Source organism: Pararge aegeria, chromosome Z (genome assembly GCF_905163445.1).
Source record: "Pararge aegeria chromosome Z, ilParAegt1.1, whole genome shotgun sequence".
NCBI lineage: Eukaryota > Metazoa > Arthropoda > Insecta > Lepidoptera > Nymphalidae > Pararge > Pararge aegeria.
The window spans coordinates 19,042,037-19,147,016 of record NC_053208.1 but is presented as its reverse complement, the minus strand read 5'-3'; the positions used below and the strand labels follow the sequence as shown (position 1 = coordinate 19,147,016).

Sequence of the window (104,980 nt, the reverse complement as noted above, 5' to 3'; positions counted from 1 at the left end):
TGCGAAGCTATTGCGGGTCGCTAGTTAGTTATAAGTTTTATAAGTGGTTTAAACCATTCTGTATATTATAAGTATTTATGTATATTATAGCGCATCGGGTAGGAGCTCGACTTCACTTTCGGGGGGCAGAGTTCGAATCCCAGCACGCACCTCTGACTTTTATAAGTTATGTGAGTTTTCATCAATCAAAATATCACTTGCTTCAACGCTGAAGGATCAAACATTAAATATGGGCGTGTTGGCGTGGGCCGCCGGCTCGACGGCCTGCGGTAGGCCGCCGGCTCGGCGACCGGGGCAGCAGCGGCGGCGCGGTCGCGTTTCGTGGAGTGGGGGGATTGCGCTCTCCCCGTGGTTGCCCTTTCGCGCAGCCCAGTTTACTAATCAATAGACTTTACACACTATCTATCACATACTGTACACATATTATGCCTAAAGACTAGAAATGCGTCATGGAACGTCATATTCATGTTATTTGATGAAGCGTAATATAAACGGAGTGTTTCTCTGCTTCGACTACGTGCTTGATATTTTAGCTAACTAATTTCATGCCGATCCCAGTGTGCGCGGAACAAGCGACGAATTATCGACAACTAGCAGAATTTTAAGAACGGTAAACCCATCGGTGTTTTACAATATTGAAGTCGTTGAGTAAACCGATTAGTTACCACTGAGTGAGAATCTAATTAGCTTTACGAATCCCTTAACAGGGCACAAGTTAAGCTTATATATTACATTCTTACTCTTTTTATTCCCACCAAAAGCACACACAATAAGAAACTAATAATGAAAACCAGGTATGGCCACCGGAACCCGAAACTATAAAATAATAAGTAGGTATAACACGAGTTGCGCTTTCTTTATGGTAATTCCTAGCTGTTGCCCGCGACTCCGTCTGCGTTTGATTTTGTTTTTTGACGTGGCATTCAATTTAGTTTTATTCCAAAAAAAATTTAAAGTATTCAGTATCGGTAAGCCTTAAATGAGGCGTTTGCTGCTGTCCATTGAGGAGTTCTGTCCTCTATCTCCAACCACATTCATCAGATCTACACAAAGTCTGGGCAAAATGAATAACATATTATAACCTCTATACTACAAAAATAATTATCTAAATCGGTTATAATTTGTTGGAGTTATGGTATAAAATCGTCAAACACTTTCATCCCCTCTCCTAAAGGAACCGAGCCTAATGTCGGGATAAAAAGTATCCTATATTACTTCTAACACTTACATAACAAACAAACTTACATTGACATTTATAATATTAGTAGGGATAGGGATAGGGATAGGGATAGTAGGTAAGGAATACATAAGTACTCGTCATAATAACTTAATTGCAAACCTACCCACTAAAAAGCATGCTATTTTTTTTAAAACGGTGCCAACCGTTGTACAAAATTGTACAAAATTACTTACTAGTTACTTTCCTTGCAAATATATTAATATATATATATTTTTAAGTAGGTTAAGTAAAACAAGAAGTAGATCTTTAATGTATTTTAATCTTTACATCATTTTTACATTTATAACTTATAACTAAGTTCTCATAGATTAGGTGAATAGTTGCTTGACTTAAATACGACCTATCTTATTAGAATTGTTGGCAACGCGCTCATTGTTGTCGTTGTTCTCCGCTCGACGTTCTGCTGCTGGACGTATGTTGAAGAAGAGTTGGTGATGTGCGAGCGGGCCAGATAGGGGATGGCGGCACACGGGGCACATCTGCTGGGTGGCCAGCGCCCGAACGATGCAGCCTGGGGATAGGGTAACCAGATGAAACAATCAAAAGTACGGCTAAAAGGTATCCTTTCCATTAAAAATCCTGAGATTTTCAGAGTTTACAGAGTAAGTTTTTTTTGTTTCAAATGTATTTATCAATTGGAAGAAGTATCATGTCGAGACGAGCGATTGCTCGCGTTTCTTTAGATTTATATCGTTGAATGCCAGTGCTTTGCGTTTTATACGGCTGTTCGATTGTCCGAAAAAGAATCTTTTGTTTTTTAAACTACAATACTATTTTCTGTGAAGATTCTAAAGATTGATATTAATTACTAAAATAGGAAATATTTTCTTTGTGTAATTTACTTATTCTATTATAATTCTGATCTAAATATTTTATGTTTTGCCAAATAGATTATTCACTCTTTAGTTTGTATAAAAGCATCCCGGAAACTAATATTAGTTGAAGATATCTTCAAATATGATTGGCCTGTTTTGTTGCCAACATTGTAAACGGCATCCAGACCGTATAAAAGTAGGAGGATCAATCAATGCATGTCAAGGTGTCTTTGTTATAACAAGAGTTGGGAAAACGAAACTCTAAAAGTTTGAATACAGAACAATTGTAATAAGTAAAAAATTGGTATCATTGAAGTACATCCCCAGGTTCGTAACACTACATCGCAATCAGCGAGGGGCGCGTGGTCATTGGCACAATTATTACCGAAGGAAGATTATTTTCAATTTGTTCAACGTTTTACTTAAAATGTAAGCGTATTTTATGGAAAGTTGTAAAAATCCTGATATTTAATGACATTTGCAAAATCAAACTGCAGTTTGATCCTGAGGAGTGTCAAAAAATCCTGAAATCTAAGGACAAATCCTGAGACATAGTAACCCTACCTGTGCAAAACACATGGCCGCAAAGTGTAGACGACGCGCTTGAGGTCTTCACGTAGTCCAGGCAAATGGGGCAACGTACATTTATTTGCACGTCCATCTGAAAGAAATCCAAATCCCACCATTATCAATGTGCACAAACATGTCCTGCTTGTATAGGCCTCCTTCTCAAATGAGATGAAGAGCTTAGATTATTCACGCTGATTCAATGCAGGTTGGAGGGCTACGTGGCTATGGGCTGGGATTACGACAGACGAAAAGAAAGGTGTTCGATAACTAACACCTTTAGTTAACTTGTATGATTCAATCCTCTTACAAAATTTTATGTTAGAAACAGTCAAGTTGGCATCGGCCTGGACTCATGTTTAAAATTTACTGATGCGTGATTAAATTTTGGAGGTCGTTCTTTATAAATCTCGTTACTTGTATTTTATTATTATTATTATTATTAAATAAAAACTTTTTAACCAACTTTCATTGCCATAACTTGAATTTTTACAAACTTTTAAACCTCCTTAGGGGTGTAAATTAAATAACTTCCTCAAGAATTGGTATTTGCGTTCAAACCAAAATACAGACTTTTCAGCTTTATTATAAGTTAAGATGACTCCATTCTAAAGTTCTCTTTGGTTTCTAAAGTGAATGTTTTACTAATTTGTCAAGAAGAGAATGCTATTCATTTTGCCATTTTTAGCCTACTGGTTAGTGGTTGATATGTTCAACTACGGATAGCAAGGTCCTCGGGTTAATTCCCGGGTCGGGCCAAGATAATTGTTAGGTATTTATAGATTTTTCCGTAACAAATATCGATACTTACGGAAACGGGCAGTGACCACCCGTGTGCTCGGAGAGCACGTTTAAGCCGTCGGTTCCGATTATAACCATGTGTCAGTAATCGTAAAATCCTCCATGAGAGGTGGCTAGTGCTCAGCAATGGTACTGCTGATGATCATGATGAGAGATAATAACCGGAACAGAGTCTTTAAGGCACTTGGGCAAATAATGCCAACTTCCACTGACTTGATAGGTTCTAAGAATGTTTTGCCAAAGAACCAAAAACTTACCCAACAACTTTTGGACTGACCTAGAAGTCCGTAGTCGAACGTTACAAACCACTACCCAGAAAAAAAGGATATTTTTTTTTTACACTTTTCAAACATTTATGTATCAGTAAATATTTGATCGGTGCTGTTTATGATGCCCAAGTACTGTTTGATTTGCAAGTGCTAATCTGGAAAAGATGTTAGGTGTTTTTTTCTCTTACAAAACGGTCATCAGCTATACAACGAGTTACGACCCAGTGGCAAACGTTTGCTATTCTTTTTCACTAGGCGTTCTTTGTTGGTTTTGTTACGCGACACCTTAGCCAGCTTCAGAAACCCTCGACCAAAATCGATAATAGCAAAATTTAGTATATTTTATACAACTATTTATATAAATCCATTTGCGGCCCACCGTTTAATGGTAATAGATAAATTAATCAATTAATTTGTTTATTCTTTATCTACATTATGATATAAAGAAATGGAGTATTACGGGATATCCTATCTATTCTGGTATATAAAGTATCCTATGTGTTCTGGCGCAATTCATTAACAAACATCCATCCAAACATCTTTTAGATTTAATTCATTTTTATTTGGCAGTGGTGTATTTCTCGGAGGGACCACAGGGGCGTGAACGGGCGGGACCATAAACGATAAAATTGTATAAAAATACAACTATGTTTATTTTTCCTACTGGGGATTTTTTTTAATATTCAGATTAGGTTAGGTTGATTAGCCACGACATCTGCCATCCTACACACTTATTCAAAGGTTGCTAACAGTAGAAAAAACTTTAGAAGTTATTTTTCAACCCAAATTCGACCTTTTCAGAGATTGTTGTCAGTAAATAACAACTCACAAAGAACTACCAACAATTTAGTCTCTCATAAATAATCATCCAATCCCTATAATAGGGATGTCATGTCCATTGCTAGTTAGATTTTCAAAATAAAATTAGCTAAAGTTCGTCATCATCATCATAACTGCCGATGGCTGTGATCACTGTATTTTGTAGGGACTTCAAAATTAAACTTGCATCTCTCTCCGCGAGTTGTTTACACTCGTTGGTTGAGGGTCAAGCTAGCTGAGTTTAAACCGAATCAAAGGGTTTCTTTGGTCCACTACCTACCACTAAGGAAAGAGGCCGGTAATACTTATCGGTCTCCTGTATAATCTGCTACCTGCTTCCCCGGTCTGGTCCCGTAGGCCGGACGTGATTCAGCTTGTGCGATTTGCGATGGTTTAAAACCTTCAAAACCTACGTGTGAGATGCTATGTAATGACTTGTAAGACATGTGGGAGAGAAATAGGTCTATTGACCACGAACAGTTAGTGAGGACTGAAGCGAGTCAGTAAAATATAATTTATTATACTAGAACAACCCTTGCAACAACCTTTGAAACTAAAATTATGTTCATGCAAGCTAAAAATAGATTTCTGAGGAACTGAGTAATTATTGATTATATTTCAATTCGAGCTGTGCCTTGGTTACACGTAAGCAACCTACGCTATGCAGCATACTGCTATACAGCCATACAAACGAGTTAGCGCATAATTTTATTTATTTATTATTTTATTTTTCTACGCTACGCGACACGTACCTACCTAATAAAGTGACAGCAGTCATTTGATTTTAATTTTGCATGTGATGTTAAGGCTGTATCTTATTTCTTTCAGTAAAAACTATGGCAGTGGTTTACTCAAAAACTATTAGGTTTTCAGTTTCACAGATAAGTCTCAGAGACAGAAAATAATGTACCTCTAAAGCCTGTGAAGTATTATTTCGGTTTTCATTTACACGTTGTGCGACAATCTTAGCTGATATAACAGCTACCTAACGCAAGATTGTGTCAAAAGTACCGGTAGTTCCAGTTAAACAGACTGCTCTGCTTTATGAAATTAAATAAAGCTATTGATATAACTTCTTCCATCCGACGGCTGTGGTGTTTACGAACAATAATATATTCTTGCCCTTCCTCTCGGAGTATCCACTATTTGAAAACTCAAAACACGCTGCTAAATGTTGCCAATCGCAAAATACCGTCCTCCTGACCTTCCTATTATACTTTTAATTCCTAACGTTAATGACTGCAATGTGTGGCATAACAGCCCAGCACAATTGTAGTCGATAGCGTTGGCTAACCAACGTTGATCCAATTCAGTACATGGATGGATCCTTCACTTTGGAAGTTTGAAGATAATTTGGCATCCGTAAGTCACAGCTGCTAACTAAGAATATAAATTACTAACGAAGAAGTCCACCTTAAATAGTATTTTTATATTATCGCAGCATTCAACGTGTTAATTGAGTATCATACATTATACATAGGATTGATTGATAAAATTTCTATCATTTTTAATTCACTCCTTGCGATACCCTCATATTTGTGGCGGTATCTTTATGTACCTATTCAGTATCGGTAATCCGGTAAGGTTTGCTGCTGTGTGCTAAGGAGTTCTCTGTCGCGAATCATAATCATCTAATTGTTCAAAAAGAGATTAGAGGATCCACCACGCTGTTATAATGCGGGTTCGTGGCCTTTTAAGAATAGTAGGAATCGACGCCTAGCAGGCGATAGTAAAATACAAAATGAATGCCTATGGAAACTGCTGAAAAAATGATGGCCAAACAAATAAAATTTAATCAAATTTTATATAGTAGACTTTAAATCAAAAGTTATATCTGTAATGAAGCTGAAGCGTTTGTTTGGTTGAACATGTTTATCTCAGGGAATTTTTCCGATTTCAAACAGTGCAGTATGTTTTGACGTTATTTTTTTAGCACTTTTAGTGCTTAAAAAAATAACGCGATAGCAAATGTCTATCTTTTTAGGTTTACACACTTATAACCTTTTAATCGTTATCAAATTGGTCTTTAAATAATGAATTATTTGTGAAGGTGTTTTTATAAGCATAATAGTAATAACTAACCAACGTCATTCATTATAATTTTTAATAAAACAAAACAAATGAAACGCATAATCTCAAAGAAACCACACACCACAACTAAGAGAAAATAATATTAATGTGAAATCTTTCAGAAACTCAATGTCATCGAAATTAAGTAACAAATCACATTTCGTGTAACAAATCAAAACGGCAAATTACAGGTGAGTTCACAACCAACCGTGTCACACTGTGACTTGTTGGGATTTTTTTCCCCCATCGGTGCGAGTCGATTGGGTGTAAAATTCCCAACGAGTCTTGAATTACATACGAACTCACCAAATTACATAAAACATCGTTCGTTCGCCCAAATAGTTTGCACGCTCTCAAGCCGACGACCTCGGTGTCGTCGGCTACTTCAAAGACTCGGCTTGTGCAGTATGTTTGCTTGGTTCAAATGATGAGGACATTTTCTTAAACCTCTTAGGACACAAAGCGACCGCAATCATGAAATGCGGCGCGTCTGCTTGTTCTGTACACCGACTGCCACAAAAACTTTTTTATCAAACAAACATAATGATTCAGAGGATTTAGATGATTAATCGGTTCTTAATATTTTGTTTCGTTGTTGTAATTCGTAAAAAATCGGTTCTGCAATAGTCATCAATCTAATATAAAAATTATTCAAAAAACAGACTTTTAAGAGGTAAGACCCCTAAATCTAATCTGTCGCTTATGGACTTTTAATTTTGTTGGTTAGTTATGTGTAAATAATAACTATTTTTGACTAGTTATTCAAGTTTTATTTTCAGTTTCAAAAAAATGCTTGTAGGTGTACCTACTGCAAACCATTCAAGCGGACGGACTGTACACCCGCAGTGTATATTGGTGCGTCGTGCTCACCTCATAAAAGTTATTTGAAACCTAGAGGATCCGGATGACTTAGTCTTTTTGAAACCACATTTCATGCATAGCACCACATCATCATCATGACATTGAAAATTTCGTAATCATGATGAGCTCCGCGCACTTGGGTTCTTATTGGAGCTTAGTCAAGCATGTCAGTCGCCTTTGCCTGCATTAGCAACAGCACAACGCACCGACACCCGAGGTACAACCACAGATGTAAGGACTGCGCAGTAAGTCAATTTCTTTGTCGGGGACCAATCAAGCCATGCATTAGGCACTACAAAATTAGTAAGGGTTGCCACAAATGGTTATAATAAAATATTGAGGTATTTCATTAGAGCAACAATTTGAATTAAATATCAAGTAAAAAAGTAGGTACCTACATACATAGGTATATGTATTTAGGTACTTTAGATAAATGTGGAACGCTTATTAATTAACAATTCAAACAATTTCCTCGTAGTGTGAACAGCAAAACGCGTGTGCGTGTTTTCGGGACGCACCGGACGTACCGGTGCGCAAAGGCGTGCCGGCCTACCGCGGGCAACACGCGCAGGCGGCGGCAGAGTTGACTCACTATAGTCTTTACACATATGGTACAACCATGAAGCGCGTACGGTCGTTTAGGTAAATTCTGAACACAAAGGAGCTCCAATTTAATGCGTGTAGCAATAAGGAGTGATTTTAAATCCGCAGTGCTCACAAAATTCTGTAACCTTCTAAAATTAACTAATTTTCTATTCTGTGCTAGTATTGAGAATGTCCCTACACGACCGTTCAAGCGTCAGGGTTGACAAGTAAAATAAAATAAAACACCAACAAAATTATTAGGAACATTTATTAAATTTACAATGTTTTCACTTTGATATTATACCATTGTAACTATATATATTTTGCCATCTCCGCAAAAATACTCATAATAGCTTATTGCGGAAATGGACACGTTGCAAGTATTCCTATTGATGTTTTGATCATCGAAAATTTAACTGTATTTTCGGTTTTAAAATACAAAGGGCTTCTTATAATAATTTAAGGCATGCACCCTTCAATTTATTATTAAAACTCGCTCGAATAGAGATATTACTATTTTAGATAGTTGTTTTATGATCATGTGAATAATTCGTAATAGCGTAAATTTAAAACACTGAAAAGCACATTCAACACATTTATATTTAATACTGAACACATATCTATTAATAATTAAGGATAATTAGGAATCTCAAAAAAACATTAGAATTGGCAGGGCATTTAATCTTTTCATAGTAAATTTATTCTAGTGGTTGCAAGATACAAGATTCCAATGTTAAGAGATCGACCCAAATGTTAAAGATTTCCCTTCACGGTATTGAAGAGTGCACTAAAGTGTACCGCAGGTCGCCTAAACATGCGACGGTTTGCGCTATGTCGATAATATTGATGACATTATTGATGAAGAATGATGATATTATGAAATCGATAGAAAGTAAAACCGTTCACAGTTTCACCATTTTAAGAACATAAAGAAATAATTCTCGATTACAAAAGCAAAATTTAATATTGTTCCAAATGTTTTATTAGCTTTGAAAAACCTTTTTGTTCATAATTCAATCATATTGTTTACTAGTAATTGCTATTTCATAGGTCGAAACTAAAAACTTGTTTATTGCTATAAAATTCTGACTTTCACAGACAACTCTGATTTATTTTCATTAGAAAAAAACCTAACCATTATTTTACCCATAAACAATTAATAGAAATTCTATTTCATCCCAAATTCAATCTAAACCCATGCCCCATTGTAAAATTTCCATCGTTCTTGCTTTTCTTCTATAACCATCCTAAATTCAATAGCATGAGTGTCTTCTATGTAAGGAAATGTAAAATTGCTCCATAAACATGCTCTACGAGGGACACACATAACTATTGGCTGGTGGTACTGAGAATTTCTTAAAAGATGAACCTAATGCATAACAATATTTAGAATGAATGAATGAATTGATTTGACTAAACATGCAGACCAATCAGCAATAAAAATATAATACTCATTTCCCAAGATAAATATTTTTTTTGAGTTGAGTATACACTTTTATAATATGATTCCTAAGGTGATTTTGGACCTGCCAATGCATAAGTATAAGGAATTGGTTAAAACACATTTATTACAGCGAGGTTACTATACAATTGATGAATTTCTTAATGACAAGGTTGCTTGGAAGCATCCGGCTTCGCTTTCAGCTCTCACAAGATAGAAAAATGAATGTTAAAATGAAAAAATTTTAATTGTTGATGTTGGAAAAGAGCAACTGCTGAGTTTCTTGCCGGCTTCTTCTCGTTAGAATCTGCCTTCCGAACCGGTGGTAGAGTGAATACAAACAGACAGATTTGACGTTTTAAAAGTGCTTATACCAGGCCTACTTGAAATAAATGAATTTTAAATTTTTTTTTTTTTTGTTGAAATGATGTATGTATGTTGTCTAGGTACATACAACATCAATAAATGGCCACTAACCACCATCACAGGACAACATTTAAATAAAAAATTGTGTTCAAAATCAATATTTAAAGAGCCGCAGGGTCACTTTTATTATTTTTATTTGTGATGGATGAAAATAAATAATCAATAGACTAATTTACGACGAAAATAATCAATTACTGATTATACTGACTAGTTTTATCTCTCCCATGTCCGGAGAAATTATAGTTTTACTCTTTTTATTTAATAAAAAACTCTTGACTTCTCAAACTCAACTCTACATTAATTGTATGTTTGATGGTTTCAGTCAGATCAGATCATCAGATTATACTGGTTTTACCATAACTAACCCATTATAGCACAACTGAAGTACATTTTATTGTAGGTATACAAGTGCAAGGTATGAGGTGTACATCCGTAGGCAATAATGTAGAATTTATCTTTAAATTCAATACTAAACAACTAGCAACATATTTAACACTGTAGTGTGGGTTCTGACCGAAAAATAGCCACAAAAAGGGTTCTTTTATGATTAAGGGAAAATAACTTTTCACTATCCTAGAATATCCCATTTTCTTTTCTGGCCTAACGATAGATACCTACTTTTTTATTTTTTTACTTTTGTCGCTTTTCAGAAAAAATGCGTACTAAGAAAATGCAGCATGGTTCTGTAAACGGCATTGGCTTTCTAAATAATTTATCTTTACGAAGTGTGATTTACAGAAACTGAAGTCTATAATCAATTAAAAGGAAAGAATCGTAAACAATCGCTATACAAACTTTCATCCTAATGAGGAACCTTCGGATAAAGCTTAGATTCGCGTGATTTGAATTTTACTTCTAAACGACTTCTTCTGACTTTTGATCAGTGATTCTAAATTATACATTCGTGTTATTTTTAGAATTATACTATTATTTGAATAAATAACTATAGCAAATGAGTATTTGCTGCCCATTTCGATCATGTTGCACTCAATTTGTACAGAAATCACATAAATATGGCTAAAACATCGTGCCAATATTTGAGTATAATAGCGATAAAAATTCATCGAAATTCACAAATAATTGCTAAAATAGCTTTATTGTAGCTTTATCAACATACGCTAACCTACGTTTTACACCAAACACTGAACTTACCGTGATATAATTGAATAAAATCGTAAACATCATATTCGCGGTGAATCAACCTATATTTCTTTTTTTTTTCCTGGCACTCTACATTTGAATGATGGTATGAATATATTTGTCTATGATCATAAGTTGTTCAGACAAAAGTCTACTCTATCATTAACAAAATTCGATTTATAATCTTTGGGCATGTTTTTACGTATGTATCACAGAGCTCATCAGTGGAACAAGGATCATCCTGACCTGGGAATTTAATCTAAGGCCTGATTATCTGTGAGTGCTATCATGCTAATCCCAATGGCTCACTAGTTTTCTTAATGTTATTTATTTATTTCTAGAACCATATTAAATGCCTATTAGAATTATTTGAATTGATTTATGAATCAATTAATCATTATTAAAAAAACAAGTTTTAAAATGTTTTATTTATGTTATATGAGAATTTTATATATAATATTTGAAGTGACTTATGCTATTATAAGACACTGGTTTGCACAAATATCAAAATAGAACAAAGAGGTTAATCAATAACTAAGTGGAAATTTAAAATTAAAATATTTTTGTTATGTTTAATGAACTAAACATAATTATAAAATTACACTTAAAGACTGTTTGCTAGGTTTTATCAAGTCTATCAATCTTAAAAAAATTGGGCCTAGCTGGATCAATACTGACACTAGATGCCAGTTTTACACTTATGGTAAAGGTACACTGAATGTAATTATTCCATTCGAGAAGTTCATTTATAACTTTAGCAGTTCCCAATGTTTTTTGTTATCTGTCAGGGGGCCTTTTGCTAGGTAGAACTACAAATTCAAATAATTAATTGTTTTGACTGCACAAAAGTGAGATGGCACACTTGTGAAACATATTGTGACTAGTAGTTGACTATTATTTTGGTGATAAATTTGGTTGTTCTCCTATGCATGCAAATAGATAAAGGCATATTCACCTGCAAAGTTTCACAGTCACAAACTTGCTTTAGCAATGCAAAAAAAATATTTGTGCTACCACAAAATGCAACATCACCCTTAGGTTTGATATTCCCCATTATCCTTAATTCAAATACATTTATTTAAGCCATACATATATAAGAATAAATCTATTACAAAAATTCAATTTTATTTATTAATAAATAAAACTGTAATTTTGTATAGCAGTCATTATAATTAAATCTGGCGTCATTAGGGGATGGGGTCAAAATTTCCTGCAATTTTGGTTAGGGTGTTACATACCTATGTAAAGCACTTTTCTTAGTCCTGGAGTTTATATTGTAGTGAAATCATCAAATCATTGGGGGGCAATCTTAGTCAAAGAGGAGTGTAAAGTTAAAATAGGTTATTATCCCTGCCTGCATTTATTGTTACAATTTTGCACCACTTTTTTCATATGATTATGGTGTTTTATCACTGTGTGAGTTTTTTCATTTCTTGAACATTTCTCTGCCATTAACAAATTAAAGGCTAACTAAAACCAACAAATTAATAATAACTTTAAGAAGCCTTTGGAACTTAGGTGAGCGAACATTTGAAGATCTTCTATATTGTGTCGTTTGTTTTGAAAAATGTTGAAAAAACCATCTTTACAGAGGAGCCTCAAGTTCAGAGATATTAATAGATTCCATGTGTAAGCCAATATATTGTCCTGAACAAGACATATCATGTTATTATTTTATTAATGTATTTCTCTGAAAAGATTAATTCTAAAAGTGATTAAGCCCTGCTCAACCTTCAGTACAGCACCTGATTGGTAAATTTTATTAAGTCTGTTTGCCACTTAATGTGTATAATTCAGCATCCAGGGGCATATTCATTTTTCAGGCAAATCAAATATATAGTACTTGTTGAGCTTTGTATTGTGGGAAATAAACATACCAAGAGATCACACAGTAAAAGATTTTTGAAACAATTATTACAGCCCACAGAATTAAGAATGTACAGAAAATGTGTACATACTAATATTGAAGCATCAAAAATCACTCAACTTCAGTTTCCTGAAAAGCTGGTTATTCTCTTCATTCCTTTTAGCAGTTAACAGTAATTATCTTACCAAAGTTATAAAAGTTTACCGTAAAATGGATAAAAATTGGAAAGTTGGTGAACTAGCAACATTCTGGGAAGTGTGCAGGGCACTGTTTTTGGACACAATGGACTGCATGCAATAATGGCTAAATGATGCTTCTAAAAATGGCTATATAGTTAGATTTTATGCAGTGTAAATGTGAGGAAACTGGCAAAAACTGCAGTAAATTCCAATATACACCAACTCAAAAAAGTAGTGCAATTATTTTTCTATCAAATTTGGCTAGGTATGAATGGCTCTATATAGCTACCTCTGCCACAAGATGTTGCCGGCCGGCAAACTCAAGTTTCTGAAAACTATTATCTTTCTTATTTTTAAATGTGGATAGTATTAAGGGATTTAAAAAAAAATTGATAACATATAAAAATATTGAATTACCTACGAATCACAATTCAAAATGTCGGACTCCAATATATCCACCCTCCACCCCCCTATGACGCCGGTTTTAAAATGTACGATACTTACTTACTTTAACACTTTCTAAATGTCAATAGATAAATATGCATTTCAAGATATTTAGAGCTGATTTAAAATATTCAAAACCTGAATTCATAAACAATATACAATTCCTTGGAAAAATTTATGTACACAACAATTAGTGCAACCGACCAGAAATTAATTAGGAATTTATATTCTATATCAGCTGTAAATACATCACACCAAATATTTTGTGGCTCTATGAATTACGAACACAATTACACCTTACTTACATTTACATATTTGTTATTCACAAAATTAAAATATTATTTTTTAGTATATAACTTCTACCTCTGAAGAACTCGGAGAACTGAACAGGAACACAGACTAAATACACTTTATGAGTTTAAAGTCTAGGCCATGCAGCCTGATGCAGCCGAATGCAGATTTCTTATGATTTATGATAGAGTAGGGATGGGAAAATAAAGATAGCTAAGTCGAACGGCCAACAAATATGGATAACCTTAATCAATCAGATAGCGATATTGAAAGATATGTTGCGATGGAACGGTAATTACTGTAAAGATACGTTCTCGTGTTGTCGGGATAAAACTTTGTGTTCGTTCTACAGCTAACGTGTAGGGCACAGTCAGCTTACTTCGCTATTTAAAAATTTTGCGATGTCCATCGCGGATGGAACTGCGTCTGTTCGGATATATGATGTCAATTCGAAAAGCTTGCACACACATGCTGGTGTCCGTCAAGGATGTATACTGTCTTCACTCCTGTTCAACATATATACTGAGTATATTATGAGAATCTTCTTGGAGAAATGCGACAAAGGGATTTCAGTAGGAGGTTGGAAGATATCCGACTTAAGATACGCCGATGACACTACTCTACTCTTTTCACTCAAAATAAAGAAGACATGGAGCATTTGCTGACACGCCTAGAAAGAATAAGCCTCTCCTTTGGACTTGCAATCAATAGAGATAAAACCAAAATTATGATTGTGGACCGAGCCGAACTAAACCACCCTGATATTCCCATGATTGGCAACTGTGAGGTTGTCCAAAGCTACGTGTACCTCGGCTCTACCAACTCTAACACGGGTAGGTGTAAAGAAGAGATTCAAAGGAGATGTGCTATTACAAGATCTGCCATTGATAGGCTAAAAAAACTGTGGTGCAACCGCAATATAACTAAGACCACGAAAGTCCGCCTGATGAGAAGTTTGGTCTTCCCAATATTTCTGTATGGCGCAGAAATATGGACAGTGCGCTTGAAAGACCGTCGCAGAATCGATGCACTAGAAATGTGGATCTGGCGGCGACTGTTGCGGATCCCTTGGACAGCTTTTCGGACTAACGTGTCGATCCTGGAGGAATTAGAAGTCAAAGATAGGTTATCGTTGACTGTGCAGATACGAATCCTCAAGTTCTTGGACACATAACTAGGAATAAGCACTCCATGGAACGACTTGTTGTACAGGGGAAAGTGGAAGGCAAACGGTCACGTGGTCGATCACCCACGCGTTGGACAGACATAATTAAAGCTACAACACAAACCTCCATAGTCCAATGTTCCAGAAACGCTGAAGATCGTAACAAGTGGAGGAGCATCGCGGGGGCTGCTGTAGCCAAAGAAAATGAACCATCGTCAACCACGACCACTCTGTCAAGAGTGAACGACTAAGGAGGATGCGGAACCTGGCCGTAGCATATATGATGTATTAATAAATAATATGTGATATGCTACGAACACGTTATCGTGATGGCACAAGTGTTTGCCGTCTTCACAATCCATCAAGAACTTTGCACTATCGCAAATCATTCGCGCGAATTCTAATGCACTTTGCGCAAGGTCTTAGTGATGACCCTATCGTGATAAAATTAGTGCGATTGGCTACACGCGTAGTATCATATTAATCTGTTCGTGCCTCTGTCCTCTGAGCTAGACGTCGTCGTTACATCGCACGACACCGCACCTTTTTTATCTTTCAATTAATATTTACCGTAATATTTATTTCTTTTATTTATCCTGTATCCTTTTAGGTCATGTATCTAAGCTTATCACAAAACATTTTCAGTCTGAACCAATTTAATGGAAAAACCCCAAAAAAAACAATTTTAAATGAACTCTTCGGGGTTGGAGTTTTTTAAAAACTGTATAGCTGCCCACATACAGTCAATATAATTGACAACAGAAATAAAAACTACTTTTTAACGATACTTCATTCTTCAATGCTGGTACGCCCAGAACACGCTCAATATTATTATGCTGCATAGCACGTCCCAACGCACGCACCAACTTCTGTAGTTTTAGGAGAAACCAGCTTGAGGCAGCGGAGGCGGGCTCCCACGAGGGCTCCAGCTACCGGTGGTATAGTGCGCCGCATGAGATAGTCTCAATCCATCAATGAGAGAGTCATGCGTGCGTACATTACTATACCACATGATGATAATTTGAAAAGGAAAAAGTATCTAAATATTTTGACCTTGCTCACGAAATTATCCGCCATGTGGAGTGTTGAGTCGATCGTTATTGTTCCCGTAGTTGTTCCAGTCAATGATCTTGTCGCGAAAAGCTTCAACCAAAATCTTAAGAAGCTTTCACTTGGTTGTTGCATCAAGGATCTTATACAGAAGGTAGTCCTTGAAACGGCGCGTATTGTGAGGAGGTTCGTCACTCTGGAGCCCTGACCGCCAGTTGCTTGGACATTCAAAAGCCCCGCAAACGGAGACATGGACTTTTTTTATACATTTTTAATAGTGTTTTTTATTTGTTATTTGTTAATATTGTACATTTCGGTCAATATTTTGTCCTAGAAATGATACGGTTATTGAATGAAACTTCATTGTAGGTATCTTAAATTTTCCAAAAATAATTCTATTGCATTTAGAATATTTTACGATTACTATTTACACCTCTATGTGTGTATTTTGTTATATTACTGATTCCATTAAGAAATTTCTTTAAATAGGTTGGTGTTTCTAATAGTTTTGAGGCAGACTACAGTCCGGGTTATAGTCAGATTACATCATTACAGTAGGTCCCAGAGGCCAACACAATATTTAAAGTCTTTGGCACGAGTAATGTAATCTGTGGTTTTACAATATTGGGCGTCACCGTCAAGGATCCGTTGCTTGCAATTTTCAGTTTCTAACTGTATTACGGTTAATAGAAATTTATATTTTAGTTTAACTCTGTTATATTGTGATTGAACGTAAGTAAAATTTTGATTACTTACTTATTACTTTGAATTTATCATCAGTACTTCCTTCATGGGTATATCCGACCCAACAAGATGGACGTCAAATCATATTGTGACGTGATTATATAAATTAAAATTTTATGAGAACATGTCCGTATATACGTAATTTGTATGGTAAACGGATATTACTATTCTTTGATACTTCTCTTAACAAAAATGCAATGGTAACGATTCGTTGCATATTAAATTTTTTCCGATTGTGCTTGAAATCTGCTTGTAACCAAATCGAAATGATCAATAAGTTATTACTAAGAATTTGGTCCGTTGACTACGAGGGATGAATAGTCGGACCTATCAAATGTATTTCAAGCAATATTTAAGCTGATGATCACAAGAAACACATTGATCTATTTACATGACATAAACAGGGTCATTGTACCCTTTTTCTAGGCACTAATCTATACAGCTTATGTACTATTATAGGTACAGATGCTTGAATTATCTATTGATTCTTGGTTTGCCTTGCGAGTTTTTGATTTTTATTTAGCTTTCGTGTGTGCTTGATATTAAAAAGGAGTGTTTTTGACTTTTTTTTAATCATTGCTATTGTATGTAATAAACTTATGATATAGTTGTGCTATGTATGTAATGACCTTACTTCTTTGATTTGTATATAAATTTTGTCATCCATTCCTTTGTATTCCCCAAATTACTTGAATTTTCATTAATAAGTTTTATTATTTTTTTGATTAAATTGTAAGAATAATATAACATACTATATAACATTTTATTTCCCCCTGACTTCAGCAGAAAATATTTTTCAAATCTGATTGGTGGTTCCCTCAATTAGCTCATTCCAACAAACTTTTCAGTTTTCCCTAAAATCCCTAAAAAAATCCTTAAAAATCCTATAAATGTTTTATCACTTAATTATCTAATTAGGTTTAGATAATTAGGTGATGTTGATAACTTGATATAATATCAAGTATATTCCTACTTGCTAGCAGCACCTAGTAGTTTCATGCTACTATTTCCACATTTGCAACTCTTCCTTTTATTCGGTTTACTCCTTGCTTACCATCCACTATCTACTTGTATAATACCCATTCAAATAACTGCAGCTGTTCTGAAGCTTTTAGGAGAAACAGTAAGCCTTAAAAGCAGTGTTTAGGTTCTATAAATGTTACACAAATAGCTGAGTTTGGGATGCTTTATTGTCAAGTATCAATAGTGTTTTTGGGCATTTAAAGTAGTACCATGTATCCCTACAAAATATGCCTATGTCCAGCAGTGGATGCCATCAGTTGAGATAATGATGTGGTTAGGTATGTTGATATGTTCCTCTTGTGTTCAGATTTTAAATTATTATGTTCATGCATTGCTTTCTGATTCTTGAATTGTTAGATAGTTTTTATTTTATTGTATGTTGCTTTAAGTTTGCTTTGTTTTTCTTAAAATATTAAGAGCTGTCTTAATATTTTTTAAACTTTCCTTATCTTAAAGTAAAATAGGCTACATTTTGGTTTAATTTAATGCCAGGAAATTTTGCAGCTAATGTTTAAGAGTAGTTTGGGCTAAATTTTAGTTTGATTTAATGATAGAAAGATTGCTGGCCACAGAGATTGATTAGAAATGTAGGTTTGGATTTACTAACTACCTTTTAAAAGAGAGGTTCAAAATTATATTTATGCCTCATTTTACAAATTTGACCTGCAATGCAAGTTTTGATGAGTGTAAAATATTATAAAGATATTTTCAATATTTAGGTGTACTTTCATAATTTTTGAATGGTTTTAAAATATTGTTTTATTTACAAGACAATTAAAAAATAAATATATGTATATATTTATGAATTTGCATTAAATTAGACTGTTTGGTATGATTCTCACACTTTAACCAGCTACAGTACTCTGATAAATTTAAATAGTTTTATGTACCACAAATATGTAATGAATAAAACTAAAAAACCATACTGTCTGTCTGTGCCTGTCTGTTGCACAAACTAACTTTGTGTTTAAATAAACTGCACAGCGATATAAGTTTCTTTCCCCTTCCGTCCTAGTTTAAGATGATATAGGTATCATCTTACAAAATACCTAATTTATTAAATTTTCTTTCTTTAAATAAATATCTGACTGCTGGGCACATTCCTTGTTTTAGAGTGTAGACACTAATATTTTTAAATTCTTGATTTCTTTTCAGATAGTAAACTGCCATCATAGAGTGCTATGAAAATTCAATATCAAGAAATTAAAAAGAGGAAAGAATAAAGTCCTTCAGTCGATAAGAAGTTGTAGCATAAAAATAACAAGATGCAGACTATAAAATGCGTAGTGGTTGGTGATGGAGCTGTGGGTAAGACCTGCTTGCTCATCAGCTATACAACCAACAAGTTCCCATCAGAATATGTGCCAACGGTTTTTGATAACTATGCTGTAACTGTCATGATTGGAGGTGAACCATACACCCTGGGTCTATTTGATACTGCAGGTGAGTTGAAACTTTTATTTTATACGATTATGTAGATAGTATGTTATGTAGATATACTTTTTGTAGTGTATTTTATATGATGAACTACTTTTAGGTCTTGGGATTAGTGGAGTTAGGTTTAGTTGGTATTTGGCAAGTCCTAAAATTATTAAGCATTGTATTTTTTTGTTAGGAATTTATATCTTTGGCTACCTTTTCACTAGAGCTGTGTGAGGCAACTGGATGTTCTGGGTACGTGTGAGAAATTGAGCTTGTGAAATTATGTGTAACTCGATAAAGCTATGTAATGTGAGAAATATTAGCCAGAAAGCAGTGCTGGAACGATTAATTAAATAACATAATATGCAGTTAGCTCTTGGGCTATTAGCTATTAGATAGATGTGACTATTATTTGCAAATTCAAATTCAAATGTATAAATTCTTAATTCATGTAGGCCTATCATAGATATCTTATGAAGCACTCATACATAATATATGTTTACATAATCATGAAGTGATGGTGATAATTACGTTTGCCAACCTAAAGTTACCCAAAGTCTATAAAGAGCCCACAACAAACTTATCACATCTGTAACTCAAATGCATCCTAAACAAGTATATCAAATACTAAACTTGCTAGTGTTAACTATGCTTCTTGAAAGGGAAGGAACTTTTGAAATCATTCCAAAATACCATTACTTTCCATAGGAAGAGCTCTGGCGGCAGAAGGCAAAAAGCTGTTTAAGAGAAACTACATTCAAATTTTACTTTGATTTCTTGTATCATTCATATCATATATTAATTTTGTGTTTTTAAATACTTCTTGTATCATTCATTAATTTTGTTGTATATTTATTATTTAAAATTAACTTACAATATTATTTGCTTATAAGTATGTATGTTACTATTTTCTTATCTTAATCAAATATGCAAGTTGAACATATTGTAGTGATTAACAAGTCTAAAAGGAAATAACTGTAAAATTTTGTTATCAGGTCAGGAAGATTATGACAGACTCAGACCTTTAAGTTATCCACAAACAGATGTTTTCCTTGTATGCTTCAGTGTAGTCAGCCCCAGTTCATTCGAAAATGTTAAGGAAAAGGTAAATATTACTCTGATGAATAAATTAAATTATTTATTATATATTTTCAAAAATGTTATCATTTTTGCGTTTACCAAGTTTGCTCATGTTTAAATTAATTAATTTTGATGTGAAAAATTATATTGGTGAACTACCATCTAGCTAAATTTTTTATTTTTCACAGTGGGTCCCAGAAATTACTCATCATCAACAAAAGACACCATTCTTGTTGGTTGGTACACAGATAGATTTAAGAGATGATCCAGCTACAATGGAAAAATTAGCAAAGATTAAACAGAAGCCTGTCTCCCTTGAGCAAGGCGAGAAACTTGCAAAGGAGTTAAAAGCTGTCAAATACGTGGAATGTTCAGCTCTTACTCAGGTGGGATTATGAATATTATGGTGCCACATTCAGTTCTGTTCTGAATATAAGAATGAAGAATTTATATTGATCAATGATCATACATTTTGAATAATACAAAAAATTTTTACATATTCTTATTGATTCAAAACAGCATGTGACAGCCAATTAAAGTTTAGAATTTTTTATTTGATTTTTGGGTATTAGGCAACAACCTTTTAATACAGTATAACCCTGTTTTGGCTCAGGTGCAGCTAATAGCATAAATGCATTAATAGAAAAACCAGAGATACATTTTGAACTGATGCAAATATTTGATATGCTGTCCTTGACCTTTTTTATTAGAACTTAAATGGGGAAAAAAATTGTCACACATGATTTTATCGAAACTACAACCGTTTAGGCAGTGCACAGATTTGTTGTAAATTGTCTGTTGGTTTGTTTATTCATTCAAACAGCATTTAAAGTTAGACCTATACTGTACTGTATTGTTGTTTAGTCAGCAATTAATAGACCAACGTTTTAAACCAGTATCTGATGTTAAAATAAATTTGGGGTATTTTCCAGAAAGGGCTGAAGAACGTGTTTGACGAAGCTATTTTAGCAGCTTTGGAACCCCCGGAGCCTGTCAAGAGAAGGAAATGTGTTGTGTTGTAAAGTGATGCAACAAATATTTAATTCATGGCATACTGCCAAGCGATCCTTGTGATTGTGCGACCCATATAAGCTACCATTTGTAATGTTAATCTTATTTTTATAATGATTACTATTGATATGATAAATATGCCATATGTTTAATAACTAGCCAGGCAGTAAAATAAGTCTTGAGCATCTTAATTTGGGCCTTTAATCTTTTAAATATATTATGAATAAAAATTGAAGACATTTTCTTAAAATGTCGTATTGTGTGGGTTATAATATCAAAGGTGGCAAAATCTGTGCTCTTAACTATCAAGAAGTTGTAATTACAATTAAAGGGTACAGGGGCAAAACGTCTTATTGTTTTGTAGTTTTATTGAACTCAGTCTGTCTTTATTATTATCGCAATATACATCACAAATAAAACACCTTGCTTTACAACCTTAATTAACTATCTTGTGAAATGCCTTGTTTTGCCCCTGTTGTGAGTCTTTTGTACTAATGATATAAGTAATCTAGATATTAAAATAAAATTGAAAATTATTCAATATTTTATAAAAAAAAAGGTTTAAAGTCTAGGTTTCCCTATTCTCTACACTTTTAAGGTCTACCCAAACATATTAGGGTCTGATATAAATTACTTGCGGTTGCATGTATAAGTGTGTACAAGTTAAAAAAAAATATTTTGTTAATGATTTGTTTCTCATAAGCATCGCCATATGTTCTGAAACATACCCTGATAGATGCAATGTTTTGTCAGTGGCTCACTGTGTTTAAACTCAGAACTCACAATTTAAACTGAAAATGATAAGTGTCATCACAGTGATCAGTTAGATGGCATAGATATGGTGGAGTAGTGCATATATATATCCTGATATGTTTGAGCAGTTACCTCTATCTCATCATAACACTGCATTCCTAATAATATAAATTTAAACTGACAATATTAATATTAGCTTAAAAGCTTATAAGTAGGCTTATCAAAATAATAAATAAATGACATATTGTTTACAAATCTCTTTAAGAAGCTTAGTGTAGGGTGTTGCAATTTATAGCAACCGTTATAACTTAAAAAAAAAAAAGTTTGAATAATATTCATCTAAAATGCACATTATTTATCAAACTGAAAACCTCTTTTTAGTGCATAAAAAGATTATTTATATAAACTTCTGTTCAATTTGAAATAAATATGAAAATACATTTCACCACAAAAAGGCGGCCTTATCGCTAAAAAGCGATGATATTATTCAACAAACATCTTAATCAAGTCAGACTGAATGGGTTGTTGCTGTTTTTGATATTATAAAAAACAGTTATTAATAACAATTTTATAAGTCATTTGTACCTATTAATAACATTATAAATATAAAACCATTTTGTACTTCACAATATTTATGACAGTTGGTCGTTAATAAATTATTTAACCATTATTGTATTATGGAATGGTTAACATGCTTTTAATAAGAAGACTTATCTGTAATTTTATTTATTAATTTTATGTGTTGTTTGAATATTTAAACTACTTTATAAATATTCGTAAGAGGCGGAGCAAATTAAACATTTTTAACTGATGTCTATGTTTTATGTACAGCATGATATTTCACTTAAAATAGATTTCCTGATGATACAATTTTATTGCTGTTTTTACTTTACTTATTTTATTGACTTTACTGATTGTTTCGCCTCTTATCAATACTTTTGTAATTGGTGTTTTGCGTATTTGTTAGATATTACCATATTAATTTTCTTAAATATTCATCGAAACGAATATTTGAGCCAATGAAATTAATGATACAGCTTACAATAAAATATGTATCACTAATATCATTGTGAGGTTCATTATACAGAGTATATTATGGTGTGAATATCAATTATTAGATTAAAAAACTAGAGGAACTAGCATTTTTATCACAATTTATTGCGATGCGAATTTTGACTGAATTCTATGTATTCATTCCATGGAATATCTTGGCATTTTAAGGATTCCGTTTCTCGTAATGGGAAAATAACTAAATCACATTGTAGTCCGCCTGTCTGTCTTACCCTTTTATGCCAAGAGCCTTTTTATCAGAGACTGCCCAAGGGATCAAGTTGAAATTAATATCTTATGAATACTAGGGCCTGTCGCCTGTACAACTACTGTACAGCCTTTCTAATCATATTTTACATCTACCTAACGATTTTTAAATGTGAAAATAGCATGAGGTGAATGAAAAATCGATTTCATGCTCATTGTGGAATTTATTTAACAACTTTGCGGTTTCGCACATACTATACAATTAATGACGGATATATTTTTTGCATGAACACATTAATTATTTTAATTTTATTAGGGTTTAGCTCCTTGACCATCACAAGAGTATTTAAAGATGATTGTTAGCAGATAACAATGGTACACATTTATAAACTAAAAGTGAAAACGGTATTAAAAAATATGAAATATTTTAGGATCTTAAAATGGATATTATAAATGATCTGATTGACTCTCCAAGCATGTCAACAGATATTAACAAGACAGTTGTTAAAGCATTTTACGATATACAGTTTTTTTAACAACCAAGCAACACATGGCTGTTTGTTATAATTTCAGAATAAAGAAATAATAATTGTAAGAATAATACGTGCGAAACTGATTATTTAGGTTTTTAGTGCTTCACCTACAAAGATGACACATATGATCACAAATGCTAATGTTCAATAAAAATCAACTATAGACAAATGTTTTCAATAATTGCACCAATTCATAAATGCTGGTACAGTAATACCACTTTTGTAAGTTACACCATTGTACCTGCGCTGAAGTCTTATTTTTAAATCTTCGAAGACGAAAATATATCAGCCAATCACAGCGCGCGCTTTCTATGATTGGTTGTTAAATTAGTTGCCCGCGCGCCATTAAGTCCGCTGCGGTGTAGCGTACAAAAAAGCGCTAGTCTCTGTTGGTCTTATAATTTAAAACTTAATCTAAAGCAATAAAGCCTGTATTTTATTGGCATTCACACTCGCGTTAAGACGGTCTTAGTTTGCGCTTTTCTGTGCAAACGAATTTTATCGAAGCTACTTCTAAAAGTTGTAATACTGTACAAAACTATAAAATATCTAAATGAAACAGCCCTAAACAAAAGAAAACAAACGTGAAAGTAAAAATACAATAATGAAAGAAATTGGCGCATTTCAACTTCAAACCAACGGTCCATCTGAAAAAGAGTTTACGCAAAGAAGGAAGATATCTAATACGTAACATCAACCAAGTTTCTTCAATTAAAAACTCGCGTATTAAAGTAAATGCTTATGAACAGAGATCACTGATGCCATTTTCACTATCAAGTCAATGCGTAAATAAATAACGCCTAATCTAAGGTGATTCTTAGATTTCCATAAACCATTTACCAATACCTAATTATCACCTAGATTTGATGTTTTTTTTTCTATAGACAGCGCCTTAACCATTAGGCATTCGATTTAGGCGATGCCGAGGTTTAACGAGAACGGGCATGAGACTCCTTTAGTACGTAAGTCTATTCCATAACTGAAAAAAAAAATTCAATGGAAAATGAGATTAGTATCAACGAATCCATCCAAGTGCAAGCAATGTTACTATACTACTCACTAAAGAGGTAAATTACAGGCTCACTAGAAATTACTGTTGAGTGATTGTAGTAAGTAGGTAACTTCATCAATATGCGACCTACTAAGAAACCCTTTGATTTCGTTGACACCATAAACCTTTCACTTGTATACCATGCTGATTGCATCTAATATAAACTGATATTTCGGAGTATACCACTTCGTATTAAAGTCTATTTTTGCTTAACGCAAACAATTTTTTTGTTACTTTTAGAGTAAAGTTTGTTTCGTAAAGAAAATCACATTCTATTGTGTTTTTACTAATTTTATCGCAATTGTGTTTTTTTAATATTTTTAAATCATACTTTACACTACAAAGTAATGAAAAGATTATTTACATTATAAGACAAGTTGAACTAAGAAAAAATTGATTTTTGATGTTATAATTTTTTTGGGGGGTCCCGTACCTCATAATGTGAGGATCAGTTTTTGTTAATGTCATTGTATGTTATACTCACTGACTGATTATCAAATATTACATATTATCTTGAATTGATAAATGTGGCATAACATTGGAATAATTAAAAGTGTGGCAGAACATATAAGTACTCTGATTTTATGTTATTATTTAGGCCTTAATTATATAGAATGCGAATCCTACGCAGAGTTGTCCATTTTTAGCATTCAATTTTTTTTGTATTGTATGGATATAAAGAAAATAGTAAGTCTAATATAATCAAATCTAATGCGTATTTAGGGTACGGGACCCTCTCAAAGCACAAGTTCAACTAACTTTCAACTCGACCGCATTTTTTATGTGTGCAATGCGATCTTGATTGTAGCAATGGAATATGTTATCGCTTGCGTTTGTATTATGCAGGGTGATGTCCCGGATTTTTATACTCTGTATATTCTGCTGCCTCGACACAAAGTAACGCACAGGGACTGTATAAACCGCGCTATTAAAGACGAAAATTTAAAACAAAACAAAAAAATACCGGAAATTCGACGGAACGGAGGGTCATAAAAAATGTTAAGCATATTTTTCAATTTCGTCTTTGGGCTCGGTATTCTACCATTAAGCTTGGTATCCACTACGTCCGAGGCCTAATTCGCTGCGCATATCTGCGAAGCGCTCAAATAGTGGTTACGTACGTGCCTTCGGTGTAAGTGATAAAGTTAACAAACGTCGCGTCGTCTCAACGTAAATCTTTAATTTTATGGTTCTGCTATACAGGATTACAAAAATGTTGGTTATCATTACCTAATCCTGTTATATAAACATTATGTATCTAAATTTTGTTAGGAAAACGTCAGTTTACAAATATGGACAGAATTTAACAATACAAGCTGCGCCCCGCGATTTAACCCGCGTTGAATATGTCGTTTGGATTCTTTGTTAGGACTTGAAGCAAGGACGATATTTGGAATGAGAATTTTCGTCCAAAAGTTCTCTAGTACTCTTCGTCCTTTCAACTAACTCTATGCCAAAAAGTCGATGGGCTGCTTAAATAGGTCGTTAAGGAAGAACTAGCAAATAAACACAGTTTCACATTTATCTTAGTGGTAAATGGTATAACGGTAACAAATGTTAAATGAAGCAGCAGCACCATAATATGGAATGCAAAAAGGCATGCTGTCACAACAATACATTGGCCGATTAACATAACGCTGATGTTACTACGTATGATAATTTTAAAAACTTACGCTCTGGACCAACCAGGTTACGCTACAAGACGAGCCATCCACATTTTTCTCGCGAAAACAGGAAAGGAAACCGTGGAGCGAATCTTCGCAGGAAACGTTTTTATTGGATCAGTTTAGTATACTTCGGAACATAGTGGACGCCCAGATTAGTAGCTATATTATCAGCATAATATTATTTTCACAGTGGTAGGGCATTATCGCGTGCCTTGTCCAATACTTTATAAATTATGCATGTACTCAATAATTTTTATATTACATAGTTGTAAAATGCATTGCATTTTACTCGGGGTCTCCGCTATCTTAAACAAGTGTTGCCTACGGTCTTTAACTCTCTCACACACTCGGGAAGCTAAGTAATAACATATGTGTGAAGAGTATAGTGCGTGAACTCTGTCATCCAATGGGGTGACGATTGGGTTGCACGATTGCACGATTGCAGTGCGGAGGAGTGCCCCCTCCACCCTCCCTCCCCCCGCGGTAAGCCGGCTTGACTATACTCAAAGCGTATATATGTCAATAAGTTGACCTATCGACGTTTGCAAAGTCAAATGACATATACAAAACATCTGCTTTTAAAGAGAGCGCACTATTTTAAAAACCGGCGTAGTTGTCTTATTACGTGACAAAAGTAAGAAAAAGAGGAAATATTAATCAGAATAAGTAATATTTCTAATCAGCTACTGCAATTATCAAAAAAATAAAAAAACCTTCAGTAACTTTTTTTTACTTGCACCCGTCGATATGCTCATCACACATATGGTACTAGTACGCTACCTTGGTTTTTTCGGCGTGTGAGTGAAAATACTTAAAAATTACAAAACTTCTATGAGCTATGTATTTTTTTATTTCATCAAGAGAAGCGAGAGGGAACTTTCCAACTTTTTAAATAATTAAACTTGATTGGATACTGGTCGATTGTGAAACTTATCGCTGTTATGGACTGAATTTATTGATAAAACTCTCTCAAATTGTTAATAATTAGTAATAATAATTTAGTCATTAGAGAAAAAGTTCTAACCAATCAAAAAGCATTGCGATTTCGACGTCTTTTTCAATGTCATTCTACGTCAATCGACTCTGCTTTGGTTTGTATGAAAGCTGCTGCGTTACGACATTATGTACTTTTTCAATTTCAATTTATTTCATAACTAGCAATGTGTATAACAAATAACTTTGCGGACAGAGAGACCACTTCTTTTACTTAGATTCTTAGATCTAGTCCTAGATAATATGTGCGGATTTCGCTCGAATTTAAGGGGTTTAACAGACAGCCCGATATTTGCGAATTGACCCGCTTTTTAGCAGCCTTCGCTCGACTTGGTTCAATAAAGCAGAATACAATCATAACCTACTTTTTTATTTACATAGTGCATGCGCCATAGAGATGAAATCTTTTGATAGCTACGCGAAATAGCGGAGACCCTGACTATATTTTCCATTCGATATATTACTCATGCGCGAATATATAAAGCGTATTCTGTACCTTAACTACGTTATTGTACACCTATCAAGCGCTAATGATACAAAAAGTCAACGTAGACTAGACGATCATTGATTCTATACTCTATTTTTTCAAATAGCTTGTCTTAACATTAAACATATATTTAAATTTTTTGTAGTAAAAAGTATGTTTCAACAATAGGGAAAAAGACGAGTGCTATGAATAAAATAAATGATTACATATAAAATAGAAAGAGATTTTATCACCGAATGTTTGTTTATATTATTTTTAAAACGCATTTTATACTAAACAGTAACTTAAAAATTATATATAAAGTGTGACAAGTAAGAAAAAATGGACTATAAGCCATTTTATTTCACAATGGTACCGCTAAGCGCTGGAAGCATATAAGCAAAACGTAACCAGTTTTTGGACCACTTTGCGCTGACATTATAATTAGTGTTCTTGGTAGACACTCGTTTACCTTAAAGCACTTGTAAAGTGTACAATTTCGTATTAAGGATACTGATTATTATTTATAAAAAAATGTTTATGTAAATATCAAATTATCACATTTTTAACTAAGTAACATGATTAACGCTGACCTTAAAAGTATTAAACGATTGACTATAATTTTTTATAAATGTAATGGGCTCTTAATTAACTATTTTATTATTTCATATTGATTGTCATTTATTATTTGATTTTTAAATTCTTACTTTGTGTCAGTAACTAGATTTAGGTGTATATTGAATTAATAAATATAAGAAAAAAAATTGTCTTTTATTTGTAGAGCTTGAAGACAAAAGCAGGTGCCAGGTGCCGCATTTCTGAGCATTATAATATTTGTACCTCAGAAAAAAGAATAGATTTGAACACATGTTTCAAATGGTTAAGATATGTCATTTGGAAATCCGTCTGCGCTTTAAAGTAAGAAAATTAAACTCCACTGCCGAAGATAATACCTACAGATTATCTAGGCAATAAGAGAATATAGAAACGTTTTTAATTTTTATAGATATGTTCACATTTATATACCTACTCGAATGAAAAAAAAGATATAGGTACATGGAATCTGCTTTTTTTTTCATCCCGATTTATCAAACCATTAACGTATTGTTAGCTTTAAAAGCTAAGAATACGTTTATTTCTTCACAATTTCCGGTATTTTCAATAAAAACCATTTTAAATAAATAAATTCCCCTTCGTTATCTTTCGGTCACGTTACTTGAAAACGCCGCAGACTCGCCCGCACTTGCTTTTAAAACCCGCTCTGCGAAAATAGTACTTTTAACCTTATCCTACCATTTATCTGTGGCGAGACCCCTGCCACAACTTTATTTTATAAGAACGTTCCAGGAACATTCCATTCACTTTTTTATGAACGATCAACAAGGCACAGGCAACCAGTAGGTATATGATTTTTTTTTTTTCAAGGTATTACTGCCAGTTGTAATTTCATGACAGTGCATAGATTTTGACGGGATTTGCGATGTTGTCTTGTTCTATAATTTGTATTATTTTGACAATTTTGACGTGATGATTTTATAAGCGCTTTTAATATTCAAAACCCTTTTTATATTTAACAATTTGCAGTTATTTTATTTTCAAAAATCGTTACTAAGCTGTTAAAATATACATAGCATGAAAATTTCAAGTTAATAATGGTCGACAGTTTTAAGATAAGCGTCGGTTAGTACTTGCTATCTAACATTCGGGAAAACCGTTGCACCTGATTTTGACGTGTATTATGTGGGTTCTAATAGTAAAATAATTTGTCCTCTTATAGTATTTACTGCGATCATCAATCCACCCGCTCAGCGTTGCCGCCTTTTGAATTAGTCCAGAAGTAGACTGAAACAGCATATTGATGAATATATTTCATTTTAATTACATGGGGATTGCCAAACCAGCCTCCAGCGGTGTTTCATGAAGTTTCAATATGGGGTTATTCAAGGGGCGGCTGCACAAATTTTCCAACACTGGCAATTCCTTAGGTTCTAGAGATTTTTATATCGAGGTGACGCACTTCTAGCTTTTTTAAGTTATGTACGTTTTAAGCAATTGAAATACAACTCGTTTCACCGCTGAAGAAAAACATCGTGAAAAAAACAGCATGCCTGGGAGTTCTCCATAATGTCTCTAAGGTCTGTGGAGTCCACTAATCCGCAATGGGCCTGCGTGGTGGACTACGGTCTTAACCCCTTCTCATTGTGGCCGGAGACTCGTGCCATGTAGTGGCCCGGTAAGGGGTTGATATGATGAATATGATGGCGAATTAAGTAATATTTGTTGCGTTCCAGATAAACGTCACAGAAGTTCCAGCAGCCTTGTTGGATGCTTAGATAATGTTCGCTCTGAAAAAAAAATGGACATTAGGGGTGCGTTATCACCACTAATATTAGATATACCTATGTAGGATATGTATATGCGAAAGAGTGTTTGCTCGTCGGTCTGTGTTTTTTTAAGGCAGGATTCACATTCGAGGAGAATATACATTGTTTGCAAAGAGGGACGTATGCTGCTTCTATGCCGAAAAAAATATTTTTGTTCCAAGGAAAAACAGGGCAACTATAAGTCTCCATTTCTCAAAAAGGGCTTGATTTTTTGTAACATTTTTATGTTTGCTTCTACAATTCGCTAACGCCCTTCCCTCCATAGGTTCTATAATATTAAAGACCTCCCATTCACAACCGATCGGTCGCAATGATCGATTGCACGTAAATAGCATCTATCGAACGCTTCGAACCCACTACCCACCACCACGGCGCGCTTTGACAGCGGCAGTTAATGTGGATAGGTGACGTCGACTTCTTGAAAGACTCGATACATAGCTTCTTTAGGTACAATGTAGAAATTATACATAGTGCCTAAAGAAGCGTTGGTGCGTCACGATCCTGAGCAGCCAAATGACTGATACTTTATACTTGAAGATAACCTTAATTTATTTTGACTTAGTTTCCAAAATAGCGTATTTAAGCGTTTGAACTTATATGGTACTCTGTTTCCTCCACGGATCAAATGGGGATCTCCATATCTGATTTTACCACATATCTTTTTATTCGTAGTTATGTACACATACTCTTGATCACCTTCTTGTTAGGTCCATCGGTATAGTTAGTTTCAAACGTATTTTGTAAAATCAGGTTCAATACAGGAAGTTGATGACCAGTTCGCAGTAGCTGAAGCTCGATGCGAAGATTTAAAAGAAAAAATCGATTTAGTAAAGTCGCTTAAAAGAAAAAAGAAAATAAAGAAACGCAGGTTATACATATTTTATTTTTGTATTTATATAGTTTTTAAAAAAATTATTACTGAATATGTAGGTACCGACATGTTTAAACGCGCTTGGAAACTACTAATCCAATACAACGTTTAAATGACAACCGAAATAATACTTCAGAGGCTTAAGATGTACATTATTTACTAAGTATCTCTAAGACTTACCTGTGAAGCTAAAACGCTATTAGTTTTTGAGTAAACCATTGCCAAAGTTTTTATTGGAAGAAATCAGATGCAGCCCAAACGCCACATGCAGAAGTAAAATCAAGTGGCTCCTATTACTTTACTAGGTACGCCGTACGCGTCGCGTAGCGTAGGTACTTGACGGTACTTTATCTTCAATAAGGCATAAGTAAAAACTGAGAAGGTTTTAATTAGTTTGTATGGAAAAATAAATATGCTTCTTTTGATTTAATATTATTACAGGGTTATTCCTTATGAAATACTCTTATGGACCCTTCAACAGTATTTAGTAATTCCGTTAAACGTTGTATATTTAATGTTGATCGACATATTTTCAATGATGATGATGACAACGTAACCTACCTACTCCCTTCTGCAATGAGTCTTTTAATTAGTGCAATTTATTAATATTATTCATCCTATTTATACTTGTAAATACTCTTTGTTGTTTAGAGACGCTTAAGACGTTCTTACTACAAACAAAAAAAAGTATTCAAAGTATTCCTACATACGAATTACCAACCTATTACCACAGAGTAAGTATCGTAACACAGAGGTCCGACGAAGCCGTCTGACAGATCAATGGGGCGATAATTGCGGGGAAGGACCCTTACTGGCCTCAGCAGTAACACCTAATGTACACGACACGACGCTGTCCAGACGATGTCATCCTACCTACAGTATCTCTATACTGTGCTAAAATTACGCTACATAGCTATACGGCTTTGTTGAATGAATTAGTGACAATAATGGGTTTATATTTTGGCATTCTTAGCATGACTTCAATTGCTGAGCCAATATCGATGAACGGAAGCGGTGCTGAAAATTTTCCACTAATATCTGTTAGTACGAAGCCTAAAAAAAGTAAGTTTTTAATTTTAAGCACTCATGCGGCTAATTCTTGTATAGCTTAATTTTATATTTACAACGCTTATTCTTCAATAGCTATTAAAAATGTAAGGCTACAAACAGGTTTTAATCGTAAGTGAGCGAAGCAAACGAAGGATTCTAAGATTGAGGTACTCGAGTGATATGCAAATATTTTCTATTTTATTTGTTATAACAGGTATATATTTGCGTTAGAGCAAAATCTCTACTAACGTGTGAATGTGGTCTGAGATGGGATGCATTTGCCTAGAAAAAGCCTATTCACTCTTGTAGGGTACCCAGCTACCAAGCGATCTTGGAAAATATAGGTTAATATAAATATATGAGCAGGTACTGCTAGTGGACAACGATGGTAGCGTTGCTTGTTACAGAGGTATCCCAGCAGTCGGCGAGGGTCAGACGTATCGAGTTGCCGCAAAATACCAACCCGATACGTAGCTATCTCGATCCAGATCTAATTGAGCAGCATCAGATGTTGAATCGAGTCAATGCTTACAACGTTCAACAAAACTCTCATAAATCGACGAGACAACCTAAGGCAAGTTACTTGTGGTTACATTTTTAACGAAGCAAAATGAGAAATGTTTGAGAGAAATTGACATCAAATTGCCAAAAGTAACATGGCTTTATCCATTACCATAACACGTTAAAGCGGTAATAGTTTAGTGGTTAGGACTTCGGGGTTCACTTAAAAAGTTAAAGCGGGCTAAGTTCGGATCCTCGCACGCATCTCAAAGTTAAGTGCGTTTCAAGCTATTAAAATAGAACTTGTTTCAAGGGAGAAGGGAAACATCGTGAAAATATGGCTGAGCCTTTCTCAAAGACATGTGGAGTCCGCCAATCTGTAGGTACTGGGTCAACGAGGTAGACTAATGCATAAACCCTTCTTGTTGTAACAGGAGACTCGTTCCCTATAGTGGGTTGGTAATGGGTTGATATGGTTATAATGATAGCATTTTAGTGCTTAAAACTGGAACCGACGTCTAGATACCCTCTGGGCTCTGACGCCCCTAATATCTAACAATTCTTGGCCCTGGCTGTTATATTTACAAAAGGGTTTGATGATGATCATTTAACCAAAAGAACCAGGGTTATACGTTAACTATCATGCCGCTGTCGCTTGTGAACCCCCATTAAATTTAAGTTTGAAACCGATATATTTGGTTCCTCCTCATTTAGCAAGAATAAAATCAAAAGTCTTACTTTAATATCTAGTTAATCGAAAGTTTTACTATAGATAAAAGCAAACCGTGCAGTTCCAGACAATACAAATCTACCACGATCGCATCTCCGCCGATCTCAGGCTGATGGTGATAGTAAGTAAATATATTATCACTTGAGACTATGTGGCACTTCGGTTTTGAAAGCAATTGAAATAAACTTATTGTGGTTTGTGTGTTGAAGTTATCGTGTTTATCGGTTTAAATCTTTCATAGGAACCAGTTCCTTCATCAGCTATCCTAAATCTTAAAATATTAAATTTTATAGAGGATATTATAAAATATTAAGATCGAAATTTAGCCAAGATCAAGCTAAGAATGAGCGTTGCATACGATATAAAGGTTATTTTCTTTTAAATCACGCAGAAACGGTTCCTTATTGCTATTTTGGAGACAAAAATTTAACTAAGTTCCTATTCAGGAAGCCACCTTAGCGTTTATACAATTAGTATAAACTCGTCATCTTTATAATATTTAGATATGTTTTTAAATGGTTTAGACATGTGCCGGCAAGGTGTTCAAATGAACAGAAGGATTGTTGCGCCACAAGAGGTCGCATGCGGCGACGACGAGCTTTCTGACCACACAGAGGAAGACGTATTTATATGTGCCAATGATATCTGTTCAAAGTTAGTGATTAATCTATTAACTTATTTCACTTGCTAGAGGAGAACATAGTATATCGCATAAAACGTTATAACAAATACAATCGCACCTAATCATTACTATTATAATATGACCCTAATCTTGAGAGACATCCACTGCTGGACGTTATTTCTTGTGAGGATTTTAAAATTTTACAGTCTTGGGTCGCCATGTCCACCGGTTTCCTGCAACTAACTCATGCGATGTTGTATGCCAAACTAATGCTTGGTGCTGCTTAAACGTCGTCATTCCAGCAACTTTAGAAATCCAAAGTCCATCGGTTCGCAAAGCGATGAGTACCTCTGATTTCCTCTTTAGCTGTCTTAGGTTTATAAAAATGTAACAAGTAACTATTTCAAATCCTAAAGGACGATTGTTTGTTTTTATCATTTGTTGTTTAGTAGTATTGTTTTTTGTATTATTTAAATAATATTAACTTATATTTTAGTGCAAAACTCAACAACACTAAAAGGCACGTTGATTCTCGGCGACAATGTAAGCAAAACTCGGCGGATCGACGAAGACACGTCCCTAAGGAACCGGTTAAAGAGACGGGTACTACTAGAATTATCACCATCCTAAATCTATTTTTCAACCACGGCGGCCTAGTAGGGAACAGGGATTAAGAGCTTAGATCCTCCACGCTGTTCCAATATCGGTTGATCGCTTAAACGATTAATTACTGCCCCATAATTATGATTAATGAAGCGGTGATAGTAGTTCGGACTTCAGGTTTACTATCGGGGGCCGAGTTGAAATCCTAGCACGCACCTCTTAAGTAACGTACGTTTTAAGCAATTTAAATATCACTTGCTTCATAGGTGAAGGAAAACATCGTGAAACAACCAGCTTGAGAGTTCGGCGTAATGTTTTAAAAGGCGTGTGGAGTCTACCAATCTGAACTGGGCCAGCCTGGTGGACTACGGTCTACACCCTTCTCATTGGGGGAGGAGATTCGTATCCTGTAGTGGCCCGGTAATGGACATATTGAATTATGGCTTTTAATCTGAATTAATGGCTTAACATGGTGGTCTCAGAGGCATGGAAGTGATAACGCCAAAAACTTAGGCTTTTACAGATAAATTATTGACACTAAAATCCTAAACTCATTATTAACACTCCGATCCGGGAATCCAACCAAGGCCCGAGGCTAAAACACCCGTGAGTACGTACGTTTGTAGTCTATAATTTGGACCGTAGTGTTGGCGTAGCTGTCTACGAATTTATCTAAGTAGCGTCGGTTCGGGTAACATTATAATATCTTCTTGATAGATAAGGTTTTTATAGTGTCATCCCATCGTTGGCCGGAGGAAACTCCACAACAATGGCGTGGGCCGCGTTCGCCGTCCAACCGACACCAACACGGCAATCAACAGCACACTCGAAGTAATATGCTAATCTTTTATTACTATACTGTCTTTAGTTACATACATATGAAACTTAATATATCTACATAAAGACTTTAAATGCCAAAGTTTAATTATTAAGATTTTTGGAAGTAATGACAAAATAACTTTTTTTATTTATTAATTAATACCCAAATTTCACTCTCGAAATATCTCAAGAGTTAATTTGTACGTACTAAACAACTTTGACCTCTTCTTGACCTCCATGGCACAGAGGCGAGCTCTGTGGTCTTTGCGGTGGGCGGTCTCAGCAGACAGGGGCAACTTGGGAATTTTTTACTTCAGGTTACCTCGAGTTTGTAACAACGTGACGCCCAGCTATTTAACGTTCCAGTACTAAGCCGCGTAGAATCGATCCGGGTTTCATAAGTGTTACGAAACCGATCGGATCGGATCGATTATACGCTTTTTCTACTACTTTAACAGGTTCCTAATGGCAGTGGCCAGGGTATCGATCAGGGTTTCATAACACTGCCATATCACCTGACGAGTAAGCACGCTACAAAGTTCCGATGAGACGGCACCATCATTTAACATCTTGGTTGATTTCAGACGAAGCAGTTGTTTTGTTATTTATTTATTTATTAAGAGCATTAACATTATGCATATTACACGTTTTTACACACACAAAAACTTTGAATCATATGTACGACTATTGTAAGTGCACATGGCATTGACAAAGCGTCATGGAAACTTAATAAATTGTTTTAAATAAATTATTGTTAAAGATGAACACTTAACTTTTTATTACATAATTTTCATCATATTACTAAAGATAAAAACCTGAATGGATTATCTACTGCCTAGTACCGATATTATAGTATGAACGTTTACTATTATTACAGACTATTAGTCACATTCAGCCGGTATACCTACTGTTTTTTTTTTTCAAAGATGGGTAAAAGGGTACGGAATCTATTCGACCTAGTGTTTCTTCAACATGGTTTCATTTAGGCTGGACTAACTTAGATCTATTTAATAATGCATAGGAAATGCAGATGATATAAAATGGGAAAAGTCTCCTGTACGAGTTATAAAAAACTTAGGGGTAGGCATTGTTAGAGTTATAAAAAGTTTTTATAACTCGTACTGAACGTCACTGGTTATAATTATGGATGTAAACGATCTTATTTTGGTTCTTAGCAAACGATATCAATGAAGTAGAGGGGAGGCCAGTTGTGGAGTTGTTCAATAAAAATCGTCCTACATCCGGACCTTGGCCGCGTCACGTAAACATTAACAGGACAGGAGAAATGAAAAATCCAAGAGGTAGCTATTTTTATTTCACAGGACTCTCACACATCACCGGTCCACGACGTGAACGAGACGGGACTGAATCCCATAGTTAGGATAGCTTAGCTCATCTTGAGTATTTCCAACACACTATTGTCTTTGGCTTAGTAGGCTGTTTTTCCACCAGAGATGTAAGATATGTAGTTAGTTTATATTGCCATCAATAAAAACCCCAATTTTCATAGCATAGCTTAGCCAAGCATGGTTGAGGTTTTTGTATAAAGAGATAAATAAATATACTACGACAATTCACACATCGCCTTCAAGCCCGAAAGTAAGCGTAGCTTGTGTTATGGATGCTTAGATGAGTGATGAATATTTTTATGAATAATGTAAATAAACACTTATGATATAAGTACATATAAACACCCAGACACTTAAAAACATTCATGTTCATCACACAAATATTTTCCACTTGTGGGAATCGAACCCACGGATTTGGACTCAAAGCAGGGTCGCTGCCCACTGCGCCAATCGGCCGTCAATTATGTGATGCGTGCCAATTATGTGCTCTATGGATGCGCTGCGTATTAATGGGTATTGACTACTGTCACATTGTTTCGTAGCCTAGCTTTGACTTGGATCACTGATTAGCTACATCGCATAGATCTATTGAAGAGATACCTTAATGTTTTCGATGAATTAAGAGATCTACTAATGGACTAAGTAAACTGTAGTCTCATTTATATAGAAATGTGAATAGAAAAGTGTCTTCACAGATGGACAAAACTCACTTTCTCATTTCAAATATAAGTAGGTCTTTCAAGATTAAAAGTAAATATTCTAAAATATATTAAATATTCTATTTGACGACAGAGTTGCAAAGTGGGCAGCGACCCTGCTTTCTGAGTCCAAGTCTGTGGGTTCGATTCCCACAACTGGAAAAGTTAAAGTCAAGTTCATTCAAGGAGGCAAGATGCTGATGTGTGTATTGTCGAAGTATATTTATTTAAAAAAAAAATTATAACATTATTTATGTTACCTACTAGTGTGCCGGCAACGTCTAGGCAGCCTAATTGTTGTATCCTTCAAAAAATATAATTACTTAATTATTTTTGATATCGTAGCGTACTGCGCTTCACCATACCAGGAAGATATCATAACGGTCCCTTCGGAAGACGTTGTGACAAATCCAAGGAAACAAAAGGTTCGTAATGTATTTAATAAATGAAAATATAATACTACAAATATCAGTAACTACTTAAGCTTAACTATAAACTTCTAAATCGTAGATTTAAAAAAATCCCTTATAATGGTTTGTTGTTTTTCTTTTAAATAATTCCGGTAACAATAAAAATTGATGTCGACCCTCTGCCGACCCGTGTGTAGCACGTAACAACTTACGTGCTACGCACGGGTGCTACGGACGGATTCTGTATAACTACGGTACGTGCACAAATAAGGTAGCCTCGTCGCCAGTTATTATAAATCATGGCGCTGGTTTTCAAAGGGAACTTGGGTTGTAATCTTATCTTATCTAATCTTAATTTATCTTATTAAAAATATACCTGGCATCGATATCTTCCATGACTCACCCACAGCGTTTAGGAAAAAACTCACCGAACACTTATCGGTGAGTTAAATTTTGTGTTAAATTTTTTGTCAAATTAAGTTTACATGCATATTGAACCATGTTTTTGTGTGTGTGCTTTGTTTAAAAAGTGCAATATGCATGTTGTTAGTGCTCTTAATAAATAAGTCTCCGTCAAAAATACTGACCGTAAAGACCCCTCCGACCACCAGAAATTTAAATCAAACTATGTCCGATGATTCTCAAAAAAACACAATTTTTGATAACTTTTCTAGATGAAAAAGGCATTCATTATCATCTCAATAGCAGGACGTCCACTCAATATACGACGTCAGCTAAATGATTTTCACGCGTTACGGTTTTGTGCCGCTTGTATAGCGACTCCCTGCGACAAGTTTTATGTCATCGGTCCACCTCGTTCGGGGTCTACCAACATTGCGCATTCCGTTGCGGGGTCGCCATTCCAGCACCTTAGGACCCCAACCTAAATCGATTCTCATAGCTGATAAAAGGCATTATAGAACTAGAATAAATTAAAATTTTAATACTATAATAAAAATAAGTACTTACCTACTTACTTATACATTAAGTTCTGCACTATATGTCTCCGACGTAGGCTTGAAAAAACATTACGTGGTTTATAAAAGGGTATCACGAGCAATAGTTACAGTATTGGATAATACCTGTTACTTTTCGGAGTTGTGTAGGTTTTAAACAATTAAATATCACTTGCTTTAACGATGCAGGAATAGTTTAGTTGGGAACTACTAATCTGATAGCTCTTTCCAATCTTTAAAAGACGTTTAAAGTCCATGATTTCACTTGGCCAGCTTGATGGACTTTGGCTTCAACCTTTCTCATTCTGAGAAGAGATCCGTGCCCTCTGGGTCGGAAATCTGTTGATAATGGTGTTGATGATGAAGATAATCAAGGATTTTCGAACTTAATCGAGTTAAAATTTCATAACCTAATCAGGTGCCTAGGCGTGCGAAGTACCAAAGTCGGCGTTACGAGTTGCCAACCGTTTCATCGCAAATGAAACAGGCTGGCATGCGCTACTACTACGGGGACACTAACCGTACAAACATACCTTTCGTGGTCAGCAAGAGCACTGCACCCTCACATAATGTAGGCGTGAATATTCAACAGGTTCGTACTACACCTTTACATAAAGAAAAGTGACCAGCAGGAGAACATGTGGTCACGCAAGTTTATAGAGTAAAATGTACGTGAAACACACATTGCGGGATGCGACGTATGAGATGTGTCGAAAGTATCAAGTTGAATTCTTGGGCTACCACCATTCTACACAACATATTATCTAGTACGCCATTGATGATCATGATCTGTAGTATAAGTAGGTATTAAGCTTAACTTAAACGTTAAGTAAGCTATATCGTAGATATATCACTTTAAAATTTAAATGGAGAATAACTATCAATATTACTATAAGTCGAAAAGTCAAAGTCCAAACTTACTTGTCAAGTTACTTTAGGCCTACTTATTTAATATTTTGCATAATTTTGCCATGTGGCGTAGTGATTGTTTGTACAAACTACGGCGAAAAGGTGAAGCACAACCGAGGCACGTTCGAAAACTCAACTACGTAGTAGTTTAGAATATTTAGAATAGATGGCGCAAATTTTTACACGCGAAGCGTTTGGAGCGACTTTTATTTAAAAGTTCATGGTTCATGAAGGTTCTAGTACGCCACCTATAAAAAGTGTCAGTAAACTATCTGAAAGAAGTGATTATGATACCAAGAGATGTCTATTTCCGTTTTAACTTTTCCAGCTAACTGGACTTCGCCACGTAGTATGTAGTAGTAGCAGTAGTAGTATGTAAACACGATAAAGAAACAATAAAGGACAAAAATAAATTCTATATCACGTCGAAAATAAACTTCAGCACGTCTCTGAGGGTTTTGATAAGTAAAAATGAACGAGTAGGAAGTTTGTTCATTGTACGCTGGAAAACACCAAGATAAATTCCATGGAATATTCAACGGGAATTATCCAACGACACATAACTATATTTTTTAACCTTAATCGTTATACTATAATATACAAATAATAATCCCTTAACCAGGTTCTAAACGGTCTCAAAATGCAACAGCCGCTATCAGGAATACCTTTAACTATTGCACACCACATGGGTGAGTAGATATTATATTAATATGCCAGAGTTGCTATTCTAAGTTATATGCGTTTTAAGTAATTAAAATATCACTTGTTTCAATGATGAAGGAAAACAGCGTGAAGTAACCTGCATGACTGAGGGTTGTACATAATGTACTCAATGGTGTGTGGAGTCCACTGATCCGCACTAGGCCAGCGTGGTGGACTACATCTTTAACCCCTACACATTGTGGGAGGAGATCCGTGCGGTGTAGTGGGCCGGTAATGGGTTGATGTGATGATGATGAAATTGATGATGATAAGAACCGGTAACTTCTTCGTCAATTCCTTCTTTGTACTTATATTTTACAGGTATACAAAATAGATATGTTTTTTTTTTTATAAAATAATTATATTTAAATAACCGACTTTGTGACACAACTAAAAAGCAAGAAATAAATATTTTCTACAACTACTACTTCATAGCAGGTGTCAAGTATAATGTAAAAGTGCTGCTTAGAATAGATTAACTTTGTAGACGGTTTCCGCTGATATAGTAATATGATAAGTACCTAGTAATTTAAACATTTTACATGAAGTAACGCTATGGCGAAAATGAACTTTTATGACAAGAGTTTTTTTATGACAGAGCTCGTGCACGGAAGTACTCCCATCATTCTTACTTCTGCCTCAAGCAGCATTGTTGTTCCGGTCAGAAGGGCGTATTTGCCGTTTAAATTATAGGAACATTAACTTAACACCTACACCTCAGATTGATGAGCAAATTGTTGCTCTGTTTAAAAGCTATTGTTTGGTGGCCAATCTGGTTTTTAATACTAATAAAATAGGCTCGGTCTAGCAATTATTGTGGAAAAGGTGATGATGAGGATGACGCCGATTCTTTTGTGCAAATCTCCAAACGAAACTATAAATTTTCAGGTTTAGAAGTCATGCTATCTTTCTTCAAACGAAGCATTGTGAAAAGGGCAAAGTCTAACAGTCTCTTTGACTTTCCATTTTGTTTACAAATTTTTAACAAAATGATTGTCAGCTTTGTTTCTTAACCGTGGATAGCATACCTACGACTCAATACTTAAATTTAACTTCGTTAATCTAATTTCGGTTGAACCGATACGGTGCTATTTCATTAGTTGGTAAGAAACCGCTTTTCATTCGTAGTAGAGGAATGCATTTTTGATGGCGAGATTTACAAAACGCATAGTAATATTATGAATTATTGAATGATGGTATTTCATTGGTTCTCTTTCCGTAGACTTTTCATAGATTGATTAACACGTTAAGTAAAACGTTAGACTTAACTCTTAAGAGTCTATTCAGGATTAAGGATTAATAGTGTTTATTTTAATATCTTCAGGTTTGCGTCACATCCCTACTTTTGGTGCAAGAAATCCTGCAGTGGTAAGAAAGCATAAACATACAGTGCCTTTATTATTTACTTGCTGTTGCCCGCGACTTCGTCCGCGTTTGTTTTTGTTTAAAAAACATGAATTGTATATTGCTAAAAAAAACGGGTGTGGTTTTTAAATAGAACTTTTCCAATTAGTTTTTTTTAGGTGTCCTTAATTTTTAAATAAAATAATAAAAGTCCGGGCAAAATCGGTTCAGCCATTTCAGAGTATAGCCTGAATAACCTGACGGACAGACTAGAATTTAAAAAAATGTTATTTTGGTGCATGTACCGTATATATAATCATATATATGTAGTAAAAACGGTTATTTCAATATTACAAACAGGCACTCCAATTTTATTATATGTACAGATTACTAGTTGTACCCGGTCTCACTTCGCTATGGTTCAGTCTTAATTTATAGCACGATTCTGTGGTTATAAATTTTTTCTGGTCTGGTTTGGTAGGTGACCTCGGCCGATAGATGGCGTTACCGGTAAAGACGTGCCCCCAAGCGATTAAGCGTTCCGGTACGATGCCGCATAGAAACTTGTTGTCTAGGTGTATTGGTTTAAGGCCCGTTTTCATAGCTTTCTAGGGGTTTTAGAGGTTTGCTCGGTCTTCACGCCCTCGCGTTTTACTGAGTTCCCCCTAAAAAGTTAGCCCGTTAACACCGTAAAATAATCAGCTTTGAACGACGGACGAAACGACAAAGTCGTACCAGACGGGTTCACAATTTTTGCCACTGATGTATGGAACGCTAAAACCGTTTCGATTAAAATTTTTTAACTGAATAATTTTATTTAAGAAACGGTGATAACAAGTAAGTTGTCGGCTTTCCTTTCGCGCAGACCATGTTCGAGCCCCGGCACGAACCACTCGCTTTGCGGAGTTACGTGCGTTTTCAATTTAAGCAAATTAGATATCACTTCCTTTAAACGGCGAAGGAAAACATCGAGAGGAACCCTGCATGCCTGAGAGTTCTCTATAATGTTCTCAAATGTACCGATCCGGACTTGGCCAGCGTGGTAGACTACGACCAAACAACTTTTCATTCTGAGAGGAGACCAAGCCCAGTAGATGGCCGACAATGGGTGGATGATGTTGACGATGATATCATTTTATTTAGCAACCGGTACTACACAATAGTGAGATCAACGTGATCAAATTGGGCCAGCGAGTGGTTCGCTTGCCCTCATTCAAGTGCATGTCGTACAACCGTCTCCTGTCACTCTACCGAGAGGGAGAGGGCATCGTTCCACGCTTTCTTCGAGCCATCAGCCGCCCTCATTACTTCTACACCTCGATGTATAAGTGAGTATGAATATTTTCAGGTTCATATTAATACTTTTTATACCAGAATCTAAAAGGGGAAAGATTGTATGTTTATTTGCTTAATTAATTCATTAATTTATTAAGTACCAAAAATTAAAATTAATATATAAAGGATAGGACGTGCACAAGGACAACATATCTCTAAAGAGATTTCTTCCTGGAGCCCTCGTAATTAATAATTAATATTTAATTTTAATCACTAAATTGTCATATTTAACTATTAAACCGATTTTAATTATTCTGTCATATAAGGTAGTTTAATGTCAATAATAATGGTATTTGTAAATCCTATGTTCTGAAACACTCCGTTCTACAAATATGCCGGTATTGAGTAGATTCAAATCAAGTCTCTAATAAGAATAAACCTATCTATTTGTTATACATAAGCCCCAATAATATTAAAATATGATTTCTTGTCGTAATTTCGACGACTTCCCTGCAGTGGTGTGCGCTGTGGTTTTAAGTGGTAAGTCCCGGGTGCGATCCCCTGCAATTTGGAATTCATAATTTCTGAATTGTCTCTTGTCTGGTCTGGCGGACGGCTTCGGCCTTGGCTAGTTACCACAAAGACGTGCCGACAAGCGATTTAGCGTTCCGGTTCGATGTCCCGTACAAACCGTTTACGGATATGGCCTTAATATATTCCTTAAGATGTTAGCCCGCTACCATCTTAGACTGCATCATGACTTTCCAACGTGAGATTGTCGTCAAGGGCTAACTTCTAGTGCAATACAGAAAATCCTACCTGTACCTATAAGGGCCGCCGCTCCTGTCTATTTTTTGCCGACGTGACTTATTGTCACCAAGTTTAGTGCTATGAAGATATATGGAAGTGCGCTCATTGTAGATACGTGTCAATACGGCGACAAATATTTCCAGCAACCAACGACTCTAGGTTGCGTGGATCTCCCTTCCTTCCACATGTCGGGGCAAGTTCTTTTAAATCCATCTAAGGAATGAGCGCGTATTGTCACCCAGTTACATTTAACAGTGGGCGCAACCAGTGGCGTGCTTATAGTTTTTGACCAGGGTATGCATAAAGCAGATAGATGGCATAAAATGGAGTTATATCGAAAAATGAGGGTAGGCAATGCTTTTGCGCATGTATGAAGTGCACCCCACAGGGCGCATCTTTGGTGACAGTGGGTAGCAGCGACAAAATATCACACGGAGCGGCGGCGGTAAGTTTTACTCACTTACCTAGTTGTCCACGAATGTATGCGTATTCACACCCAATATCTCTAAGTACCTATATGCACACAACATAAACTTTGCGATGTAAGACTCTTATAAAAAACTATAGAAACGTCCGCGTCCCTTGAGTAAAACATGTAACCATTTAAAAGAGCCGAACAGAGCTAAACATTGCCAAATTTGAAATCCAAATCTCGAATTCTAGAATATTTTTGAAAAGTCAAATGGAAGTCGAAAGTTATATACTTAAACGAAATGAATATCTTAGCATATTTAGCTTTACAAACAGCTGTTATGTTGATAAAATAAAATGGACTGGTAATAAGATTTATTTTCGTTGCAGATAGCAACGCGTATTAACATACGTATATCAGGATATATACCCGGATGCAACACGAAATCGAATAGTTAAAAATTTTAATTTATGTCAAAAAGAAACATGTAACCTTTTATTATGTCACTGAAAATAAAAAAATGCATGAAAATGCAAAAAAAAACATCTTGACTTTTATATATGCTTACATCGCAAATGCACAATTTTATAAATTTATTATTTATACACTTAACACAACACTTCTTAATTATATCATATCATCTACAAAGGAACCCATTCACAGGCAATCCATTGATTGCTACGATCGATTGCTATGCCTCGTTTGTAACAAGACGCGGCAACGAAGAAAGCTCGTGAAAGTAGCATGCCCCTGTCAGTACCTTGTGCGAATAGTGGATATGCATTGTGCTTGCACCAGTAACATGTGGAATATGTTAACAGGCGATATGTAAACGGCGTGACGCGTTGTGACGGCAGATCAGAATATAGTTGTTACTATCTTTCCTCTTCCCGCGGGTGTCGCATGGGGGAGCTGCACGTATATAATGCAGCAGTGTAGTCAGTGCCTGAGCGGGGCCCGTAGCAATTTCTTTAAAAGAGCCCTTGATCTGCTATGGGTTCTTAAGTATAAAGTAATAAAAATACGATTCAATACTCAATACGTATCTTAAATATAATACGTATTTGCTATCTATATTTTACAATTTTGTGGGTAATTAATAGTGTCGTAAATTACTATAGGCGATGTCTGTGTGCGTGTCTGTCAGTCAGTCAGTCATTCTACTCTTGCTGCATGGTTAATTTAGCACTGAGTGTAGTTTGTACTGCTCCTACTACCCTCCTCTGCTACGGTCACTAACCCGTCTGCCCAGCGTGGTGATTGCAAACCCATCGGGAAAGGCCTTTAGACCATCAGTGGGCTGTAATTGGCTATTATTGATGCTAGCAAGACACTCGTGCAAGACTATTTCTAAAGAGTATACTTGTATGTCGAAACGCGCCAGATTGCATACGATCTCCGAAATCGCCTGCGGCATTGGTATATGTACATACACGTGCAATTCGTACACGCTAATACACGTGCTTACGACGGACCCCCTGTACGCACCCCAACACGGTGCTCAATTTTAATTTATATTTTGCTAACTTATAACTACGACTATGCGTCTATACTTTTCACGCGACATTCTACGCGAGGATAGGACAAAATTTTATCTTCTCCCACAATTTTATCAAGTCTGAGCTTTGGCGAACGTAATAATTTATATATATATATATACTAGCGGACCACAGAACAAATTTATGAATCTAAACCATCCAGGGTGCCACCCACGCCTTATATTCAGGAAGCACTGTCAATGCCCACTGCGCCAATCTGCCGTCAAACCCAATTAATGTATGTGTAATAATAAATATGAGGGTAAACTACTCCTGTTCCCTATTGCCGTGCGTTGGCAGGTGGACACCTAAATTAGATCCCTTGTCAGGGTACATAATCGGGGTATACAATTTTGTCTTCTACCTATGCCAGCTGTGATGGGGTAAAAAACCTATAATTATCACCAAGCCGCTTTTGATTAGCCAATATATGCAAAAACCGCATCTTTTTTTTCTTGTTGTGCTAAAACAACGGAAACACTTTCATCATAATATTCATTATCATCAGGCACTTAGACCCACTGAAGCGCACAAGCCTTCTCCATTTTTGGGCGTAGATCCACCACGCTGTTTCAATGTGAGTTGGAGGGCTTTAACGATTATTGTCGTAACGATAGCTCGGCACGGGAGTGGCGGCCACCTATTTCCACTCTTCGGTCTGGTACTGAGATAGTTTAACAGACAACTCCCATACAATTCTTGACCCAACCTAAACCTAAACCTGTGATAGCTGGGAACAGAAGTACGTCTTAGGAACACGTATATACCACGGCTATAGAGTTGTGTTTCTGTGCGTTTAATAGCAATTAAAAATTTAATAACATATTTTTATATTTATGTATACTAGCTATTATTTCATACGTGTGGTCTGGGTTATGAATTAGTGTACTTTTTCTTTTTAGTTTTCTTACCCATAGTAAAGGTAAAAGGTTGCCTGGCAGAGAAACAAACAAACTAAGCGATAAGGCCGCCTTTATGTTGGGTAGGTGAAGTGCTTTTTTTATTTGTTTTCTTATCATGTTGTGGAGTATAAAAGGAAAAAAAAATTGTGACTAGAACGATTTTGCATTACCTAAGTCGTGAGTGCAGGTTCTTGGTCATATTATTACTAGGCGATTTATTACAGTAAAAGCCTGCAAATCTTTATATATATATTTCTTGTGTGCGTGTGTATGTCACTGAACTCCTCCTAGACGGCTGGACCGATTTGAACGAATTTTTCGGTATGCGTTTGGGTGGCACCCTAGATGGTTTAGATTCACAAATCAGCCCGACAGATGGCGCTAGGTCAGCTAGTTTTGATATAAATATAGGTCATCGGCGCTGCAGAAGATAGTTTTCGTAGACGTGATTACAAACATATGGATGATATCAAAAATAATCCTATGAAAATGTACCGTACCTAATTGTTCTATTCAACTTGGATGAGAAATTCAAGCATCTGTAGGTTTGTCGCAACAAGGAAATCCGAACATTTGATTGTTCGCATCCATTTAGCATGTATTGGGGGATGCAACGGATGCCGTTCAATTAAATCGAATCTTCCCAATTAGCAATAAATACGGGTTCCGCTTAGGAATGTTTTACCTGCATTATTTCTTTGGATTCAATATTACATATTGCATCAACGACGTCATATGGAACCTGAAAAATTTTAAGTCGCCCACCAGAAGGTTTTAGGCCGTAGTCCACCAAGCTGACCCAGTGCGGACTTCACACGCCTTTGAGAGAATTATTGCTTTCGTTTCCCTTACGGAAGGATCGTGTTCGATCCCCGGCACGCACATCAACTTTAGCGTTATTTGAGTTTCATGCTTCCAAATATCACTATCTTTAACGGCGCAGGAAAAGATGTAAGGTTACACCCATGCCTGAAAGCTCTGTATAATGTTTTCAAAGGCGTAGGAAGTCTACCAATCTACACTTGGTCGACTTCCAACTAGCGTGGTGGACTGTTTTAACCTCTTCTAATTTTGACAGGAGACTTGATGTGGCCCGGTAATGGATTGATATTTCTGATGAAATCGCTGAAACAATGCGTTCAAGAGAAGCCTCCTTGAAACTCACTAACATCACTTACAGCAGTATATATTTAAAACGTCTTAAGATTATTTCATCGATAGCCCATTACACTATTGCTGGACTAAAGGCCTCTCCCAACGTGAGGGTTTGCCCATAATCACTACACTATTAAGACAGGTCGGTGATCTCATTAGATGGTTCTCCATTAAATACGCCCTTATTCGCCACGTACGACACTCGCGGGCCGAGAAGGGGTGGTGACAACACGTAGTTTTTTTTTTGGAGCACTAATTATCGTTTCACTGGGCCTTAATGCGCGATGCAACGTGGTCAGTTCAAAACCACCTCCTCCAGTGGTAGAGTCACCGCTAACAGCTAGACGTACCTTTCCGAAAGTGCTTATACAGTAGGCCTAGTTTATACGCTTCTGTCGTGTATTCTCATTAGCTTAACGTACGCATTTATATATCGAACAGCTTAGCAACGAATCGAGAGGATTTTGACGCGGCAACTTCCAAGGGGCGCGCTGGAAGCCAAGAAGCAAAGCAAAACCTCGCTGAGTACGCGAACCTGTACCGAGAGTATGAACAAATAGATAAATGCCTCAAAGATCACTATGATCGCGAACTAGAAATGCGGAAAGAGGAGCTAGCCAGACAGCTAACTGCACGCGAAGATTATATACGAAAGGTTAGAATTTTTATTAGTGTTTTTACTCACAGCAATTCCTGTGACTTGTTCAATTCCTCTCGGTTCCGAAAATTTATATATGCATTTTAAATTTATAAAATTTTATTAATTCTTTACAGAAACAGAAAAATATACCATTGGCTTCACAATTATTTAATTATCTACTAGACTCTAGACTATGCAGTATATTCTTTTGTCACTTTTTTATGTCTGTAAGTAAGACGCTGTAATACCAGTGGCCAAGGAACTGAAATTAGAACTACTAACAACACTATTCATGTTTACATTTGGTCGTACAACATTGACTTTTAAGAGACAAAAACACAATATTACAATTAAAAGTTTGGTGTATAATAAACATCCTTTATTGTGTACGCGACGGGGTGTGGCGGCGGTATCAAATACAATAAATTGCAGTCGTTTCATCCAGCAAAGGAAAATATTTGAATCGGTACTTATTTGACCAGGTACTTATTGAATGCAGGAATTAATGTTTTTTATTTTTATAACTGGCGTAGTAAAATTCAATTGTTTTGAATATTGCTTAGAAGTAGAGACTGTACAACAGATAGGATTAAAGGGCTATCTATGTTTGACGATAAAAAAATCTATGTGAGTTTTATTCGTTCCACAGACGATGCGAGTGTCACACGAAGCGTTAAAATGGGGACAAAATTTAAGCCGTCATTTGTATAGGGACAGGCAGTCCGTTGGTATAATAATAGACTTCAGTGGAATATACGCACCGGTACCCTACATCAAAGTGTAATCAAGTATATCAATACATAATATGTACTATTTAAACCTTTTTTAGAACAAGCTTTAACAGATCCACTAGTTATTGCTAAGAGAAATAAAACATAACGAGGCCGTATTGATAGCTTTTTCGTCGTCGGCGTTCCACCATTTGGTTCTATCGTTAAACCAGCTAAGCTGTACAACAATCGTGGTTTTAAAAAAGCTTGGTATGAATTGCTCTAACTTCATAATTAAGTATTCATTGACTGTAAGATCCAGACAACAAAAAAAAGGCTAAAATTGTTGTAGGCTTTTAATTAGACTAGGGGAATCCACCTAGCTTTAGTTAAAAGTTTTCAAAAGTAGTTATCGCCTCGCAATAATCGATACAAATATGTATAAACGCTTTATAGCTGCCTGTGATAGGCCTACATGAGATACATGAATAAAGAGTTTTTGAGTTAAATGCATTGTCAACAACGATAAATTGGTAAATCTCATTTCAGCTAGATTATTTGCCACCACTTCATTAGAAAATAGATTATAATATTTAGGTACCATAAAGACATCCCTAAAGCAATTTAATGCAACATGCATCGTGACTAATCAATCGAACAAATAGTCCGGCCGCTGCAGTTGATATCTGTCAATTGGTCACACAAAGCCACCTTGTGGTCAGTGTTCAAAACAATAATAAGCAGCTACACCTATACTTGAAATAGTCCAGTCTGTGTTTTCTTAACTACAAGTTAAAATAATTTATTATTTTTATTGTTAATAAATAATATGAATTCGTTAGTTGGGAAAATAAACAATAAAAATATATTTAACGTATTTTTAACGCCAACTCAATCAAGCAGGAACGCACTTCAACAGACGAATTACAATTTATATATTATATTGTTATAAATGTAACATAAGTATGTTTAATGAATACCAAAACACCTCGTAAGAAAAGTTAGCCATATGTTAGCATAAGGCAGGGAACACGATAAGTGTTCCCTGCCTTATAATGTCTGTTAAAACATTTAACAGCTTGTTAATTAACCAGAGTAGGTATGATAAGATTAAGTCAAACTCTGTAATAATCCACTAACGTGTTAGTTTTTGTATATAGTGTTGGCACGTGTCAAAAGCCCTTTTCGAAACGCTTGGCCCTTTTGGATTCTACACCAGATGATGCATTTAGTGTGACCAACTTTCATCATGCTTGCCGTGTTACAAAGGCCTGTGTGATTTGAACCATGCAAAGCGAAGAGAATTAGGTCCATTTCACTCCTGAGTCGATACTCGAAAACGGCTTCAATTGCGAGTGTCCCATTCTTACACTAGGTTCACCTTCAGGGCGTTTATGCATGACTGACGACTTCTAGACACATACATTTCTGCAACTGTTTACTTACCAATACCGCACAAGTAATGCACGTTTTTCAGTGTGTGTGTGCTCGGTCAGCTGTGTTGTAAAGAATTTTTTACAACCATGATATATGGCGGCTGTGCGGAACAGGTATGAACAAGCTGACGAACTATACGACTCACGAGACTTTTCCATCCTTTACGGTATGATCGTTATTAAGTACTAGCTGTTGTGCGTGACTTCGTCTCAGTCTGTTTTTGTGTTAATAGCATCCCGTAGGAACAGTTTTTGGGATATGCGTGGCATGCAATTTTAAGTTGTCTTTTCTTGTAAAAAGGTCAGGTGTAGTTTTTAAAAAGAACACATTTTTATTACGTGTTTGTATCTCGAAAAACCGAAAAAGACGTGCCACCAACCGATTTTAAGATGCTATATTGTTTAAGATGCAATGACAATGGTAACGGACTATTATTGGTAATAGTCCATTACCATCTCACTTACCAGCTGGTGAGATTGAAGTCAAGCCTTAAGCTTTATAGTGGAACAAAAAAAGCATCACTGTTAAAATACGTACATTAGTGCACATAAAGTGCCTATAGAGTAAGCGTACTTGAAATTAATGAATTTTGAATTGGAAAATCGCGTCGCATGTAGGTGTCGTGTGTCGTGAGCGGAAATGGTGCTGCAATGGTGAAAACGCCTTTAAGGTGAACCTGGTATAAGATTAAGCTTTCACAATTTAGGAGACGTCTTCGAGTAACGACCTAATTCTCTTTGCTTTGTATGGGTCAAAACACAGTCCTTTGATGTTTCGAGTATGGAAACGGTATAGAATCAGAGTATAATGTAGTAAAGATATAGTTCTTGCTGTGTCGCATAATATGAGAACTGTGATAGTTCTAAGAGCCAATAAAGTCAAATACACGCATTTCGTTGCAACGATGCGTAACTTCAAAACAGCCGTCCACACACGTGCAATCGATCGCTATGCCTCGATTGCAACGGGACGTGGCATCATAGAAAGCTCGTGCGAGTTTAATTCCCCGGTCAATAACTTAACTTGTGTAATAAGTAGGTTAGGACGGACGATATATAAACGGGGTGCAAGATTTACGATAGTGTACTTCCAAGTTCAAACGCACCAGATTGCATGCAATCTGCAAGATCACCGGCGATTTAGGTATATGGATGTACACTTGCAATCTGTCGCTTGCCATTTCGATTGCGACGGATTGGCTCTTATAGTAGGACCCTTTACGTTAATATGCGCTTGAACGTCAGGTTGACTGACTTTTATTAAATTTCAGGTAGTTCAAGATTATAAACCTTGCCCGGATGTGGATCCAGTACTTCGCGCTTCCGCTTCGACAGCAGATGAAGCGCACCGCCACTCTACATTTAAACTTAACTCAGTTGACCCCAAATAGTCACATTTTCCCACATAATGTTTTTCTCTTTATTATAGTCGTAAAAAAGTAATAGGCTCGTTTTGACATTTTTCATCGCGACGTAACTAGTTATGGAACCATACGACTCGGTACTCGATACTCACGATAAATCGTTTCAAGTTTGAATCAGTACTTGATCGATATGAATATGTATTGTAAAGTGTTCGTTCGTTAAAGTATTCTTTTAACTTCACAACCAATTCGCGTGACTGCCTGTTGATTGTTCGTCCACTTTTCAAAATGTTGAAACAGAGTTCGTACTATATAACGACTAATACAAAAATCGAATCAAATCACTATGTTTAAATCAAGGTCCAAAATAGAATTATTTAGAACCCAGTGTCGTCAATTCAAAATTTTATTTGCGGCTTTGAGAACCAAGCTCATTCTTTTCAGTAAAGATTACTACAGAATATTTAATTTCGATTAAAATCGTTTGAAGCTGGTGATATTCAGTAAAAAAATGGTTACAACACTAGTATTAAAAAATAAGAACTGTTTTCGAAACGTTTCGCAACAATTATGAATTGCATGCTACTATAAAGTAAGCGCGAAAAGAATACTCGCGATATATTCTTTCATATTTTTTAACGTCCCAAAAACTTTACGTATTTTTTAAAACACTTTGTAATTGATTTTATTTTATTGTTTCTTTCAGTTTCGTTCCAAGTTACATTCTATGGTCTTGCACAATTGTCAAAACGGGCCTATTACATTTTTAAGACTATAGTGAACAACCAAAATTCTTCGCTCTTTTCATATAAATAACATTATTTGACAAATTTTTAGTTTTCTATAGGTTCAAAAATTATTTTTGGCCATCAAATCAATGGAAACATGTTATTAGATTTTCTTTCAACATATTTTCGCTTTTATTAAAAAATATTGATGTTACTGTTACACTTAAAAGTTAAGTGCAGTTGTCATTTTCTAGCAAAACTAAATCGGTTTTTTCTGTAATTCGACTAGGCTTTAAGGAAACTTAGTCTATTACGTTATAATTATTGTTATATTCGTTCTATAGATCACGTAAATGACATATAACTGAAAGTAACCAGTACTCTGAAAAAAATCTACTACCATGGAATTTTTCGGGATTTGAGGTATTTCGGGTATTCAGGTTTATGGTTCCTTATATAAAACAATTTGAATAACATCGAAGTTTCATTTTTATTTTATTAATAATCTTTCAAATAATAATGACACATTTATAAGGTAATTACAGTAATAATCTACATTGTTAAGCGTTAGGATATGATAATACCTATATACATTCAAGCATGCATTTCCTGATAGCCTCGTCCAGATCTTCCGAACCGTGCCTAACGAGAAATTAGGCGTTCTGATGGTTTACGTCTTGTATCGTCTTCATATATTGACTATTAAATGGTACTCATACTGAACTACTGACCATAAATGACGTACGATTGGTTCTAAATACAAATTTTCCACGCATTCTGAACGAGGCTATTATGTATGTTAATAATTTTAAATCGAAATCTGACTTATGCTACACATTGACTCGATATAACATTGATGAAAATGTATTTAAAATCAAATAAAGATAAACGTATTTACACCAAAACATAGCAAATTTAACAATAGTACCAATTTATCGGTTTATATTTATATACGGAAGATGAGTACATATATTTTCTAAACATTATTTACAATCACATTTATAATACGTACGACAACGATTTTAAGGTTAGTTATATCTCGAAGAATTAAAATTGAAAATATGAATTTACCTGGCTAAAGGTGCTTATAGGGTAGTTTCCATTTAATCAAAGACGTATAAAAATAAGTCAATCAGATAATTGGGAGATAGCGTGATCAAATCATCACGTCATCTGTGAATAGTCTGATTGGCCTACTGCTGCACGTCGCCGCTCCACTCCACAAGCAGTGGAAACAACATACGCCCCATTAGAGTATGTAGTTTATTTTTTCATATTAAGGTTAGAACGACTACATTTAATAAAAAGTAGTAATAAATAATTTATTATTTTATTATTAGTCTTACCTATTTCTCATCTAATCACTTAAAAACGTAAAGATTTCATAAATATTCAATAAATAAGTTTATAGCACAATTTTGTCTCTAATCAAATACCAAACAATATATTCGCTTGCTATATTGGAAACGTAATTTCACTAAAGGCGGAAACACCGCTAGCCAATTGCGGTGCGAGAAGGTTCTCGCTACGCACGGTTACGTACACTTTGCATTGCTTGTCAGAATTGAGATTGCATCACCCGTAGTTACAAACTAACACGTTACATTATATACGTGTGAATATACGAATCTCAATAAATGAATCCTTGTGTGTAATGGGCTACAGACTTTAAGTATACTTCAAAGGAGACAAGGAGACGTTATCACTTCGATCAATAATAATAATAGGAATATTATATTATTTATTTTAATATTAACAGTACTCTGATTTAAGAATATAATCGTTATTTTAGGAAAGTCAATGTATGCCGTATTAAATTAGGCTTTAGAACACTATGTGACTCCATAATCCGTTATAATAAGCCCTCACTCGTGTTATTAAATAATAGTTGCATAAATAACTAATAAACGAAGGTAGCAATAAGAACAAAAATCACTCAAGATCATATAAAAAGTTATGATTCTTAGTATGTAGAAAAAGTTTTATACTATTCACAACTGCAGGTTACCAAAAGCTTTAACACTATGAAATGAGGGTTAAGTTACGAATACAAAGTATTCGTTTGTTACCCGTTTTAATACCAATCATACTGCTTGTGTTATACGGGTTATTTTATCACGCTGGCTACTGCAGTCGCCAGTGGTTAGAAGGGGAATTAAACATTTAGGTTGTTACTCTTGAAAACACAAATCGTCGCTTAGCTAACAATACCGCGCCAGTCAAATTTGTATGGTTTTTATTAGTAAAGATTTTTAATCTCCTTGTTTAATCTATATATAATTTTTAAGTTTGTTTTCGGTTTTTGTAAGCAACATTGGATGGGTGTATTACTTAGATTTACGCATAATACGGTGAGAGAGTGTTTTTGTTTGTCCTGATTTTACTTGTGCGGTGTTGAGAGCGTCAGAATGTAAAAAAACGATTATCGAATCAATGAGATATCGCACCAAGATGGAATATGGTATTTGGTACACTACATACACCGAAAAAACGCATTTCTTGTATCCGGACCCCTCTTCCGGGTCCCTATACAAGTCACGTGTTACCTGAAGGGTGCCGGGGCCCTATTACAAAACCTCTGCTATCCGTCTGTCCATCTGTCCGAGTCTGTCCGTCCGTCAGTCTGTCGAGGCTTTAGAAGCGCATATCAGGAGACAATAAGTTCCCTACTAGGTCTAATAATCTCTAGTCTAGGTATTTTATAAAAAAATAGTACAATAAGATAAAGCAGCGGGCGATGTGGTGGTTTTCTCTATTTGTAGCTTGCGGTATTTTTGCCATATGCTAAATGACGAAATTGCAGTCATTTAGTTTACGGAATTGGTACCGACAATGAATATAGTGTTGCAATAAAGAGTTTAATAATTAAGGTGTAAGGGGAACGAAAGAGCATATTCTTTAATAGATAGTTTATAGATGTTTTATTTAGATAAGTAGTTTAGAATTCGAGTGTGATAAGGTTTTTGAAGTTCCGCTTTTTTTTTTAAATATTAATTGTTTTTTATTTTATCCCATCGCAGAACACCAAAAATTACACACTCTTAGATATGCTGAAGTTGATCTTTATTCCCTTTACGCTTCAATTATAATTATCATTATTGATCGAATAGATTTTAGAATAATTTTGAGATCTTAGTTTCGGGAGTTAGTCGAAGAAGGCATTTCGCCGTCGATTTTGTGGCGGGCATGAGCGTAAGCGTCAGCCAGGGCGGGCCAGGTGTCTGGGGCGCCAGACCAATCGGATGTGCTGACTTCAGCCGGACGCTCCACGCTCTCCGTCTTCGTGCACTCCAGAGACAACGGCTTTGGTGTCTCAATCCTGTGGGTATAAATATAACTTCTATCTCTTATATTTTAAGTGGCAATCCTTGTCTGGGGTAGAAATGGAAGACTTTTCTGTGGTTACCACCCTAGCGACAAAGAAGTGCAGCCAACGATTCAGCTAAACGATGTCATGCATAAACCGATTAGGGGTATGAATTTAATGTAACTGCCCAACGGGTTAGCCCGGTACCATCCTAGACTGCATCATTAGGAACTTACCCCCAAGTGAGGCTACAGTCTATACAGGGCTAACTAGTATTGAAAAAAAAAGGTTAATAAAAAAACATATGTAAGAAAATCACGCACCAAAGAAGTTTTACACTATATAAAAACTTATACCCCATTGACTTAGGCACCCTTTCCAACCAGTCTCACTACCGCTTTGGTCTAGCTAAATTAAATTTCGGGTTGCCTTCTCTTCTGTTGCCCAAAAATTCGTGTCTTGAGTGACGTGGAGAAGTCGCTATATCGGATTAAGAAATATTTTACGTTGAAAATAAAAGAAATTCTAAGAGAAAATATGAATGGATACTCAGTTGCGTGCACAAATTTTTTTAACAGCCTAACCTAGCTTCTTAAGCTACAGGTAGTATTAAGAAACCGGAACATTATTGTTTTTATGTATCGTATATTATTGGACGAATATTTAGAAAAGAGAACGAAATATTTTGAAGTTATACTTCTTTTCGCTCGTATCACATGATGTTCAATGGTCAAATTAAATATCTCCATTCAAGAATTTATATTACTCTGACTAAAGTGTTTATAGGAACTAAACGTAAAGTCTATGTTTGATTAGGATTAACACGGCTATTATTATTGAAATAGAAATAGGTTGTCCTGCGGGGATTGGGTATAGTTATTGTAGTATTAAATTTCTTCTTAAATTGACGCCCATTTAATATGTGATCTGTCGAGAATGACAAAAATGGTGTCTACATTTATTGACGACAAGAACGTTGCCCAGTTGTCTCAAATATCCGTAATCATTACATTATGGATAGATTGAATATAGAAAATCGACATCAGTAATATGGTACACTGTACAATATTTCAAACAATATTTTATGGTTAGCGCCAAAGAAGTATAACTTCTAACGGGTGTAATTTTTTGTTAAATTTGTTACTTAGATGTTTTTTTCGGGCTTTGCTTTTCTGCATCTATGAAGTACACGCCACTGGATGTACTCGTAGATAGAAAATACCTCACGCGTTCGGGCGACTGCATAGTGTCGTTGGTGCTCGATATCTCGAGATCCTCAGTGTAACTCAGATGCAGTTTGTCTCCATCACTGCGTTGCCCCTTTTCTAGAAATAATAATGGATGTTTTTACTGGTACTAGTTTTATAGAATCACACGATAATCCTGGAACAAAACTAAATTGACGCATTTAAATCTGCACTACTATTAGACGAGCTGCCTAACTCAGGAACGTTTCTAATAAGTTGCCAAGTAATAAATTCATCGTCATCAGCATATTAGATTCCCACTTGTGGGCACAAGCCTCCTCTACCATAGCCTAGGTTTTTAGAAGAAGATATATAACATAGCAGTTTCTCAACTATGGCGAGTACTGAGAATATATATCGAAACTAAAGAAGAAAGTTTCATTTGGAATTTCATGACTTGACACTGAGCATAACCTAGACTATCTAAGATTTAAAAGTATCTACCCTCAAAATTCATAAACCAAAATAAACTCGTCCGCTAAAATTTTAAAACAGCTTGAATGTGAAGAAGTTTTCTTAATCGGTACTCAAATAAAGATTTTTATTTATGTTTGTTAAAGTTATAAGCAAAATAATTATCGTGAACTTCCACCGATCGACTCAGAGTTTATAAATACGTATTTTGTTCTAACACCAAAGTAAAGTATAATCTAAGAATACGATAACTTTCTAATGCCAAAATATTTCCCAGTTGGGCCTTAAGATTTTTCCCTAAAAATAAAGTATCAATTTGGGATTTCCATACTACCATCGATGTTAATCGCCGCTTCTGGCCACCCGAGGGAATCTCCCTCTACGTCCACGGGCTCGTCCTCGGCGTCATAGGTGCGGGACTCCCGGGGCCGTTCGTCGCGCCTCTCGTCATCAAGGTCGTACCCCAGCATACTCTCCACGGTGTGGTGGCGCTTGCGAGTACGGAGCTTTAGCCGCCTTTGCCGGTTTGCTCGTATACGTTGGTATGTCTGGATACGTTACGATAGAAAAACGACGTTTTATTCAATCATCATCATCCTCAATTTATATAATTTATAATATACTCCCACTTGACCTAAAAGCCTAGACACGCACGCTGCTCTTGTTGGCGGGCATTAACTTTAATGTCCACGAGTTTAACGTGCAATCCGAGGTACAGGGGTGAAACGACTCTAAATTTCTAAATCTCCCAGACTGGTAACTACATTTTTTTTTAACCATATCTAATAATTTTTGGCTCGACAAGAAAATTGAAGCTGGTACGTACTGATCAGTTGACATTTTAACCATTTGATCAACAAGGTGGTTATTTCATGCAAAAATATAAAATTACAACTTGTGACGATCTATATAGTGTACCGACACACCATTCTTAAGGTTACAAATGATATATTATTTGAATGAAGATTTCTTAATAACCAGAAGGAACTAGTGATACTGTAAATAGGCCTAGTTCAAGAACTCTCAGATCGCAAAGTTGTGACTACCATCGGAGCGGGACGCACATCTTACCTTAATACTGGGGAAAGTGGCAGTTGACAAGTTATTTTACCTCCCAACGGGCATCTTCATCCTGGTGGTGAAGGGAATGCGACGGAGCAGACGCGTCGCGCGGTATCGCAGTCAAGCTATAGAGGTGCTGCAACTCTTGCAGGAAATGCGCCTGGGCCACCCCGGGTCCCAGGCGAGCGCCGCACACTCCGCACGAGGACTTCCGCTCGCCGTCGGCTGGATGCATACGTACTAATATTGGTTTCGTAAACAGGAAGTTTGGTATAACGGTATGGTACCCTCATACCCGGAGTTTAGTTAGTAATAGATCGTTCGTTGACTGACCATTATAAAATAGCCTATTAAATATTTATTTCTCAAAATTGCTTGGAAGCTTGATCATTTTTTTTTTCAATCATCTTCTAGATTAATCGAAATGGTTGTAATGTCCAAATACATGCAAGCAGCGGCTGGCAAAAGTTGTATGAAAATCCATACGTGGTTTTATTGCCATTTTTAAACTACGCCCTCGTACGCTTTAAAACACCGTGTGAAAAACAGAGATATATGCAATCCAGGGCGTAGTATTTCCACTCCAAACTTTTGGTGGTATGACCGCAGTGCTTTCTAGTGACAATTAAGATTTCTATGAGAAAAACCCACCAAGCCTGAAATAAAAGTATTAACTTACGTGAAAACAATTCATGCGAGTCAGTGCATGCGACGGTTGCGGGTGGGTCCTCGTCCTTGCAGGGTCGCGGCGAGGCAGATGCGGCCGAGCCTGGCGAGCTGGTGTCATCGCGAACAGTGTAGCTATGGCGGTACAGCGGCGGAGTGCTGTTATCGTCGCGGACGCTCTGTATAAAAATACATAAGCACCCTCAACATGATAGCCGACCATAAAAAAATGTCAATCCAAGAAACCGTGAGGGTTCTTCTATTCAGCTAAACCTGCTGGCAAATAGCAGTGTGAATGAGGTGTCCTTTGTACCACGAGACCGTGCCTTAAATCCGTTGGCCAAAATAGTATTTGCATTCATATCCATCGTAAATTTTTATGTCAAATGCATGTAATTAGCTTATAAATGGTGTGTAAGCATAATCGGTCGGTTTGTCAAGTAGAGACGTGACAACAGTTGTAACGATTTAGTGTCAATAGTATTTTGAAATTGCGTTGCCAAGACAAAAAGCGCACTACGGAACCATTTTAGCCAGAAGTTGTGGAATAGGTCCAGACCTGGACACTTCCAAAAAGTAATAATCGTTTACTGCAAATTACACGTCAAAGTACATTATATGGCCAGTAATTTGGAATGCTATGTTGCATAATATACTAAACTAGGAACTAGGTTTCATACACCATTTTAAAATTAATTGATGTTGACAAAAGAAAATGTCAAATAAATTTGAATACTCAGTTAGATGATAGGACGGATTTTTAATAGAACTCTGTAAACAAAGATAGCGTGTTGGGTATATCAAATACCTATTATAAAATTTCGTAATATTGACATACCCTAATAGATTAAACCGTTACAATCTATGATTGCATCTTCACACCACCTGGTGAAATTGCAATCAAGGGCTTATTTGTAGATGAATAAAAAGGTTTTAGATATTTACTCGTATTTTTATTCTTTAATTTTATTTTATTTTTTAATTCTTTATTTTTCATTCGTCATCATCTTTATTATCACATATTTAACATGTACAAAGTGATAACTGAGACAGACGGCGTAGCGTGCTCGCCAAGGCAACGTGCATTTGCATTTGCTAAATTCGGGTTAGTTGTGATCCTGATCATGCTAGCCGCTAGATAAACAAGGCAGTTCAAAGGAATGACTTCAGTATTATAAACATACAAAAGTTATATTTTACTTAGAGGTTAGTAAGTATATTTCTCTAACAATGGAATTATTTATTTATTAATGAACCAATGAAAAGAATATTTTTGTAGGGAAATAATACTTTTAACTAAAGTATTATTTACAATAAATAAAAGCCGTCTCAACCGTTCACTTATGGGTATGGAATTATTATAATGGAAGATTTTGTATTTACCCTCAATGCCTGTCCAACGCTTTGTCCAAGAGCATACTGCTCGCCGAGGTGCCTGGCAAATGCTTTGCCGGGATAAAGGGGGTGAAAAGCACCCCCTATAGGTCGAAAAGCACCGCAGCCAAAACTTTGCAGAGCGGGATGCAGAAACTGCGGTGCCATGTGATGTAGGAAACCCTCCATGATGACCGCAGCCCTCTAAAATATAATTGAACGTTAACTTTACAATGATCAAAAATAATCTCGCGCACAGCTTACTTTTAACTAAACAAATACAGAAGTAAAAAAATGAAAATACCAAAACAATAATATTAAAAAACCATCTTTGATTTTTCTGTTATTTGAAAAATCATTGTGGATAACTAAAAATTTAGCGTTTTAATATAATGTTCGAATATACCTATGTACCTAAGTAATTGGTCTGAGTGTTAAAAAGGATCATGACCACTATTATTTTCAAACGATAATGAGATGATGATATATTTCACTTTATCAGACATCATATTAATGCAATATGACACTAAGAGTATGAATCAATATTATTAACTGGCTGAAAATCACTTTTTATTTTATATCTTGCCAGAAAATTAAAAAGATTAAAACGCCGATCATGTTATGAATTCCTTAAAATTTTATTTGCAATTTATCTCGCCGAATTTTTAGCGTATTTCATAAATAACCAGACCAGAGCTATATGAGCGCAACCCATTTAGAAAACTCATCAAAGTGAAGTACTCCTATTCGCAAACAGTTTTTAAGAAATCATTTTAAAACAGTGGTCGTTTAAAGTGGTTTTTAAAACAAACAAAAAAAAGATTTACAGCCACTAAAGAATAAAACCACAAGAATAGTTGTAAGTGTTTATTTTGAAAACAATCGTATTACATGTTCACCGGACGCATTTGGGGCAGGCCGGTCGTCGGGTACGTTGCAAGTAGGGTTTCCTCCTTGAAACAATAAACTGCCTCTGATACTCACATATGGGTGATGTTCACGTATGGGTGATGTTGACCAGTACAAAGATTCTCAGAATTACATAATGGTCAATTATAGATCAAACGTTAGGTTATTGGAGCTTGTATCTTAATTTCATTAAAGACATACTAGTTGATAACGCCTAGTGTAAACACTACACGGTTAACAGAAGAAGGAGATATTCGGTTTATAATTAACTGTATCACCTCTCATAGACAATCATATCACCTTCTCTCAAAGTCACACCTTGAATATCAATTTTTGTGTATTCTATGAAGCATAATCAAAGTTATCTGATCATCCTTTAATTAAACTAAACCAAATGTAACTCGCACATTTAAAATGCAAAGTAATCATTAAATCAATGATATTTAACAAATTTACAACCTGAATATAAGAGGTTGTATATTCATTGACTGGTTGCTGAGTCTCTCAGAAAGAAACTCGAGTTTGTATCAAATCGCACCGATATTTATACGAAAATACCGACAGACATCACGTGACATAGATACTCGCAGTAAGTCAAATATTATAATTATTTATATCTATTCAAGAAAATAACTACGAATTATAATAAAATTCCTAAAATTGCGTACCAATATTACAAAGAAGCTACTACTAGAGTATAGTAAGGTCGCCTTTGCATGCCTACAATTATTGTATTTTTATTTTGTTACTGTATGTTTGAAGTTTGTATACAATAATATTTCTTTTTCATCTAGTTATCAAACCGATTGCGCGCTTCCTAATGCCATATATTTCTATACTTATATATATTTTCTATTTATATTAGGTATGTTTTTGTATTTTCGTCTTTGAAGGTTGCTTACAAGTGAGTTCTTGCAGCAATAATTTTCTTTACCAAGAAAAATAAACATAAATAATGTACTAAGCACATAATAATATTTTTAAAATATCTGCTACGTATAAATATTCAAGTAATTAAACCTAAGAAGGTGTTTTTGATATCGCTTTCCTATAGCGGCTTGTCCTTGCACCGGTCCGGAACTGTAACAACGTAAGAGCTCAAGGAGCGTAAGGTATTGTTTGAGTAGGGGTGCAGGGATTGAAATTCTAAGAGGCTTAAATCTGCAGGTGTCTTTAGTCACACGTGCAATGTAGTAGGTTCGCGTACCTTCATGTACACACTCAAAACTACGCGACATTTACTCGATGGGTGAGGGGCGACTCTATTCACAGTATCCCTATTATTTCTACTTAGGTACATATTAATCTTTTCGTTAATCATTTATGTCGTTCATCGTTAGGTAGGTACTATATTTTCTAGTGAACTCAAACCTTAAAATGATTTATTTACTAGCTGTTACCCGCGATTTCGTCCACGTTAATTCCGGTATTTTACAAATTCCACGGGAACTGTCAGTTTTCCCGGCGTTTGTTTTTGGGCATTAATAAGTACTTTAATCATGTTATTATTTATCCGAACGATCACCGTAACGAATTTTATAGGCCAAATTTTGCTCTTTTAGGTTACATCATTGCAAATCTCTAATTTATTTGAAAAAAGCTTTGTGTTGGTAAAAAAATGCTTAAGATCGGCCCAGTAGTTTCGATGTCTATTGAGACCACTACTGGGCCGATCTTAATAATTAATCTTGTGAAAAAAAAATTCACTCTAAAATACCTTAATGATATCTTAAAGCATTACAACTCAAAATGTGTACCTGAGTATTTAATGGACTGCCATAGGTCCGATTGGTTTACACCGCAACATTTTTCCTATGTTTAGCATTTTTATACTCGTCTTAACTTCTAAGCGATAATTTGAATAATTCAAAGAGGAATTTACAAGTACATAAACTAATTATTTGGATAAGCATTAATATCATGATAGGAATGTAATCATCTTTCGATTGTAGCCGAGTTTTGATTGAAAAATTTAAACTAAAAGCTGTTATTGTGATTTAACCACATTAGTTAGACATATAGCCTTTTTGAATTTATTATTAAATTTACCGGACTTTTTTGTCGACAATGATGATAGCTTCAAACATGCAGAACATTATTTTTATGTATCATTAATTCGCGGCACGATACCTGACATAAGGCTACTCCATTTGCACAAGTCTACGCGTCAATAGCAGCTTTGTTAGGAACTACAGCCGCGATAGTCATAGAGATGCGCGTTCAAGTCCGGCTGCTTCCATAGTTTTGATTTACGTGTTTTATGTGTTTCGTATATTAAGTACATTGAATATCTCACTTCTGCAGAAATAAAATGGTAAGCGACGGTAAACTTAGCAGATTTTCAAACCTCTTGACGATCTGTTCCCTTACTCTTCGTCTCTCTTCTTATTCTGAGGTAGACCCATGGCCTGTAGTGGATCGTAATGGATTGATGTTGATTATGATGAGACGGTTTGTACGTGACAGCATATTGGAACACAAGCGTGAAGTGCCACCAATCATAAGACTTACACAAAAGAGGGCGTCCTATAATTGGTCGCACGCAGGACATAAACTTTAACGCCGCTACTAAAGCTAGAAGCCGCGTTTCAGCATTGTTTTGTATCTCTTAATGTTATGACCACAGCGAACCCTGATTCTTTTACGTTCACAGCGCTCTTTTGTTAGAAAGGTCACCAGTAGTTATATTGAAATAAATAGTGTTTGATGATTTTTATCGATCACCCTCAATACACGTGTCTTCCCCAATTAACAGACAGCTATTAGTTGAAATAGCAACGTGCGCCCTAATCAATCGGACAGTAAACAATGATCTCCTTTGACTCGGCTCAGGGCTCTGTTGGTTCATGCCTTTACAAACAATTAAACCGCAGGTCTGACGCTCTGACGCTTGCATTTGTTTTGTAGCACACTGTCGTAACACCCTGTATTATTTTGTGATAGTAGGGCAACTGAGAAAATCTTAAATATTGTTGTTTATTAGTTAGCTTTGTTGCAGACTTCGACTTAACTTTCGGGTGGCCGTTTTCGAATGTGGCCCAGCACGCACCACTAAATTCTCTAAGTTATGTGCGTTTTAGGAAATATAAATATCAAAAAAGCTTAAAAAGCTTTCAACGGTGAAAAAAAACATCGTGAGGAAACCTGCATGCCTGAGAATTCTTCATAATGTTCTCAAAAGGTATGTGGAGTGCACCAATCAGCACTGGGCCAGCGTGGTGGACTACGGCTTAACCCCTTCTCATTGTAGGAGGACACTCGTGTCCTGTAGTGGACCGGTAATGGGTTGACATAATGATGATGATTATGAATACGGTCTTATCCCCTGTTCATTCCCGAGTAGGAAGAAAAATACTCATTAAACCAATGATGGCTCCATCATCTAAATAGCAAAACGAAATCCCTACCTCCAAAGGAACGGTACACCGTCACACCAATTACCTATCTAGTTTACCAATATTGGTACCTGCCTCTTTCAAAGTAGGGAGGCAACAAATAGAGATTTGCATCTTGACCCTGCGCTGCTTCAATGTTTAATTTTTATGTACCTTCAATAATATATTCTTCGCGGTGGCCAAACATAATTTGGGTCATAGAGAATCTCCCTGATTCTCTATGACCCAAGTGTTTCACAAATACAATTTCCTACATTTTTCTGCTAATGTTTCCACCATAAAACTGCCTATCTAACGACCGTCGGGGCAGATTTTCTCTAAATTAAAGTCATCAATATAAATTTTCCCGAACGTGCAATAAGTTTCGCTTATAATATTATATGCCTACGTAAGCAACTGTTGTGGCAGGTTGGTATCTGCGTAGATATGTGTCACCCACAAGCTGCACGTGTAACGTTAGTGACATGTCTTTGATGCAAGCTAACTATTCGTAAATTGTGCTATTTGCGTAATAAACATAGCCATGTTCCGTGGGTAAAACGTTTACTCCTGCCAGCTAATAATATGAAAACTTCAGAAACACCCTTAACTTCATCGTTACATGTTTCACATCGAATAAGTCGTTACTAGGTGCCCTATACACAAACTTTATTGAGAGAATTTATATTTTAATGATCAGGCGCTTGATAGCTATTCCTTCTCGGTGGTCATAAAATCATAGCACGCTTTTCTTTTCCACGCACTGATGGTTGTCCAGTGTAAGCATAGAAAAAAAAAGCGGATTGGGTGTAATATTATATGCCGCATTAAGACACCACTACAGAAAGTATACTTCAATACATTTAGGTTGTAACTGAGAGGATGTGTCCTCCACGGATTTAAAAAGAAACTGATGCTATCCCCACCACGATATATGCGACGCACGAGTGAAAAAGTAGTGGGAAGAACCTGATAAAACACAAGAAGTCTGGCGTGCCGATGTCAAAGAAGACTACAAGGTAAGTTGATAGAAAGATAAATAGATTTCTTATTAACAAAAGCATGTCACACATGTTTTATAGCATCACGGTTATAGTTAGTTATATGGAGAGCTTAATTAGCGAAAGCGTAATTAGCGATAGAGCAATAGTATAGAAAGGGACATATTACCTGCGTGAACTGTTTCAATCCAACAGTTGGACACAATACATTTAGCTATGGATAACTAAGGACAAAAGCCGTTACTGCCCCATTGATATGCGCCCGTAATTAATGTGTACTACATTGATTATTAATTCGGATCTTCAGATGATTGATTGAATTTAGTTGTGCTTTCCTATCCTAAATTTCCTTTCGATAAGGATAGCACTGCTAAATTTAATCTGCGGTTTAAAGATTTTGTATAAGATGGACTATAAACTTCGAATGGTAAAGGGTAAACATGTTAGACTCCGTAGCACGAGACCCTGAGTTTAATTTCCGGATCGGACAAAAAACAATATAGGGTTGTCTTGAAAAAAATCTCTGTACAAACCTGGAGTTAGGAGAGTTATATCTTGTGTTATCAATTGTTAGTAGTAATAATTGTGAACGGTTCAATATTTCATAATAATCCTTACAAGTCCGCTAACCCACTTTGGAGTAGCAAAATGTGTCTATGCTCTAGTATCCTATCTCCAAAGAGAGGGAGGCGTGTGCCGAGTAGTGTTTTATTAAAACGCTGAGAAAGAAGAAAAGTCTATTCCACGAGAGTTGATACCGTCCCAAAAATATTTTATGGAACAGTTGTATTTGTTTTGGAAACACAATATCACTAGAGACTTAAGCTAGAAGCCATTATAGTGTATCGAATGGACAAGCTAATTTCGTTATCAGTTACACAAACTTACCCTCAGAGGAGTCTGCCGCTTACCGCATTTCAGATTGATAGGTGTTATGCAAATGACCACTTACGAGTTCCGCTGATCCCAATACACGACCGGCTAGGCCCTTGATACAGTTTGCATCTGTATAACTACTTATAGTCAATGACAACTAAACTGCTAAAGTGATCTTAACATCAGTTCTACTGACGTGAAGAATCGCTTGGACTATTTATTAAATGGACTGATCTATTTAAATCCAAGAGACGTTGTTTCCTTCTTGCTGGATCTTTTATTGTTCAACATGAGTCTAACGAATACTGGCATTCTAGTTACGTCGTATTAAAAGTTCCATAGTGTTATTATATTTCTAACATACCTACTATAGAATTTAAATTTTCATAGTTTCATGGTTGAAAAATAAAATTGATATACTCATGTATGTCTGAAATTATTTTTTTAGTTAATGAAGAGACAACTTTTAAAAATAGGTACATCATATTTATAGGATGTTATTTTAAAGATATTTCAAAAACCGAGCGAAAATTGAAATTTGTTAACGATCGCTCGTAACGTAGCTGTAGACCCAATTCTGAGTTCCACGCAGACGAAGTCGCAGGCAGAAGCTAGTCGTTAATAATTTCACTCATATTACTTAACATAAATTTATGACTTTCATCTATTTTTGAATTTGCAGAACATTCTAGTAACACTACATTATAAATACTGATTTTCTTAAGAATAAATCTTATAAAAAGCTAAAAAAAAATCTTTCTAAAACGTCAAAAGTATCCCCAATTAACTGATTCAATACATTCAATTGACCACTATTGCTTTATTTTCATACATACTAGGACTCAATGTTGTTTATTAATAGACAAACGGAAACGTATGAAGCCGAGTGCACCAAATGTATCATTTCATAAAGTTTACGTTAGTAGGTGTGTTTATTGCCCGGCGGCCATGCTATTCTTTTCCCGATTGTTTGGTTTTGCACGTAACGGCAGTAGAAATGATGGCGGTGTGTAACAAATGCCACCTGCTCACCGGAATACCTAGTACCTCCCAGTTATTGTAGGAGAGCTCCAAACAAGTGTATGAGGGCTCTTAAAAAGTTCAAAGTTTGTATAAAACATAAGCTTATAGAAAAGTCCTATTATAGTATAAAGGACTAAGTAATCCATAAAAAAGCTTGGGTGTGAATTATTGCTCTAACCAGGTTGCTCTTCTAATAATTTTAAATGACATTGTGAGATGGTGATAACAAAAAAAACACCCGGCTCAGTTTGTTGTGGTCTTCTTCTTAGACCAGGACGCGTTTGGAACCCTCGTAGCTTTAGTTTTAAGTTTACGAATGTGGTTATCGCCATCATCTCACTATCGTGTAATTCTTATGTACGCATCAAAAGTGCCACCTATGGGCCTACTTGAATAAAGATATTTTTGACTTTGACTTAAATCTTGTCTGAGGTATCCATACGGCAATACTTTAAAAATAATAGGTATAAGGTGTATTTATTTTATAATCGTCGTCGGCGTATTAATTAATATCCCACTGATGGACATAGTTTTCCTCGCTCGTAGGCGACAAGGGATTATAACATTGAATCACCACGAAATTCCAATGCGGGTTGTTGGGTTTTAACGATTATACAAGAAACATGTTAGTTATAACCGAGACCGACTGCTTGGGGTGCTGATTGTTGCTAAAAAAGGTTGAAAGAACTTGAAGTATTATGAATACTCGTATTATGATTGATCGATGTAGTACTTCACGGGTAAAAAAGTAATGTAGACCATATTCCTGAATAATTAATAATCCGCTTTAAACGAAATACTAAAATTTTCACGATAGAAAAAATTACAAATTACCTCTAAAAAAGTTATATAGTAAAGTTTGAGGTAAAATAAAAAATACTATTTAAATATACATTACTGATTATTTTTTATTTCTACTTCTGATATTTCCTTTAAAACACGATTATACAGAAATAATTCAAAATTAAAAAATATTTTAATTTAAAAAAAGGGAAATTGCATCGTTGCATACTGTGTTTTAATTCGATCATGTCACGACCCTAACGTCCTATCCGGTGCACGTGGATGGCGTGGACAGCACCAATTTATTATACATATAATAATACGGCTAGGGCTGTAGGCTATAGGCTGACCTACAAATCAAACGCAGGACCTGTTCATGTGCAGTCGATCAAACTATGAGACCAATGAGAAAGTAAGGTAAAAAGAGATCATGCCTGTGCCAGGCAATGGCTAGGTGGTATACTGGGGTTGATGTTGACGTTCATTAGATGCATTTTTTGTCTTTACTTGTTACATTTATCTTCCTTTTATACATTATCTAGGGGTTTAAGAGGTATTTTGATTCTCGGGTATAATGATAGCTTCAATGTATGTAGGGATTTTTATAACTTAGGTCACAAGTTAATCTTTGTTATACTATGTGTCATTTGTTATAAAGAATTTGTTTCAGAGAATACAAATCAAACATGTTGTGGTTGTTATGTGGGGCATTTGCCCACAAACCCTTATTGGTGTAGTACCAAGGTTCCAAGACTAAAATCATACTCTCCTATGAAACAGGATGACTGTGCCTGGCAACTGGATGTTTATAGGTGGATGATGTTGCTGCTGCTTTTTAGTTGCTCTTTATATTATTTATTTTATGATTCATACTCTAATTTTTTATCTAATGGTGTTAGAGCTATTACAAAACTTAGGTTTAGTGATGGTATCTATGTGTCTGGGGATTTTTATACCATGGTTAATAGGACAATTTTTACTAAGCTCTTGGCATGGGTAAGTTATGTCATAATACTTTTTTATTATGATTTTTTGGTGATGATTTGTAACTTTTATTATTTAGCTCATAAATCAATCTTTAAGCACTTATTTGAATGGACAAATAGATCTAAAATTCGGATTAACTTTTTTTTCATCTTTATGTATCCTTATTATTATAAAACTTTTCTTTCCTTTATGTTTGTTATTGAAGTGTCAATTTCAACCCTGAATTTGAGTAATTTATTTTATATAATCCAAGTTTATGTTAAAGGGTCATTCTAAAATCACAATATATTACCAAAATGTACGAGGCCTGCGAACAAAAACACAGTCGTTTTTCTCGAGTATGCTTACTTGTGATTCTGATATAATTCTACTAACAGAGACATGGCTGCTGCCTGGTATTAATAGTTCAGAACTTTTTGATGAACGTTATAATGTTTACCGATGTGACAGGAGCTATGATCTGCGTGGTGACTCGCTGGGTGGGGGGGTTTTAATTGCAGTCTGTTGTAGTCTTATAGTGTCTGATGTTTCTTGCATACCTTCTTTAAATGCCGTAGGTGATATATTGACTCTTATTATTACAGTTGGTGAGGGGTCCCTAAAACTTCGTTATCGTTTGTTCATCTGTTACTTTCCACCATGTTCTTTACTGTTTGATGCTTTGACTGAGTTCTTTGAGAAGGTTAGTAATATTGTTCTTGAACATCCTGATGATAGATTTATAATCATAGGGGATTTCAATATTGGTCAGGCCCAGTGGACTGATTCGAAGGAGTCAATGAACCTTTACTGTGACATATCTAATCCTTTAATTGAGTCCCTTTCGTCTTTCTTATCCTTTAATAGTCTACAACAGTTTAACTCAATAAGAAACGACAAGGGTAGGATTCTAGATTTGGTGATTGCTAATTTTAAGTGTAATGTTTCCACCACTGATTTTTGTTTGGCTGCCATTGATCGTCATCATCCGGTGCTAGATATAGAGTTTTTTGTTAGGTCGGAGCCTCAACTTAGTTCTCAACCGCGGGTTGCACGCTTATTTCATGCCGCCGATTATAATGAAATTAATTCAGCTCTTGCCGGTATCGATTGGATTGATATTTTAAATGTGGGGAATATTGATATGGCTGTATCATGTTTTTATGATATAATAAATGATATTATACAAAAGTATATTCCATCTAAAAAAGTTTACGATAATAATAAGTTTCCTATGTGGTTTAGTAGGCCTCTCATTAAGATAGTTAATGAGAAACTTAAATTCCACCGTAAATGGAAGCTATACGGTAATTTTGATGACTATGACACCTTTTCCCTCCTAAGATTGCGGCAAAAGAATATGCAAGAAACATGTCTAATCTCTTACCGTCGTCGTGCTGAAGTAAAAATTCGTAGTGATAGTAAATATTTTTGGAGCTATGTTAAGTCTAAGAATAATATTTCTTATTTTCCTGATACGATGTATTTTGGTAATCAGTCTTCATCCCAAGGTAGTGTGATTTGTGATTTGTTTAATAAATACTTCCATTCTGTTTTTGAATCTGACGGGTCTACTAGCGCTCCAGAAGAAACAGAATGTAACAACACTGTAAATTTGAACTCTGTAAATATTTCACCTTCATTAGTATCTTTATATTTAAAAGAAATAGACGTTACTAAAGGCACCGGTCCTGATGGTATACCACCAAAATTTTTACGAGAATGTCGCATCCACCTATCCGTCGCGTTATCTGTTCTCTTTAACTTGTCATTAAATATGGGCAAAATGCCACACATCTGGAAGAAATCATTTATCATACCAGTCTATAAGTCTGGTGACAAGCACAACATTGAGAATTATCGCCCAATCTCGAAACTTTCTATAATACCCAAGTTGTTTGAGAAAATAATTTATGACTCCATATATATAGTAGAGTCCGACCTCGCATAATTAATGAGCAACATGGCTTTGTTAGTAAAAAATCAACTGAATCTAACTTGTGTGAGTTTATTGATCAAATTATTTTACCTATGGATAGTGGTTACCAAGTGGATTGCATTTATACTGATTATTCGAAAGCATTTGACAAAATTAGTCATAAGTTGCTTTTAGTCAAATTATTTAAGTTTGGTATTCATGGTGACCTACTCCGTTGGGTTGAGTCCTATTTGCGTGATAGGAGCCAAGCAGTCGCCGTTAAAGGTTTCTGTTCATCATTCATGCCTATAACATCAGGTGTCCCGCAAGGGTCACATCTTGGTCCTCTCTTCTTTGATATCTTTATAAATGATGTTGCCCAAATTTTTTCAAATTCTAGTTGTCTTCTATACGCTGATGATAATAAAATTTTTAAAATAATTATCAACGAAGCTGATTGTGATGCCCTACAATATGATCTTGATAAATTGTGTGCATATTGTCACTTGAATCGTTTACAGCTAAATGTAAGAAAATGTAACGTTATTTCATTTTCACGTAAAAATAAGAATTTAATCACAAGGAATTATTATCTTAATAATATATTAGTAGAAAGAGTACATTTTATAAGAGATTTAGGGGTTACACTTGACTCTAAATTAACATTTAAAACCCATATTGAGGATATTGTTTCAAGGGCTTACCGTCTATTAGGTTTTGTCATGAGAGTTGGAAGAGAATTTGAAAACTATAATACTCTTATACTTCTTTTCAATTCTTTGGTTAGACCATTATTGGAATATTGCTCTGTTGTTTGGAATCCGAGATACAATATTTATATTAATATGTTAGATAACTTGCAAAACAAATTGTCTAAGCACTTGAGGTATCGTTTTTCGGGATCCAGGCAGAATCCATTTACTTCAGACTGTCTGAAACCCCTCCAGGCTCGTCGACAGGTTCATGATATTGTTTTTTTGTTTAAAATTTTAAGGAATGAAATTGATACTCCAAAACTACTTAGTAGAATTGGTTTTGTTTGTCCAAAGAATATTATATCTAGGCGAAAATCCCCTCCATTTTATTTGCCCTTAGTCAGATCAAAATACGCTCTTAATAGTTATATTTATAGAGCTACTCAAAGCTATAATAATCATTTCTCGGATTTAGATTTATTTAATCTTACTCTTGCTCAGTTAAAAAAACATCTTTATTCTAAATTCTAACTTCTAATTGTTCTACGTAAAAGTTCTACTTATGTTTTCACATATCCACTTGGATTGGATGGATATTGTTAATAAGGGTATTCCCTTATTTACATTATCTGTCAATAATATGTGTTTATACATATTTTAAAGTTTCATAATTATGTGATAAGTTTGCTGTCAATTTTAATGTATTTCGTTAGATTTATTAGCGGCTACTTAATTGGTGTATGTGTTATTTTCTTTGTACTAATTTTAAGTATTAAGTATACTGTTTGGGCCTTAATAAAAAACAAATAAAAAAAAAAAATAAAAAAAAAAATGTTAATCTATGTTTAAATACATAAATTACGATGACAATATATTTTACAAATTAATATGAAATGAATTTTATCACACTTGTTCGTAATGTGGACCTTTTTCACTCGATATAAGACTCATAATCCAAGATATTAGACACTCGTGTTTTATTTAACATTACCGCACTAGTGTTATAGAATAAAAAATAATAGAATGTAATAAAGTTAGTATAGAGAAAGAGTATTGTTTTATTTATGATATCCCGATTAAGTTCAGTGTCTGGGTGTTTATATGTATTTTCTAAGTATTTATGTATATATAATTCATAAAAATATTCATCAGTCATCTTAGTACCCATAACACAAGCTACGCTTACTTTGGGGCTAGGTGGCGATGTGTGTATTGTCGTAGTATATTTATATTTATATTTATTTATAAGTTAAGTTTGCACCTTAAATGCATAACCATTTTTAATTTAATCGGGTATTTATACAGATCCTTTTTTGCATCCTTTTTTTTCGTGTAGCGAAGAGTTTTTTTGCGCTTAACATAGTACGTATTTTCTCAAATGAACATATATTTCGAACCTTAATATATGTTCCTATTTATTATGATAAATATAACGATAACATTAATTATCAAGTTAATCATATAGTTTTATATTGTAGTACAAAAGTGCCTTTATTATATTTTTAATTTGCGCTGAATGTCGGTTTGCCTTAGCGCATTTCCCGTAATTAATATTTTGTTAACATTTTCGCTTCGTGGTTGATTAGTATTATTATTTTATAATGATTATTAATTCAGATCTTTTTAGGCTAGAAAGCACAACAATACTAGACTTGGCTCTGCCAAAAATAATAATCGCGGCATAAATCCCGAGTGAATAACCTGTTGCCACAAAAATACAGCGTTCTTTCCTCGCAAGTGTGAAAACCCTCGTATGAAACTGGTGTGCATTGATTATTACACAAGTTTGGTAATAGTTGTTTATGCTTCAAGTTTGGTTATATGCATTTTACTGTCATGAGAGTATTAGGCTAAGGAAGCCGGAAGAGAGTGTAACAAGTAATGTACTATATGCATTTCAGATTTTCATATCACACAAGATAAACTTTTAAACACTTTCTGAGAAAGTAACTGATCCTTTTTTTGCTGTTTTTTCACTGTATGAAAGTTTTGTAGGTAGCTCTCTAAATTTTGGTTGAAACAGGTTATTTACCTGCGATTCGTGCGTGCCTGTGGTGGAGTAAAATCTTATCTTATAATTGCTCTACTTCCCGATTTAAACTGAACATTTGAAATTATTGAAAATAGACTAAAAAGGCGAAAATATTATCAAAATATTGATTACGGAAAATGGTGCGACGGTTTTTTTTCGCACAACCGATAGACAGCCAGCATCGTTCGCTGCATACAGTATATATTAAAAATATAATAAAGCGAATATTTTCTTATTTAAAACATAACTATTCATTATGAATTATTTAAACGTTAGATTATCATAATCGGGAAGGAAAAAAGTATTTGTTCATTTAAAAAATCTTGTTATGATAAATAAAACACAAGTACGGTAATTTTAAATAAAACACGAGAGTCTTATATCTTGGATTATTGATACCTATGTAATAAGCTCCACGTTACGAGCAAGTGTGATGAAAAATGAATTCACGAAACTTGTCTCATAACTATCTTTATATACATACATAACTAATCAAATAGCTTCTTTAGAAAACAAAATTTGTCTTTGAACTAATCGAGCGTAGCTTTTCTGCACAATATGAAAATCAAGAAACAACATCATTTTCATTTTAATAGAAGTACGATGTCAAATAAAAAAAATACAAACAGAAAAACTTTTCAAAGTCATCGCAACATGTGTATAAGCCGTGACCTTTTTTCATCACAAACGACGAACCGTTTATTAATTTAAATTTAAATAAAACCCTTTAGGTTTAGTAAATCATTATCACCCTATATCGAGTGCCAGCGACGCGGTGCGGCGGCGGTATCGATCACTGAAATTAATAACCTTCCGGTTATTAATTATAAGCGAATAGGAATCAAATAAGCGTAATTCGTTCAGTTGCTTCACATTAATTTTTTTAATTTTTATCACATTCACTTACATATTCTATTATGTTTTAATAAGCACACGCACAGCACAGCACATGCACTTTGAATATTGCCTATACTATATTTTTCTTACTTTTTATGTAAACAATATTTTCATTACTTTTAGTGTAAAGTATGTTTTATATACGACACATATGACAGAAAACGCTTAAGTGTAATTTTCTAATCGTGGCATGCTCCTTGCAATAATAACTTATCTCGTGATTGGCCAATAAGTGGGCAATAAAAACGGCCCTGTAGCGGTTGAAAGAAATACTGCTGGGCCTGATTTATGCGTGATAGGAATGCGCCCCTTTTTCAATAAGTTCCCGATAAGAATCATTGCTTAGAGCCGCGGAACGGAGGCTCAAACATGCAATTATATCTTTTTAAAAGGAAAACGAGCTTTTATCATGAAATATTTTTTTAAAACCGTCGAAAAACTTTTCTTTTTAAAAGTTAGATATTTATTAAAATATAAAACAGGTATAAGCTGTTGTTTTTTCAAGAGATCAAAAATTTAGATGATAACATCTATGCCGTGATGTATATTTTTATAGTAGTTTTTTTCTTTTGTCAATTTAATTGATAAACACTTTTTACATTATAAAACGAGTAGTATAATAAAAAGTATTGAAGTGGGAAGTTTAGCAACTGTTAACACAAATATACGCCTATAAAACATGAAAGAATCTTTTCTCTTTATCGGATAATTTGAAAAATATGCCATTATATGCCATAATCCGCTAGTGGCGGCATTTAAACAGTAATTTGGATTGAAGATTTCGTTATAAAACTTGAAGATTTCGTTATAAAACGACTTAACTCCGCTTCAGGTACTTAAAAATATTGCCACGCCATTAATTAAATAAAAAAACTATTCGAGATCATTAATATCTCTCGCTTTAGTTAAAACTTCTAAATAAACATCACAGTCAGCTTCAATGCGTAAAATAATGTTGTTGTTATTTATAACAATTTACTTTTAGCACACGTTCGAAGCGCGTCACACGATTCTTTTATGAATTTGATAGAGTTTCACTGCTGTAGGTTTAGCATACAGCGGCTAATTTGTATTTACCATCTACCCTTATATTTTAGGAAAAGACATTGGCAAAGTACCTTGTGTCCAGTTGGCAAAGACAAAAGCCATAAACACGAATTGAATTGAATATTTTAGGAAACCAATGTGACATTGTCATGTGCCATCGTATCAAAATATTTCTGAAAACTTTGGGTTTTCAAACCGCGTACAGTAGTTTAAGAATTTAAAATAACTCTTTGGACCGCGGAAATTCATAGCAATGTTTAATTTATATGACAAACGATTGAAGTTAGTAAGGTAGCGTAAAAACGGCGTATGTTTTTTAAATTTTATTTTTTCTTAAGAATAAATAACACAGTTTATTTATTTTTCAAAAATTAACTTTTAGATGATAAAACTGTATTGAAAAAACTACTGTATTATAAATAAATACAAGATACATTTTTAATAAATTTAGTTTCAATTTGGACTCAATTCGCTATTGCAAATATTTCAAGAATTACCGTTTTTTCATTTTATTATTGTGTAAGGGCGACGATACTAATTTCGGTGCTGAGAAATCTCTGAAAATAATAGTCATAGTAAAATTAATACGGCTATTATTTAAAAAGCATTCTAGTGTATTCTGAAAAAAAATGTTTGAATAATAACGTTTTTAACAATACTGTGTCATAGTTTTACTCAGAATTTTTAAAACAAATTTGTATTAAGTTTTTTATAAAAATAATTACCTAATTTATTAAACATATTTAAAACGTAATAATTGATTGTTTTTCATCAAATTTTGCCATAAAACTTATTTATCGTTTAAACTACTGATATAAATAACATAATATATAGGAACCTAACGCAAAAAAAATACGTGCCTAGCTAAAACATTATCATAAAAAACCAACAAAATTAATTTAATTAATCTTTACTACTTTTCTTTTATTATGCCTATACTATAATAGTGTCGTATTTTATAGATCTCATTAACTAAGACAAAATGTAACTATGAAATTTATATTCCAATAGGATATCTACAGATAAGATAGAGATTTAGAGAAACTTTAAACTATATTGAAAATGTTTATTACACTTTACCTTATTCTTATAATTTCACAAACTTTAGTCAAGTAAAACATGTATTCACAATAAAACTTCAAATATCTTTTAGATACTATTTCAGAATAAAACTTCTAAAAACTTATGAAACTTACATACTTAAATAGTTTTACTAACCCTTTAGTCCAATTAAAGGTTAATTTGAATTAATGGTAAAGTATAACAATTTCCCGATATCATGGTTAATAGTAAAAAATATCGAAACTTTTTGGCTAAAACTTACCTTACACCGTCACACTTAACTACGCGATATCGAATATTAACACTTCGGCACGTCCTCACGACGTGAAAAGCTGCGGGTGACTGCCGGGCCCGGGTGGTCCGCGGCTGGGCGGGCACGTTCGTGACACGCCCCGTACAGCCGAAAAAAAAAATAATCATCAACCAAACTTATTACATTTCTACGAAACTTGTACGAAACACTGCCGTGCCACCAAATACATACAATTATATCTCATTTAAATGGAGGATTGATGGGCGCAAATTTTCTGGAAATTCATTGTTTTTTTTTAACAAAACTATAGTTTTGTGTGTTATTATAAACGAAATTCTGTCTTAATGCTTTGTTAGTAGTGAAAAAAGCTAAAATCACTGTAAAGACAATTTTTTTTACGACGGTATGAAAAATACCATTAAAAATGTTATCAGTTTGAACAGGGCGGAGCGTGGCGACCACTCCCAGGCGCAGATGTATTGCACGAAAAGAGAAAACAAATTGATCCGCCGAGGATTTGCATTTTTTACTTTTATGTTATGGATATTGGAACAGACTAGCAGCGTCCGTATTCACAATTATTATTGCAGAGCCTCATAGTGCATCCGAACGCACAGTGTAGATTCCCTTCTTGAAAGATGACGTTATCTTTCATTACTAGACTGGCAAAACCTACCCTATGCATTCAAATGCATTGTTACACACTCCAAATGGCTTGAGTAAAATCTAGATAGATTTTAAGCTTCTATCTTCTGAATCTATTTTTACTTATCAAAAACGGGAGCGTTTGTTTCTTGTTATCTAAGGAACTATCAGTTGAATTTTAAGTCTTTTCTGCATTACAAATTTTTGAGTGAAGTATTATTTAAAATTTCGCCACGACTCTGAGAGGCAGAGTCAACAGAGTAATAGTCGCGTACTGGTCGTGGTGCATCGCAGTAGATAAAGTCGCGGGTGAATGTTTGTATAAAAAAAGAAACAAAAATTTGTACGTGGGCGAAGTCACGAGAAATCGCTAATTATACGTTCACGACTTACAAATAATTGCTACAAGAGTTATAAATTATTAAAAAACTTTGGGATCTGTTTTATCTGTTATACCAAAATCAAAACTTTTTGATAAACAAAATGTAATTATTATATTAATTATTCTAAACTTATTTTATTAAATAAAAGCGTGGTGTAAAATAATTGAAAGCGATACTGTAAATACTGTTAGTTCTAAGCTACGAATTTGCTACGAATTAGAGATTACGAGCTAATGTTTGTTTAACACTGAGTTTCCAACGGTCCGCTACAGGGAACGGAATTTGCTCACAGAATAAGAAGGGTTTAGGCCGTAGTCCACCACACAGGTATAGTGCGGATAGGTACACTCCACATTTGAGAACGCTATATTCTTCATAACGCTATAAATAACTACACTTCACAAAATTTTACCGCGGACACATGACTTGTCGCTTATCAACAGGCAGAGTAGCTTCGGTAATATTTTTTACTGCGTCGAAAAATGCAATTACGGATGATAGCCAATGTTATTACCTGATTCCCCAAGAAAGTTCGTAGGTAATATTTTTTCAGTTTATAGTTTGCAGTAATATGCGGAAATTAAAAATAGTATATTATTAAACGTATCGTACTTTAGATAAATTAAAATAAAGAAACAATGGCAAATTGAAATATCCGAATTGCGTTTAAAGTACATGCCGATAATTTCAGGTAGCGGACGCCAAACTTTCAGCATGAGCCGGCGGCCGCTTTCAAAGCGCTGTAATTATTTGAGCGAACGAACTGTTTGTATGTTTGTATTCTCTAACTCTCTAACGCTTTTGCTCTAAAGTATCCTTAGCATATGTTGAGAGAGTTTAGCTTCATTTCGCTTAATTGCTAAAGTGATATCGTTACATTTATCTGGAATGTTTGCCTAACACTGGGTTGTTGAAATCTATAAATGAACAAAATGAAAAGGAAAATGAAGGAAATATGCCGCTGTGTATATACTTAGTTTGGAGGGTTCCAAACTAAGTATATACACAGCGGCATATTTAGAGAAACACAAAAAAAAGGTCCATAATTAAAAAAATATGGTTTTATTTTAATTTCTTTTGTTATTTAAAGTTTCTTTTGTTTTACTTAAAATGAGATCACATTAAAAGCATATTTTGCAAGTAAAGGTTATTTGTGAAAAAGGGTACATTATGGAAAAGTGAAAATTAATATCAAACTAATTAATAATTAAATAATTAAATTAGAAAAATGGTGATTAATATCGCGTATTTCCTCCACGTGCTCTTATTAAAGTTTCTACCCGTCTAGGCATACTGAGAATGATGTTATCGATGATCTTCTGGGACAGTCTCCGCCATTCCTCAACTACGGCGTTACAGTTCATACTAGAGTTCACCCACGTTGGCAGGAGCTGGAATTCTGGACTTTGCTTTTTTTGCAGCTTTTCTTTGCAGCAAGTCCCAAACGTGCTCTATTGGGTTTATATCCGGTGATCTCGCCGGCCACTCCATAATAGTGATGTTGATATCATTAAGATAAGCTTGAGTTACCCAAGCGGTATGCGGCCGTGCATTATCCTGCATAAAAACAAAATCATCACCGATATATGAGGCAAACGGTACGACGTAAAACTTCTCTGATATAGCGGTCTGCAGTCAGTCTCCATCTGTCAATCACTACCAAGTCTGTGCGAGTTCCCAAACAAATTCCCGCCCAAACCATTATTGATCCACCACCGTATGCAACTGTAGTTTCAAAATTAGTCTGAATGTATCGTTCTCCTTTGCGTCTGTATATTCTTTGCCTGCCGTCAATTTGGTTTAATAGAATTCTGCACTCATCACTAAACAATACCTCACTCCATTGGTCTGCGTTTCAAAGTTGATGTTCCTTAGCAAAAGTTAACCTGTTTCTACGATGATTTACCTCGAACCTTGGAGCCTTGGCGGGCACAAATGAACCCAAACCAGCTTCTTCGAACCTTCTTCGTACTGTACGCTCACCTGCGGTTACACCCCGCACTGCTTCGAACTCATGTCGGGCTTGGACGGCCGCCAAATGGGGGAACCTACTTACTTACACGAAGCCGAATGAAACTATCATCCCTACTCGAAGTGCGTCTTTTTCTGCTCTTCTCACATAAGTACCGGTCTCCCTGAAACGTTGGATACTGCGATGGATCGTTGAAACTAGTCGACGAAGATCTCTGGATATCACTCTGTAGGTTTGACCATTTCTTCGCATTCCGAGTGCCCTGGCAATCTCCGTTGGGGCTAAGTTAGGCATGATTTAGTCCTCAACTCCAGAAACATACGCGATTAAAAAAAACTAACAGTAGTATTTCAATGAAATTTTAAATCAAACTCAGAGGAAAGTTCGCTCCAGATACGGTGTATTTGAATAAAATTAAAACAATTGCATAAAACGTGGTGTTCAGTTGTTTTCTTAATTTGAAATTATTTATTTTTAAATTAAATGACGTATAAACCAGCCAGCAACGTTTGATACTGATATCAAACCTTTTTTTTGTATTCCGCTAAATGTGTGTGTGTAGTTAAAGTTATATAGGCCGTGTTCAAATTTGGTTCCATCATCTGGATGATACAAGATATTATTATCTTCTATAATCCTAATGAAGAAGAAGATATTATTAGGTATAGGAATGAAGGTATTCTTATAATATCCATAATAGAATAAGTCAGCCGCGCCGATATAATTGTAATATAACCTTTTATCTAGTGTGTTCCCTCACAACTACGATTTGGAGTGGTCAAGTTGCGGATAAACCAATTCTTTCGAAGTAAATTAATGGCTTTTCTGGTGCAGCAGTTGGATGAAATTAGCCACATTTTGGAAATCTTGTTCCAAACTGTGTGCTTATTTATTTTTCAATGTTATATCCCGCTAATTTCAGGAACTACAAGTCATATTTCATCAACTACACTAGCTTTATGCGCCTAGTTTATTGAATCACGTTTAAAATTATATAAAACTACGCTACTCCTCAAGCGGTGATAGGCCAGTTGATACGACTTTGACTGAACCCATTGTTCGAGGAAAACTGTGCTCTGTTTTGGGCTGGTTGATATGATGATGATGCCGCAACTCCTAGTAATTAATACATGATGAACTACAGGGGAGAGATATAGTAAAGAAACTGAGTTTGTTTGAAATCACATACAAGGATTAGTCCCATATGTCTCATCCTGTTGCAATATTACTTGATTCTTGCTTTTTTCGCTGGCAGTTGTGGATAAGCAAGTTTTAATGGCATCACTATAGGCCAAGTGTAAAACGGGAGATGGCACTCGCGTGATGGCAAAATGAGTGGAATACGTCTACCAAAAGCAGATGGACACACCGACTCATTCCTAACGATGGACGAGTAGAAAGCATGGCCGATTAACTTACCGACTGACAGTGCCTTATGGGCTATGTGTTTATGGACTAACTTGAAGGCATTGGGAAAAGATAATCAGGGAGATGCATGTAATGCAATGAAACTGATGCCATGGACACTATTTTCAATTGGAACAAGGAAAGACGAGAAATTAGTGAGGAAATCAGAGAATTTAATGCTGAATGTTGGTGCATAAAATGTTGAAGACGGAAAAAAACTGGGTGACTGTCGCAAAGTATTTAGAGACTATTATACATGTATTATACAGGAAAAGAAGAAAGAAGAAAAGAGAAGAAAGTCAAGTCCATGAAAAAATTTCAAAATCGATGTCGTGTTTTAGCCGAAAGGCGGGTATACGGTCAAGGAAGTGAGCTGCGGGTGTCCATGAGGATTTCCCTTCCTGTTGTTGTTTAAGAAAAAAAAGAAAAAAGAAAGAAAGTAAGAAAAAACAAAAAAAAAGTGTAAAATGGGAACTTTTGTAAATGTAAAAGGTTGCTTCTTATTTTTTGGGTGTTCTTACAATATATTGACACACACCACTGCATATTAAATCGATTTGTGTGCGTTTTTTTTATTCCAGTAGCTTTTGACTCATCTCAATCTCATCTGATGGTACATAAAGATGGTAGCTGGCTAACCTGTCATAGGTTTGAAAGTTATATTAAACCAATACATACACACCCATACTACACGGCATCGTACTGGAAATCTGAATCGCTTGGTGGCATGTGTTTCTCTGCAGGGTGGTAACTAGCCACTTAAGAAGCCTCCACTAGACCAGACAAGAGATAATTAAAAAATTATAAATTTCTCAATTGCCTCGCCTGGTTTCGAACTTGAACACTTTTAAGAGAGCAGCCCTGTGTCAGGGAGGTCGTTTTAATAAATGACAAGCTCCCGCGCACTCAAGAGCTAACAAGCAACTAAGTAAGATGCGAGTATCCGGACAGAATACAGTAGATCTGAATGGCGACTTACCAAATAATATAACGTTATTGTAATTATCATCATCGTAATTAATGTCTCACTACTAGGCACATGGCTTCTCTCTAATGGAAACAGCATATAAAGCTTATACTCTCCACGCCGATTAAACGTGGGTGGGCGGACTTTCAATGTTACGGCGTTAGTTATGAGCAACGGTCCTGACGGCTTAAGGTGATCTACGAAGAATTGCACAACGCCAGTATCTTATGGCTATATAAAAATTGATACCATATATAAAAATTGACAAGATACTAAGGACTATATTATCAATAATTTTAACAAGTAAAAATTTTAAAATACCTACTCAAAATTTTTTTGCCTGATATGGGAATCGAACCCGCAAACTCGTAGTCCGCAATCGAACATGCTAACACCTAAAAAACTACGCAATATATCTCCTTACGCAAGGTACTGCGATTTTCCTATCTCACCACTCACCAGGTGGTGCGTTATAATGCAGTCGAAGATTATGCCAGGGTAACCATTGTATATTTGTTTTTGTTATATCATATATTATATTGTATGGTTTTATATTAAACCAATACCCCAAATCGGTTTTTACGTGCATCGTCACCGATGAAGAAATTCCAAGAAGAGAGGTCGGTACCTACCAGAACAGATCAGAGAAAAATCTAAAATTATAAATTCTTTTACTTCCACTGCTGGGAATCGAACCCGAGTGCTCCCAATTTTAGCACTCACCACTGCGCCTTTTATCTAGTATGTTCCCTCACAACTTCGATTTGGAGTGGTCATGTGGCGGATAAACCAATTCCTTCAAAGTAAGTTGATGGCTTTTCTGGTGCTGCAGATGGATGAAATTAGCCACATTTTGGAAATCTTGTTCCAATCTGTGTGCTTATTTATTTTTTTATGTTATATCCCGCTAATTACAGGAACTACGAGTCATATTTCATCTACTACTACTGCTTTATGAGCCCAGTTTATTGAATCACGTTTAAAATTAAATAAAACTACGCTACTCCTCAAGCGGTTTCCAGGCCCAGTTGGTACGACTTTGACTGAACGAGGAAACCTGTGCTCTGTTTTGGGCTGGTTGATATGATGATGATGCCGCAACTCCTAGTAATTAATACATGTTGAACTACTGGGGAGAGATATAGTATAGAAACTGAGTTAGTTTGTAATCACATATCTGCCCGGGATCGAACCCGAGTGCTCCCAATTTATAGCACTCACCACTGCGCCAGGGATGTTACGGTGGAAAGAAAACCTCTGTTCTTGATAAGATCGCCATTAGATTATACGAGTAGGTACAGCTATAACAACGTAATCATTTATTGCGAGCCCTCGAGCCACGGGCGGCAATAAAAATGAGAAATTATTTTTAATAACATTAGGTACTTACCTAAAGGGCGCGGGTTCCGTGACACCACAATATTTTGGTGACGCTAATACCGACCCTTATTACCGGGAATTCCTGGTAAACTGGCAAGTATAATAATAATAATCCCTTGACTCACTTTATGACCTCTACGCAGTTTTATGTGAAAATAAACCCTAATCTTATGATATGTTTATATAATATACCTACCTATCTCAAAATGATTTGATATTGTTATTTAATACTTACAAGTATATCAGATATCCTAATTGCGCAGAGATAATTTGACCCTAGTAGTTTTGGGGGCTGGTTATAATTGTTTGTACATAATAGAGCTATCAATACAATTATTGTATGTTAACTTAGATAATACAAACCGCACAATAAGCACACATATCCATTAATTGAAAGCATGTATGGGCTAAGTAGGCAATCAGGGATTGATAATGATTGCGGCTTTGGTTAAATCTGTCGCTGCTCGAATGAGCATTGCACGTGTTTGTGGTCACGTCAAAGGTCTATTTCTAACGAGTCGGGATGGGACGTCACCACATAACGCAATTTCGGGCGGAAGACATATTTTCCGAGGGTAGGACAAAGTGGTTTGCCGGTGACGAGGCCTGGTATGCGACGCGATTATGAAACGCCATTTGTCAAGTTTTTATTGGGCACCCTAAAGCAAGGTCCATTGTTGTTTGAACACCCCCGCGCCCGCGCACCCTTCGACCCTCGTCTGGGTGACTTCAATTCATAATTTTTATAACTTGTTACCATTTTAAGCGTGTTTGCAATTGTAGATGAAGAAGTTTTTATTAATTAAATTCTTTCCAATTGTTTGCCTCTTTTGTTTGTTAGAAAGCGTATTTGTATGTCATCGCTTGGTTCCAGGTTCTATTTTGGAGACGAGTCACGATAGTCTCATGGTGTTTGTAAAACGTAAGACAAAAGAACAACCCTGTTATAAAATACATTTGCATATTTTTTTTTTTTGTTTTTTTTTAGTTATAGTAATAATTGACACACCACACATCATACGCCTCGTGTGCCATAATTACACTGCCTTCAGAAGGAACACAGAAATGCTAAAATAGGCATGGCGGTAAATGCATGGGTCGAGCTCAGCCATAACAAGCTCCGCTAATACTTAAATAAAGTGGTTTCGATGTTTTCGAGGCCCAAAATTCTCAGTACCTACCTGGATTTTGTGTTGTTCACCCTCAGAGCCTAACGTGAAGCCGTCATTTCAGGTTATCATCGGTAACCTTTAATAATCTTTTAGTAGTTAAAGCCCGCCAAATTTGTGCACAAATGCAGGTTTTTGCAGCACAAGATAATGAAAATGATATGTACCACTTATCAGTTCACTTATCAGGTATAGAACCTGAAACTGTCTAATTAAATAGCAACATGGCGGACCGTTACACTAGGAAAGCCAAAAGTAAGTTATCTGCATGGCAAAATCGCTTATTAACAATTACGAATTCATCTCGATATTAATCAGAAGGGCCAATATTAAAACTGAACCCAGAGCACAAGCGGTTTCATACATAGATTCCGTCAGTGAAGCCATATTTGCCACATCGGTAGTCAAAGAGCTCCGGGAAGCGAAATCATTTTAATATCTGCTGCACCCTAATATAAAGGTAGTGCAAGAGACTATGTTCGTTAGACCTATGTTATAGTGAAAAGTTTTTAGTATGTTAAGGAGTATTATAAATTATATGAATTATATAATTTTTATACTTTTGCAGTTTGCACATTTTTACCCACAGATATATTCTTCTCAAGTTGCAAAAGTTTCCGTTTTTAAAGTCAATAAATGTGTGTGTTGCATTTCTTAGACCTTGTCTGCAATCTCAACTGTTTAGTGATGATGCAGTATAAAAAGTTAGCGGGTTAACTTGCTAACTCACTTGGTGGCACGTTTTTTTAGGAAGGTTAGGTAAACAGCCAAGGCCGTATCCTCCCACCAGACCAGAGCAAAGAAAATTTAGAAATTATAAATTCTCAAATTGCCTCTGCCCGGGGTCAAACCCTTGATATCCACTCATAAGATCACAGCGCTCACTACTGCGGTAGTACAAGTAGGTGGGCATAATATAAGCCATACTTTATTATAACCATATTTTATAATACCATACTAGTTAGAGATACAGTTAAGAATCAGCTTTTGGACTTACAAAGCACTTTTACTGATTATGGAGCTGTTGACATGACAATCGATTTTCTTCATTTAACGCCGCACGCATTACTATCAAGATTGTAGTATTAGCATCTGTAATCCGTTATTATCTATTGCGAATGCACTCATACAAAACTGCAGAATTTTCTATAGCATAGGGCTAGAGACCAGGGGCTCTTGGTTCATTGTAGTTTCCCCTATAACTCTCTACGTAATCATGTTTATAAGTGGTTTACTGTACGCTTTTTAATTTGTTTAGTTTATAGAAACTAAACAAATTAAACTAAACAAACTGAAGCGATGCGAGCAAAAAAAAAAAGTAATTTTATTACACTGTGTGAGACCGTATAAGTACGGTAATTATTTATTCATAGTAAGTATAGACTTACTATGAATAAATAATTAACCTAACCGGCTATGAAAATTTTGTAAATAAATAACTAACATTTATGCTGTTTCATCAAAAAAGCCTATAACGTAGTGTTTCCCAATGTTTATAATAAAATAAGATTTGTCGTTTCAGAAATTATCAGGACTAACCAGACAGACAAATTGTTTCGTTACAAATATACTTTCTATGCATTAAATAAAAAAATGGTTATTGTTCATTACAAAGACATTTTTTTTATAAGAGTAGGCATAGATAATAAAATACTGCGCTCGATTTGGTCGGACGAAGATTAGGTGACATGCTCCTTGCTCTGCTAATATGCCAAATGTCAAACGCGTGATCATAAAGTCCTTAATAACTTCCATGATTAGCGTTGCTGTTAAATCAATATTATTAGTGACCCGACAAATATCACAGTAAGTCAATATATGAATGCTCTGCCCAGAGGCTGTTTGCCTTGTTTATATCCGCTTTGCGCTGTGCAAACTTTGCGTATCTACCTCACCCTACCTACCTTCAGACTTAACGTGTAAAGTTTAGTTCAGACTAAGCTACATAAAATTATGTATAGTATTTATTTGTTGTCTGAGTTGCTGTATATCTGTCTGTTAAAACTAGCTTATCCTTGGAATTGCCAAAATGATTATAAATTAATACAATACAGTTATATGTATCACAGAGGACTTGTCCTATAAAATAAAACGTACAATATTTTTCAAATATTTTTTATTATTTTTCGTGGCAACTAAGTGTGCAACAATGTAATTAATGAAAAAAATGAAAAAAATAGCTAAAGAGTAGACGGGAAACTTTGGGAAGGTACTGCACAAAGCTGCAAGTTTTTAATACAATTCTATACAATATGTGCCATGAATGAGGTCCTGGAACTTCTATTAACCGTTACTAGCGATTTAAGTTCATAAATCATTACAAAAATATTAAAAAAAAACTTAAAATTAATTGTTAGTATATAGTAAATTCACATCCATAGATAACTAGGATCTGGATTGCTTTTGTCTCACAAAATTTGCAGTACCCTTCAGAGTTAAGAACAATTTCTTAACTCTGAACGGTATCTGGTCCTCCCTCGTGCCTCGTAGAGTACGTTAAGCCGTTGGTCTTGATTAGTATCAATACTGCTGGCAGGATATTGTTCAGAGAACGTAGTTCAGATCTATGTTAATTTTAGGTTTATAGGTACTCCCACAAAATTTACCACAAGCTCCCAGTATGTTATGATTAAAATACCTCATGAACGGTATTTGACGAAATTTATCCAATTTTATTTGTTATCTTATGTCTGTGGAAAAAAAAAACTCTTAACTTATTAAAAAAAAAAGTCTGTATATTAATACATATATGAAGAAAAATCTTTTCAAAACATAAATCTACACATACAAAAATCTTCATTTCATATTAGAAAAATCTATGGAAATTAACAAAAAATATAATATACTTACTATTATAAGTAAACAACCTAAATAACACAACAATAAATATTTGATATGTGTGAAACAATAAGCTTTTAATTACCATCTACCAAGTTAAAAAATACTGCGGTGTTCGCCCACCATATCGACTCAACACTGACTCGACTGAAATGAACACATTGGAATGTGAGCATTATGTTATAGGGAGTAAGCTTTTTAATGTTTTGTGCCGGAGTATATGCCGAGTCAACGCTATGGGAACAAAGGTGTCATACACATCAAACAACACTTTATGACACATGACAGTCGTTAAGCTCGCATTGCATGCTAACTTATGTTTTGAGGCGATATAGTGTTCGAAGACCATAGTACCTAGTATAGATTCGCGTCCATGTATCGAATTAGTATGCTTAAAGTTATTAATAAACAAACCTAAAAACTGGCTCATAGGTATTAATCAAACTGAATCTATAAGTAAACTGAACTTTTTTCAATTATGCTCATCTTATTTTTGGTTTATGAATACAGTTTGTGTTCAAATTTAAATTTTTAACCACAGTTTAGTTTTATACTTCTCAAGTATGAACCTAGAGAATTTATCACTCTAAAACGAGTAACGTTATATAGTTATAAATAACGGTTATAAATTAGGAAAATGCTCCCATTGTTGCATGTCCATAGAGTTACCGCATTTAGTCTTTTTCAGCCTTATTTTGTTTTTTACTTATTAGTATTACTATGCTTATTTGCTACTTGAGAACTCTGCACAGAGGCACCGGTCAAATATTTCTGGTCAACTTGCTGTGAACATAGCGTGTAGCAAAGGCAATCAATACTATTTTGGTATGCTACGCTGATAACTTTGACATTGATTTTATCATTGCACTATGGAGAAAAAAACATTTTTTTTCTTAAATAAGTAGTTAATCAAACCCCCCCCCTCAATTGTTTTAATTTTTTTACATTATAAGACAGGTAGGAAGAAATGAATAGTAAGCGAGTATTTTGTAAATATGATTTAAGTCCAAGTGACCTTTATTTCTTATGAAATATAATTAATAGGGGTCTCGTGAGGTACTTGGCCTAGGCGAGGGTGGTCTAGAGCAATCATCGTCGTTATTCTTCCTTTTACGTTGAAGTGTAGCTAAAGGCTTGTCAATATGAGGTCTTTCTTTGGCGGTCTCCGTAACAATAATGTCGCGGAGACACTTGATATAACCCGTTGGTACCTGAAGCATGGTCGCCAACTTTTCCGACACGCCGATCATGTTTGAAGCAGTTTTGACAGCCGCAGCCACGCCACCGGCAGCTAAGTGCAGCGTTCGTACCCGTGTGTCACCTTCGAATCAAAATAAAATATTGAAACACATTTTTTTTCTTCTTCATGTGATAAATAACTGATTTCATTTATTTTAAATATTCCTATTTTATACGCACTTACTAATCGTTATATTTGTGGGTGGTCATTGCAACTTTACCACAAGTTCAGAAGGCAGATTCTTCTGAGAATAATCCGGCAAGAAATCACTTTAGTTTCGCTGGTAAAACTCTAACATGGGTTTCCCGAAGGAGACTTTGCAAAGTAAGGAAGACTTCTCACAGAGCAAACCAATTTCGTGCGCTGTTGTATGTCCAAGTCTCCAGATTTGAGCATAAAACAGCGCACTTCTTCGTCTGAAGGCTTTGAGAAACGAATAGTAAGTAACTGGAGAGAGGCTTTGTTTTATATAATTCCTGGGGCTGAAATAAGGTTTGGAAGTTTGTATGAAAGTCCTATGTTTTTGAAGTTAGATACGTGACAATCGGTATTTATGCTATTACGAATTTAAATAACTATAAACGCCAGTGTGTTTTTCTGTCTGTTCGCAGCCATCTACCGTATAAACTTTTGAAACTGATCTTAAGAATATTTGAATTTTACCGGTAGCTCTTTCTGGAGAAGGGCATTTGCAACACAGGTAATCTTGTCAAGCGCACGGAAAATCAGGAATTCCACGCCAACGAAGTCGCGGACAAGCTTACATTCCAATGCTTACATTCCAATTTTAGTCGAGTCGTTGTTGATTCGATATGGTGTGCATGTTATATAAGCCGTCGTTCCCGGTAATAATTATTACTGTAGTATGGGCGTTATCATCTGGTTATAAATCTTTTTAATAATCAATCACTGATTACTGCCTATAAAGTGCCACAGCGAGAGTTGCTGACTATGAGTACGTTATGGAATGATTCAGATTATAGCAGCGGTACGATGTAATACGTTATTAGGCATTAAAGCCTGCCAACCTGCATTTTAGCAGCTTGGCCGGTTAATGCTCCATCAGTATCTACTGTGAGAGATAACAAGAGCGCTCACCGTAAAAATACTACTGATAAAAATACTTTTTAACACGTCTCTAGTGAGACACAATATGTTAATAATCAGTCTCGACCATAATCTTCAGGTAGTAGATTAAATTTTGTATCCTTATCTCAGCGAAGAGTAAGAACAGGATAGCACTATCTAATACAATCTGCCATCTGAAGTTTTTGGATTTGATTGATTATTATGAAGACGTGCGTTGAGGATTCCGATAATGATAGATGAATAGAATACTTTTCTTGAACTTACAGTTACTCAGACCACGAGATCTGGCGACCCAGCGCACGACCTTCTCTACATCGTATCGGCACAACTCGGCCATATCTATCAATTTGGTGACCGCAGGTAATACCTGCGGTTGCACTGCCAGTTCGTGCGCCAGCATCTCGCCTACTTCTACAGACGTCATCAGTGGAACACGAAACTCTGTAATTAAGTTTATCTATCTATACCTTTATCTATCTTTATTTTTCTGTCTATACTTCTAATAATTTTAAGTTCCTATTATTTGTTTTTTATCTGAACGTGCCACTCTGGAACTAACAGTCTGATAGGATAAAAAGCCCATTTTTGAGGGAGGTTAATATTCAACGTCTCACTCCAATCCTAATGCGACTGTTTTTTTTGTGAGGCTTTAATTTCATAACTAGTAAACCGATCTTCATTACATAGGGCATTTCAGGACAAAAGCACCTATTCTTCCTGAGAACAACCTGAATTTGTAAACAAAAACTACATTAAGACGCGCTGGTCCGCGTGATAAAAAGCTTATCCATACTTATATTATAAATGCAAAAGTGTTTATTTGTCCATCAATAACGCAGCAACAGAACAACGGATTGATGTGATTTTTGCATAGAGATAGTTTATGGGTCGTAAAGTGAAAAATGCACAATTCCTATGAGAAGATAAGCTTACGATTACGCTCACGCTCGCGCTCGCGCTTTCTTTCTTTCTTGCTTGCTTCCTTGTTTTCTTGCTCGCTTGCTCGCTTGCTCGCTAGCCCGCTTGCTCGCTTGCTTGCTTTTTTCTTTGATAAAAAAAAGTAGCCCATGCCACTGTATGGCTTCCGGGATTTTCAAATTACCAAGCGAGCGAAGCCGTGGGTAAAAGCTAGTTGTTTTTATAAAAAATTATAACTACTTACCTAATGCTTTCAATATTTCCATCTCCATGCAGACAACTTCATTAATGGAAAACAAAAAACCTTCCAAAGCTAGGACCGTGCGTGTTGCCGTGGCAGTCACTGGTAGCATTGCCGAGTTCATCTTTGCAGCTAGCACTATACTGCACGCCATAATGAGTAGCATTCGTGGCCTGATGTATTCCAGTACCACTCTTGCTATGGCAGATTCTAGAATAATAGCTTATTTTTTATATATTTCTATTACTGAGCGTTCCCCATAACGCATAAGTCAACAATCAGCACTTGGCCAGCTTGGTGGACTACGCCTGAACCCTTCCTATTCTGAGATGAGAGAGAGATGATGATGATAACTTGTTTTTCTATTACTTGTAAAATACTAGTGAATATTCTCGGCTTAATTTAATTTGCTTCTTCTTTTGCGTCACTTGAGAATTACGTTCTACTACAATAATTTAAACAAATTTAGCGAATAAAAAAATACGTGTGATTTGCTGAGAACCTTCAATGTCCCGTGATTATGTGATGTTTTTATTTGTTATAGAATTTATCTTGTAATAGCCTAATTAAATATAAATCTAACATCTTATATTTTTTATAGAAAATTGCCACGACGCTGCGCGTGCCTCCTAATATTTAAGCTGGTTTTTGAAACTGTGTCTTTAAGTTTGTGCATAATTTTGCCCATTACGACTTATTTCCCGCTTATTTAAAATTCATCCAAAAATACAAACATTCACTCACACACTTCCATATATATATATATATATATATATATGTAACACCACATATAATAGCTAGACTCACGATTTCGCAAATAAATCGCGTTTATTTGCATTCGTCCATTGGAATTTAGTGCTCTTTTTACGAGACAAATACTGTACCTTCTAAATTGGACTGTTTGCGCATGACATACACAATGTACCACTCCACAATACAGCATGCCTGGCCCGGGATGCCATTCCTGTGGCAGTTAAACTTTTCGCTGATATACCACACTATGCTTCTAGCTTTTTGCCTGAGCATTCGTGAGCCCATCAGTGCGAAATTATTACCTAATAATTAAAATAACATTTTTAAATTAAATAATAAAAAATAGTATGTTAAAACTAAATCCCTACCTTTATTAGAAAGATGCAGGAATTTCAAAAAAGCTGAAGAGTTGGTTTGTTTTAGTCTTTTTGTTTCTAACAGGTGGATTTGAAAAATCTTTAACGCACTCAGTAGCCCAATATATAATAAGGGTACGTTAATATTATGTTACCACACAGTGCCTCCTTGTATGATTTTTAAAAAGTACCCTCAGCCTATTAACATTTCTGTGTCTACTGATAGTGTTTTAAAGAGTAGATAAATTTTAACATATGTAAGTGTGAATGTATTAACATGAAAACAACCCGGTGGTCCACCTCGAGAATTGTAGTCAACTAGTTCCACTAGATCCAAAAAAATATAGACCTGCGTCTGGGTACCTATGCCGATGCTAGGGCAACATTTTCATGTGACAACAAGACCCCCGCAAGCCAAATAAGAACCACCGGGCCCGGCGACACGAAAGTATATAAATATTAAAGACAATCAGCGACCCCGTGAAACCATAGCGATACGCGTAACTCACTTACCCCTAAAAAAATAATCAAAGAACTCGCATCGAATGAGAGCCCTCACCCCTTTTTTAAGTAGAATTATTATGAAGATAAAGTAAACTACATAATTTGTAATAAAACAGATCAGTTTTCTTTATCATTCCAAAAATCACTTAATTGGAAAATTACTCTGGCAATAATTTGCAAGCATGTTGTTAATCATCGTGGAAGGTTCGCGAAACTTAAAAAAATAATCTATTCCTCTACAACTCTGCCCTTGACTGCAATATCACCTGGTTTTAAGTTTGTTGTCTAAGATCGTAGCCCGTTTATCAGATCACACAATCCCTTCGCTAACTAGCGACACCAGACCAGGGAAAAGTCAGATATTTCAAATTCTTAAACTTTCCCCGCCGGCGATCAACAACGTAACCAACGTTTGTATTTTTGTTTAATAATAAATAAATAAATACTACGACAATACACACTTCGCCATCTAGCCCCAAAGTAAGCGTTGGCGTTGTGTTATGGGTACTAAGTTGAATGATCAATACTTTTTTAATGAATAATATACATAAATACTTATAATATACATATAAACACCCAGACACTGAAAAATAGTCACGTTCATCACATCATTTTCCAGTTGTGGGAATCGAACCCACGGCCTTGGACTCAGAAAGCAGGGTCGCTGCCCACTGCGACAGTCGGCCGTCATTAAAACTGTTTTAACTGAAAGGCGCCCTTTTCGGCACGATGAAACCTCTGAAATATAATATTATTGAATAACTTTTGAACGGTTTTATAAAGACAACAGTTGCCCATATTCGTATGTTGTTTTTAAAGAGTTATCGCGATAAATTCATAGACGTAGACCTCATTTCCTAATTTTAGTGATAAACCGAAAAAAGAGTAATTTAACTTCAACATAACGCATAGGTGATCGCTTTTATTGCAAACTAGTTCATATCAAATTCAGGCGGATATCCATACTTTACTTATAAGTATTTATTTGGTACTTACTATCAGTGCGGTTTTACATAGTCTACACCTTCCTCAATGAATAGGTTGGCGCAAAGATTTTTTCAATCGGAATATAAATACCAGGCATTCAAACAAACTTTTCAGCTTTATAATATTTAATAAAACAGATATAAAATATTTCGATGCGACTTCATAGTCGACTAAGGTTTGCGAGAATAACACAAAGTTCTTCAAGCTTTCAGAGCATAGACCCATATCGCTGCTCCAATGCGAGTTGGTGGGCTTTAACCATTACTAACACATATTAGTGATGCTAACCTTATACGAGGAGCCTCTGAGGCACGGGGTAGGACAACGAAAATATTCAAAATCCAGTCTGGTAATGAGAATTTCTTGTCAGAAAAACCCAAATAATACAAATACAAATTTATAAATTCTTTATTCAAGTACCGAGGCGTATCATCGGCATGCACCTATGGAGAGTCAAACATATTTCATTCAACTCTTGTGTTTAAGATGCCAGCCACATTCTTTAACTTAAAAAAAATGGTTTATATAACATCACCATCTCACTGAGCCAATTGATAAAATAATTTCCTTTGAACTAAAAGCTATTCAGACCCAATTTTATCGTTTATTTTGTCCTTTAATAGGATTTATCTACGATTATATATATCTTAATAAAACGATTTAAAAATTTTACATTATTTTTTTTTATTTACAAATTAAAATTACCGTTGGTATCCGCTGTATAACAAGCCTGTATCGTTTAATTTTTCTTTCATTGCTATTATGGTGTCATCTAAATAGTGTCATTGAGACAGAATAACTTTAATAAGCATTAAATTAATTTAAAACCATGCCCTTTATTTCCACATTTTGATTTTACTTACGTTTAAATTTATGATTTTGACATTATATAACTGAGAAATATTTTACCGTCGCAAGCCTGTCGAACAGATGTGGCCCTTAAAACCTTTTTTTTTAAATAATAATATTTGTAGATATTTCTAATAACAGTTTTTAACTCACCTTCTCGTTCAGACTCTTCTAAAAACCTTTTCAGCCATTCCGGGGTGTTATTTACTTGCGTAACTGATTTTGCGTTGTTATCCATTTTTACTTACGAGAAAAGACTTCGAGACCGCTGTCCGTGAAGAACTGAATTGTAAATCGAACAAAAATTATTTTTAAGCGAAGCCATATTAAATATTCATTTGAGAAAACTTGCACGCGGCACTGACGCCTCCTGAGGCTTCTTTGATACAGTTATTTATTAATTGAAACATTCGCGATGTAGTTTCAACACCTATGCGAAAAACTTAGCCAAATAATTTTCTGTTACTCTTTCTTAGATATATAATTATTGTACCTTAACTAAGCTACCTTAACTTATTAGATTTAGGATAAAATAATAATAAATAAAAATATCAAAATCATATTATGAATACAATTTGTCGAAAATTATTAAAAATAGTGTTAATTTAACTTTCAGTAGCTACTTTTTATATCCACAACATTTTTATATACTTTGGCAATGGTTTAAAGAGATGATGCAGTCTATGATGGTAGTGGGCTAACCGGTTAGAGGTATGGCAGTTATGTAAAACCTATACCCCTAGTCGGTTTCTACGCAGTATCGTAAATTTAAAGCTAAATCGCTAGATAGCATGGATTTTTCGGTAGGAGGGTAGGTAACTAGCCACGGACGAAGCCTTCTGACAGATTAGGCGGGAAATTTCCCCCGCTGGGAATTGAACCTGGGACTTTCCATTTATAAGATTATAGGGCTCATGATGGTGCCAGGGAGGTCGTACTTAAACAAAAATAGAAAAGAAAAACAGTTTATCAACAGAAAAAAAATGTATCTTAATGGTTGTGTCCTTGCCAATATACCTTTCATTAAAATAATAAATCCGCACAATTCAAGTTCATACAGGAGTTCCAAATTATTTTATCTTTCATCTAAAGATTTTGTTCTTTTCTTGGATCATTTCATATTTATTAGGATTAGAGTTCTTGGATATTAGCATTCATTTGAATGTTTTCCTAATAAAGATAAACTAATATAAATTGAGGGATCCCCAAAAATTATTTTCTCCTAAAGAAAAATACTTTAATTAGATCTGTCGCTTATTAACAAAATTTCACACATACCCAAGTTTTTACAACAGTAACTGTCCCTTTGGTCTTGTGGTTAGTATGTTTGAATAAGGTACATCAGGGGTCAGTGTTCAATACCCAGGTAATAAAAATTGTTAGTTAAGAAATTCTCAGTATTAAGTCCGGTCCGTAAAATTTGCCCGATCCAACTACCGTATCAATCTTCGTATCTCAAGGTTTCTCATAGTGGACGCCTTACTATTTGTCTTTCAAATTGTTCAGTACTGTGACAGTTCTCACAAACCTAGTAGTTATATTCTCTTTGGCTCTCTATTTAATGATTGGACATGGAAGGGGCCGCACCGATAGTGACAGAACGCGTGACATGTATTTATTTTCCATTCGACACCACAACCCTATCATAATTGCGGCTTCGTTCTACCTGACTATCAAATTAATATTGACAATGCACACACCAGGATACACAAACAACCTCTGCACAGCATCTTCGCCGGCCATCGAAGACCAGCTGCTCGATTTCTGATGTCATCCGGACATGGGCTCGGAGGCGTGCGGCCTAATAAATCGTCGCCTGAGCCGAAGTTTAGCGTTACACAATATGGCGCTGTCAGACCGACAGCAATTTTTTTATTCCACTACAAGTTAGCCCTTGACTGCAATCTCACCTGCTGATAAGTGATGATGCAGTTTAAAATGGTAACGGGCTTAGGAGAATGGCAGTTATATTAAACTCATAACTATATTCGGTTTCTAGACGACATCCTACCGGAACGCTGAATCCCTTAGCGGCATGTCGTTGACCTATCACCAGACCAGACCAGAAAAAAATCCGGTATGTTTAATACCCAAACTGCCCGTGCCGAACCTGGGACCTCCGTCTTAAAACCACAGCGCTCATCGCTACGCCAAGGAGGTCGTCAAAAATACTTTCGCTTTTTCTAGACCTAGGACCTTTCCTTTTTCCTGGCAAAGCCTTTACAAGGCTGGCCAATCACAATCCGAAAAAAAAGTTTATGAATGCATATCATCTATGCAAACGTGACAAATGTCAGTGATACACTTAGTATGAGTAGTTTTGTATATGTGCGCGTCGTGCCTGCATATCAGAATACAGTTATTAACATCCCTAATCTTTGTGCGGGTGTCGTACGAGGGGATTGAGGCAACAGATGATAGATAGATGAATTCTTTACTGGACAAAATTAAGGAATAAAGATAATAAATATTGGAAATAGTAAAAGAACAAAACCAAAAAAGCGCAAAGGCGGTCATCGCTTTAGGGTTATCGCTTTAAGCGATCTCTTCCTGACAACCCTTAATGAAAGAAACAAATAAATGATTATGGAAAGGGGGTAATGCAATATTTTAAAAATATGCCATAAAACTACTTTTACTATACATTACTATAATACATAAATAGCTCACACAAATAGTAATACATATGTCTTATTATTTTTATTATAAAATAAGTAATATTCTTTTAAACGACTTCTGAAGCTGCTTAATGATTTAGACGGACAGCAGCGTTCTCTGTGCTGCTACAGTTATCTCATTAGCCCACTAGTGGACTGTTAAAGGCTATTGATGATGGATAGTTACTAATACTCGCCTATACTCATTTGAACTCAAAGTCTTAGAACAAGTGTATCCATTACATGCCATTAAATAACAGTAACATAATAAGGCAATGCATAAATTTATACGAACCTTAGCTAATAATTTCAAATAGAAAAACAGTTTTAGCGATATTTATTTAAAACTGTGTTGGTTTTTTTGTGTATTTCGCCAGTGTTGTATTATTAACAGCCATAGTGTATTTTATAATCTTCAAATTGAAATTAATTGTGACACTTAAAGTAAAATCCTTCGTAAAATTGACATGTTATTGTATTTATATTTTATGTCGACAACTAAAACTACAGAGAAGTAATACTGAATGTCATTTTTCAAAACATTAAACTATAATTGTCTATAGAATTGATTCAAAAATCGAATGCCACCTGCCAGATTGTTTAATTCAGAGTTATATTCTTTGTAGTGTTTATGCAATCGTGATTTGGTTGCAGTCGTTAAAAATTTAAAAATCGAATGTATACGATTTTTAAATTTTTAAATGTTTTTAGATCATCTTTATTTACGTTTAGAAACTTCTACTACTTTTAAATAATTAAATTGGTTTTCCCAGTAGAGTTTTATTAGTGTTTTACTGTATGTTCCAAAATGTATAGGTAGGCTGCTCAGAAATGTTTTCACAGGAAAATCTCTAGTCTGCCTACTAATCGAGTGGTTACTCGGTTAATGATAGTTTGGTGTTTAATACATTATGTTAATTGGAAACTTAATCAGCTTTTGGAAATCCATATTTAAAAATCTTTGCAATAGGAAAATATTGTAATAACCTGTAATTTTACTTTTCCTTTTATATTGAGGTTGGTTGATAACAATAATTATAAAGTTATAAAGAGTATAAAGGAATTGTAACAGTGGTAGCCCAGTGGGCAGGACTTCGACTTCACTTTCGGGGGGCCGAGTTCGAATCCCAGCACGCATATGAGTTTGAAGCAATTAAAATATCACTTACTTCAATGGGGAAAAAAATATCGTGAAGAAACCGGCATGCCTGAGAGTTCTATTTAATTAAATCAAAGGTGTGGAGTTCACCGTTCCGCACTTAATTGGCGTGGTGGACTACGGCATTAACCAAATCTTATTGCGATTTTTATATGTATTTTGCATTACATACGTATCACATCGGAGCAGGTTCTTAGGTATGCAAATTTTGAATGAGAGGAGTATCAAGAAGATATGAGTTTTAAGAAAAAAAAATCTACGATGTGAAAGCGTTCCGTGGTCCAACCACCTAGCGTTGAGTTTAAATCCTGCGAGATTTTAATAAGTCTTAGTACGACACAACATTTGCCAGTCTCCCGTTGCGCAGAAGATTTTGCTACACAAAAATGGATAGTGTGTCTATTATATGTCTAAGCCGCTGGAATTCATAAGAAGGGACAAGAAATAGTATTAACAATACTATCTTGTTACGCACTGGCTTTATGTATGTAGATACCAGCTATCTAATTAAATTCTAGGTGCAACTTATTTCGCTTTGATTTACCAAGCAGAGAAATGTTCCCGTCTGGAAGGTTTTCATGCAAAGCTATGTTCTTAATTCGATAATCCAACACACGTAATAAAGGCATAGCAGCAAAATGGTTGAAGAGTAAAAGAGAGACGGTGTGGGCGTGGCGACAACAAGGCGTTCATTTTTCTCTATGGCCCCGCCCAGTAGAAAATATCCCCGGATCCGCCCTTGCGCCATTTATACGCTTCATCTAAAAAAACCTCTCCCGAGCTAATCCTGCTCCAGACTCATTTGACGCAGCATCCACTGCCTTAACTGTAAGAGGACGTTCGGAAACAGATATTGCGCAAGTTATTTTTTTTAAATTATTCCTTTAAAGAAATACAGTTTTATTATGCCTGTTCATCTACCTGTCCCTGTGTATTGTTTAGGATTATATTCTAAAACGAAACTGCTATAATAAATAGCTCATGCTTGACTAGAGAGTGTCACTCAAAAAAACAATATTTAGAACATTATTTTTGCTACACGTTGAACTAATATAGAAAGCGAAACGCGAGACCCAATCTATTTTTCTAAAAAATCATGAAAATGCTTTGTGGTAAGAAGTTTTCTTATTATTCATCATTATCAACCCGATATCGGTCCACTAATGGGATCGTGGGATCTTCTCTAAGAATAAGAAGAATATAAACCGTAGTCTACCACGCAGGTGAAATGTTGATTGGTGAACTTAAAACGCATTTAAGTAACGGAGAGCTCCAGGCATGTAAATTCTGACGGTATTTTCCTTCACCGTTAAAACAAGTGATATTTAATTGCTTGAAATGCACATAGCTCCGAAAATTTAGAGGGGGGTGCCGAGGATCGGAGTCCCAATGTGTGACTGAAGTCTTATCCACTAGGTTGTCACCACTTTTCTTGACTATTCTATTATTATTAGAACAATATAACTACATTTTAAATTAAATTAAGTTAGTATGGCAATAAAAAAGGGAAAAAAGACCTGTTTTTAAATTAGATAAAAAAATATAACCAATAAATTGAGAAGCAAGAACTTATAAAAAAGGAGGTTTTTTATGAGTCGGTTAATAAGTTTTTCGTTTAATTTTACCGTGAAGATAATCTTCAGAAACAAATTAAGTTTTCTTTACCCAAAATTGGATCTGTCATTGTTTTGCATAAATTACTAGGTATGGGTAACGACTTATATTTTGTTTTGGCAATCAAGTTTTCACATAAACGATTAAGCATATTGCGTAGTCTAATCTTACATATCCTAAGATAAAATACCTGATATATTATATGAATATTTCTGAATACAAGCTAACTAATCTAAAATTATACCACTCGATTTTTCGCATACATATCATTAGTAAGAGGGAGGCGTCTGTAATTGCCGTTCAATAAAATCAATCGTCCCGATTACTGGTAAATTATGCGTTCTGCGTGAGAAATTAGAATTTATCTTGTATAGATACAATTCCGAATTTTATTTTAGATATAATCGTAATAGGATTCTCAAATTAATTTGCTTTAATTTTAGAAAGTGATATTTTAAAAACATAATGAACAATAAGACAATAAACAGTTTCCCTAACTGATTTCTGGAGGACTACGCTGGAGATACACACGCACACACTTGTGCACTATAGCTCAGGTGTGTGCGTAAACACACTCACACTCTCTGTTCCTTCACTCTCATAGTCCGATGGGTTGGCAGCTCTGATAAGGTTAAGCTTAACATGCACTCCGGTGAATAACCAAACTTCGAGCTGGTCCTAAGATTTTTTTGATAGCAAACCCCAATACTTATCCACTGGCCTGACCCGAGGATCGAACCCCGGACCTCATGATTCGCAGTCGAATAATCTCACCACTAGACCGACAGGATGTTTACAGTAAACACTTTTTGACTTTTTTTTTAAATTGGCCCTAAATCGTGCAATTGTACATTTTTATTTGAGATAGAATATTTTTGTTGTACATTGTAAATAAATAATAATAAAAATAAAAAAGCCTTATATTATTCCTTAATTGAAGTACAGAAAAATACAAACAAAAAAACATGATAAATAGAAAAGAAATAAATAAGAATGTAAGCTTTTGCGAATTTGTTAAGTTATATATTTTTTTTTTGACAAATTGAGTTATGAAACCAGGTTATGAATTGAGTTATGAAACCCCTTGTGGGTAAAGGCCTCCTCCATTTTGTTGTACATTAATTACATCCGGATATAACTACAGAGACCGAAAATTTATTTATTTCGAGCTAGTCTACTTTAAAGGCTTTGGATAATATGTCAAGTCTGTTGATTTTAAGTAAATCTTACACCGGTTCAGAGTCCAGATTCTACCGAGAGTATCCTCAGCAGTTGCTGTGTTCCAACGTAAACATTTTTCAATTTTTTATTCATTATTATAAATATAGGTTCTGCTATCATCTCTTTTAGCAATTTTTAGCCACCATTTAAACACACAAATAGCATTATTAGAGTAAAATTTCACGGAGTCTTATCATATAAAAAGATTTCCAAATTTAAAAGTTAACAGAAATCATCCAGAAATATTGCGCATAATTTCTATCTCACGCTTTTATTGGGTAGGTTTGTATCTAATTAGTAATAGCCAAGTGTTAACTGCTCATGGGCTTTTACAAAATATTGCTTTTCCCGAAGCCGAGATGTTAGTTGTTGAGAAGTTCGCCCAGCGACGAGCAGAAATTGCTTTACAACCATTGTAATAACTTTTAGTTCCGGTGGTCTTTCCTTGTGTTTATCATCAGTTTCACTTAACTAAATTTATTTAGGTGTATTTGTGTAGAAAATTCACAAGTTACTTTAAAAATATTAAAATCTATAGTATTCCCCGGATTTCTCCAGGATCCCTACAATATATTTTATAATTGGAACCACAAGGGAAGTATGCAGTTAAAAAAAAAAAATTATATATTTAATTTAAGCTAAGTTCTGACATAACAAACATAAAAAAATACAACCAATTAATCTCCTCCTTTTTATAAGTTGGTAAGAAATAATTTTTAAAAAAAGTGTTAAAAAGCCCAAAGGTCATTTTAATCTTATGCATATTTTTTTGCTTTTCGAACTGTTGTAAACAATATGACACATACATTATCTGTACTATGATTATAGTCGTAAAAATGTAATAGGCCCGTTTTGACATTTGTCATCGCGACGTAACTAGTTATGGAACCATAAGACTCTGTACTCGATACTCACGATAAATCAATTCAAGTTTGTATCAGTACTTGATTGATATTATTATGTATTGTAAAGTGTTCGTTCGTTCAAAGTATTCCTTTAACTTCACAACCAATACGCGTGACTGGCTGATGATTATACGTCCACTTTTCAACATGTTGAAACAGAGTTAGTACTATATAACAACAAACACAAAAATCGAGTCAAATCACTATGTTTAATTTAATGTCCAAAATAGAAGAGCCAAAGTTAACGTAATAGTAAACAATTTATATCAAACTTAAACGAGCGCACAGTCAACTTTACAAGATAAGGAACGAAAAACTGCGCAGTGCGCGCGGGGACGCTTCAGTCATGTGCCGCTTGGTCAGATACATCATCTCAGACTCATTATTTAGAACCCATTTTGAGAACCAAGCTTATTCTTTGCAGTAAAGATAACTACACAATATTTAATTTCGATATTCAGTAAAAAAATGGTTACAGCTCTAGTATAAAAAAAAAAGACTGAGAACGTAACTGTTTTCGGAACGTTTCGCAACAATTATAAATTGCATGCTACTATGAAGTAAGCGCAAAAAGAATACTCGCGATATATTCTTTCATATTATTTAACGTCCCAAAAAAATTTACGTATTTTTTAAAACACTGTATGTAATTGATTTTTATTTTTTTGTTTCTTTCAGTTTCGTTCCAAGTTACATTCTATGGTCTTGCACAAATGTCAAAACGGGCCTATTACATTTTTCCGACTATAGTAAAGTAACTTTACATTACGACGATTTTTGGAATTAGTTGATTAGTGTAATTTATCTTTTTTTTGCAAATTACTCTACTAATAAATATATTATTACTGTTAATAATATAGATCACTTACTCAGGTACAAGTCAGAGAGTCATGTGCACGGTTAGTAATGTAATCATAAGAACCCACAGACTAAAGGAAAAACCTGAAGAATGCTTCACTCACCCACATGTTTATAAGTAAAGCTAGGTGCGCGTTGTTTTGTAGCATAACTATGATGTGAGTTTAACTTTTATTTAATATTTATTTTTGTATTTGTACCTCCAATGTGTACTTTTTTACCTATCCATTGTAAAGGATTGGGAAAGATTACAAAGAAATTAAAATGTGATTTAAGGTAATGGTATTTATTTATTTTGAGGTTAGATCAAAGAAACATCAAGATGCGGTACTTTTTTATAATCGTATCACTATCATATATTATTGTACCCACAATTAATAAAAAAATATGTATCAACGCTTTATAAGGTCTTGTGATGAGCCAACTTGAAAAAACATTTTGGATGGGATTTGATTTTTCTTTACAAAGTTTCTAAACCCTTTTTTTTATAAATAGGAGGGGAAAATCCTCATGGTCATACCTATACATAATACTGGACTCCTACTGGCTAAAAACCCCTCCTAAAAATCCTAAAAAAGGTCCGTTTACCGTCTAACTCTTTGTTATAATCTGTGCAGCTCGACCACGATCTGAAATGTGGGTACAAATGAGCACGCACATCCATCACCCAATCGAACAGCGATCAAGCGGCGGCTTTGCCGGCTTGCGGTGAGACAGCTCAATTCCACCGACGGCTATGTCCCACTGCCCACAGCTGCTACCGTCTACAAGTCTACACTGTTTAGAATATGCTACTCAAATAACAGGTTGTGCGAAAATATATTATGTATGAAACAATAAATTTGCATTAGGATACCATATTAAATATACTACTGGTACTACGACAATAAACACATCGCCATCTAGCCCCAAAGTAAGCGTAGTTTGTGTTATGAGTACTAACATGACTGATGAATATTTATTTGAATAATATACATAAATACTTATACATATATACACCCAGAAACTGGAAAA

At 35.1% G+C, this 104,980-nt stretch overlaps 4 protein-coding genes across 5 annotated transcripts; 2 read left to right on the top strand and 2 right to left on the bottom strand.

The window, feature by feature from the left end:
* Window positions 1-16,631: 16,631 nt before the first annotated feature.
* On the top strand, window positions 16,632-27,924 carry LOC120635984 (cdc42 homolog). 2 transcript variants are annotated; one of them, XM_039907197.1, is made up of 5 exons: window positions 16,632-16,762; window positions 18,953-19,240; window positions 20,215-20,324; window positions 20,488-20,685; window positions 21,232-27,924. In XM_039907197.1, exons 2-5 carry the CDS (start codon window positions 19,063-19,065, stop codon window positions 21,319-21,321), a joined length of 576 nt encoding a protein of 191 aa, XP_039763131.1. In that variant the 5' UTR covers window positions 16,632-16,762; window positions 18,953-19,062; the 3' UTR covers window positions 21,322-27,924. The 2 variants fall into 2 exon arrangements, with proteins under 2 accessions (XP_039763131.1, XP_039763132.1); XM_039907198.1 differs by having other exon boundaries at window positions 16,647-16,762; window positions 18,957-19,240.
* Window positions 27,925-29,566: 1,642 nt separating this feature from the next.
* Window positions 29,567-52,341, top strand: LOC120636635. Its single transcript, XM_039908195.1, has 16 exons — window positions 29,567-29,710; window positions 30,322-30,399; window positions 31,165-31,282; window positions 32,259-32,347; window positions 32,743-32,909; window positions 33,609-33,687; window positions 34,091-34,220; window positions 34,685-34,791; window positions 36,786-36,911; window positions 38,003-38,082; window positions 39,442-39,615; window positions 40,555-40,621; window positions 41,959-42,002; window positions 43,122-43,306; window positions 48,512-48,725; window positions 52,128-52,341. The coding sequence occupies exons 1-16, from the start codon at window positions 29,683-29,685 to the stop codon at window positions 52,245-52,247; spliced, it is 1,806 nt and encodes a 601-aa protein (XP_039764129.1). The 5' UTR covers window positions 29,567-29,682; the 3' UTR covers window positions 52,248-52,341.
* Window positions 52,342-56,008: 3,667 nt separating this feature from the next.
* LOC120636598 (protein Teyrha-meyrha) lies at window positions 56,009-77,923 on the bottom strand. Its single transcript, XM_039908143.1, has 7 exons — window positions 77,864-77,923; window positions 61,028-61,222; window positions 59,658-59,823; window positions 59,028-59,203; window positions 58,251-58,464; window positions 57,478-57,580; window positions 56,009-56,267 (listed from the first exon to the last, which is right to left on the bottom strand). The coding sequence occupies exons 2-7, from the start codon at window positions 61,205-61,207 to the stop codon at window positions 56,081-56,083; spliced, it is 1,026 nt and encodes a 341-aa protein (XP_039764077.1). The 5' UTR covers window positions 61,208-61,222; window positions 77,864-77,923; the 3' UTR covers window positions 56,009-56,080.
* An 11,729-nt stretch (window positions 77,924-89,652) lies between these two features.
* On the bottom strand, window positions 89,653-104,055 carry LOC120636634. Its single transcript, XM_039908194.1, has 6 exons — window positions 103,978-104,055; window positions 95,706-95,834; window positions 92,988-93,158; window positions 92,107-92,313; window positions 91,209-91,385; window positions 89,653-89,936 (listed from the first exon to the last, which is right to left on the bottom strand). Exons 2-6 carry the CDS (start codon window positions 95,788-95,790, stop codon window positions 89,653-89,655), a joined length of 924 nt encoding a protein of 307 aa, XP_039764128.1. The 5' UTR covers window positions 95,791-95,834; window positions 103,978-104,055.
* Between the last annotated feature and the right edge of the window lie 925 nt (window positions 104,056-104,980).

What these genes read in the sequence shown, in the direction of transcription:
- LOC120635984 (XM_039907197.1), top strand. Translation starts at nt 19,063, where the DNA reads ATGCAGACTATAAAATGCGTAGTGGTTGGTGATGGAGCTGTGGGTAAG. An exon ending in GGGTCTATTTGATACTGCAG is followed by an intron (nt 19,241 to 20,214) that starts GTGAGTTGAAAC and finishes TTTTGTTATCAG; the next exon opens with GTCAGGAAGATTATGACAGA. An exon ending in AATGTTCAGCTCTTACTCAG is followed by an intron (nt 20,686 to 21,231) that starts GTGGGATTATGA and finishes GGTATTTTCCAG; the next exon opens with AAAGGGCTGAAGAACGTGTT.
- LOC120636635 (XM_039908195.1), top strand. Translation starts at nt 29,683, where the DNA reads ATGGTCGACAGTTTTAAGATAAGCGTCG. An exon ending in CAGTTTTAAGATAAGCGTCG is followed by an intron (nt 29,711 to 30,321) that starts GTTAGTACTTGC and finishes GTTGCGTTCCAG; the next exon opens with ATAAACGTCACAGAAGTTCC. An exon ending in GCGAAGATTATATACGAAAG is followed by an intron (nt 48,726 to 52,127) that starts GTTAGAATTTTT and finishes ATTAAATTTCAG; the next exon opens with GTAGTTCAAGATTATAAACC.
- LOC120636598 (XM_039908143.1), bottom strand. Translation starts at nt 61,207, where the DNA reads ATGGAGGGTTTCCTACATCACATGGCACCGCAGTTTCTGCATCCCGCT. An exon ending in GCGTTGGACAGGCATTGAGG is followed by an intron (nt 59,824 to 61,027) that starts GTAAATACAAAA and finishes ATTTTTATACAG; the next exon opens with AGCGTCCGCGACGATAACAG. An exon ending in AGCGGCGATTAACATCGATG is followed by an intron (nt 57,581 to 58,250) that starts GTAGTATGGAAA and finishes TATTATTTCTAG; the next exon opens with AAAAGGGGCAACGCAGTGAT.
- LOC120636634 (XM_039908194.1), bottom strand. Translation starts at nt 95,790, where the DNA reads ATGGATAACAACGCAAAATCAGTTACGCAAGTAAATAACACCCCGGAA. An exon ending in GGAAATATTGAAAGCATTAG is followed by an intron (nt 91,386 to 92,106) that starts GTAAGTAGTTAT and finishes ACTTAATTACAG; the next exon opens with AGTTTCGTGTTCCACTGATG. An exon ending in ATCTCGTGGTCTGAGTAACT is followed by an intron (nt 89,937 to 91,208) that starts GTAAGTTCAAGA and finishes TTTGATTCGAAG; the next exon opens with GTGACACACGGGTACGAACG.